Source organism: Apodemus sylvaticus, chromosome 1 (genome assembly GCF_947179515.1).
Source record: "Apodemus sylvaticus chromosome 1, mApoSyl1.1, whole genome shotgun sequence".
Taxonomy (NCBI): Eukaryota; Metazoa; Chordata; class Mammalia; order Rodentia; family Muridae; genus Apodemus; species Apodemus sylvaticus.
In genome coordinates this window covers 175,353,888-175,495,772 of record NC_067472.1, presented here as the reverse complement: position 1 = coordinate 175,495,772, position 141,885 = coordinate 175,353,888, and the positions used below count along the sequence as shown (strand labels likewise).

Here is a 141,885-nt window from a genome sequence, read left to right as displayed (position 1 = left end):
GCAAGCAGCAGCCTTGGCAGCTGGAAGAGCTGTGAGAACTCACACTCTGAACCACAGGCAAGAAGCAGAGTGAGGGCCAGGTGTGGGGCTTGTGACTCTATCTCAGCACTAGGAAGGCAGAGATAAGTAGACCTCTGTGAGTTCACAGGCAGCCTGGTCAATGTAGCAAGTTCCAGGGCATCCAGAGCCACTAGTGCTCCATCTTGGCAGAAAGAGAAAATGTCCAGAAGCCAGGAATTACAGCATCATCCATGTGCACTGTGCTACCCCCTGGGCAAGGAAGATGAAGTGGAAACCTAGCCCAGGTCTAGTAACATGGAGGCCAGAGGTGGGGTCTCCAGTAAGATGGCTGATGGAGGACAACATAGACTCCATCTTAGGACCAGGCCTGACTTTAAAAGGGAAGTCATCCACTCCAGGAACTGACCATAAACACCCCAAAACCATCAGCACTATGAACCAGGCCATATGTCACCAGCTCCAGCAACAGACAATAAATTTCAGGAGCAAGGCCATAAAATCTCCCATCCAAAGAACAGCCTAGAGATAATCACAAGGTTGCAGAAATATCTTATCCCAGGATGGGATACCTGTACTAGGGCACCAGGGGCACCAAGGACTTTGTATGTGGCCACCTGAAGGTTGTGACTCAGCCTTGGTTCAGGAAGGAAGAGATTCATATGAAGGAAAATCACACCGCATAACACATTTTCTGACTAGGTTTCTCAGTATGTATAGCTCTGTCGACCTTAGTCCATATTGTTGCATCTGCAATTGGTTCCTATTGAAGACAAGGCAGTAGCCCTTTGAGTGTTATATATTTATTGTATTTGGGGTCTGGATGGATGGCTCAATGGTTAAGGTTTCTTCCCAAGGATGAGGATTCAATTGCTACACCCACATATACAGCTCCCTGTAATTCAAATTCCAGGGAATTCTAGGCCTTCAGGTCACTCAACTGCACATACACACACACACACACACACACTGAAAAAAATTGTTTTTAAAAACCACATTTTATTACTTTGAATAAGGGTTTTACTCAGTTTTCTCTCTGTCCTTTTGCCTGCATGAGTGAGGAGGCTGATGGATATGTGTGAGCAGGCTTCTGTGTGCACATGTGTTCAATGATCCTGGGTACAGACCTAAGAGTGGAAATGTTGAGTCACTTACCAAGTCTGTGTTTGTTTTGGAGGACCTGTCAAATTGCTTCTCAGAATGGCTGAACCATTTTACATCTCCTCCAGCACTGAAGGAAATTTCTAATTTCTTCCCAGCCTCACTGACACATCTATTTTTATTTACCCTTTTTTTTTTGTAGTGCAGAACCTGAATTTCCTCATGGTTTTGAAGAATTTTTTTTGTAATTATAATTATGCATGTGTGTCTGTGTATAGGTGTGTGCACACACACGCATGCAGTACCTAGAGGCCAGAAGAGGGCATCAGGTCCCATGAAACTGGATCCCATGAAACGGGTTGTGAGCCATGGGAGGGTTCTCTAGAAAAGCAACAAAGTCTAAATTGCCAAGCACTCCTCTAGCCCCTTCTGGTTAGGATGACTGATGGTCTCAACTCGTCCCTGTGTTCACTGCACATTTATGGTAAATAAAAGTATTCTGTTTTATTATTTTGTCTTTGAGTGTTTTACATGTATATTTGTTGGTACACTATGTGTGCAGTGCCCTCAGAGGCTAGAAAAGGGCACTGGATCCCCCAGTACTGGACCTACAGATGGTTATGAGTAGTCATGTAGGTGCTGGGAAGGAACTCAGGTCCTCTGGAAGAGCAGCCAGTATTCTTAACCCTGGACCCATCTCTCCAGCCCCGAGTTGTTGTACATCTTTCATCTAAGGATTTCATACTTTTGCTTCTTGGTTTGTTGACGTGATCTTTACGTGCCATTACGTATGACGATCAGCTTCATAGCTTTGCACATACTTAGAACATTTCCCACAGTGAAATTTGCAAAACAGACTATTGTTCTCCCACTGAATCGTTCTAAGACCTTTATTGGAGCTGTTTGTTTGTTTTTAATATAGAAGAAATGATACACATGTCCATATGGGGGATAGAGTCAGGAGAAAGGAAGAAATGGTGATGTACTGGCTGGTCCTGTGTGTCAACTTGAAACAAACTGGTGTTATCACAGAGAAAGGAGCTTCAGGTGAGAAATGCCTCCATGAGATACAGCTGTGGGGCATTTTCTTAATTAGTGATCAAGCGGGGAGGGCCCCTTGTGGGTAGAAACATCCTTAGGCTGGTGGTCTTGGGTTCCATAAGAAAGCAAATTGAGCAAGCCAGGGGAAGCAAGGCAGTAAGGAACATCCCTCCATGGCCTCTGCATCAGCTCCTGTTTCTTGACCTGCCTGGGTTCTAGTCCTGACTTCCTTTGGTAATGAACAGCAATTTAGAAATTTAAGCTGAATAAACCCTATCCTCCCCAACTTGATTCTTGGTCATAATGTTTGTGCAGGAATAGGAACCCTAAGACAGGTGACAAAGGAGGACTTGATGAACACAGGTGATGGCTGAGGCGGAGTCCTCAGATGGGAGAAGGGACTGAGTCTCATTCCCAGGGAAGGAGACTCTGTTCTTAGAGAGCGTGGTCAGGTCAGGGTGCAGATGAAGATGTGGACATTCACTTCTGATCACTTCCCTTTCCTTGCTGAAGCAAGAAGCAGAACGGAGAGAAGACAGAAGTCAAGAGGAGAGTCAGAGTTGAGAAGATGGTGGTTTAAGAGTGGATGTTAGCCAGGCATCGTGGTGCACGCCTTCAATCCCTCTAGGCTGAGGCAGGGGTTTTCTGAGTTTGAAGCCAGCCTGGTCTACAGAGCGAGTTCCAGGACAGCCAGGGCTATACAGAGAGAGAGAGAGAGAGAGAGAGAGAGAGACCGACCCTGTATTAAAACAAACAAAACACAACAACAAGAACAACCAAGAATGTGTTGCTAGTAGGAGGCAGAGGCAGGTGGATTTCTGAGTTTGAGGACAGCCTGATCTACAGAGAGAGTTCCAGGATTGCCTGGGCTACACAGAGAAACCCTGTCTCAAAAAACCAAACCAAACCAAAACAACAACAAAAGTGTTGCTAGAACCCAGCCTCTGCTCAGACCACAGCATCTCAGCTGCCCTCCTTTCCCATGTCCACGGGGAAATCCCCTTTGTTAGACCTGGTTCGTACCTTAAAGGGAGCCAGCCCTGCCCCACCCCTTCCACTGGCATCATGAGTTCCAGGTGTCACATAGGCTACCCAGCTGAGGCCCACTGAGGCAGACTCTGAGACAAAGGCTCCACTCCCTTAGCCATATCCCTATGGGGTGAAATTCACAGGCTTCCTTTACACACAGAGATATCTGCCCTGCAAAGGGCCCTTAGTCCAGCACCGCTCTCTGACTGCAGAGTCTGGGCTGCTGCCATGCAGAGAACTCAGGTCCCAGCTCTGCCTGCACAGGACTTGGGCGCAGAGAAGGCGAGGCTCAGCATGCAGCAACGTGACCTACGCTGGCCGGAAATAGCCGTCGGGAACCGGGCCAGAGAGCTTTTACCTGTCCTGTGAAGTCACACACCAAGCAATCTTCCTTTTTATGTTAGGGCTTCAGAAATGGTTTCCACAAAATACACAGAAAGTGACTTTTTTAGGGAAAAATAATTGATTAGTAATTTGATGATGATAGTCAGGTTTGAAAGGATACAGCATCAGGGGAGACGTTGGGGTAGAAATATCTGAGGTTGGGATCCCCCACTTCAGAGATGGCACACATTTGACTAAAACTATTTCATGTGAATAGATGTCTCACACCTTTTTGTAAAACCTGGGGGACCACACGATGCTTCAGTGAGGGCTCTGGGTTCTAGGGACGACAGGTCAAACTCTAGTTTCTGTGGTTAGCAGGTCAGTGGCTTCAAAAAGCTTAAATTGAATTCTAGGTCTCTTTTGTCACATGTTTCCTTCCTAGAGGAATCCCCTGGAAAGTGATTTCAAAACAATGACTTCCAAAAATATTTACTAAAGCCTGACATAAGGTATACCTCTGTAATCCCCAAAGTTGGCAGTGATGGAGGCTGGAGAATCAATAATTTAAGATCATCTTTGGTTATGTAGAGATGTAGGCTAGCCTGGGCTACATGAGATCCTGTCTCAAAAAAAATTTTTTTTTAAAACATCAACAACAAAAAACAAGCAAAACCAAAAAACCCTAAACAAACAAAAAACCATTAACAATAAGAATGTAAATACTTCTAACAACAACAAAAACAGCAAACCTATATTTATCTAGGCTTGGGAAGGCCTCCCTGTAATCTCAGAATTCAAGGGCTGAGGCAGGAAGACCATGAGTTTGAAGCCAATTAGAATAACAATGGGAGAAATCCAGGTTTTACAAAACAAACCCAGAGGAGGGGAGATTGTTTAGCAATTGACACTTTTCCCCAGGGGGAGTGACCTAGTCACCATATTTGATCTTAGACTTCAGGTCCTTGGTGATATAGTTTGTTAGCATGGTCAAGAGCTTCTTCCGCAGGTCCTGAAAACTCCGCTTCTCAGTATCTGTCCAGTTAAATCTCCTGATGATGGCAGAGGCTTCCTTAACAAGCTTCTGCTGTTCAGCAGGCGACAGCTCCTTTAAGATCTGAGAAACCTGCTTAAACCTAAACCATCCTCCAATCATCGAAGCACCCAACATGCTCCCAAGGGCTCCCCCTGGAAAACAAGGAAGGGCTCAATTAGTCAGCCTCAGTTTCCAACAATGGCCTTTGTTTCTTGCCAAGAATGTAGTCACTGTCTTGACAAGTGGGCACACTCACAGCAGGGCACAGCAAGCCCAGCTTCCTCCAGGCACTCAGCAGGGCAAAGGCTGAAGTGGTCTCTAGTCCATTTGGTCCAGATAATTGATACTCAAATTTGTGTCTCCCAATGTCCTCCACTTACACCCTCCCTACCTCAGAACTGTGTCAACTAAGATCCCCTTCATGGCTGAAGATCCCCCCCACTCCTGTGACTCCCAGAACAGTCTGTCTCCACAAAGGAGAAGCCCAGAGGGACGTGCATCTTCTGGGGAAACCCATTTGCCTGGAAAGTCTGGGAGGCTGAACTGTTTCCACAGTGTGGCTGTCTTAGGGGTTTCTATTGCTGTGATAAACACCGTGACACTAAACAACTAGGGGAGGAATGGGTCAATTTCATCTTACCCCTCAGGTCACTCCATAACTGAGGGAAGTCAGGGTGGGAACCTGGAGGCAGGAGCTGATGCAGAGGCCATGGAGGAGCGCTGCTCACTGGCCTGCTCAGCTGCTTTCTTACAGAGCCCAGAACCACCAGCTAAGGAATGGCACGGCCTACAGTGAGCCGAGCTTCTCCACATCAATCATCAATCAACAAAATGTACCACAGGCTTGCCCATGCACCAGACTAGTGGGGGAGGGGCATTTTCTCAGTTGAGATCCCCCTTCCAAAATAACCCAAGTCTGTGTCCAGTCAATCACTTCAGTGGGTGATAGGAGCCGTGCCAATGAGCTTAGGAAATTCCCAGAGAACTCCTGTGGGAAATGACCCTGGGGCAAGTCAGGTTCTTCTCTTGGAGATTCTGTCATTCCATTCCTCCAAACAAACCTAACATAATCTACTAGCTCTCTATCCAAAGGGGGCTTTGCTTTACTCTCTCTGACTTTTGTTGTTTGGATTATGGAGCCAGGGCAGTCTAGAACAAACGATCCCCCTGCCTCAGCTCTCAGCTGAATATAGCAAGTGTGTGCCAGCCACCTCGCCTAGTCAGAAAACATTATTTTTAGATTTCTGCTTTCATTGTTTTCCAGGTGCTTGGTATTGTGAGGTAAGAGAGAAGGAGAGAGGCTCAGGTACCAGCCAGGAATCTATCAGTCAGTCAGTCAGTCAGTCAGTCTGTCTGTCTGTCTGTCTGTCTTTCCTTATTTACAACCCAAACTGTCTCGTTGTCCCCCTTCACAGAGTTCCCTCCCTCCTAGAAATATTGTTTTTAATTTTTATTTTTGTTTTTTGTTGTTTGATTTTCAAGACAGGGTTTCTCTGTGTGGCAGACAAAAGCTGACACTGGGCACATTAATTAGATCTGTATCTTTAAAACCTCCCATGACTTGTACATATCAGCAATCACAGTCACAGACGCAGCTGGGATAGACTTAGTGAGTCGTTCCCACGGGACAGACTATGGGGTGAGAAACCGAAATCTTAAGAGTGGAACAACCCATGACACATGACCTAGACCAAGTTACCAAGGTCAGGCTCACTGGAGATGCCACAGGATGTCCTGTACGCCTGGACTGAGGCAGAAGATACTTCACCTCAGGACTCTGAGAAGCTCTTCATACAACTGAGAATTCTACATAACACCTGCCAGCACCCCCTTCCCCCATTATCAAGGTCAGGAAAACAAGGAAAGGCTAAGAAACTGTCAAGGGCCAGAAGAGACTAAGGAAAATGAGATTATAAAAACAAAGTGTCGGGCTGGAGAGATGGCTCAGTGGTGAAGAGCACTGACTGCTCTTCAGGAGGTCCTGAGTTCAATTCCCAGCAACCACAAGGTGGTTCACAACCATCTGCGATGGGATCTGATCAGCTCTTCTGGTGTGTCCAAGGACAGCTACAGCATACTCATATAAATAATAAAAAATAACAAAGGTTCCTTGCACAGTGGTAGTTTCCCACACCTTTAATCCTGGCACTTTCAGGCACGTGGAGGCAGACGGAGTCTCTCTCTTAGTTCAAGACCAGCCTGGTCTACAGAAGAAGTTCCAGGACAGCAGATATAAGAGAAACCATGCCCCAAAAAACTAACATGCAAAAAAACAGTGTTAGCTGGCCATAGTGGCCCACACCTTTAATCCCAGTACTTGGGAGGCAGATGCAAGGGTATCTCTGTGAGTTCAAAGCCAGCCTACTCTACAGAGTCAAGTCCAGGACTTCAAGGGCTACATAGTGAGAACCTGTCTCAAATTTAAAGTGGCTCCTGGAAGTAAAACAAGGCCACTGTGCACTGCTTGGTCAAACAGAGACCTCACAACATGGCATGAGTGCTGGCTGCTTGGTCCCCTCAGCCTACCAGGAAACACATCTCCACTAAAACTAAAACTGGGTGAGGGACACACAGGAGTTTTCTGTACAATCATTGCAACTTCTGCATATAGCTGTTATTATTACACAATGAAATGACTTTTTTTTTGTCCAGAAAAGTCTTTTTTTTTTTTTTTTAATTCAAGTAACAGCAAACAGAGAGCAGAAGGAGAGTCCTAGGCTGGACAGATGCTGGCTCCCCCTTCCCTACAGAACAAGGAGAAAGGTGTTTCTACACACTTTCCCCACCACAGTGGACGCCCCTCCTCACTCTCTCTAGCATCCCTGCTGTGAGGTAGTCACACAACCAGCCTGCTGTGGCCCTGTCTCCCTCCCCCTAAAGTGTCTTGGGGAGGAGAGCACAGGCAAACAGGAGGGTGAGCATTGGCGCTGGCAGTAGCAGCAACAGCAGTGTCTAACAATGAACACCGACCACAAATCAACACGATGGTCCAGAGGTTCTTTGGGAACAGAGGACAAGATGGAACCAGAGCCTTGAGGGAGTGGGGCAGGGAGGAGCAACAGGAGGGGAGCAAGGCCAGCTCCTTAGCGCCCCCTGGAGGAAGGGAAATGGCTTAGAGTGGAAGTCAGGGAGGCAAGTTAGCTTCCCATCTGCCTTAGGTGGAGGCCAGAGAATAGGACCTCACTCAGGAGGTAGGTGGTAACTCCCACCTGTCACTGCATCAGGCCCCAGGTGAGAACAAGGTGGGTGGGGTCAACATCTTCCTGTTTACTATGGTCCAAGAGGCTTAGCCAACCTAGTCCAGGATCTGGATAAGGTGGGCAGAATGACTGAGAGACCCATCTACTGACAGTGTGCGGGGTGAGAGACAAGCTGGGATCTAAGCATCCACTGCACTGACCACGCCTTCTGATGCCAGGTCAGCCAATGGGGCTTGTCAGAAAGAGATGGGGCTGGGGTCCCTTAGGGCCAAAGAATGTTCCCTGGACCCTCTGAGGGGAATCCAGGAACAGCAGAGCAGAAGGGACCAGCAAATCAAAGTGCTCAGAGAGCAGTGTGTGTAAGGGAGGTGCCCACAGGACAGGCTGTGGCTAAATGGGAAGTTAGCCTTGGCAGGAGAGGGCAGGTGTGTGTGGGGTGGAGGATGCAGGGAGACTGAGCTGAATCCTGCTCCCCTGGTGTTCAGAGCCAGCGGCTGCTGTGGTCCTGTGTAGTGGGGCCTTGAGGGGTCTGGGAGCACAGCTTCTGGTCCCAAGGGAAGGCTACTCCTTGATGGTCCAGGAACAGGTGGCACTGCACATGGGCACTGCTTCTTTGAGGACTCCTGGCAGATGCCCTCTTCTTTCCTTGTTTTAATAAATGGGACACCATGATTCTAATTCCAGCCCTCTGGAGGCTGATGAGTGAGGAGTCAGGTATACATAGTTTCAGACCAGCCTGAGATCCACAGAGATCATCGCTCAAAAAAGTGGGTGGGGTCTGGAGAGTTAGCTTAGTGGTCAAGAGCAGAGCACTGGTTGTTCTTGCTGGGGAATAACATTTGATTTCCAGCACCCACAGGGAAAGGGCTCCTGGCATTGCCTTCAGGCTCTGAGAGATACAAACACCAAAGCCAACAGAATCCTGCATTGATTGGAAGCTCAGACACTGTGGTTCTGACAGGATGTTCCATAGAGACAGGTCTGGGCCTGATGAACTCTCCCTGCGCAGGCCACATGTTAGGTGCCATTCTTACTTACCAGGTCTTTCTCCCATGTGGTTCCCCAAACCTCAAGCATGCTAGAGGCCTGAAACATACTATGTAGCCCAGGCTATCCTTGAGCTTTCCCTGGTCCTGCTTCCCAAGGGCAGGGATGACAGGCCTGAACTTTGACCTTTTGTGACAGCCCCAGGGCTTGGCTATACCTGTGAAATCACCCTCACTCACCCACAAAAAATCCTGGTGGGCCACCAATGGCAGCACAGACTGCGGGAAATGCTATCCCACAAAAGGCACCAGTTTTTTTGTGTTCGACAGCTGCTTCCATCTTTTCCTCATTGGAAATGAGGCATAGACACTCAATGATGTCATCGTCTGTAATGGTCCTCTCAGCAGACCCTAAAAGATGATTCAAAGAGATAAAAGGTTTTTTGTGTGTGTGTTTCCTCATTTAGTGTACTTTAAAAAAAAAGTGTATGCTCGTGTTCTGCTGCATATATGTTTGAGCCCTCAGAAGGCAGTGAATCCCTGAACTGGAGTTACAGACTGCAGTTGTGAGATACCATGTGGTTGTTGGGAATCAAACCCAGGTCCTCTGGAAGGATAACCAGTACTTGTAATCTCTGACTCATTCCTCCTGTCCCTGTTTTTGTGTTGGTCTGTGTTTGTTTCATATTTTGAGATAAAGTCTTTCTACATATTCTAGACCAGTCTGGACTCACAATCATTTACCCTCAGGGTTTTGCATGCTGGCATAATAGGAGAGATGATACCACCATAATAGGAGAGATGATAACACTTTATAGCATTTTAGAAAGAGCTCCCTTCTTCTGGAAGAGTTGCTTGTCCGTGTGTGTGTGCCAGACAGACACACAGCCATCTGTGCTTCCCTGAAGCCAAGAGGCTGGGCATGAGCTAACAGGCTCCAGAAGCACCAGAGTGGACGAAAGGTCTTTTCTGCCCTCTGATTAACTTGAGACGTCTGACAAATGAGGAAGCAGCCTCAGCCACAGGCTTCACCAGGCCCAGCGAGTGAGGCCTGACCTCTCACACCAAGACCCCTTCAAGTGGCTCACACAACCGTCAATGTGTAAAGGCTGTCGGGACCAGGAAAGGAAGAACCAGATGGCATCTTGATGTGACAAGGTTTGTGAACCAAACCAGAAAGTGGGGAAAGGACAAAACTCTGAGGCCACACTTGCCTGCTGGGTAACCTGGAGCCAAGAGTCAGATCCTTAGCTTTAAGATGGAGTGAAAATGGGGCTGGAAATACAGTTCTATATGGAGACCATAGGTCTGCCATGAATCATGCTAAAAAAATGAAAGAAAGAAAGAAAGAAAGAAAGAAAGAAAGAAAGAAAGAAGGAAGGAAGGAAGGAAAGAAGAAAGGAAGGAAGGAAGGAAGGAAGGAAGGAAGGAAGGAAGGAAGGAAGGAAGGAAGGAAGGAAAAAAGATAAAGAGAGAGAGAGAGAGAGACCACTTAGAGGCTGGGTGAGGACAAGCAAGAGGGATGCAGGGAGATTGGCTGATGAGACAGAGCTGGCGACACTGCAGATGCTGTTGGGACATTACAGGCAGAGACAGGAGCTAGGTTTGGTCCCACAAGGCAGGACTTTCAGTACTGGAGAAGTTAAAGCAGGAGAGTTATGAACCCATGGCCAGCCTGGATTAGATAGCTAGACTCTCTACCAATATAAAAAGAATAATGATTACTTAGTTAATTAATAATAAAGAAAATCAGAAACAGTCTGAATTACCAAGAAGAAACAATCAAAGAACAAAATAATGCAAACACCTGCAGAGGCTTGGCGCTGGGAATGGTAGCTCATAGCCACAACTTTGGCACTTGGAAAGTACTAGAAGAAAGGTCAGATGAATCTGAGGCCAGCCTGGGCTACACAGTCAGATCCAGCCTGCTCTAAAGAGCAAGAGACCCCATCTCAAAACAAGAGCCTGCCAGGGGCTTGCAAGATACAGGGAACCACAGAGAGCCCTGAGGAGCACTGAGCCTAAGAGCAGTTTGCTGGGGTCAGGACACACTGCCTTGCTGGCTGGGAAGTGACAGCAGAGGCACAGCCACAGGTGAGGTGCACTGTGCCCCACAGAGGGACTGGTGGGTAAGGAGAGCCCACAGGCTGACAGGTCACCTCATAAGGCTGGGGAGAAAAGGCAGCAGAGGTGAGACTTCTAAGAGAAACATCCTAATTCCAGGAGGCTGAGGCATTAGTCAGCTGAGGGAACTTCCTGAGGGAGTCCCAGGCTACTGTGCACAGCCTGACATTCTACTGGGCTTTGGTTGGCTTTTCTTGATACCCAAGAACTATGCAGAATCAGAATCTCTTAAAATAAAATTGTCCCTGAGACTCTGGGAGTTCTGAGCCCTTATAGGAAACCATAGAGCCACCAGACTGACCCAAAGGCTAATTCATGAACTTCTGGATATTGTATGTTGTGCTCTAGCCCTGGAAATGTCCCATTTTCTCAACCCCACTCCCTTTGGAGACTTCTTTACTGACTATGTAACTCAGGCTAACCTAGATAGAACTCATGGTCTTCTGAATCAGGCTCCTAATCCCCAGTACTGTAGGTTTGCACCATCATCTCTGACTTATCCATGGTGATAAACTTTAGATGAATACCTTGCTTTCACAAGACTAATACCCCACCCCAATCTGTAAAGTAGCTAACCACTTCCTAATTAAGCTGTGGTGCACAGTCAGGTTTGTCAGGTTCAGTCCAGGTCTCAGAGGATTGCAGGACACCACCCATTCTCCGATGCGCAAGGCTTGTGCCATTCTGGTTCTGAGGGCCAGCTTCAGCCCCAGCACACAGGTACTGCTCCAAATCACAGAGTAAGGATCTGCGCTCTCAAAACGCTGGTTTCCTAGTGAGACAATGCTCGTGAAGGAGTTGGGACAGAGATGCACACAGCAGCCCCTCATGCATGAGGAATGCAGTCGGAGGCTGCAGCAGATGCCTGAGCCACGGTGAATCAGTCCTTCCAGACTGTGTGCTCTGGTTTGTTGGCATTGTAAATCCTAAGCTTTGGGGCCATTATCCAATAAAGCAAGGTTACTTGAGCCCATCACACTACTCAGAATGAAATTTCCAACTATATAGAACAGAACACGATTTAAAACTTGCATAGTATCTAAATCTCACGAATTGTTTATTTCTGAAATGTTTTCACTTACTACTGAGTTCTGAATAGCCAAAACAACAGAATGTAAAACTGTGGACAAGGGAGGACAGGCCCTGGTTCTGGAAAGACTTGATCCCTTAGTGTAGAGGAATACCAGGACAGGAAAAGGGGGGGGTTGGGGGGCTGGGGAGGGGTTGATTGGGGAAGGGGAGATGGCTTATGGGATTTTCAGGGCAGGGAGAAACCAGAAAAGGGGACAGCATTTGAAATGTAAATAAAGAATATATCTAATAAAAAATAAAAAATAAGTAAATAAATAAATAAAAACTGGAAAGGGGAGAGGGGTTGGGGGAGGGGAGCTGGACTCACCCATTTTACCCTCCATTACCTACTCAGAGGATGATCTACCTCCAGACTTGCTCTGAATAACTTTAAGTCAAAACCCATGGAGAAGGAAAGGTACCAATGTGCACACACCATTCTCAGTCTCTACCAAGTCCAGACAAGCCTTTGCCAGAAGACAAGCCAGGCTCCTTAGCAGGTGCCAGGGGGCAGGAGAGAGGGGCGAGAAAGGTTCTCCTCCAGCTGGGCTTCTGCAGTCTCCACTGCAAGGCAAGGCTGGCTTAGGTTTTCTGAAGAATAACTCCAGAAACTATGGCAGCAACAGGCTTTGGGTGTGAAAAGAAAGGCTTGGGACCCTGAGTCTGTGTGAAAGCCTTTCACTTCCTGCATTCTTCAGGCTCAAGAGATGGAAAGTTAACTCAGGCTGTGGCTGGAAGCACATGGAGCTGTTCACTACTCCAATCTTGGCACTTCAGCTCAAGACTAGCCATGTCTCAGTTCCTTTGCATTGAGAGGTACAGCTCCAGCAGTGTGCCTGACACCATAGGGTCCCCGACCGGCTCCACAGACCCCGGCTTCCCTGTGCACACCTTTACCAAGCTGGAGTCTGGGACCACCCGGGCTCTGAAGCCAGTTCTGCTCTGCAGGCTTCACAGAGGCGTTCACAGACCACCACCACCCTGGATTCATAGTCCTACCTCTGGCTCTATGGGCCTAGCGGATCGCTGAGCTCTTGGTCCCCAAGGGTCCGGGTACTCACCTTTGGCCAAGTCTCGGGAAATTATTTGAAGGAGTTGTAAGGCGTCCATTCCTTGCGCAATTATCTGATTGACTGACACCAAAACCCCAGTTAGAAAGTGATGACGCTGGGGGAATGGCAAGCGTCTGAAGGGGACTTTGTGGGGCAGACCCGCTGCCCCTCCCCTTCCCGCACCTGGCCACCCCCCTCACTGCCCAAGCTCACCACTAGGATCTGGGACAGCTCCTGGGAAGTTCTCCTCGATCACCCTTTGCGCTGTCTCTGTGACCTGCCAGGGCGTCCTGGGAGGTGCTGCAGGGGGCTGAGCGGTCAGGAGGACTACTTGTTGATTAACGCTGGAGCCTGTGTGGGGTGCGCAGCGGCTGGTGTAGCTTTCAGACCTCCGAGGGCCGGAAAGGAGTCCACTCCACTCGCAGGGAAAGAGAGCAAAGAGTAGCAGGACAATCCAGAGAGGCCCAGGGAGCCGTCCCGACCCCTGGCCCCAAGGACTCTAGGCAGCCCTATCTACATCTGCCCTGGAACTATGCCAAATTGAAAACTCTCCCAATAGTGTGAACTTTAACCTTGAACAAAGTCTTGCCGAGTAGGCATGGTGGTTGGTGACAAACTAGATTCAGAAGGGCTGGGCTAACCAATGCCACCGAAACAGAAAGTGTGGCGAGTGAGCTCCAGCCAGGTCCATGTGGCCCCCAGGGGGGAGGTGGAGAGCTGCTGCGGGCATACAGATGATTGCCTGTGCAAAGTCATGTTATTCGTTCTTTTCTGTTTTCTTTGAGAGCTTCGAAATCCTGTTATCACCAAGATTCTCCTGGCTAGTGTGGAAAAGTCTGTGTGCTTTCAAGTAGGAACCTTTGCCTGAGTTTGGGTGACTTTCAAGAGCCAAAATTAACTGAAGCAAAAAATAGATTAAGTTTCTGCTCTCAATCCAGTTTTGAAGCAAGGTGCTTCAGTCCTCCCTGCCCCCGCCCCCGGCCCCGCGGGCAGCGCCCTCTAGTGGCAGGTTCGAGAACTTGACTCTCCTGTTGTCTCCTTTGCCTCTAAATACCAGAAACTTGTAGAGATGATGGGAACAAGAAAGTGTCCTGGAGACTGGTGGTGGTGGCGGCGCATGCCTTTAATCCCAGTACTTGGGAGGCAGAGACAGGCGGAGTTCGAGCCCAGCCTGGCCTACAAAGTGAGTTCCAGGACAGCCAGGGCTACACAGAGAAACCTTGTCTCGAAAAAACTAAAAACTGTAGTGGAGAATAGAGGCGGGGCTATAAGACATTCACACAGACGATGAGTGAGGTCATAAAATGATCACTAGAAATGTCCTAGCCAGTTCACTAACAGCTCAGACCATATGTGAAAGAGGCACACGGTATATGTGTGTACATTCACAATCCCATTGCTCTGAAGGAGATCCTTCTCAGGCAGAAGGCTCAACAGTTTAAGGCTAGCTGCCAGGTATGGTAGTGTACAGCTATAATCGAATCACTTGGGAGACAGAAGCAAGCAAATCTCTTGAGTTTGGGGCCAGCCTGCTCTACCAAGAGAGTTCTAGATACCCCAGGCTACATAGTGACACTCTGTCTCAAGCAAACAAACCCATAAGAGTTTGAGGCCAGCCTAGGCTGCAGACAGAGAGCCTCCTTTAACTCTCCCTTCCTAACCCCACGTTCACACACTGAAAGCTATTGGTAGTGGGCCTTCGGGAGGTGACAGTGGCCTCATCTAAGAAGCCTAGGGGACCTTGTTGTCCCTTTCCTCCATCTATGAGGGGCTGGGCCGCACTAGACATGAAACCTGCTGGTACCTTAATCTTGGACTTCCTGGTCTCCAGAGAAACCAGTTCAGTTGCTCAAATTCCCTATCTTGCTGTTTTGTTACAGCAGCTTGAAGGGACTAAGACCCTCCCCTGCGTCTGTAGGAAAGATTCCTTTCTGTCTCTCTTAGCATCTGGTACAGTTACCAGTCTCCCATGACCATTGGCTTGCAGTGTTAATCTTCTTCATGGCTGGGTGGCATTCTCATTAGTGTGTGGTGGGGTTGGGGTGAGGGAAACAGTCTTCTAGCTGCAATGAAACCCTAACTAAGACAGTTACCTACACAGGGACAGAACTGGAACTCCATGTCTTTTCAGGACGATAACACTTGAACCTGGCAGCTGAATGAGATTAGCTCACAAAGGCTCATATGTTTGACTCTCTGGTCCCCAGCTGGTAGAACTAATTTCAGAAGTGACCTTGTTGATGGCGGTGTGTCACTGAGAGTGGGCTTTGAGGTTTCAAAAGACATGATGTCATGTTTCAAAAGACTCAGTGTGCTCCCTGCTTCCTGTTTGTGGACCAAAATATAAGCCCTCTGAGATCATAGAAAGGGCTCAGCAGTTAGGAGTCAATCCTTCTCCAGAGGACCCAAGTTCAGAACCCAGGACCCACATTCAGTTCACGACCACCTTTAACTCCAGCTTCAAGGGGCTCGGATGTCTCTGGCCTCCACTGACAACTACACTTGTGTGCACAAACACACTTAAAATTAATAAAAATAAGTGTCTTAGTTAGGGTTTTACTGCTGTGAGCAGACACCATGACCAAGGTATCTCTTATAAGGACAACATTTAATTGGGGGTGGCTTATAAGTTCTGAGATTCAGTCCATTATCATCAAGGCAGGAACATGGTAGCATCCAGTCAGGCATGGTGCAGGAGGACCTGAGAGTCCTACATCTTCACCTGAAGGTTGCTAGCAGAATACTGGCTCTTAGGCAGTGAGGACTAGGGTGTAGATACCCATGCCCACAGTGACACACCTACTCTGACAAGGGACTTTTATTGTATGGCTATGTCGGTTATAATAGATGTTTTATTACAGAAAATTATGGTAGACTCACTCTTACCATTCTGAAGTTTTTATTTCAAATTGCTCATAGAACAGAAATCCTTTTCTTCCCTAAGTAGTTTTACTTTAATGCTGCATTGGGCGCATTTTTAAAAACCCTAGTCAGTTTGAGAGTTTCTTCAACAGCAGAATGTCTTCTTTTGCTTGAAACACATACCTTGAGGTCTTCTGTATTTATTTGCTAGCTGTCCTGATCAGTATGCTTTAAACCTTTTTTGAATCTACTGAATGCTGGAGAAATAGCTTAGCAACCAAGAACACTTACTGCATTTATACAATACCTGGGCTTAATTCCCAGCACCCATGTGGTAGCTCACAGTCACCCGCAGCCCCAGTCCCCAGGGATCTGATTCCTTTTCTCACATCCCTGGGCACCAGGGGAGAAGGTGAGGCATGCATGTACATGCAGATGAAACACTCACACATGAAAAAAATCATCTAAGTTTTTTAATTCACCTAGATAGGTTGGATAATCTGCACTGTGTGTATGATTTGAATATGCTTGACTGATGGGAAGTGGCACTATTGGGAGGTATGGCCTTGTTGCAGGAAGTGCGTCACTGTGTAGGCGGGCTTTGAGGTCTCCTAGTGTTCACGCTCTGCTCAGGGAGAAGAGAACCTTCCCACAACCCCTCACTGCCTTTGGATGGAATTGTGAAACTCTCAGCTCCCTCAGCACCATGCCTGCCTGGATGCTGCCATGCTTCCCACCATGATGATAGTCTCTGACACTGTAAGCCAGCCCCAATTTAATGTTTGTCTTTATAAGAGTTGCCTTGGTCATTGGGTCTCTTCGCAGCAATGGAACCCTACCTAAGATGGGGCCTGGAGGGATAAATGTGTATGTGTGTTTATATTAAGGTTTATCTTTATTCTATTTAAATTATATGCAGGTATCTCTCTCTCTCTCTCTCTCTCTCTCTCTCTCTCTCTCTCTGTGTGTGTGTGCGCGCGCGCGCACACGCGCGCACATGACTGCAGGCCCTGAGGCTTCAAGAACATGTCATTATCTCTTAAAACTAGAGTTACAAATCATTGTAAGCTGGCATGTAAGTACTGGGAATTCAACCCAGGTCCTCTGGAAGAGCAGTCAGTGCTCTTAGCCAGTGAGTCATCTCCCCTTGTGTGTGGTATTCTTTAAGATATAAACTCCATATGTGACCCAAGCTGGCCTTAAACTTATGATCTTCCTGCTTCTACCTCCCCAAATGCTAGAATCATACCCAACACTTTGCACACTTTCAAAAGTATTGCCAAAGAGGGATTGGTCCACCCTTGTAATAAATGAGGTCAAAAGCTGTATTTAGGAAGGAAATATAATTTTGGTGACAGCAGATAAACTGAAACATCAAAGGTGCTTTCAGTCTAGGTAGTGTCCTTTTCAGAGAGTGGCCTAGCTTAGAGAGGAGGTAGGGCTGGGGATTCAGGCTGGGATTTGGAGGTATCTCCTCGCCTGATTGAACATGTCAGTCCATCTTTCTGGCTATTGTGAAAAGAACATAAAGAACGACCTGTTTGTGATCACAGTTTCAGAGGGTTCAATGTATGTCACTTGGTCTCATGTCCTTGGACAAGACACCATGGTGTAGAGAGTGACTGTGTCAGAAGCAGATCTCAGGGCAGAGGGAACAGTGATGGGGCCAGAGCCCCCAGGGTAGAAGACCCTCAGGACCACTCCCTCCATCTATGTTGTGCACTTCCCACATCGTAATAATGCTGTTGAGGGATTGGTCCACTGATTAGGTCAGTGCTGAGCCCTTCATGGCCATGCAGAAGGGACAGCATGACACGGTTTCCATCCCTGGAGGAGAGCTAGTGGGGCGCTGTCCTCTTTGAGGGTTGACTGTTGCTAGGCACATTTTACTTTATGTTCCTCCTACAGAGGAATGTCTGCTCTGCCAAGGTTAATGATTCCATGATAATCAAAGGCAGCACAAGTCCATGAGTCGAGGGTGTGTTTAATGTTCTTAGCAAAATGACAAATGTCATGACGTTCAGGACAGCCCTTAAGGCTGTGGCAAAGAACGTTGAAAACACAGGCCCACACAGCATGCCCACCTCACTAGATGCTTCTTAGTCCAGTCAAACTGACAGCTAAATAAACCATCACAGATGGTAGTGATTTCAGATCATACTTGGGAAAGGAAAACACTCAAATCCTGGGCTGCACAGCCATCTTATAGTTTACTCATCCTTCCCAAAAGAGAATAAGGTCAATTGAAAGTCCCAGAAGATACGCCCACACCAGTACTATACTCTGGGAAGCTGTCCATTACCTTATGCCATTCACACACTGTCCCCTGCAGAACCCACTGTAGGATAAGTAGGGAGATTCTGGTGGCAGACCAGTCCTAGGTCCTGGGGAGCATGGAGACCCCAGTTGCAAGTAACGTTAGTGTGCATTGTATATGTAGGGTATGGGTATGGCTGTGTGTGTGCACATGAATGTGTGTGTCCTGAGCCAGAGACCTCCAACACCACAGGAACTGACATTATCGGCGACTATGAACTACCCTGTGTGGGTACTAGGAATCAGGCTCAGGTCACCTTGTTGGTTTTCTGTGCAAAAGGTCTGCCTGCCTACTCCTGCAGCACAGGTTACCTGTCTGCCCGATGCTCACGCACGCAGGCCACGTGGGTCTCGGGGGTGCAGAGGAGACGTGGGCCTCAATGAGATACACCAGGCCAAACAGTTCCACGTGGGACTTTATTTAAAATGGGAAAGGGGTAGCAGGAGGGAAGGAAGAAGAGAAAGAGAGAAAAGAGAGAGGGGGAGAAACGCTGCCCGGTTATATACACGGGTGATGACGTAATTACAGGTAAAGGTGGGCCATTGAATTCTGGGTTTACGTGTCTGTTGCCTTGGCAACAGACCTATACATTGTCTTAATTGTCACTTGTATGATGTCACAGGCCTCGCAGCTCTCGGTACCGACATTCCTGCATTTCTTCCATTAAAAAGAAAAGGAAAAGAAAACCGATGATGAAAAGGAGTGAGGGCGCGGTGTCTCTTAAACTACTTCCTGCTGTCTAGAGGCGTTGTCAATTTCGGGGTGTAGCTGACTTTCATCATCAGGGTCCACTTGGTACATGTTGGCATCAGGTACATCTGGGGACGGGGGCTCTTCCATGGGCAGCAGCTGGTAATTCTGTAACAGAAGCTGATTAATAGTTTGGTTAGAAATTTTTGCATTTGCCGTTGAAGGAATGTAGAAACAACATTAATTAGGCAGGGAGCAAAGGACAACACCAGGAAGAGGACTAGAAAAGGCGTTACAAAAGGGAGTATCCATTTCCATATAGGGTTTGCGAAAATGCCAGAACTGAAGGTATCAGGATCTCTGAAGTTTTTTATGTCTGACTGAAGCTCCTGGATTTTGTTTCTCACTATCCCAGACTGGTTGACATAGAAACAGCATTCTTCTTGGAGGAACAGGCAAAGACCACCTTCTTTAGCTGTCAAAACATCTAGGACCCGTCGGTTCTGAAACACCACGACTGCCAAAGAATGGATCTGCTTCTGGATAGTTGTCCCGACCCGCGGGACCTAGTAATTCAGGGAGTCGAGGGGAACCCAAGCCTGAAAGAGAGAAATGGGCAGGAAAGAAGAGCAAGGCCAAGCAAACGGGGTGTTCTGTGTCAAGACCTCTTTAATGAACCGCAAAACAGCTGGTTTTGAACCCTCAGTAAGGAGGAAGTAGAGAGGGGCTGAGGGGGACACTAGAAGCACTGAAGGAAGAAAGGTCGTTCGGGATGGATGCTGGCTGTGGCTCGAGGCATCTGCAGCTTTCCTGGAATGCTGGTTCTGCCCAGACCATCCCAGGTGTTCGGCCAAGTAAAAAACGGGTTGATCAGCCATGTGTGAAGAAGGGGGAGGGGGGTTGCTGTAAACCGCAAGGTCAGTGAACTTTCAAGGTTTGGGCTGTTGAAACTCGGGTTTTCTAGGGTTTGGTAGCCTACAGATAGTAAGTACAGTTTCAGTCATTCCCTGCAGATCGCTTTTAAACTGGGAAGTGAATGTATTGTATTGGGCCAGAGAAGTCGTTATTCCTGCCACACCAGTACCAACACCTATGGCTATTCCTGTATCGACCAAGAGTGGTACGATCTGAACTGCCCTCTCGTGTCGAGCAGCTATCATATCTACAACTGGGATTGGCAGGGGCTCATTTCCCTGGATCACTCCCAGCTCAGGGAAAAGGAGTACCAACGTGCAAACTCCCGACCAGTTGGCAGGTAGGCGATGATATACCTGAGTGCCACAAAGAATTGATGTGTTCTGGATTGCAGGGCATTGTGGCAGAGATGATATATCAAGGCTTACGGTTTTATTACAGTCTAGGGAGCTTAGTGTTCCTACAGAATGTGTCCCAGAGGTCTTAAAACAGTTTGCTATGCCAAAGAGAGGGACAGAAGTAAGGTACAGAGTCATGGTGACATCGGAGTCAGGACAGCTAACAAAAGGTGAGGTAATGTTATTTGGCAGTATCACTGGAGAAGCTGTAAAGTGACAGTTTTGAGTCAATTCCTGGGGGTACACATAACCAACAATCTTTAAAGTGACCAGGCCTGGTGACATTAAGGAGCTGGTATGCTGAGGTCAAGGTTTGAAGCAACAGGCAAAATGACAAGTTAGTGCCATTTATGAGGGGTGCTGTCAAAGAATCAAGGACCTCAGAGGAGTGTTTAATTATCTCCCCTACTTTTCAATATCTAGGGGTTGGACAATTGAAATATATTATCTCTGAATATGGATGTTACTTACTGGGGAACTGGGCTGGTTTTTACGATAGAGCTTACCAACAACTCCTGTCACCCACCTGGAATCCCACGGGTCTTGTATGTAGAAGAAAATTGTCTTGTGGTGTTGATAGAAGAAATGATTGACCTGTGATCCTAGCATATGTATCTGACAAGACCAATATGGGCAGCCCCCGTATTCGTCTGGCCATTTTTTTTTTTTACAATAATCTTCTGTCTGGTCAAAGAGAAAGCAAGTATAGAGATCATAATACTTAGATGGGATAACAGATACAGGGATGATCGCGATTTGGATCGGTTCCTGGCATCCAGCTATGGAGCAGTTTCCTGACCCTATTTGGAAAGACTGTTATCTGTGGGGGTTTCTTGAACCTCGAATCTCCAGATGTAAGGACTGCCCTGGATGGCAGTCCTTGCATCTGGACTTATATTGAGTCTGACCTTATTACAGAGGTTTATTAGTTTTTACCACCTCAAATTGTGTGTTAGTTTAAGAGACTTGAGATTTTCCAGAAGACATCCCAGTGGGGTGCCTGGAGGTACCGACAAAGACACTCTGTTACCCATTAGGTGGGTGGGAACAAATGTTGTTGACTACAAATCCAGTGTCCTGAAAGCATAGTAACAACAGAAATGCAGCTAAGCCAAAGAGCCCAGGTCGTTGCGAGGGCCTTTAGGAGCTGGGGTGTTCATGCCGGAAGAAGTGCCCCGCCTGATACAGGACTTTGTCTGCGGCTGTAAGCCAATGGGGGGGGGGTTAGGGTCACTTCCAGATTAGGGTACACCTGAGGGTTGAGTGTCCTATCACAAGTGTTAGCTGGAGAGGCAAATCTTAGCTCCAGAAAAGGTTGGCCAGATCCCTTCTGCAGTTAAGATTCCCTCCAGCCAACCGAAGCACCTTACCGATTAAGCCGTGTGCTAAAGATGTGCAATCCGATAGCCGGGAGCGTGGAACTGTTTGGTCTAGTGGCTCAGAGGCAACCTGTAGCGCTGTGTCTCAGGTGATGAAGCCCCTGAGTCTCAGGTTGCACCTTGGCGGCAGTGGCGGGTGGCAGCAGTGTAGCAGAAATGATGGCGGGGGTGGGGGGGGGGTGGGGGGAATGGGGGTGGTGGTGGTGGTGGTGCAGCAGTGGCGGTAATTATGGCGGGGCGGGGTGTGTGTGTGTGTGTGTGTGTGTGTGTGTCTGCAGTCCTGTTCTTAGCAGTTGTAGGCAGGATCTCCTGGCTGAGCTCACCAAAATGTTGGTTTTCTGCGCACAAGGTCCGCCTGCCTACTCCTGCAGCACAGGTTACCTGTCTGCCCGCCACGTGTGTGGGCCGCACTGGCTGCGATGAGATACACCAGGCCAAACAGTTCCACGTGGGACGTTATTTAAGATGGGAAGGTGGTAGTGGGCGAGAAGGAAGAAGAGAAAGAGAAAAGAGAGAGGGGAAGAAACGCTGCCCGGTTATATACATGGGTGATGACGTAATTACAGGTAAAGGTGGGCCATTGAATTCTGGGTATACGGCGTCTGTTGCCTTGGCAACAGACCTATACATTGTCTTAATTGTTGCTTGTGTGACATTATAGGCCTCGCAGGTCTTGGTACCTACACACCTCTTTTCTGGATTCTTAACTTTTAAAACAACCTATTCAGTCCCGGGCAGGTGAATTCTTAGGCTGCTCAGGGAATAGAAGAAAGGGTACTCGGTGTCAGGCTGCTAAGAACCAAAAACAAAGCAGAGGGGAGGGTCTCCTGGACCTCTGAGCTTCTCACCACACCAACTTGAGTGGAGGCTGAAACCCAGTGGGTACAGAAATGCTGAAAACACACACACACAAACACAGTGTCGAGAAACAACAATTATTATCCCACACTGATGACCTGCTGTTTGAGCCTTCCAAAAGAAAGCACTTTGGAATTTCCAAGTGGTTCTTCTGAGGCTACCTCTAGGGCTTGGTTCTGGGGATACGTAAGTGAACCCATACCTCTTAAGGGACACTTTCTCTAGACACCACTCCATCCCTCCCTAGCCCACAGCCTCCTGACTTAAACACATCAGCTACCTCACAGTGGACAGGTTTCTGGTGCCATTCCTTCTTCAATTCCATGCTGAAAATTCTCTCACATCAAAGCCCAGAGTTCCATCCCATGTTCCCATCCCTCTGGAATAGGGTGACTTGTGTTGGTACTCTGTCTGGACTCCACCCCCACAGTTGTCAGGCAACATCAAGGTAAGCCAACCAGACTTGCTAGCCCAGATCTGGTAAGGCCCCCTATTCCCCACAGGTCAGAGTGACAGCATGCATGGTCCTAGTTATTAAGTTCAGCGCTACCCCTCTGCTGCCCTGACTTGTGGGATCATAAAAGGCAGCTTGTGTTCTTGTCGAGCTAGGCTTAAACTCTGGAGAGCCTGCAGATATTCTGCAAGGGACAGACTGTTGGCCATGCTCCCAAACACTAGGTTCCTGACACCTTTACCTACTTTTATAGTAGGCCTGGCCCACAATAAAAGAGGCGTTCTGCCCCCTCCCCTTTCTCTTACTCTTTTGCCATCTTGCTCTCTTACCCTCTCTTGCCCTCTTGGGCTCTTCCCTTCCCTCTTCCCTCCCCCCTCTCTCCACATGGCAATGGCCAACTCTACTTCTCTGCGATAAACACTTGAAAACCATCGACTGTCTCTTCTCATCCACCAAGCCATCTGCCGTTCGAGCCAAGGATACCCTCCTCCCTGTGGAACACAGACAGAGCTCTCACCCTACTCCCACCACAGTCCTTTTCTCTTCATCCCTGGGCCAGAGCCACTGTCGTTCAGCTAGTATACAACAATGGCTGTCTTCCATAGGTAAGTTCAAGCAACTAATAGTTGTTCAGTCCATGAGGCAGATTTACAGCATACACCAGAATCTCAAACAAGTAGTTTCTAATGACAGTGAAGCAAGAGAGAGGTCAAACAGGCAAAGAGCAAAGGCTTCCTTCTTCCGTGTCCTTTGTACAGGCCGTCTTGAGAAAGTATGGTACATATTTAAGGTGGGTCTTCCCATTTCAAGTTATCCTTATTTAAGGTTGGCTTCTGTGGTGGTTTGGATATGCTTGGCCCAGGGAGTGGCACTACTAGTGGGTGTGGCATTGTTAGAGTAGATATGGCCTTGCTGGAGGAAGTGTGTCACTGTGGGGGTGGGTGTTGAGACCCTTCTCTTAGCCATATGGAGCAATCTTCTCCTGTCTGCCTTTGGATCAAGATGTAGAACTTTTCAGCTCCTCCAGCCTGGACACTACCATGCTCCTGCCTTTGATAATGGACTGAACCTCTGAATTTGTAAGCAGGTCCCAATTAAATATTGCCCTTTATAAGAGTTGCCTAGGTTATGGTGTCTCTTCACAGCAATGGAAACAATGACTAAGATATCTTCCTACCTCAAATGCTCCAATTAACTAAAAATCATCAGGATGTGATTTTTAGTTAATCACATCCCCACACCACCCGCCTGTGGATTCTCAAAGAGGTTCCTGAGGGGTGGAGTGAGGACCTAGGTGAGAAATTGAGACAAGACAGATCCTGATCAAGTCTTGTTTAATGCAGGTTAACATTGTTGTTTTATGACAAAATATTTGGCAGTGAAAAATAAAACAGGATGTGGCAAGCAACCAGCAAAGGCAAACAACCTGACCTTCACAGAGAATTGTACAGAGCCATATTGGGGTGTCATGCCACTTGGTAGGAACTCCACTTTGATCAAGGTGAACTTCCTCTCCCAGACTTTGTAGAGCAGGGATTCCTGTGCCATTCAGGAACCTGCTTCACCTAGGGTGGAGCGCTCAAAGTGAAGGTTAAGTTCTTTATTCCTCCAGGTCTACAAATTCCTGAATTAAGCAGGTGACCCACCCAGCTGCCTGAGCAGTAGAGCCAAGGACCACCAGACAACTTCCCCAGAACTCAGCCCGGGAGTCTGGGGGGAGGGGCTTGCCCAAACTGTTAAAAGGTCTAACCTCCATTAAAGTTTCAGCCTAGATCAGTAAACTACCGTCCTGCCCCTCATTCTTTTCACAGCTTCTTCCATCCATCCCTCAGCTTCTGTTCCAGGAACCCAGTTCGCAGTAGCTATAGAATGCAACAGAGAATCTAATCTGAAGTATACATCAGCACACTGTGCCTCATCGAGAGCTCAGGGTATAGTCAGCAGCAACAGTTCCAGACTGACCAGACCACTTCCCGTGACTAATGCCCATACCTTGACCCTGCTCAGGCCTGAGAAAGACATGTCTGACTCCAGTGGTCTCCTACGTATTCCCTTGTAGCCAATGGATAAGAGCCTGTCATAGGTTCCGTGGTGCAATCACCCTCAGGTCATGTTTGTAGCTGTCATTGAAAGAACATCCAGCAAAGGTGTCCCGCGCAACCGTCTCGCCAGCAAAACGACGCGGCACACTCAGGATCCTTCTGTAGAAAGGCTTTAATGGCTCTTGAGAGGGAGAGCATAAGCTTACAACAACGGAGACTCCAACGGTCTGAAAAACCGTCCCTTATATAGCCTGGTAAGCCCGCCTAGGACGTGGCACTTTCTAATTGGTTGCAGCTCATCAGCCCATATTACGCCACGAGGTAGGCAGAGACCGAAGGATGTTAAATCACTTCAGGCATGCGCACTGATTTGTTTGCCGGTTAATGATACATTTTAGCTAGATGCGAACGCCATCTTGTAATGGAGTTTGCAGGAGCAACAAGCGGCCCCTCACACAAAGGGATGCAATAGACCAAGTATCAATATTCTGCCATGATCAATTTAATTGCCATTTGAAACAAGGGACAAATGTTTCATTAGGTTCTTAAGACATTCCTTCCAAAATACTTTTATGATTTTATCTAACAACACTTTATTAGCACACCAATAGCTTTATGATAAGATGTTAAAACTTTACTTGGAGATGAAAAAGGTGAGTCTATATGAATGCTCTCTTTTCCAAGGAATTACTGTGAACACATAACTGATTACAGTCGCCTTCTCTACTGTCTGTGAAGTTATTTGGCTTTCACTGGTTAATTTGCATCCACCTTGAGAACAGAGGCTTAAGTCCTCCTGTGGTAAGCTTAGAGCAATGTCTTAACCAATTATCAGGATGCAAAGCAAGAAACAACCTTCTGAATCCATAATAATTTTGTATGAAGTAGGCAGGCCAGCTTTTAATGCCTTCATAAATTCTACATAGCCTTATTACCTTTCATAGATCTTAAGTTTGAATTGTATTTTGAACCACACCTGGATGAATCTGTCAAGAATGTTCTTTTGTCCAGAAACTAACTCCCTCGGTGGGGTTTGCAAGACAAAAGCAGTGCCTCAAGAGACCCCAGGGAGGCTGCTCAGAGCTTTGCCCTGACTCAAATGTAAATATTTTCTAATCTGAGCCTATTGCCCAAGGCCAGGACCAACACCCACCTGTCCTGCAGGGCTGCAGCCTACTACCAGACCCCATTGTATGGTCGAATAACAAAAGGATCCTGTAATTTGAGGGTTCCCTGAAAAATTCCACTAGCTGTTTTTAGTAGTCTGATCTACAAATTTTTGAAACAGTTCAAAATGAGCCTGTTTGATACCAAATAAATTCCCACTGAGATCTCCTTTTCAATCTTTTTCTCTTGCAATATTAGAGCATAACTATAACTTTGGAAAGCAAAAGGCAGTTTTAAACAATCTATTCTCTTTAAAATCAATGGCAAATGCTTTACTTTCACATTACAAAGTTTGTGTGCCAATTCTTAAATTTGAATGAATGACAGTTCAACTTATAATACTTCATTAAAGGGACATTGTTTTAAATCTTATCCCTTATAAGTCTAATTTCTAGGATAAGGTTTACATGAAATATTATGCCAATTTAAAAGCATCTTTAGTGGCTTGTTTTTCCTGGGCTGGGTCTTGCCATGTGTTATTGTTTAAGATGACTCCAACCCTGAGTTACCAGTTTTAAACTAACTTTTTGTTACCAATGTAATAATTTTTAATCATGCCCAATAACTTATAAACTACTCTATAGTTAAGACATGCAAAACATATTTATACCTTTAAGACCAATCAGAAACAAAAACCGAAGGAACTACACAAATCCTATAAATTTAAACCAATTTTTTTCTTTTTCTATGTTTTATGTTGAAAAGAAAAAATGGTAAAAACATTATCTGTTGGTGGTGCATCTCTTGATCCAGATATAGGTGGGCAGGGGAACCTTCCCCCAAAGTCTGGAAACTCTTCTGCAGAAGTGGTTGGATAGCTCTGCAGGCGGCTCCAGTCTCTCAGGAAACTGCAGGTCTTTGAAAAACAATGGGCTAGAGCTCCACCCTAGGTGGGGAGTAGTGGCTACCAAGGATGTCTGACATTCCTGCTCAGAGGCTGCAGGGAGGGCACAGTTTCTCCGTATAGCCCTAGTTGTTCTGCAACTCACTCTGTAGACCATGCTGAAATCAAACTCAGAAATCTGCCTGCATCTGCCTCCCAAGTGCTGGGATTAAAAGTATGTGCCACCACTGCCTGGCACTTTTTTTGTTGTTGTTGGTTTGGTTTGGTTTGGTTTTTGGTTTTAAAACCTTCTAACAACATAAACACTTAATTGACTTGGCTTGGTAATGCTGGCCTGTAATCTCAGAACTCAAGGGGCTGAGGCAGGAAGACAATGAGCCTGAGGCCAACTAGAATCATAGAGAAACCCAGGTTTAAGAAACCTAACCTAGAGGAGGGGCAATTGTTTGGCAATTGATTCTCTTCCCTGGAGGGAGCGACCTAGTCATCCTGGCAGATCTTGAAAGGATAGAAAATAATACAGCCTAACTCTAATGACCCCAAGAAATCTGGAATTTAAAATGCTATCTTGCTTTGTTAGAAATTAGGTAAAAGGTCACATTCCAGAGCCCACCCTTTGTTTAGACCTAGCAGAAAGGCCTTGAATAGGTGATCCTGGCCCCATAGGGTAACTGGAAATGGGCTAAGCTTATCTTCTGTAAACTTACGCCATTACCCCTAAGCAGGAGTTCACACAGCTGTAGACATTATAGAAAACTAATTGGTCCACTGAGCATGGGCTCCGATAATTTAAACTGATTGGCCTAAAAGCTATGGAGTGGTACAAATCAATTGGCTCGCATTTCGCAGGCTCTCCGTGCTAAGAAATTATTAGTTTGTGATTCGAGGGCTCTGTTGTAAACTTATAAAAGCTGTCACAATTCGGCACTTGGGGTCCATAGTCCTCTGACCCTGCGTGGTGCACGGCTATGGAACCCAGAATTCTGGAATAAAGAAATCCTCATGCTATTGCATCGAGACCGTTTTTTGCGAGTGATTTGGGTGTCACCTTCTGGAGTGTGGGGTGCTGGGGCACCCTCGGTTTTTGAGGTCTTACAATCTCAGCATGCAGCTCCTTGATGACATAGGTTGTAACCAGGGCCAAGAGCTTCTGCCGAATGGGGTCATTGCTCATGACCAGGGTGGTCAGCTGCACAGCGTCTGTCCAGTCCAAGTTCCCGATGATAGCAGCAGCTTCGTCAACAAGTTCCTGCTGTTCAGCAGGAGGCAGCTCCATTAAGATCTGAGGAACAGGCTTAAATTTTCCTCTAGTCATCCAGGCAACTAACAGGCCCCCAACGGTCCCCCCTGGAAAATAAGGAAGGGCTCAATTAGCCTCAGTCTCCAACAATGGCCTTTGTTTCTTGCCAAGAATGTAGTCACTGTCATGACAAGTGGGCACACTCACAGCAGGGCACAGCAAGCCCAGCTTCCTCCAGGCACTCAGCAGGGCAAAGGCTGATGTAGTCTCTAGTCCATTTGGTCCAGATAATTGATACTCAAATTTGTGTCTCCCACTTACACCCTCCCTACCTCAGAACTGTGTCAACTAAGATTCCCTTCATGGCTGAAGATCACCCCCACTCCTGTGACTCCCAGAGCAATCTGTCTCCACAAAGGAGAAGACCAGAGGGATGTGCATCTTCTAGGGAAACCCATTTGCCTGCAAAGTCTGGGAGGCTGAGCAGTTTCCACAGTGTGGCTGTCTTAGGGGTTTCTATTGCTGTGATAAACACCATGACACTAAACAACTAGGGGAGGAATGGGTCAATTTCATTGATTTGACACATGATCTGGGACACATAGTTTCAGACCGGCCTGATATACACCGAGACTGTAGCCCAAAAAAGTAGGTTGGAACTGGAGAGTTAGCTCAGTGGTTAAGAGCAGGGCCCTGGCTGCTCTTGGTGAGGGATAATGGTTGATTCCCAGCACCCACAGGGGAGAGGGCTCCTGGCATTGGAGGAAAGGTGCCTTCAGGCCTGAGAGACAAACACCAAAGCCAAGTGAATCCTATATTACATGGAAGCTCAGACGCTGTGGTTCTGACAGGATGAACTGTACAGATAGACTGGGCCTGAGGAACTCCCTGCTCAGGCCCTGCAGTAGGCACCATTCTTACTTACCAGGTCATTCTCCCATGTGGATCCCAAAACCTCAAGCATGCTGGAGGCCTGAAATATACTATGTAGCCCAGGCTATCCTTGAACTTCCCATGTTCCTGCCTCCCAAGGGCAGGGGTGACAGGCCTGAACCTTGACCTTTAATGATAGCCCCAAGGCTGGCTGTATCTGTAAAATCACTCTCACTCACCAACAGCAAATCCTGGTGGGCCACCAGCCAAGCCACCGACTAAGGCCATTGCCCCCACAGCCATGCCACCCAATATAGAGTACTTGGTGGTGTCCTTCATATTCTCCTTCTCATAAATGTGGCATAGAAGCTTCATGATGTCCTTTACCATGCTGGGCTTCTTAGCAGACCCTAGGAGAAGATTCAAAGAGACAGGTGGGTGTTTGTGTTCGCTCATTTTATGTACTTAAAAAAAATGCATGCACATGTTTTGCTGCATAAATATCTGTGCCCTCAGAAGGCAATGATCCCCTGGATGTAAGTTACAGATAGTTGTGAGACACCATGTGGGTGCTGGGAATTGAACCCAGGTCCTCTGGAAGGGTAATCAGTACTCTTAATCTCTGACTCATCCCTCCTATCCCTGTTTTGTTTTTTGTTTGTTTGGTTTTTGAGATAAAGTCTTCTACATATTCTAGACCAGTCTGGGCTCACAATCATTTTCCCTTAGACTTTTGGTTGCTGGGATAATAGGAGAGATAATACCACCATACCTTATGGCTGAAAGGGATTTTTAATACACTTATGAGTATTTTCACCCAATGAAACACTTTATAGCATTTTAGAAAGAGCTTCCATCTTCTGGAAGAGTTGCTTGTCCATGTGTGTCCCAGACAGACACACAGCCATCTCTGCTTCTCTGAAGCCAGGAGGCTGGGCAGGAGCTAACAGGTTCCAGAAGCAGTCGAGTGGATGAAAGGTCTTTTCTGCCTTTATATGAATACCTTCCTTTCACAGGACTAATACCCCACCCCCAAACTGTAAAGTAGCTAACCACTTTCTAGTTTAGCTTAGCTGCACAGCCAGCCCTTTGGCTTTTTTTTTTTTTTTTTTCTTTTGTCCAGTGCTGTCCAGGTCTCAGAGGACTGCAGGACACCACCCATTCTCAGAAGTGTAAGTCTTGTACCATTCTGGTTCTGAGCACCAGCACACAGGTACCGCTCCAAATCACAGAGTAAGGATCTGTTCTCTCTCTCTCTCTCTCTCTCTCTCTCTCTCTCTCTCTCTTGCTTTTGGATTTGGTTTTTTGAGACAGGGTTTCTTTGTATAGTCCAGGCTGTCCTGGAACTCACTCTGTGGACCAGGTTGGCCTCGAATTCAGAAATCTGCCTGCCTCTCTGCCTCCCACAGTGCTGGGATTACAGGTGTGTGCCACCACCGCCCAGTAGGTCTACACTCTCAAAACACTGGTTTCCTAGTAAGACAATGAACATGAAGGAGTTAGGACAGAGATGCACACAGCAGCCCTGCATGCCTGAGGATTACAGTCAGAGAAGAGGCTGCAGCAGGTGCCTGAACCAGGATGAATCAGTCCTTCCGGACTGTACTCTGGTTTCTTTGTGTTGTAACTCCTAAGCTTTGGAGCCATTATTAAATAAAACAGGGTTACTTGAGCTCATCACACCACTCAGAACGAAATTTCTAACTATGTAGAACAGCTCATGATTTAAAACTCTTGCGTGTTATTTAAAACTAATGAATTGTTTATTTGCTACTGCCACCAAGATCTGCACCTGTGGAGGCTCCATCTGGGCCTTCCCGCCAGGCTTCCAGACCCATGGCAGAGGCCCTCATACTCTTAGCTGCATAGTGTTCACAGCTCCTCATGGATTATTTGTTGGGGGGAGACTTATTGGGGAGCTGCCTGGCAGGAATCTGACATTGGCCAAGGTCAACGAAACTGGTTTTAGGCAGGAATCTGACCTTAGGCCATGACAAGGAAGTAAGTTCAGGCACAAATCTAACTTTATCCATAATAGTAAAATAGATTAAGGCAGGAATTTTAATCTTAGGGTGGGTAGAAATAAGTAGGTTTAAGGCTAGATTTTGGGCTTGGACAAGGAAGTGGGCTCGGGTATTTTGTTCATTCTGACACTCCCTTAGAAACAACAGTCCCGGGAGTAATCAAAGGATTTTGCTTATAGTCTTTCTTGTTCCTTGAGTTTTTGGATTTATGGTCTTGTTGGTTCCTCATTGTACTGTTAGCCCTTAATACCTGCATGGAATTCAAATAGTACAAAAGCAGATGGAAAAGAACTTGACCCCCTTCCTCCCATCTTAGAATGGACTGGTGTCATGCTACAATGTTGTCTAATTGTTCTTCTTTCTTTTTTTTTGAATCCTCACTCCTGGGTTGGAGAACCTGTTGACCGACTAACTGAGTGGGCTTGGTCAATTTATTTCTGAGATTTTTTTCACATACTCTTTGGCTGTGGGCATCCAAAACATGCTCTGAGTAACTTTAAGTCAAAACCCATAGAGAAATAAGGTACCAACTTGAACATGCCTTTCTCAATCTCTACCAAGCCCAGACAAGCCTTTGCCAGAAGACAAGCCAGGCTCCTGAAAGGATAGAAAATATGGCCTAACTCTCTAACAACCCCAAGAAGTCAGAAGTTTAAAATGCTATCTCGCTCCAAAGAAGCTCCAGCCTTCTAAGATAGCCCCAAACTCTTCATATTCCTTGAGCCTGCTCTTTGTTAGAAACTAGGTGAAAGGTCGCATTCCAGAGCCCACCCTTTGTTAAGAGCTAGGCAAAAAGGCCTTGAGTAGGTGATCCTGGCCCCATAAGGTAACTGGAAATAAGCTAATTATCTGCTTATCTTGCTTCTGTAAACTGCTTATGCCATTACCCCCACCCAGGAGTTCACGCAGCTATAGACCTCCAAGAAAATAGGAAACTAATTGGTTCACAAAGCATGGGCTCTGATAATTTAAACTGATTGGCCTAAAAACTATGGAGTGGAACAAATCAATTGGCTCGTACTACGTGGGCTCTCGATGCTAAGGAATGATTGGTTTTTGATTCATGGACTTTGTTGTAAACTTATAAAAGCTGTCCTAGTTCTGCACTCAGGGTCCCACAGTCCTCTACCCCTATGCAGTGTAGACTGTGGACCCCAGAGCTCTGGCATAAAAGTCCTCTTGTTATTGCATCAAGACCGTTTCTCAAGAGTGATATGGGTGTCGCCTTCCAAGGCGTAGGGCGCTGGGGTGCTGGGGCGCCCTCGTTTATTGGGTCTTACACTCCTTAGCAGGTGCCAGGGGGCAGGAGAGCTGGGCAAGAAAGGTTCCCTTCCAGCTGGGCTTCTGCAGTCTCCACTGCAAGGCAAGGCTGGCTTAGGTTTCCTGAAGAATAATTCCCGAAGTTATGGCAGCAACAGGCTTTGGTTGTGAAAGAAAGGTTTGGGACCCTGAGCCTGTGTGAAAGCCTTTCACTTCCTGCATTCTTCAGGCTCAAGAGATCTAAAGGTAACATGTCCCATCTCTCCTCTTCCCAGGGCCGCCTCTGTCTGAGAGTGCGGAGGAGATGGGGCACAGAAGACAGGACCTTCCCACAGGAGCACAGCTATTTCAATAATGCCGTCCTCGAAACAGGCCCTGGTCAGTGAAGTCCACCTGCCAGCCACAGGGAAGACAAATGCTACCTGGGAGCCCTGACATCTTACAGTCACCCGGACTGGTGGGAAGATGACAGCAGGGCTCTGGACACACACAGGGGAGGTGAAAACTCAAACCTTTGCACAACAGCCTGACCTGAGTCCAATCAAGTTGTGAGGGACAGAGGAGGAGGGCTCAGAGAAACAGGGGCTGCATGTTCTTTACAGCAATCTTAGACAAAGCTGGGATTCAAATCCCCAGTGTAGAAGGAGGAAGTGTTTCCAGGGGAGAGGGCAGGGAGTGGGGTGTGGAGAGAATTGAAACAGAAACTGACTGGAAAACAAGATTTTGGAATTCCCTATACTGCTCCCCTCTCTGGAATTTACAGTCCCCAAACTGCACTCTGTCCTCTGTAAAGTTCATCTCCTGTTCTTCCACCCCACAAAGTTGTTTAATTACTTGCCTGTTGTTATTTAAAAATAAGAAGATATCGAGGGTGTGCTGGCTCACTCCTGTAACCCCAGTATAGGGGATGCTACAATAGGACTCCCAGAAAAGATCAGGCAAGGTTATATAGTGAGCTCCTGTCTCAAAATAACAGCATTGATAAAATCTTACATACATCTTAGACCCTCCCGATTTCTCTTGAAAGATCAGAAGTGGTCCGTGGCAGGTTCACTACACAGCTCACAGACTGAACTGACCTGGGCAGACATCCAGCACTCAGCAGCGCTGTGCCCTCTGCACCTGGCCATGCACACACCTTATCTGCTTAAGCACAGCAGAGTGCTTCTCAACAACAGCTCCAACAAATGTGGCCTATTGAGCCCCTGACATCCCTTCCTGGTCATCCCTAAGCTAGAGCCCAGGTTCCCTCCAGCTCTGGGCCAAGCACTGCAGTCTGCTAGGCTCTGGGCTTATGCTGTGGGAGCCATGGCACATTCCCGAGCACCCAGGCAGTGGCTGGAAGCGCACAGAGCTGTTCACCACTCCAACCTCGGCGCTGCAGCTTAGGCCTGGCCCCGTCTCAGTTCCTTTGCATTGAGATGAACAGCTCCAGCAGTGTGCCTGACACCATAGGGTCCCCGATCGGCTCCACAGACCTCGACTCCCCGCACGCGCACCTTTATGTTTCTGGTGTCTGGGACTGCCAGGGCTCTGAGGCTGGCTCTGCTCCACCTGCTTCTGAGAGGCCTTTGCAGGCCACCGCAGTGCTGACTCCACGCATTCACTTTTTTGCTCCTCTGGCAAAGAGCTCTGGTTCCCATGTCCGTCATTCAGTAGTATGGGAACTTCTTGATTGCAATCTTCGTAATCCACAGTCTGGTTGACTGACACTGGGACCATGGTTAGGAAGCGATGGCCCTGGGTGAATGGAGAGTGTCTGAAGGTAACTTTGTGTCACGTGGACCTGCAGTAACCCAGCCCCAGCCTGGCCACCCCCACTCAATGCCAACCGCACCTCTATGATCTGGCAGGGCTCCTGGAAGGTTCTTCCAGATCACCCTTTGAGCTGGGCCTTTCCCCTACAGCGTCCTGGGCATGAGAGATGTTACTGGGGAAAGAGCTGTCAGGAGCTACTACCAGTTGATTACAGCTTGGGCCTGCATGGGCTACGCAGGGGCTGGTGTAGCATTCAGACCTCCTAGGACCACTCCACTCACAGGGCAAAGGAAGCCACTCGGAAAGAGAGCAAAGAGTAGCAGAACAGTCCAGAGACGCTGAGGAGCCGTCCCCAACCCCTGGCCCAAGGACTCTAGGCAGCCCTATAAACTGTTGGCCCTGGAACTATGCCAAGTTGGAAACTCTCCCAATAGTGTGAGCGTTAACCTGGAACACTCTTGTTGAATAGGCACGGTTGTTGGTGACAAACTAGATTCAGAAGAGCTGGGCCAGCCAATGCCACCCAAATAGGAAGTGTGGCCAGTGAACTCCAGTCTAGGTCCATGTGGCCCCCGGGGGGAGGTGGAGAGCATGCTGTGGGCATACAGATGATTGCCTGTGCAAAGTCATGTTATTTGTTCTTTTCTGTCTCTTAGAGAGCTTCAAAATCCTGTTATCACCAAGATTCTCCTGCCTGGCATGGAACATTCTGTGTGCTTTCGAGTAGGAACTTTTGCCTGAGTTTGGGTGACTTTCAAGAACCGAAATTAACCGAGGCAAAGAATAAATTACCTCACTGCTGTCAATGCAGTTTTGATGCAAGGCACTTCAGACTCCCCTCCCCACCCCCCACGGACAGCACCATCTGGTGGCAGGTTCGAGAAAATGACTCACCTGTTGGCTCCTTTGCCTAATTACCAGAAGCTTGTACCCAGATGGGACCAAGAAAGTGCAGTGGAGAAGAGAGGCTGGGCTGTAAGATGTTCACACAGATGATGAGCTTGGTCATAAAATGATCACCCTGACAGCTAGAAATGTCCTAGACAGTTCACTAGCAGCTCAGGCCATATGTGAAAGAGATGCCCAGTAGGTGTTCACAATCCCATGACTCAGAAGGAGATTCTTCTGAGGCAGAAGGCGCAACAGTTTGAGGCTGCCTACCATGTGTGGTGGTGTACACCATTAATCAAAGCAATTGGGAAACAGAAGCAAACATTCTAGATACCCCGGGCTACATAGTGACACTCTATCTCAAACAAACAAACCCATAAGAGTTTGAGGCCAGCCTAGGCTGCAGACAGAGACCCTCCTTTAACTCTCCCTTCCTAACCCCACGTTCACACACTGAAAGCTATTGGTCATGGGCCTTCGGGAGGTGACAGTGGCCTCATCTAAGACGCCTAAGGGAGCTTGTCCCTTTCCTCCATCTATGAGGGGCTGGGCCATACTAGACATGAAACCTGCTGGTACCTTAATCTTGGACTTCCTGGTCTTAGGAGAAATCAGTTTAGTTGCTCAAATTCCCTGTCCTTGTTATAGCAGCTTGAAGGGACTAAGACCTTCCCCTGCGCCTGTAGGAAAGTACTTTCTGTCTGTCTTAGCTTCTGATACAATTACCAGATTTTGATGACCCTTTACTTGTAGTGTTAATCTTCTCTATGGCTGTGTGTGTGTGTGTGTGTGTGTGTAGACAGTCTTCTAGCTGCCTTGGGAACAAGAGCTAAACTCTCAGCTCCTCCAGTGCCATGCCTGCCTGGACGTGGACATGCTTCCTGTAGCACCCATAATGGACTGAACCTCTGAACCTGTAGGCCAGCCCCAGTTAAGTAGTGTCCTGTGTAAGAGTTGCTGTGGTCATGGTGTCTGCTCACAGTAATGAAGCCCTAACTAGGACAGTTATATACACAGGGACAGAGCTGGCACTCCATGTCTTTTCTGGACAATAACACTTCACCTGGCAGTTGAATGAGATTAGCCCACATAGGCTCATAGTTTGATTATCTGGTCCCCAGTTGGTAGAACTAATTTGAGAAGTGACCTTGTTGTGGGGGAGTGTCATGGGGTGGGCTTTGAGGCTTCAAAAGACTGATGACATAGTGTGCTCTCTGCTTCCTGTTTGTGGAACAAAATATAAACCCTCTGAGGCTGGGGAAAGGGCTCAGTGGTTAAGAATACTTTCTTCTTCTCAGCTATTACAAACAATGTATTCATGAAATTCTTAGGCAAATGGATGGAACTAGAAAATATCATCCTGAGTGAGGTAACCCAGTCACAAAAGAACACACACAGTATGCACTCGCTGATAAGTGGATACTAGTACAAAAGCTCGGAACACCCAAGATACAACTCAGAGACCATGTGGAGCTCAAGAAGAAAGAAGGCCAAAGTATGGATACTTTGATCCTTATTGGAAGGTGGATCAAAACACTCATGGCTCAGGGCCAACAAATAGACTCACCAAAGGGTCCCCAATGGAGCAGCTAGAGAAAGGACCCAAGGAGCTGAAGAGGTTTGCAGCCCTGCAGGAGGAACAATAATATGTACCAGCCAGTACCCCCAGAGCTTCCAGGGACTAAACCACCAACCAAAGAGTACACATGGAGGGACCCACAGCTCCAGCTACATATGTAGCAGAAGATGACCACTTCAGAGGAGAGGCCATTGGTCTTGTGAAGGCTCGATTCCCCAGAATAGGGAAATGCAAGTCAGGAAATTGGGGGGGATAAGGGAGTTTTGGAGGGGTAACACGGAAAGGGGATACCATTTGAAATGTAAATAAAGCAAATATCTAATTAAAAAAATAATTCTTCCTTCTTTACCAGAGGACCCAAGTTCAGTTCTGAGCACCCACGTTCCTACTTTTAGTTCACTACCACATTTATCTCCAGCTTCAAGGGGCTCAGATGTTTCTTGCTTACGCTGACAAATGCATTTCTGTGCAAAGACATACTTAAAAAATAATAAAAATAAGTAATTAAAAAAAAAAGATGTGTGCCTCTAGAGACTGCTCCAGTCACCTGCACCCTGCCCCCCACTCTGCTACCATAAAATCTCACCTCTGGGCTGGAAGCTCAGTTACACCCTGTCTTTTATAAGCTGTTTTAGTCATGCATGATGTTTTAACAAAGCATCAGAAAAGTAGCTAGGGCAAATTCATGGAGAGTCTGGAAGATATCTGATTCTAAAGAGCAGGCCTCCCAGAGTGTCCTTCCTGCACTGGGTGGCTCCCAAGCTGGCAGGGGGCTGAAGCTGGCATCTGAGCCAGTCACCCTATCACCCCCAACACACACACACACACACACACACACACACACACTAATACCTGGCTGTGGAAACCCATGGAAACTTCAAGCAGCTTGCAAGTCACCAAAACCTTGAGCACATTCAAATCTCTGCTTCTGGATTCCAAACAGCAGCAAAGACTTCCGGGAATCCCATTTCCACTCCCAAGAAGCCAAGCCTTTGACCTTTCCAGCTCTGAGCCAGTCACCCTCCTGCTGGCCTGGGGGAGTTCCTGGGTCTCTCCTGAGCCAGTCCAGTGAAAGAGTGAGCTTTAGAGCAGGAGAGAGGCCAGTTCTCAGAGTTCTCAGGGAAGGCAGCTGTGTGAGCACCTTGTCCTCCATGGCCCTTGGACAGCTGACAAAGCACTTTCCAGGGGCTGCAGGGTACAGGTGACACATGAGGGACCAGTGTGAGCCTCCCTCTTACTTCTCCAACACGCTTTTATTTATTTATTTATTTATTTATTTATTTATTTATTTATTTATTGTTTTTTTTTTTATTTGTTTTTTTTTGAGACAGGGTTTCTCTGTGAAGCCCTGGCTGTCCTGGAACCTACTCTATAGACCAGGCTGGCCTCGAACTCAGAAATCCCCCTGCCTTTGCCTCCCAAGTGCTGGGATTACAGGCGTGCACCACCACTGCCCAGCTTGTACTCCATACTCTTATCTGGAAACGTTCCCAGCTCGCAGTCCCTTCCCTTCTTTGCGGGGAGTTAGGGTGTAGAACCAGCTGCCTTGAACATCAGTCTTCTTTGGGAGATCACCTGTGAGAGCCCTGTTTCCTCCCCTGAGCCTTGAGGTTTATCATGGATGACCTTACCCATACCGTGGCTCTAGAAACAGCCACCTGACTTAGGTCTTCACCAGAGAAATCTTCAGTCTGCTTGAGTCAACCTTGCCTTCCTACAGAGCAGGGTCCCCTGTGTCAGGGAACATGATCCTGAGGTCACATCAGCAGGTGTCACTGTGAGTCTCAGAAGATTCCAGAAAAGCAAGTGAGCTGGGTTGTCTTGGGGTCCAGATACACCTCACCCCCTTGCTTTTGTCTGTATGAGTGTTTTGCATGTTTGTAACACTTGCTTACCTGGTTCCCATGGAGGCCAGAAAAGAGCATTATGTCCCCTAGTGCTGGAGTTACAACCAGTTATGAGCTGCCATGTGGGTGCTGGGAGTTGAGCCTGAGTCCTCTAGAAAAGCAGCCAGCATTCCTTTTATTTATTTATTTTTATTTATTATTTATTTTTTTATTTTTTGAGACAGGGTTTCTCTGTGTAGCCCTGGCTGTCCTGGAACTCACTCTGTAGACCAGGCTGGCCTTGAACTCAGAAATCTGCCTGCCTCTGCCTCCCAAGTGCTGGGATTAAAGGCATGCGCCACCACCACCTGGAGCAGCCAGTGTTCTTATCTACTGAGCCATCTCTCCAGTCCTGTGCAGATTTCTGTTGAAAAAGAAATCCACCCAACAATGAATAGCCCAAGGTGGGTGGACTGATAACAGGGTGTCCAAAACGGATAGCAGGGTGTCCAAAACCACAGTGGATTCAGTGATCTCTTTATTCAAGTCAGGAAGTCACCATCTCTGTGCCTCCTGAGCCAATTACCATGAGTCACAGCCCAGGGAGAAACAATTCAGATTCCATTTGATTTGGGGATACAAAGGCCTCCCATCCTGGTCAACATAGAAAAGTAACAGGGCAGGAAGGCCTGTCTCAGGAGCCTGAGTCCTTCCTGTACTTGTGCACATTGAGTTACAAACAGAGCAGGAAGGGAAATCTGTGTCTCCAAACACATCCTGGGAAGCATTAGCAGGGGCCCTGATACAGAACAGAGCAGGCTCAGTCCATCCCACTGGTCCCCATTCCTCCCTCTCCCTCCATCTTTCCTTTTTCCCTCCCTACAAAGTTTATTTTTTCATGTTATTGGCCCCATGTTAGACCAGCTCTCTACCACTGAGCTGTGCCCCACCCTCCTTCCTCTGTGTGTGTGTGAGAGAGAGAGATAGAGAGAGAGAGACAGAGACAGAGAGAGACAGAGAGACAGAGAGATACAGTGACAGAGACAGAGACAGACAGAGACAGAAAGAGAGACAGAAAGTGACAAAGACAGAGAGACATACATACATACATACATACATACATACATACATACATACATAAATACATACATAAATACATACAGACAGACAGCTGGGTCACTCTGAATTGTCCAGGCTGGCCTGGGACTGACTACACAGGCCCTGGACCTGTCATCCCCCTGCCTCAGTATCCTTGGTTTGTACCATCACACCTGGCCTGGAGTTGTTCTTTGTCTCTGTTCTTTCTGCAGTGCTGGAGATGGAACCCAGAGTCTGACACGGTGAGGCAAGTGAACAGGGTACCACTCAGCTCCCTCTCAGCCCTCTTGTCCCTTTATCCTGAGACAGGGATCACTAAGTTGAGTGGACAAGCATCAGATTTGTAGTCCTCTTGTCTCAGCTTCCGGAAGAGCTGGGATTCCAAGTCTGACCCACCAGGTTTGATTTTCCTCTTCCCACTCTCTTTTAACTGCTATATAATCTCCCCCTAGTGAAGCACATACCCTTTGTAAGGGTTTATTTTTATTGTTTTTAATTGTGGAGTGCGGGGTATGTGCTTCACAGGCCAGGAGAGGGCACCAGATCCCCTTAACCAGTTACAGGCAGTTCTGAGCTGCCTGGCATGGGTACTGGGAAGTGAACCCAGGCCCTCTGCAAGAGGAGCATGCATTTTTTTAAAAAAAAAAAAAAAAAAACAAGGTCTCACTGGTATCCCTGGCTGGTCCAGAACTCACTATGTAGACTGGGAAGGCCTTGAATTTACAAAGATCATCTTGCCTCTGTCTTCTAAGCACTGAGATAAAATGCACGGCCCATCACACCCAGCTAGTATGCTTGCTTAGCCACAGTGTTCTCTCTAACCCCAAGCTAACTTTTTGTTTTGTTTTTGTATTTTGAGACAGGGTCTCACCCTATAACCTTGGTAACTCTGGAACTCACTCTGAGAATAGGTCGACTCAAATTCACAGAGATCCACCTGCTTCTTCCTCTTGAGGGCTTGAATTAAAGACCTGTAGACCACTTAACTGGGAAAGTGAGAGTCTGTCACTCTAGGGAGGCATGGGAGCAAGCAGTGGGCGAGGAGCAAGGAACAGGAAGCTGAGAGTCACATTTCAACCACGAGCAGGAAGCAGAATGAGCTACAAACTCCTAAAACCTTTGGGTAACTTCTGTGACTGCCCCTGCTGTGCCAGTCTCTTTTTATTTCATCCCAGGGAGCCCTGTGGAGAGAGCAGGAGAGGTGAGCCTCTGCCCCTCCTCTGTCCACTACCCTCTCAGATCTCAGAGACCCAGGAGAGGCTGCGTGCGGCCTGCAGGGGTCCTTCCTCTGCTTGTCACATTGACAAAGGAGGACACCAGGAGAGATCACTGATTGGAATCTGAGGAGAGTGTAACCTTCAAGATCAGTCTCTAAGGATCTACTGTGCCAGCTCTGCCCCCCTCACCTCTTAAAGGTGCCACAGCCTTCCACATGGCCCACCAGCTGGGGACCTAAGAGTTCTAAACACTTTACAGAAGCATGCCCCTTGGTGGCTTCTAGAACAGTCAGTCCTAAGACACTGCCATCATCAGCACTGCCTACTGTCAGGACACTTCGCAGCACGCACCCCTGTGCCCTTCCAGCTGTCCCTTGTCTGTTCAGCCACTAACCACTGATTGTCTCAGTGCATTTACCTATTCCAGATTCTTACAAAGAGAACCACACAGCATTAGACACTTTCTGACTAGGTTTCTCACTCTGTATAGCTCTGTCAGGTTAGTCCATATTGTTGCATCTGCATTTAGTTCCTACTGATTACAAGGCAGTAGCCCTTTGAGTGTTATATATTGTATTTGTGGGCTGGACGGATGGTTCAGTGGTTAAGAGTTCTTCCCGAAGGGGCTGGAGAGATAGTTCAGCAGTTAAGAGTGCTGTCTGGTCTTCTGAAGGTCCTGAGTTCAAATCCCAGCAACCACATGGCAGCTCACAACCATTTTTCACAAGATCTACTGCCTTCTTCTGGTGTGTCTGAAGACATCTACAGCACACTTACACATAAGAAATAAATCTTAAAAAAAAAAAAAGAGTTCTTCCCAAGGACCTGGGTTCAATTCCGACACCCATATATCAGCTGACAACTGCCTGTAATTCCAATTCCAGGGAATCCTAGGTCTTTGGATCACTCACCTGCACGTACGCCCTTCCCCCAACACAAAGACGCACACAATGAAAAATAATAATAGAAAAACTTTGTTTAGGCATTACATTTTATTACTATCCATCGTTTTTAAAAAAAAGATTTATTTATTTTATGCGTGTGAGCACACTGTCACTGTCTTCAGACACCCCAGAAGAGGGCATTAGATCCCATTACAGATGGTTGTGAGCTACCACGTGGTTGCTGGGAACTGAACTCAGGACCTCTGGAAGAGCAGTCAGTGCTCTGAACCACTTAGCCATCTCCCCAGCCCCAAGTATCCATTTTTGAATGAGGATTTTACCCCGTTTTCTCTCTGTCCTTTTGCCTGCATGAGTGAGGAGGCTGATGGATATGTGTGAGCAGGCTTCTGTGTGCACATGTGTTCAATGATCCTGGCTACAGACCTATGAGTGGAAATGTTGAGTCACTTGGCAAGTCTGTGTTTAAGGTTTTGGAGGACCTGTCAAATCACTTCTCAAAATGGTTGGACCATTTTACATCCCCTCCAGCACTGAAGGAAGATTACAATTTCTTCCCAGCCTCACTGACATGTCTCTCCATTTTTATTTACCCATTTTTGTAGTTCAGAAACTGATTTCTTCATGGCTTTGAAGGTTCTTTTTTAATTATAATTATGCATGGGTGTCTGTGTGTGCACACAAGTGCAGTGCCTACAGAGGCCAGAAGAGGGCATCATGATCCATGAAACTGGAGTTCCAGGAAGTTTTGAGCCATGGGAAAGTCCTCTCAACAGTCTTAACTCCTGAGCACTTCTCTAGCCCCTTCTGGTTTAGAGGACTGATGGGGCTCAACTCATCTCTTGTGCTCACTGCACATTCATGGTAAATCGAAGTATTCTGTTTTATTATTTTTTCTTTATGCGTGTTTTACCTGCATGTTTGTTGGTACACCATGTGTGCAGTGCCCTAAGAGGCTAGAAGAGGGCACTGGATCCCCTGGAACTGGACCTACAGATGGTTGTGAGGAGCCATGTGGGTGCTGGGAAGGAACTCAGGTTCTCTGGAAGAGCAGTCAGTATTCTTAACCACAGAACCATCTCTCCAGCCTTGAGTTATTGCACATTTTTCATCTAAGGATTTCATACTTTTACTTCTTGGTTTGTTGACGTGATCTTTCCGTGCCATTAGGTATGGCGATCAGCTTTGTAGCTTTGCACATCCTTAGAAAGTTTCCAGCAGTGAAGTTTGGAAAACAGACTTTCGTTCCCCCACTGAATTGTCCTAAGAGCTTTATTGGGGCTGTTGGTTTTTTAATATGGAACTGGTACACATGACTGTATGGGGGATAGAGTCAGAGAAAGGAAGAAACAGAGACAAAGGAGGACTTGAAGAACACATGCGATGGCTGAGGCGGAGTCCTCAGATGGGAGAAGGGACTGAGTCTCATTCCCAGGGAAGGAGACTCTGTTCTTAGAGAGCAAGGTGGGGGTCAGGGTGCAGATGAAGATGTGACATTCACTTCTGATCACTTCCCTTTCCTCCCTGAGCAAGAAGCAGAACGGAGAGAAGGCAGAAGTCAGGAGGAGAGCCAGAGTTGAGAAGAGGGTGGTTAAAGAGTGGATACTAGTCAGGCATCGTGGTGCACGCCTTCAATCCCTCTAGGCTGAGGCAGGGGTTTTCTGAGTTTGAAGCCAGCCTGGTCTACAGAGCAAGTTCCAGGACAGACAGGGGCACACACACACACACACACACACACAGTGAGAGAGAAAGACAGAGACAGAGACAGAGAGAGAGCGGCGAGAGAGCCTGTGTCAAAACAAACAATACCCAATACAACAACAGCAACCAACAATGTGTTGCTAGTGGGAGGCAGAGGTAGGCAGATTTCTGAGTTCAAGGATAGCCTGATCTACAGAGTGAGTTCCAGGACAGTCTGGGCTACAAAAAGAAACCCTGTCTCAAAAAAAACAAAACAAAACAAAACAAAAACAAAAACCAAGAATGTGTTGCTAGAAGCCAGCCTCTGCTCGACCACAGTGTCTGCAGCAACCCTCTTTTCCCTGGTCCACAGGCCCAGACGGGTCTGTGAGTCCCTGGCTGACAGACTCTCACCTAAGAAGTGAATTTCTATTAAACAACACATCCTGCTCTCCAGCTCTTCCTTCTGTACCTACTGTCAGAAACTGCAGAGCTCCTGTGTAGAGTCTCTTACTTAGGAAGCCTGTCCTCTGAGAGCTATTTCCCCCCTCTCTGCCACAGGGGCTCTGATCTCTTCAGAGACCCACACCATGCTGTCTGTGCCTCTGGTGCTGAGGTCTGAATGCCACGCCCGGCTCAGGTTCAATTCTTAGCACCCAAATGGCAGCTCAAACCATCGGTAACTCCATCCCCAGGTGATCTGACACCCTCTTCTGGAGGGCACCTGCAATTACGTAAATAGACATAAAAAAATAAAAAGTAAAATAAAACTTTAAATATATACATTTATGTTATATTATAATATTACATTTGTTACAGGACCTCATCATACATCCCTGGCTGGTCTGGAACTTGCTAATGTAGACCAGACTAGCCTCAAACTCAGAGATCATTGCCATCACTCCCAACAAAACTAAATCTAATTTTTTTAAAATAAAAATTAAGGAGGCTGGAGAGATGGCTCAGCAGGTTTTTTTTTTGTTTTGATTTGTTTTTTGTTTTTTATTTTTTGTTTTTTGTTTTTTGTTTTATGTTTTTTGCAAAGGACCTAAATTCAATTTCTAGCACCACATGGCAATTCATAACTGTGCATAACTCTAGTTCCAGAATGCACAAGGATCAGACATACATGTGAGCAAAATACTAATACACATGAAAAATAAAAAACTCTTAAAACTTAATAAAAAAATTTAAAATCTAAAACTAATAAAGTGAATGGCTTTCACATCAACAATAGAAAAACACCCTTTTCCCCCTTCATCTGCTGAGACTGGGATAGCCAGCCAGGGCAGAACTCAGCCTTTTGAGCCACCATTATCATAACGACCTTAGAAGCCCTTTCTGTCTAATGAAGCTATTTATCTCCTCCCAACAAACTGTAGACACCAGACAGACCCAGAAAGAGATGAATCCTGGTATTTATTTCTTAATTACCATGTGTTGATTGCTCAGAAAGGAGAAACATCCAGTTTTGTATGGGGGGGGGGGAAGGCTGCAGGAGATCAAGCCGATGTTCTACTCATTACATATAAAACCTCAGGAAGTGCTCAAGCCCTCTGCACCCTCGCTCATAAATCAAACCCCACTGTGGCGGCATTCTGGGCTTCATTTTATTTATGTGAGTACACTGTAGCTGTCTCCAGACACACCAGAAGAGGGCATCAGATCCCTTTATCGATGGCCAAGAGTCACCATGTGGTTGCTTGGAAATGAATTAGGGACCTTTGGAAAATCAGACAGTACTCTCCAACCCCAAGGACCCATGTTAGACTATAGAACCTGCATAGTGGTTCTCAACTGGCTGTAAATCCAGTTCCAGGGAATCCTATGCCCTCTTCTGGCCTATGCGGGCATTAGGCACACCTGTAGTGTACAGACATACATGTAAGCCTAACTAACACCCATACACACAAGAAAATACATACATTTTAAAAGACATATGAAGTAGGTGGTGCATGCTGCAGTGGCATAGGGATTATACTTTACTGGATTTCTCTAAGTTCTCAGCAGGAAAAATCAGAAACAAATAAAAGGAAGGGAACAGTTTCTCAGACTTGTTCTAAAATATAGAGCTAAAGGTGGGTGTGGTGGCACATGCCTGTGATCTTAGAATTTAGGTGACTGAAGCAGAAGGATTATAGTTTGAGACAAGCCTCTAACTACACCATGAAGCCCTATCTCAAAAACAACTCCAACCTAAATAAAATCAAGCCAGTTAAGCCAAGGCCAATCCAGCAGAGCTAAGCGCAGACCATGGTGGACAGTGTCTGGTTCTGAGCGAATTCAGGCAGCTTCTTTTTACAGTTCGCATCCTCTGGGTCCCTTTAAGGTTTGTGCCAGGTCTGACAAAGAGGATTCTATTACAACTCTTGACTTTTCTATAGGCTTGGGTATAAGGAACAGCAGAATTTGACACACTGTTCAAAACGGGGCACACACCTCTACTCACTGCTGTCGGGAGGCTGAGGCAGGAGGACTGTTGTGTTCCACAGCCTAGACTATACAACCATATGGTGAGACCCTGATTCAAAAGGACAAAGCAAAACAAAAAGAAGTATCCCCTGGCTTGAAACACTGAGCCAAAAATCTTAATTGTGTTATTATCGCCACGAATCTGTCGACCAGTGTCCTCACCTCTAGACTAAAGATGGGTGACTTCGGAGCTATAGCCATCTGGGATGTCTCCTGGAAGGTTCTCCTCGATCATCCTTTGTCTCTGTGACCTGCCAGGGCCCTTTCCCCCACAGGGTTCTGGGCGTGAGAGATGCTACAGGGGCCTGAGCTGTCAGGAGCGACTACTGGTTGATTATCGCTGGAGCCTGCGTGGAGCGCGCAGGGGCTGGTGTAGTTTTCAGACCTCCTAGGGCCAGAAAGGAGCCCACTCCACTCGCAGGGCAAAGGGAGCCACTCGGAAAGAGAGCAAAGAGTAGCAGAACAATCCAGAGAGGCCGAGGGAGCCGTCCCCGACCCCTGGCCCAAGGACTCTAGGGCTGGCCTAGAACTATGTTAAATCTGGAAACTCAACCAATACTGTGAACGTTAACCCTGAGCAGTCTTGTTGAATAGGACTGGGCTGGATTCAGAGGTGAGAATCCTGAAGGAGTTGTGGGTCTACAGGACAGGAATGACAATAATCCTGGGTATGCTGATGGTGCATGGAATGTGAGAGCAAACGTGCAGACAGGAGGAGATGTGATAACTGTCTATGGAAGACTGAGCTAACCTTCAGCACAGTGTTAGCCCAACACGGGGTTGTCCTCAGTCTCCACGTCTTGGCTCTGACAGCACTTCCAGAGCAGAGATCTCTCAAGATCGAAGCGGTGGCAGTCCCCACGCACACATGAAGCTTGACTTGGGCCTGGCTGAGGGTCCTGCGTGTGTCATGGAGTGGACATGTGTCCCTCCGCCAGGCACTCAGAGGCAGTGCTCACAGCTGGTGTTTAGCGAGTGCACGAGGTGATGGGTTTGCCCAGCTGCTTTTCTGATGCTTTGATAAAACATCATCCACCATCAAGGCAGCTTAAAACACAGGGTTTAATTGGGCTTACATTCCAGAGGGTAGACATTATGATGGCAGAGTGGGAGGCAAGATGGTGGGTGACTACTGTAGCATCAGCTACGGGCTCATGTCTTTTTTTAAAAATTACTTATCTTTTTTATTAACTTTAAGTGTGTTTGTGCACACAAGTGCAGTTGTCAGTGGAGGTCAGAGACATCCGAGCCCCTTGAAGCTGGAGTTAAAGGTGGTGGTGAACTGAAGTGGGGGCTGGGAAGTGAATTCAGGTCGTCTGGAGAAGAAGGACGGACTCCTAACCACTGATCCTTCCCCAGCCTCAAAGGGCTGATATTTTGGTCCACAAACAGGAAGCAGGGAGCACACTGAGTATGTCACCAGTCTTCTGAAAACTCCAAGCCCACCCCAGACACCTCCATCAACAAGGTCACTTCTCAAAACTTTTCTACCAACTGGGGACCAGAGAGTCAAACATGTGAGCCTATGTGGGCTAATCTCATTCAACTGCCAGGCTCAAGTGTTATCGTCCTGAAAAGAAAGACATGGAGTGCCAGCCCCTGTGTAGGTAACCGTCTCAGTTAGGGTTTCTTTGCTATGAAGAGATACCATGACCACAGAAACTCTTTTGTGTGTGTGTGTGTGTGTGTGTGTGTGTGTGTGTGTGGTTTTTTGGTTTTCTGAGATAGGGTTTTTCTTTGAAGCCTTGGCTGTCCTGGAATTCACTCTGTAGACCAGGCTGACCTTGAACTCAGAAACCTCCCTCTGACCACAGGGACTCTTCTAAAGGACAATATTAATTGGATCTGGCTTAGAAGTTCAGAGGTTCAGTCTATTATCGGTATTACAGGAAGCATGGACACATCCAGACAGGCACTGGAGGAGCTGAGAGTTTTACTTCTTGTTCCCACGGCAGCTGGAAGACTGTTTCCTCCACTATAAGACTTGAGGGAGTCTTAACTTACCAGAGAGACCCCTGAGTGGACCACGAGGAGACAGGAAGAGATGCAGAAAGCAAGAGGATTTTTATTTATTATCCAGCATGCACGCGGAGACAGAATGGCCCACACTCCAGGCTGCGCAGGTCTTTTATACAGTTCACAGGGCAGCGGCCATTAGGCACAAATGTAATGGCAGAACACTGTTACCTTTAAACTATTTGGTTGGTAGGGGATGAGGTAGGTGGCCAAGGGACTCTGGGTCTTTCCTAGCCGCAGTGACCACCCTGTAGTCTGGGGAATGTAATTTAGCCTCTCCTTTCTGTGAGGGGCCAGTGTTCTATGACCTTTTCAAAGTTTCTGAGTTAACCCTTTCAACACACACACACACACACACACACACACACACACACTGCCACACCAACTCCAGTAGGATCTGTGTGACAAGTTCCACAGACTGAGGGGGTTGACCTAAACAGGTGGAAAAGGGGGGTAGTGTGTGTGTGGGTAGTGTGGGGGGGGTGTGGGGGGGGAAGGGAGGAAGTCCTCCTGGAACCGGCTATGGAACTCTTGCCCGGAACAAAATATCAAGCCATAGTTCTCATGGTAATCTATCTGATCTGTGTTATCTTTTTTTATTCCTTTTCTTACTTACCAGATGTTCCTGATGGCCTAGGCTAAGGTCTTGAGCTAGAATAATTGGCACAGGACCATCCTTTGAGATGGGAGCACTAGCTAGAGGTGAGACTGGGCTTTGAGTAGGGTGGTCAGGCTGGGAGTGGGGTGCGGGCAGGTTGGGGGCAGTGGGTCCTCTGGACACAAAGTCCCCTCCAGATTCTTCCCATTACCCCAGAGCCATCGCTTCCAAACCAGGGTTTTGGTGTCAGTCAACCAGGATAGTGCAAGGAAAGGATGCCTCACACCACCTTTAAGATCTTTTCCTAGACCCTGTGAGAACCCTGTCAGAAACAGCAGGCCAGCCCCAAACGACCAAGGATGGGGGCGTACAGCCCGACTGAAACTTTCTATTCTGCCCAGGATTGCCTGGGGGAGAACAGATAAGGTAACAGCCTAAACTGACAACCACCCTGCCAAGGGTGAGGCCAGAAAGGAAAATGACTCCACAAAAAAGACAACGCCAGGAAATATCACAATTACCACAAGGTGGGCATGCCAGGGCCAAATGGCAGCCCCCATTCAAGTCGACCAATAATTTTAAATGTTGCTCAGGGTAACCAATCACAGTCGTCCAACTCAGGCGACCTCTGAACTCCCTGCCAAAATGCTCATTAAAAAGGGTATGCTTTGTGAGCTCAGGGTCTCTTCTTGCCTGCGTGCTGGGGACACCAACTTGCATTGGAACAATAAACCTCTTGCACATTGCAGAGATTCCGGTCTCTGTGGCCTTATTGAGTGGTAGTCCTCCTATGGATTCTCTTACTCCTGAGAAAGGTGAGCACCAAGATCCTTGGGGACCCAGAGCTCTGCAACCTGGAGGCCAGCAGAGTCAGAAGTATGGAATCTGGGTGGCAGTGGCCTGTGAACGCCTGTCTGGAGTAGTCGGAGCACAGCTGGTCTCAGTGCCTGGGCGGGCGGTCCCAGACTCCAGCTTGGTTCGCGCAGGAAAGCTGAGGTCTGCAGAGCCGGTCTGTGACCCTACTGTGTCAGGCACACTGCTGGAGCTGTTCTTCTCAATGCAAAGGAACTGAGACAGGGCCTAAGCTGCCTAAGCTGCAGAGGTTGGAGTGGTGAACAGCTCCCTGCGCTTCCAGCCTCAAACAGTGTGCTCAGGAGTGCGCATGCGCAGTGCCATGGCTCCCACAGCAGAAGCCCAGAGCCTAGCAGACTGCAGTACTTTACCCAGAGCAGGAGGGAATCTGGTCTCTAGTTCAGGGATGGCCAGGAAGGGATTTCAGGGGCTCAAAAGGCCACATTAGTTGGAGTTGTGGCTGAGAAGGCTTATTCTATGACTAAGTAGATGAGGTGTGTCATGGCCCAGTGCAGAGGGCATGGTGCTGCTGAGTGCTGGGGTCTGTAATTCCAGAGAGGGGAGCAGGTTAGTGAATTTTGGCCAAAGACCTGTTTTCCACTCAGTTTCTGTTTCATTTCTCCCTCAGCGATGCCCTCCCCCTCTCCAAGCCCCCCACCCCGCCCCTGACACACTTCCTCCCTGTACACTGGGCATTTGAATCCCAGCTTTGTCTAAGATTGCTGTAAAGAACATGCAGCCCCTGTTTCTCTGAGCCCTCCTCCTCTGTCCCTCACAACTTGATTGGACTCAGGTCAGGCTGCTGTGCAAAGGTTTGAGTTTTCACCTCCCCTGTGTGTGTCCAGAGCCCTGCTGTCATCTTCCCACCAGTCTGGGTGACTGTAAGACATCAAGGCTCCCAGGTAGCATTTGTCTTCCCTGTGGCTGGCAGGTGGACTTCGCTGACCAGGGCCTGTTTCGAGGACGGCATTATTGAAATAGCTGTGCTCCTGTGGGAAGGTCCTGTCTTCTGTGCCCCATCTCCTCCGCACTCTCAGACAGAGGCGGCCCTGGCAAGAGGAGAGATGGGACATGTTAGCTTTAGATCTCTTGAGCCTGAAGAATGCAGGAAGTGAAAGGCTTTCACACAGACTCAGGGTCCCAAACCTTTCTTTCACAACCAAAGCCTGTTGCTGCCATAACTTCTGGAACTATTCTTCAGGAAGCCTAAGCCAGCCTTGCCTTGCAGTGGAGACTGCAGAAGCCCAGCTGGAGGGGAACCTTTCTCGCCCCTCTCTCCTGCCCCCTGGCACCTGCTAAGGAGCCTGGCTTGTCTTCTGGCAAAGGCTTTGTCTGGACTTGGTAGAGACTGAGAATGGTGTGTGCACAGTGGTCCCTTTCCTTCTCCATGGGTTTTGACTTAAAGTTATTCAGAGCAAGTCTGGAGGTAGATCATCCTCTGAGTAGGCAATGGAGGGTAAAATGGGTAAGTCCAGCTCCTCTTGCTCCAGCCCCTCCCCTTTTGTCCACAATTTTACATTCTGTAGTTTTGGCTAAACACAGCCTAATAGTAAGCGAAAAAAAATCAGAAATAAAAAAACTCACGAGTTTTAAATACTACGCAAGTTTTAAATCATGGGCTATTCTATATATTTAGAAATTTAACACTGAGTAATGTGATAAGATTATGTATCCTTGCATTATTTAATAATGGCCCCAATGCTTAGGATTTACAATGCCAAGAAACCAGAGCACACGGTCTGGAAGGACTGATTCACCGTGGCTCAGGCATCTGCTGTAGCTTCCGACTGCATTCCTCATGCATGAGGGGCTGCTGTGTGCATCTCTGTCCCAACTCCTTCACATGCATTGTCTCACTAGGAAACCAGCGTTGTGAGAGCGCAGATCCTTACTCTGTGATTTGGAGCGGTACCTGTGTGCTGAACCAGAACCAGAGTGGCACAAGCCTTGCGCATCTGAGAATGTGTGGTGTCCTGCAATCCTCTGAGACCTGGACTGAACCTGACAAACCTGACTGTGCACCACAGCTTAATTAGGAAGTGGTTAGCTACTTTACAGATTGGGGTGGAGTATTAGTCTTGTGAAAGGAAGGTATTCATCTAAAGTTTATCACCATGGATAAGTCAGAGATGATGGTGCAAACCTATAGTACTGGGGATTAGGAGCCTGATTCAGAAGACCATGAGTTCTAGGTTAGCTTGAGTTACATGGTTAGTAAAGAAGTCTCTCGAGGGGGTGGGGTGAGAAAGTGGGACATTTCCAGGGCTAGAGCACAACATACAATGTCCAGAAGTTCTTAAATTAGCCTTTGTGACAGTGTGGTGGCTCTGTGGGGCTCAGAACTTCCAGAGTCTCAGGGACAATTTTACATTAGAGATCGTTTCTGTATAGTTCTTGGATATCAAGAGAAAACAACCGAAGCCCAGTAGAATGCTATGCTGTTGACAATAGCCTAGGACTCCCCCAGGAAATCCCCTCAGCTGCCTAATATCTCAGCCTCCTGGAATTAGGATGTGTCTTTTAGGATTCTCACCTCTGCTGCCTTTTCTCACCAGCCTTATGAGGTGACCTGTCAGCCTGGCCTCTCCTTACCCACCAGTCCCTCTGTGGGGCACAGTGCACCTCACCTGTAGCTGTGCCTCTACTGTCACTTCCCAGCCAGCAAGGCAGTGCGTCCTGATCCCAGCAAACTGCTCTTAGGCTCAGTGCTCCTCAGGGCTCTCTGTGGTTTCCTGTATCTTGAAAGCCCCTGGCAAGCTCTTGTTTTGAGATGGGGGTCTCTTGTTCTTTAGAGCAGCCTGGATTTGACTGTGTAGCCCAGGCTGGCCTCAGATTCATCTGACCTTTCTTCTACTACTTCTCAAGTGCCAAAGTTGTGGCTATGAGCCACCATTCCCAGCGCCAAGCCTCTGGATGTCTTTGCTTTATTTTGTTCTGTGATTGTTTCTTCTTGGTAATTCATACTGTTCCTGGGTTTATTATTACTTAAGTGTATAATCATTATTCTTTTGATTTTGGTAGAAAGTCTAGCTGTCTAATCCAGGCTGGCCATGGCTTCATAATCCTCCTGCTTTAGCTTACCAAGTACTGAGTCCTGCTTTGTGGTACCAAACCTAGCTCCTGTCTCTGCCTGTAATGTCCCAACATCGTCTGCAGTGCCACCGGCTCTGTCTCAGCAGTCAATCACTCTGCATCTGTCTTGCTTGTCCTCTACAAGGGGCCAGCTTCTATGTGCTCTCCTCTCTCCCTCCCTCCCCCCTCCTTTCTTTTTTCTTTTTTTTTCTTTTTAGCATGGTTCATGACCAACATATGGTCCCCCATATAGAATTGTATTTCCATCTCTGTTTTCACTCCATCTGAAAGCTAAGGATCTGACTCTTGGCTCCAGGTTACTTGTCCAGCAGACAAGTGACAGTATGGCCTCAGAGTTTTGTCCTTTCCCCACTTTCTGGTTTGGCTCATAAACCTTGCCACATCAAGACACCATCTGGTTTTGCCTTTCCTGTTCTCGACAGCCTTTACACATTGACGGTTGTGTGAGCCACTTGAAGGGGTCTTGGTGTGAGAGGTCAGACTTAGCTTGCTGGGGCTGGTGAAGCCTGTGGCTGAGGCTGCTTCCTCATTTGTCAGAAGTCTGAAGTTATTCAGAGGGCAGAAAAGACTTTTGATCCACTCTGGTGCTTCTGGAGCCTGTTAGCTCATGCCCAGCCTTGGCTTCAGAGAAGCACAGACAGCTGTGTGTCCGTGTGGCACACACAAGGACAAGCAATTCTTCCAGAAGATGGGAGCTCTTTCTAAAATGCTAGCTCCCTTTCAGGGATAATTATCCCAGCACCCAAAAGCCTGAGGGAAAATGATTATGAGACTAGTCTTGTCTGAAATAAGTAGTAAGACTTTCTCTCAACAAACAAAATCAAACACAAAAACAGGGACTAGAGAGATGCCTCAGAGGGTAAGAGAACTGGCTGTCCTCCAGAGGACCTGGGTTCATTTCCCAGCACCCACATGGTATCTCACAACTCCAGTCTGTAACTACAGTTCAGGGGATCACTGCCTTCTGAGGGCACAGACATATATGGAACAGAACATGAGCAGACACCTTTTTTTAAGTACACAAAATGAGCAAATCCAGACACTCATCTGTCTTTTTAAATCACCTCCTAGGGTCTGCTGAGATGTCCGTCAAGGAGGACAACATCATGAAGCTTCTGTGCCTCATTTGCAAGAAGAAAAATATGCAGGCATCCATCAAGTACTCTGCTTTGGGTGCTGTGGTTGTGGGGGCCGTTGCCTTCGTCAGTGGCTTACTTGGTGGCCCACGAGGATTAGCTTTTGGTGAGTGAGAGTGATCTTGTAGGTTGAGCCAGTCTTGGGGCTATGATAAAAGGTCAAGGTTCAGGCCTGTCATCTCTGCCTTTGGTAGGCAGGAACATGGGAAGTTCAAGGATAGCCTGGGCTACATAGTATATTTCATGCCTCCAGCATGCTTGGGTTTTGGGAACCACATGGGTGAATGACCTGATAAGTAAGAATGGCCTGCGCAGGGAGTTCACAGGCCCCGTCTGTCTGTACAGTTCATCCTGTCAGAACCACAGTGTCTGAGTTTCTGTGTAATGCAGGATTCTCTTGGCCTTGGTGTTTGTATCTCTCAGAGCCTGAAGGCACATTTTCTCCAATGCCAGGAGCTCTCTTCCCTGCGGGTGCTGGGAATCAAACGTTATCCCACAGCAAGATCAGCTAGTGCCCTGCTCTTGACCACTGAGCCAACTCTCTAGCCCCCACCTACTTTTTTGAGCTATGATCTCAGTGTATATGAGGCTGGTGTGAAACTATGTATCCCAGATCGTGCCTCAAATCTGAGTTCCTCATGCCTCAGCCTCCAGAGAGCTGGAATTACAATCATGGTGTCCTCAGTATTAAAACAAGCAAAGAGGAGGGCATCTCCCAGGAGTCCTCAAAGAAGCAGTGCCCATGTGCAGTGCCACCTGTTCCTGGACCATCAAGGAGTAGCTTTCCCTTGGGGCCGGAAGCTGTGCTCCCAGATCCCTAAGGCCCCACTACACAGGACCACAGCAGCTGCTGCCTCTGAAGCACGATGTATTTCCTGAGTGAGGTCCTATTTTCTGGCTTCCATCTATGACAGATGGGAAGCTAACTTGCCTCCCTGGTGTCCATGCTAAGGCTGTTCCTTTCCTCCAGGGGGTGCTAAGGAGCTGGCCTTGCTCCCCTCCTGTAGCTCCTCCCTGGCCCACTCCCTCAAGGCTCTGGTTCCATCTTGTCCTCTGTTCCCAAAGAACCTCTGGACCATCGTGTTGATTTGTGGTCGGTGTTCATTGTTAGACACTGCTGTTGCTGTTACTGCCAGCACCAATGCTCACCCTCCTGTTTGCCTGCACTCTCCTCCCCAAGACACTCTAGGGGGAGGGAGACAGGGCCACAGCAGGCTGGTTGTGTGACTACCTCACAGCAGGGATGCTGGAGAGAGTGAGGAGGGGCGTCCACTGTGGTGGGGAAAAAAGTGTGTAGGAACACATTTCTCCTTGTTCTGTAGGGAAGGGGGAGCCAGCATCTGTCCAGCCTAGGACTCCCCTTCTGCTCTCTGTTTGCACTTACTTGAATGAAATGAAATGAAGTGAAATGAAATAAAATAAAATTTAAAGCAAAGCCTTTTCTGGAAGAAAAAAAAAGCCATTTCATTTTGGAATAATAATAGCTAGATGCAGAAGTTGAAAAGATTGTACAGGACACCCCCTTCCCCCCCCTGTGTCCCTCACCCAGTTTTAGTGGAGATGTGTTTCCTGGGAGGCTGAGGGGACCAAGCAGCCAGCACTCATGCCATGCTGTGAGATCTCTGTTTGACTATGCAGTGCACAGTAGCCTTGCTTTTCTTCCAGGTGCCACTTTATTTTATTTATTTATTTATTTTTTATTTTTTTTTTTTTATTTGAGACAGGGTCTCACTATGTAGCCCTCACAGTCCTGGACTTGACTCTGTATTGTAGGCTGGCTTTGAACTCATAGAGATACCTTTGCATCTGCCTCCCACAGACTGGGATAAAAGGTGTGAACCAATGTGCTCAGCAAACACTGCTTGTTTGTTTGTTTGTTTGTTTGTTTGTTTGAGACAGGGTTTTCTGTGTAGCCCTGCCTGTCCTGGAACTTGCTCTGCAGTCCAGGCTAGTCTCAAACTCAGAGACTGCCTGCCTCTGCTTCCAAGTGTCTCCCGATGCCAAGATAAAAGGTGTGGAAAACCACCACCCTGCAATGAAACTTTGCTATTTTATTCTATTTATATGAGTATTCTGTAGCTGTCTTCAGACACACAGAAGAGGGCATCGGATCCCATTACAGATGGTTGTGATCCACCATGTGGTTGCTGGGAGTTGAACTCAGGACCTCTGGAAGAACAGTCAGTGCTCTTAACCACGGGCCCATCTCCCCAGCCCCAGGGTTTTCCACTCTTAAGATTTTGGTTTCTCACCCCATATTCTGTCCCTTGGAAACGACTCACTAAGTCTATCCCAGCTGCATCTGTGACTGTGATTGCTGATATGTACAAGTCATGGGAGGCTTTAAAGATACAGATCTACTTAACTTGCCCAGTGGCAGCTGTTGTCTGCCACACATAGAAAGCCTGTATCGAAAAACAAACAGGACTGTAGAGATGGCTCAGCTGTTAGGAGCACTGACTGCTCTTCAGAAGGTCCCAAGTTCAAATCCCAGCAACCACATGGTGGCTCAGGACCATTCATAATGAGATCTGACTCACTTTCTGGAGTCTGAAGACAGCTACAGTGTACTTACATATAGTAAATAAATCTATCTATCTATCTATCTATCTATATATATATATATATATATATAAACAAAACAAAATAAAAAGAAGGCGGGAAGTGGTGGCACATGCTTGTAATTCCAGTACTTGGAAGGTAGAGGCAGATGGATTTCTGAGTTAGAAGCCAGCCTTGTCTACATAGTGAGTTCCAGAACAGCCAAGGCTACACACAGAAACCCTGTCTCAAGAAAAACCCAAAAAATTAAAAAAAAATAAAAAAAAAATAAAAACAATGTTTCAAGGAGGCAGGAATTCTGTGAGGGCGAATGAAGAGGGGGTTTGGAGTATAAATCAGGAAAGGCAGACAGACAGACAGATGGACAGACAGAGTCCTGGCTGGCTGACACCTGAGAGCCACTCTCCCTCCCTTACCCTACAACACCAAGCACCTGGAAAACAATGAAAGCAGAAATCTAAAAATAATGTTTTCTGACTGGGCGAGGTGGCTGGCACACACTTGCTATATTCAGCTGAGAGCTGAGGCAGGGGGATCGTGTGTTCTAGACTGCCCTGGCTCCATAATCCAAACAACAAAAGTCAGAGAGAGTAAAGCAAAGCCCCCTTTGGATAGAGAACTAGTAAATATGTTAGGTTTGTTTGGAGGAATGGAATGGCAGAATCTCCAAGAGAAGAACCTGACTTGCCCCAGGGTCATTTCCCTCTTGATTTCTCTGGGAATTTCCTAAGCTCTAGGGCATGGCTCCTATCACCCACTGAACTGATCGACTGGACACGGGCTTGAATTATTTTAGAAGGGGGATCTCAACGGAGAAAATGCACCTCCCCCACTAGACTGGTGCGTGGGCAAGCCTGTGGTACATTTTCTTCTTTTCTTTTTTTTTTAAAAATGATTTATTTATTTTATTTAAATGAATACACTGTAGCTCTCTTCAGACACACCAGACAAGGTCATCAGATCCCATTACAAATGGTTATAAGCCACCATGACATTGCTGGGAATTAACTCAGGACCTTCAGAAGAGCAGTCAGTGCTCTTAACCACTGAGCCATCTTTCCAGTCCCCATTTTCTTGATTGATGATTGATGTGGAGAAGCTCGGCTCACTGTGGGCCGTGCCATTCCTAAGCTGGTGGTTCTGGGCTCTGTAAGAAAGCAGCTGAGCAGGCCAGTGAGCAGCGCTCCTCCATGGCCTCTGCATCAGCTCCTGCTTTCAGGTTCCTACCCTGACTTCCCTCAGTTATGGAGTGACCTGAGGTGTAAGATGAAATTAACCCATTCCTCCCCTAGTTGTTTAGTGTCATGGTGTTTTATCACAGCAATAGAAACCCCTAAGACAGCCACACTGTGGGAACAGTTCAGCCTCCCAGACTTTCCAGACAAATGGGTTTCCCCAGAAGATGCACGTCCCTCTGGGCTTCTCCTTTGTGGAGACACAGTCTTTGTGGGAGTCACATGAGGACGGATGATTTTCAGCCATGAAGGAGATCTTAGTTGGCACAGTTCTGAGGTAGGGAGGGTGTAAGTGGGGGTCATTGGGAGACACAAATTTGAGTATCAATTATCTGGACCAAATGGACTAGAGACCACATCAGCCTTTGCCCTGCTGAGTGCCTGGAGGAAGCTGGGCTTGTTGTGCCCTGCTGTGAGTGTGCCCACTTGTCAAGAAAGGGACTACATTCTTTTAAGAAACAAACACCATTGTTGGAGACTGAGGCTGACTAATTAAGCTCTTCCTTGTTTTCCAGGGGGGGCCGTTGGGGGCTTGTTTGCAGACTGGGTGACGAGTGGAAAGCTTAAGCCAGTTTCTGAGATCTTAATGGAGCTTCCCCCTGCTGAAAAGCAGAAACTTGTTGATGAAGCCGCCGCCATCATTGGGAACTTAGACTTGACAGACACTGTGCAGCTGATTGACCTGGTCATGAACAATGACTCCTTTCAGCAGAAGCTCTTGGCCCTGGTTATAACCTGGGGTTCTCTGTGAATCTGGTTGGCCTCTGGCTTATCTTCTTCCTGCCTTTCACCCTTTGAGTTCTGAGATTAGAGGCCTCATTACCAAGCCAAGACAATTAGTTTTTTGTTGTTGTTAGAAGTCCTTAAAACCAAAACCAAAACCAAAACCAAATCCAAACCAAACCCACAACAACAACAAAAAATGCCAGGCAGTGGTGGTGCACGCCTTTAATCCCAGCACTTGGGAGGCAGAGGCAGGCGGATTTCTGAGTTTGATGCCAGCCTGGTCTACACAGTGAGTTCCAGAACAGCTAGAGCTATACAGAAAAACTGTGCCCTCCCCATAGCCTTTGAGCAGGAATATAAGATCTCAATGCTAGTCACTGTTAAGATTCTGCCTAAGCTCCGCCCCACAATTACCTAGCAACAGCCAGGTATGCCCCCCCCCATAGTTGCCTGGCAACAGCCAGGTAGACCTGGGCCACTATAAAAGGGGCTGCTTGCCCTTCCCCCCCCCCCCCCCCTCTCTCTCTCTCTCTCTCTCTCTCTCTCTCTCTCTCTCTCTCTCTCATTGTTCTTGCCTCTTGGCACTCTCCCCTCTCTCCTCTCTGCCCCTCTTGGGCTCTCCTCCCCTCCCCCCTTCTCCATGTGGACATGGCCAGACTCTACTTCTCTCCCTCTCCCTCTCCCTCTCCCTCTCCCTCTCCCTCTCCCTCTCCCTCTCCCTCTCCCTCTCCCTCTCTCTCTCTTTCTCTCTCCCCTCCCACTCTCTGTCTCTCTGTGTTTCTCTGCCTTCACTACCCCATTAACTCCCATCCTCTTCCCTGAATAAACTCTATTCTATATCATGTCTGTGTGTATCTGGTCCCTCAGGGGATGGGATGCCTGGGCTTGGGCCCACCTAGGCACCCCCTTCCCCACACAACCGTATACCATTCTCTAAACCTCTTTCTATTTTTATGAACTGCTGCAGTGGCTCCAGTAGACTTTGTCTTTGTAAGACAAAGTTTTACAGACTGAGGTGAGAAATGTCTCCTGGAGCCCTCCGGAACACCTCTATTCAGAAGTCATAAATCTCACTTGGCAATTTGCTTTGCTCCTAAACTCTCCACCCTTCTTAGTAGCTGGGACTAAGAAAAACCAAGCAAATTAAGATGTAAAAGAATCCATCTTGAAGTAAGTCACTAGCCAGAAAATTCTGAGACCGTAGTTCTCAAAAAGCAGTTTACTCTAAACTTCCTCTTGTTTTCTCTTTACAAGGATTCCTAATGGCCTAGCCAATAGTCCATTCTTTGAAGTTGACTCACTGATGGCAAGCTCCTTTTTAAGAATTACAACACTTTGCCTCATAGTCATTTACATAATTACAACCTTCCAACAACATGCAGGTTTATATGGCTATGTGTATGTAGATGAGGGTGGCTCTGACACTGTGGTACCTAAAGCATTGATTAAGTCAGGAAGCTAAATGTTAGGTAAGAATTTCTCACAAAAACTTGTTAAGACCCAGGAGGTATAAGAAACTTCAAACTCTTTGAAGGTTTACTGTAAACTACAAGTGACTCTGTATTCTAATCAGGAAGATTGATGACATCTGTAAATTGATCCTCTGAATCTGTTACATGAGAAACATTGTACCTGATTGATTTTGCATTTCCTTGTACCAAATGGTTATGAAAATTGTGCCTGCTTCACTGGCTACATCTTTTGAAATGGTAATACCAACTCTTCGTGTATAAAAATCCTTGCCTTAGAGCTTCTAAATACATTCAGATTCAAACTGCCTCCATGTGTGGTTGTTTCTGTTTGTCACTCGCTGGAACCTGTTCCTCTCCTGAAATCCAAAGTTCCCCCTTGGATCTGAATCTGCCTGGCTGGGACCGTCTGTGGCAATGAACCCAACATTTGGTGCCGAAACCTGGGAACAACAGTCACTACTTCCCACCTAGGGTAGAGCTCTAACCCATTGTTCTTCAAGGACCTATATTTTCTTGAGAGACACTAGCCACCTGCTGAGCAACGAAACAGGTTCTGTGGAAAGTTTCCAGCCGTTGGGGGTAAGGGTGCCCACCTTAAACTTTGAGCCTTGATCAGAAAACTTGTCTTGGCTCCTTATACTTCTCGCAAGCCTATTCTATTTCATCTCCAGGTTTCCTTCCAGAAAACTTGTTCGATATAACTGTGGGTAGTTAGAGATTAGTGGGCAATTATAGATTGGTGCCCAAATTTGGGACTTAGAAATGGAGAGACTAATTGAGGGACTCTGTCTTTAGTGGAGCTTCACAGGAACGAAAAAAGTTAGGTTTCCAGCATAGTAAGCAACATAGAGCAGCAGTGTTAGCAGTACAGATGTTATTTTTTGAATACTGTTGTTACAGGGGTACAAAAGGGACACTGGCTAGACTGAATCAGTGTAGGGCTGATGCTGAGATCAGCTAGGGTGTGAGAGCAAATTGGGACAGTGAATTTTATTAGGCAAATTGTGTGCAGTCTAGAACTGCATCAGGGAAGAAGAATAGGGAATAAAATAAAATAAAATAAAAATGTAAGAAACAAACAACAACAACAACAAAAACAGATTTTAGAAACATGAGAGAGAAAGAAAAAAGGAAAATGGATTTCAATACTCTCCTAGGGACAAGGGGAAACCTAGAGATGTCCTGTTTAGTCTATGGACCCTACTGGAGATAGTAGTGTACAATAAGTGTTCTTTCCTCCCTATGTATTGTTTGTCCTTGGTGCCCCAATTTGTCCACATGTCAATTTGAATCTGACCTTATTTCATTGTTTGAATGATTGTTGTTCCATGTTTAATGTTGAAAAGAAAAAATGGTCAAACATTATCTGTTGGCAGTCCATCTCTTGATCCAGTCTCAGTTTACACAGCAGAGCTGACTTAAGCTTCCCCACATTCAGCTAGGAGTCAAGCACAGCTGGAGAAAAAGCTGCTTTTAAAAGGGCCAGCAGCTTCTCAAGTTCTAGGGAAAGTAGACTGATCATTATTTCTCCTAGCGAAAACCCTGCAATTGTGGTTATTGGGTCCAAAGTGCTTTTTCTTTTGAAATTACAGGTAGAAAAAGAAAATGTTAGGTTTAAATTTATTAGATTCCTGTAGTTTCTCCATTTTTGTTTCTGATTGGTCTTAAAGGTATAAATATGTTTTGCATGTCTTGACTATAGAGTATTAGCTTATAAGTTATTGGGCATGATTAAAAATTATCACATTGGTTAACAAAAATTAGTTTAAAACTGGTAACTCAGAGTTGAATTCATCTTAAACAACAACACATGGCATGAGCCAGCCCGGGAAAAAGAGACCTCTAAAGATGCTTCTACATTGGCATAATATTTTATGTAAATCTTATGCTAGAAATTAGACTTATAAGGGATAAGACTTAAAACAGTGTCTCTTTAATGAGGTATTATAAGTTGAACTGTCATGCATTCAAACATAAGAACTGGCAGACAAACTTTGTAATGTGAAAGTAATGCATTTGCCATTGATTTTAAAGAGAATAGATTGTTTAAAATTAGGTTTTGCTTTGCAAAGATATAGTTATGTTCTAACACTGCTAGTGAAAAAGATTGAAAAGGAGATCTCAGTGGGAATTTATTTGGTATCAAACAGGCTCCTTTTGAACTGTTTCAAAAAATTGTAGATAAGACTACTAAAAACAGCTAGTGGAATTTTTTCTGGAACCCTCAAATTACAGGATCCTTTTGTTATTCAACCCTCATACAAAGGGGTCTGGTTGTTGGCTGATGCACTGCAGAACAGGTGGGTGTTGGACCTGGCCTTGGGCAATAGGCTCAGATTAGAAAATGTTTACATTTGAGTCAGTGCAAAGCTCAGAGCTGCCTCAGTGGAGGCTCATAAGGCACTGCTTTTGTCTTGCAAACACCACCTAGGGAGTTTCTGGCCAAAACAACATTCTTGACAGATTTATCTAGGTGAGGTTCAAAATACAGTTCAAAATTAAGATCTGGGAGGCAGAGGCAGGCAGATTTCTGAGTCATGGCAGAGTATTGATACTTGGTCTATTGCATGGCAAGCCTTTTAGGCAAAATTATTATCAAAAGATAAGTTGTTAAAATGCATGCATGTCCATGCATGCCTTTGTATTTTCCTATAGATTTATGCATCCCATAAAGCATGCATCTACTATATTTATGAACAACTCTTCTATGGGAGAGAAGCTCATATAATTGGATCACATGTTTATTCTTCTAAGTTTCATCCTGCTTCAGCACAGATAATTGAATTGGGTGCTGTAGCTGCTATTTTTAAAATGTTAAAAATCAAGCTTTAAATTTGTATACTGATAGCCAATATATATATATGTAGCTCATGGCTTACAATTGCTTGAAATTGTTTCTTTTTTAGATACTGCTAATTCTTAAATTGTGCAATTATTTATGCAAATACACCCCAAGTTAAGAAAAGGTTCTGTCACTTTAAATGGCTATCCTCTGCACATTTAAGAGCTCATCCCAGGGCTGGAGAGATGGCTCTGCAGTTAAGAGCACAGAGTGCTCTTCCAGAGGTCCTGAGTTCAATTCCCAGCAGCTGCATGTTGGCTCACAACTGTCTATAATAAGATCTGACACCCTCTTCTGGTGTGTCTGAAGACAACTACAGAATACTTATATATAATAAATTAATAAATCTTTAAGAGAGAGCTAATCCTAGATTGTCTAGACAAGAACCCTTAAGGCAAGGTCGCAAGAGATTTGTATCCCAGGCAGATTATATGACTTACATAGGAACAATTGGCCATATAATCATATCATCAAAATAGTAATGGCTTGGAAATAATTTTATATTTTTAGAAAATGTGTACATCAAATTGTAAAGCCTCATTCTCTGTGTCCTCAGTTTCTACCTGTACCACACAATGGTGTTAATTCTAGAGGATTGAATCAATTAATACAAGTGAATGGTACTCGTATTTCTGATTTTAGAAAGTTAAAATATGTGCATGTGACTAATGATACATTTTCAGGCTTTCTACTTGCAACTGCTCTAACAGGAAAAACAACTAAAAATGCTACATTTATTTTCTATGCTTACATAGTCATTGCCTACATGATTGTCTATCCTTGGTGTTCCAACTTAGATTAAAACAGATCATGGAACTGGCTATTTATTACAGTCATCAAACATTTGAGATGTTTTGACATCAATTTAACAATTTAATTCTTTATAATTCTCAAGGATGAGGTATTGTGGAACTTTAAGATAATATCTTCTTAAAAAACAAAAGGGGGGATATTATATCCTCGTGAATATTATATAAATTGTGTTTTTATATTTTTAAGAAAGTTTTAAAATTTGGACGCCAAGGAACTCCTTGCTGAGTGTCTTCAGCATCCTAGTGTAAGATCCCAAAAACCGAGGGTGCCCCAGCACCCCACATCCCTGAAGCAACACCCAAATCACTCGCGAGAAACGGTCTCGATGCAATAGCATGAGGATTTCTTTATTCCAGAATTCTGGGTCCCATAGCCGTGCCCCATGCAGGGTTAGAGGACTATGGACCCCGAGTGCCGAACTGTGACAGCTTTTATAAGTTTACGACAGAGCCCGCGAATCACAAACCAATCATTTCTTAGCATGGAGAGCCTGCGAAATGCGAGCCAATTGATTTGTACCACTCCATAGTTTTTAGGCCAATCAGTTTAAATTATCGGAGCCCAGGCTCAGTGGACCAATTAGTTTCCTATAATGTCTACAGCTGCGTGAACTCCTGCTTAGGGGTAATGGGTAAGTTTACAGAAGATAAGCTTAGCCCATTTCCAGTTACCCTATGGGGCCAGGATCACCTATTCAAGGCCTTTCTGCTAGCTCTAAACAAAGGGCGGGCTCTGGAATGTGACCTTTTACCTAGTTTCTAACAAAATGAGATAGCATTTTAAACTCCTGATTTCTTGGGGTCATTAGAGTTAGGCTGTATTATTTTCTATCCTTTCACTACTACTAGGCATACTGATGCCTAGGTGAGATGGAAGGATCCACTTATTGGCATATGGCATGATCCTGATCAGGTATTTAATATGGGGAAGAAAGCATGCTTGTGGTTTTTCCACAGAGTGCTGCTGAAGCATGCTAGCTGCCAGAGTGATTGGTGTGGAATGCTGAAGATAATGGTGACCTGTGAGCTTGCTGAGTGCCCTGACAATGGTGACAGGAAAGCTGTACTGGGTGTATGTTCTTGACCCACCTTTACTTGTCTATGTCCCTGATTAGCTAAAGTGCCTTGCTTCAAGCTTTTATACCTTGTGGGGCAGAGAACATGGAGACTATTAAAACTGACTTAGAAAAATAAAGCTTTATGTTACCATTCGAATTATTGGAGAACATAATTCAGTAAAAAATAAAAAGTCATCTTGAATGCCATGCCAAATACCAATGGATTTGTGTTACATCTAAAGTTTACAATGAATAGTCACTATAATCCAGAAAATGTTCAAAGAGACTTGCAGGGTGTTTGGCAACAAATTGACTCCCTGATATCAAAACCTATACAAGTATATTATCACCGACTTGACTTAGCAGACCAAGGTCTTGATGAGCCCACTGTAAGTGGACCTCCTGCGGGGCTACATAGAGCTCAGATCTATGTGTGTTTGCTCACGAGTGGACCAGGACACCAGTGGGAGGTGCAAGGCAAAGCACTGTAAGGGGAGGCCCATGTTTCCTGCCTCTGAGTCCCCTGTGAAGCAAACCTGGATGCATAGAGGTTGTGTTTAAAGGCGTTCCTTAGAATAACAACCAGCAAGGAAGCCTAGACCCTCTCCTCCATAAAAGACATAATAAAGTATTTAAGAGGACCAGGTCAATCTTCCCTTCCCTGGTTAATGCCCACCGTCCTTTGAGGGATGACTGTCCACTTGGTTGTTACCTTCTCATCTTAAATGTACAATGAGCACATGACATAAGTTGAACCTCATCAGTCCTCCAAACCAGAAGGGGCTAGAGAAGTACTCGGCAGTTAAGACTAGTGCTTAGGACCAGAGGGTCCTCCTATGGCTCACAACCTCCTGGAACTCCAGTTTCACCCTCTTCTGGTGCACACACCTATGCACAGACACACATGCATAATTATAATTACAAAAATCCTTCAAAGCCATGAGGAAATCAGTTTCTGCACTATAAAAATGGGTAAATGAAAACAGAGAGGCATGTCCAGTGAGGCTGGGAAGATATTAGAAGCTTCCTTAAGTGCTAAGGGCATGTAAAATGGTCCAGCCATTTTGAGAAGTGATTTGACAACTGATTTGAGAAGTGATTTGGAGTGTTCCTCCAAAACACTAAACACAGACTTGCCAAGTGACTCAACATTTCCACTCTTAGGTCTGTACCCAGGATCATTGAACACATGTGCACACAGAAGCCTGCTCACACATATCCATCAGCCTCCTCACTCATGCAGGCAAAAGGACAGAGAGAAAACAAAATAAAACCCTTATTTATAGATGGATACTTGGAGCTGGATCGATGTCTCAAGGGTTCATAGAACTGACTGCTCTTCCAGAGGTCCTGAGTTCAATTCCCAGAAATCACATGGTGGCTCACAACAACCATCTGTAATGGGATATAATGCCCTCTTCTGGGGTGTCTGAAGACAGCTACAGTGTGTTCACACATATAAAATAAATAAATCTTTTATTTAAAAAATGATGGATAGTAATAAAATGTGATGTCTAAAAAAAGATTTTCTATTATTATTTTTCAGTGTGTGTGTGTGTGTGTGTGTGTGTGTGTGTGTGTATGTGTGCAGGTGAGTGATCCAAAGGCCTAGGATTCTCTGGAATTGGAATTACAGGCAGTTGTCAGCTGATATATGGGTGTCTGAATTGAACCTGGGTCCTTGGGAAGAACTATTTTTTTCTTTTAAGATTTATTTATTATATGTAAGTATGCTGAAGCTGTCTTCAGACACACCAGAAGAGGGCGGTCGATTTTGTAACAAATGGTTGGGAGGCACCATATGGTTGCTGGGATTTGAACTCAGGACCTTCCTTTTGAAAAACAGTCAGTGCTCTTAACTGCTGAGCCATCTCTCCATTTCCTTTGGGAAGAACTCTTAACCACTGAACCATCCGTGCAGCCCACAAATACAATATATAACACTCAAAGGGCTACTGCCTTTTCATCAATAGGAACTAATTGCAGATGCAACAATATGGACTAAGCTCGACAGAGCTATACAGACTGAGAGACTAATCAGAAAGTGTCTTATACTGTGTGGTTCCCTTTGCAAGAATCTGGAATAGGTAAATGCACTGAGACAATCAGAGGTTAGTGGCTGAATAGACAAGGGACAGCTGGAAGGGCTCAGAGGTGTGTGCTGCAAAGTGTCCTGACAGTAGGCAGTGCTGATGATGGCAGTGTCTTAGGACTGTTCTAGAAGCTGCCAGGGGACATGCTTCTGTAAAGTGTTTAGAATACTTAGATCTCCAGCTGGTGGGCCATGTGGGAGGCTGTGGACCCTTTAGAAGGTGAGGGGGGCAGAGCAGGCACAGTCGATCCCTAGAGACTGATCTCAAAGTTTGCACTCTCCTCAGATTCCAATCAGTGATCTATCCTGGTGTCCTCCTTTGTCAATGTGACAAGCAGAGGAAGGACCCTTGCAGGTCTCACACAGCCACTCCTGTGTCTCTGAGATCTGAGAGGGTAGTGGACAGTGGAGGGGCAGAGGCTCACCTCTCCTGCTCTCCCCACAGGGCTCCCTGGGATGAAATAAAAAGAGACTGACCCAGCAGGGGCTGTCACAGAAGTTACCCAAAGCCAGGTGGTACAGAGGTCAGGAAAGGGGAAGGTGAACTTCCGGGTCTGTGTGAATGATATCAGGTGATAGTTAGTGATCAGTTTTCTCTGGAAACTGAATGAACCTCAGGAGTAGAACCAAGGCAAATGAACTGTACAGGCACTGTCACGTTACTTTCTCTCCGTGTGTGTGTGTATGTGTGTGTGTGTGTGTGTGTGTGTTTGTAGGAGTGAAATTCCGTGCATTTCTTCAATAACAGACTTCTAACTAAGAGTATGTGTTTGAAGCAAAAGGAAACATTCTGCTATTGAAGAAATTCTCAAACCAACAAGAATTTTATTGTATATTTTTGCATATCCATTTCATAAGGAAAATTGGTCTGAAGTTCTCTTTCTTTGTTGGATTGTTGTGTGGTTTTGGTATCAGTGTACTTGTGACTTCATAGAAAGAATTGGCTAGTGTTCCTTCTGTTTCTATTTTGTGGAGTAGTTTGAAGAGTATTGGTGTTAGGTCTTCTTTGAAGGTCTGATAGAATTCTGCAGTAAAACCATCTGGTCCTGTGCTTTTTTTTGGTTGGAAGACTTTCAATGACCACTTCTATTTCTTTAGGGTTTATGGGATTGTTTAGATGATCTATTTCATCCTGATTTAATTTTGGAATTTGATATCTGTCTACGAAATTGTCCATTTCCTCCAGATTTTCCAGTTGTGTTGAGTATAGGCTTTTGTAGGAGAATCTGATGATTTTTTTAATTTCCTCAGTTTCTGTTGTTATATCTCTCTTTTCATTTCTAATTTTGTTAATTGGAATACTGTCTCTGTGCCCTTTGGTTAGTCTGACTAAGGGTTAATCTATCTTGTTTATTTTCTCAAAGAACAAGCTCCTAGTTTTATTGATTCTTTGTATGTTTCTCTTTGTTTCTTCTTGATCGATTTCAGTCCTGAGTTTGATGATTTGCTGTCTTCTACTCCTCCTGGGTGAATTAGCTTCTTTTTCTTCCAGGGCTTTCAGGTGTGCCATTAAGCTGCTAGTGTATGCTCTCTCCAGTTTCTTTTTGTAGGCACTCAGGACCATGAGTTTTCCTCTTAGCACTGCTTTCATTGTGTCCCATAAATTTGGGTATGTTGTGCCTTCATTTTCACATTCTAAAAAGTCTTTGATTTCTTTTTGTATTTCTTCTTTGCCAAAGTTTTCATTGAGTAGAGTGTTGTTCAGCTTCCATGTGTATGTGGGCTTTCTGTTGGTTTTGTTGCTATTGAAAACCACTCATAGTGCTCTGATAGGAGGCATGGGATTAGTTTGTTCTTATATCTGTTGTGGTCTGTCTTGTGACAAATTATACAGTCGATTTTGGAGAAGGTACCATGAGTTGCTGAGAAAGAGGTATATTTTTTTGCTTTAGGATGAAATGTTATATATATATATCTGTTAAATCCAATTGGTCCAAAGTTTCAATTAGTTTTACTGTGTCCCTATTTAGTTTTTGTTTTCCTGATTGGTCCATTGAGGAGAGTGGAATGTTGAAGTCACCCACAATTATTGTGTTCGGTGCAATGTGTGCTTTGAGGTTTAGCAAAGTTTCTTTTACAAATGAGGGTGCCCTTGCATTTAGAGCATAGATGTTCAGAATTGAGAGTTCTTCTTGGTGGATTTTTCCTTTGATCAGTAAGAATTGTCCTTCCGTGTCTCTTTTGATGACTTTAGGTTGAAAGTCAGTCTTATTTGATATTAGAATGGCTATTCTGACTTGTTTCCTGCGACCATTTGCTTGTAAACTTGTTTTCCAGCCTTTTACTCCGAGGTAGTGTTTGTCTTTGACACTGAGGTGTGTTTCCTGTATGCAGCAAAATGTAGGGTCCTGTTTACGTAATCAGTCTGTTAGTCTAGGTCTTTTTGTTGGGGAATTGAGTCCATTGATGTTAAGAGATATTAAGGAATAGTGATTATTGGGGCTGGAGAGATGGCTCAGCGGTTAAGAGCACTGACTGCTCTTCCAGAGGTCCTGAGTTCAAATCCCAGCAACCACATGGTAGCTCACAACCATCTGTAATGAGATCTGATGCCCTCTTCTGGTGTGTCTGAAAACAGCTACAGTGTACTCATATACATAAAATAAAGAAATAGTTCTTTAAAAAAAAAAAGGAATAGTGATTATTACTTCCTGTTATTTTTGATGTTATTTTTATGTTTGAGTGGTTATCTTCTTTTGGGTTTGATGAAAGAAGGTTACTATCTTGCTTTTTCCAGGGTGTAGTTTCCCTCCTTGTATTGGTGTTTTCCACCTATTATCCTTTGTAGGGCTGGGTTTGTGGAAAGATATTGTGTAAATTTGGTTTTATCATGGAATATCTTGGTTTCTTCATCTATGGTGAATGAGAGTTTTGCTGGGTATAGTAGTCTTGGCTGGCATTTGTGTTCTCTTAGAGTCTGTATGAGATCTTCCCAGGATCTTCTAGCTTTCTCTGGTGAGAAGTCTGGTGTAATTCTGATAGGTCTTCCTTTATATGTTACTTGTCCTTTTTCTCTTACTGCTTTTAATATTCTTTCTTTGTTTAGTACATTTGGGGTTTTGATTATGATGTGACAGGAGGTATTTCTGTTCTGGTCCAGTCTGTTTGGCGTTCTGTATCTTCTTGTATATTCATGGGCATCTTTCTCTTTAGGTTAGGGAAGTTTTCTTCCATAATTTTGTTGAAGACATTTGCTGGTCCTTTAAATTGTAAATCTTCATCTCACCTATATCTATAATCCTTAGGTTTGATCTTTTCATTGTGTCCTGGATTTCCTGGATGCTTTGGGTTACAAGCTTTTTGCATTTTGCATTTTTGTTGAATGTTGAGTCAATGCTTTCTATGGTATCTTCTGCACCTGAGATTGTTTCTTCTATCTCTTGTATTCTGTTGTTGATATTTGCCTCTATGACCCCTGATTTCTTCTTAAGGTTTACTATCTCCAAAGTTGCCTCCCTTTGTGATTTCATAGTTGTTTCTACTTCTGTTTTTAGATCCTAGATAGTTTTGCTCAGTTCCTTCACTTGCTTGTTTGTGTTTTCCTGTAATTCTTTAAGACATTTTTGAGTTTCCTCTTTCATGATTTCTACCTGTTGACCCAAGCTCTCCTGCATTTCTTTTTTTTTTTTTTAAAGATTTATTTATTTATTATATGTGAGTACACTGTAGCTGTCTTCAGACACTAGAAGGTGTCAGATCGCTTTACAGATGGTTGTGAGCCACCATGTGGTTGCTGGGATTTGAACTCATGACCTTCGGAAGAGCAGTCAGTGCTCTTACCCCCTGAGCCATCTCTCCAGCCCTCTCCTGCATTTCTTTAAGTGTTTTTTGTTTCCTTTTTATTGGCTTCTATCTGTTGACCCATATTCTCCTGAATTTCTTTAAGTGATTTTTGTGTTTCCTTTGTAAGGGCTTCTACCTTATTCATGTTCTCCTGTATTTATTTAAGAGATTTATTTATGTCCTTCTTGTAATCCTCTAATAGCATCATGAGATGTTAAATCCAAATCTTGTTTTTCTGGTGTGCTGGGGTAACCAGGACTTGCTGTTGTCAGAGACTTGGGTTCCGATGCTGCCACATTGCCTTGATTTCTGTTAGTAACGTTCCTACATTTGCTTTTTGCCATCTGGTTATCTCTGGTATTAGTTGGTCCTGTTCTTACTGGCTGGTGCTCGAACCTCCTGTGAGCCCATAAAGCTATTTCCTCACCACTGGATGAATGGGTTTCCCTTCGCACAGATTGCTGATGGGTTGTCCTACTCTTGGGTGCCGTTGGAGCCCTGGTGTGCCTTTCCCCAAGCAATGTTATACTCTGGTTGTCTCTGTGTACCTGGTGCTGCCTTCCCGGTCCATCCAGGAACAAGGATGGCAGAGGCTGCAGGGGACCCCCTCCAAATGCTGGTCACTCTGCAGGGCAAACGTCCCACGACAGGGCTGGCCAGGCGCTGGGCCCAGGCAGAAGCCTGACAGGTTGTGTCCCAAGCGATGTTAAACTTGGGACATCTCTGTACACCTGGTGTTGCCTGTCTGGCCCATCTGGGAGTGAAGATACTGTCACCTCTTTTTAATTTTTTCTTTTTTAATTAAACCAAGACTGGGGCATATTAGACTTCTGTCTAAGCTCCATACCATAATTACCTGGCAAGAGCCAGGCATGCTCCTCCCCACAGATGCCTGGCAACAGCCAGGTAGGCCTGGCCCACTATAAAAGGGGATGCTTGCCCCTCCTCTATCTCTTATCTCTCTTACCTTTCTCTTACCTCTCTCCTCTCTGATCCTCTTGGGCTCTCCTCCCCTCCCTCCTCTTTTCATGTGGTCATGGCTGGCCTCCAATTCTCTACTCTCCCTCTCTTCCTCTCTGGGTCTTTCTCTGCCTCCACTACCCCATTAACTCCCATCCTCTGCCCTGAATAAACTCTACTCTATACCATGTCTGTGTGTGTCTGATCCTTCTGGGGAAGGGATGTGTGGGCATGGGCCCGCCGAGGCACCCTCTTCCCCATCAGTGCTGTATACCACATTCTCTCTAAACCTCTTTCTCTTTATGAACATAACAATAACTGTCTACGGAAATCCGAAGAATGAACTAACCTTCAACAGAGTGTTAGCCCAACATGAGGTTGTCCTCAGTCTCCACGTCTTGGCTCTGGCAGCACTTTCAGGGTAGAGATCTCTCGAGACTGAAGCGATGGCGGTCCCCATGCACATGTGAAGCTTGACTTGGGCCTGGCTAAGGGTCCTTTGTGTGTCATGGAGTGGCCAGGCGCTCAGCGGCAGTGCTTACAACTGGTGTTTAGTGAGTGCCCGAGGTGATGGGTTTGCCCTAGCTGCTTTTCTGATGCTTTGATAAAACATCATGCACGACCAAGGCAGCTTATAAAAGACAGGGTTTAATTGGGGTTATAGTTCCAGGGTTAGAGGTTATGATGGCAGAGTGGGAGACAAGATGGTGGGTGACTGGAGCAGCAGCTAGAGGCTCACACCTTTTTTTCACCCCACTTTTTTTTTAAATTGGTTATTATTACTAATTTTAAGTCTATCTGTGCGCAGAGATGCAGTTTTCAGTGGAGGTCAGAGACATCTGAATCCCTTGAAGCTGGAGTTAAAAGTGGTAGTGAACTGAATGTGGGTGTTGGGAACTGAACTCAGGTCCTCTGGAAAAGGATTGACTCCTAAGCACTGATCCTTTACCCAGCCTCAGAGGGCTGATATTTTGGTCCACAAACAGGAAGCAGGGAGAACAAAGGGTATGTCATCAGGCTTTTGAAACCTCCAAGCCCACCCCAGTGACACACCTCCATCAACAAGGTCACTTCTCAAAACAGTTCTTCCAACTGGGGACCAGAGAGTCAAACATATGAGACTATGTGGACTAATCTCATGCAACTGCCAGGTTGAAGTGTTATCGTCCTGAAAAGACATGGAGTGCCAGCTCTGTCCCTGTGTATCTAATTGTCCTAGTTAGGGCTTCATTGCTGTGAGCAGACACCATGACCATAGCAACTCTTACAAAGGACAACATTTAATTGGGGCTGGCCTACAGGTCCAGAGGTTCAGTCCATTATGGGTGTTACAGGAAGCCTGTCCACGTCCAGGCAGACATGGCACTGGAGGAGCTGAGAGTTTAGCTCTTGTTCCCAAGGCAGCTAGAAGACTGTCTACACACACACACACACATACACACACACACATATACACACAAAGACACACACACACAACCGAGAATGCCCCTTAGCCATAGAGAAGATTAACACTGCAAGCCAAGGGTCATGGAAGACTGGTAACTATACCAGAAGCTAAGAGAGACAGAAAGGAATCTTTCCTATAGACACAGGGGAAGGTCTTAGTCCCTTCAAGCTGCTATAACAAAATAGCAAGGACAGGGAATTTGAGCAACTGAAGTGATTTCTTGGAAGTCCAAGATTAAGGTGCCAGCAGGTTTCATGTCTAGTGCGGCCCAGCCCCTCATAGATGGAGGAAAGGGACAACAAGCCCCCTTAGGCTTTGTATATGAGGCCACTCGTCACCTCCCGAAGGCCCACTACCAATAGCTCTCAGTGTGTGAGCATGGGGTTAGGAAGGGAGGGCTCTCCCCAATAAATAATCCATGAGGCCCCGTGGACACTATGCAGTTATGAATATGAGGGCCTTTGCCATGAGCCTGGAAGCCGAGGGTGCAGGCCGGGTGGAGCCACCGCAGGCGCAGATCTTGGTGACAGTAGCAAATAAACAATTCAAGAGCCTTAAATAACATGCAAGAGTTTTAAATCACAAGCTGTTCTATATAGTTAGAAATTTCATTCTGAGTAGTGTGATGAACTCAAGTAATCCTGTTTTATTTAATAATGGTTCCAGAGCTTAGAGTTTATAATGCAAAGAAACCAGAGCACAAAGCATGGGATGACTGATTAATCATGGCTCAGGCATCTGCTGCAGTCTCCTCTCCCACTGTATTCCTCATGCATGAGGAGCTGTGTGCATCTCTGTCCCAACTCCTTCATGTGCATTGCCTCCCGAGGAAACCATTGTTTTGAGAGCGCAGATCCTTACTCTGTGATTTGGAGTGGTACCTGTGTGCTGGGGCTGAAGCTGGCCCTCAGAACCAGAATGGCACAAGCCTTGTGCATCTGAGAATGGGTGGTGTCCTGCAGTCCTCTGAGACCTCGGCTGCACCTGACTAAAAAAGCCAAAAAGCTGTGACTCTGTGGGTTCCGATAAGGGCCCAGACCTCACAGAGTCTCAGGGACAATTTTACATTAAGAGATTCTGATTCTGCATAGTTCTTGGGTATCAAGAGAAACCAATCAAAGCCCAGTAGAATGTCAGGCTGTGCACAGTAGCCTGGGACTCCTTCAGGAACTCACCTCAGATGACTAATATCTCAGCCTCCCAGGAGCAGAAAATGTCTTTTAGGCATCTCACCTCTGCTGCCTTTTCTCCCCAGCCTTATGAGGTGGCCTGTCAGCCTGTGGGCTCTCCTTACCCAACAGTCCCTCTGTGGGGCACAGTGCACCTCACCTGTGGCTGTGCCTCTGCTGTCACTTCCCAGCCAGCAAGGCAGTGCGTCCTGATCCCAGCAAACTGCTCTTAGGCTCAGTGCTCCTCAGGGCTCTCTGTGGTTCCTGTATCCTGACAGCCCCTGGCAGGCTCCTAATATTTTGAGATGGGGTCTCTTACTCTGTAGGGCAGGCAAGTCAGATCTCACTGTGTAGCCCAGGCTGGCCTCAGACACATCTGACCTTTCTTCTTCCACTTTCCAAGTGCCAAAGTTGTATTTATGAGCCACCATGTCAATCACCAAGCCTCTGGAGGTCTTTGGTTTATTTTGTTCTGTGATTGTTTCATCTAGGGAGTTCATACCGTTCCTGGTCATCTTTGTTATTAACTGAGTATTCATTTTCTTTTGATTTTGGTAGAAAGACTAGCTGTCTAATCCAGGCTGGCCATGGCTTCATAATCCTCCTGCTTTAGCTTACCAAGTACTGAGAGTACTGACTTGTGGTACCAAACCTAGCTCCTGTCTCTGCCTACAATGTCCCAACAGAGTCTGCAGTGCCACCGGCTCTGTCTCATCAGCCAACCTCCTTGCAGCCCTCTTGCTTGCCCTTTACAAGGGGCCAGCTTATATGTGGTCTCTCTCCATCTGTTTTCTTTTCGTTCCTTTTTTGAGCATGGTTCATTCCAGACATATGGTCTCCATATAGAATTGTATTTCCAGCCCTGTTTTCACTCCATCTTAAAGCTAAGGATCTGCCTATTGGCTCCAGGTTACCCAGCAAGCAAGTACCAGTGTGGTCTCAGAGTCTTGTCCTTTCCCTACTCTCAGGCTTGGGTTAGATACCTTGTCACATCAAGAGGCCATCTGGTGACAGTGCCCGCGCTGCCACGGTACCGAGTATCTGGCGTAGGCCTGGGGGATTAACAAAAAACACAGACACGGGTCATTCTGCAAGGAGAATGCCAAAGCTTTACTGAGAGACCAGCAATATATATACACTAGAGGCCAGGGAAAGAACAGGAAAAATAAATTATAGTCATAGGTCAGGCACCTGGGAAGTCCGTACCACACCGGGCAGGAAGGCAGGAATCAAGCTAAGCCACAGGATGTTTTGCTATCAAGAAACCTGTGCAAACAGCTCAGCTGGGGGTGTTAAGCCAATCTTTCTGGTTCCCAACAACCCCCCCCCCTTTTTTATTTTTTAAAAATGAATAGCGTCTGTCTTAGGACACCTTCTGTCCAACTCCCATTACCCATCTCTGGGAATCTCTGCCAGTCCCAGAGCCCCTGTCTTAGGTTGGTGTGGACTGCAAAGGAGTTGCCCGTCATAGACTAACTATTCTCGTTACAGGCTGAGCCAAATTTGAGCAGATGTATTATCCTGTGCCTAAGCACTTGTTCAGTTACTGCTCTGGACTGGTTTTGTTGTTTGCACATATGGTTTAGAAGGAACAATCCCAATGTGGCAGCTCCACAAGCCAAAAACCCCAGTGCCATAGACCCAGACCTTTTTAAATCAGGGGTGGCAATAATGCCAAAGTCTCTCTGATGGTAATACAAGGTGACAGGGAATCTCCCTTCATTATTTAGAGGCATAGACACAATTCCAGGAACTCTTCAACCACAGCAGCATCTTCATACTCTCAGTAGTTTTTCAGTACACACAATCTGCTAAAACAATTTCTTCTTGTCTTCTTCCTGTTCATTAGAGACTTTTCAAACTATAGAAGAATGGGACTAAAACACATGGTTTAGTATTCAAGGAATCATTGCTTTAACGTTTATCATTCTTGAAATCATAAAGTTTGTCTGCAAGTTCTTATGTTTGAATGCATGACAGTACAACTTATAATACCTCATTAAAAAGACATTGTTTTAAATCTTATCCCTCAGAAGTCTAATTTCTAGGATAAGAATTACATAATATTATGCCAATTTAGAAGTATCTTAGAGGCCTGATTTTCCTGGGTTGGGTCATGCCATGTGTTGTTGTTTAATATAACTCCAACCCCGAGTTACCAGTTTTAAACTAACTTTTTGTTACCAATGTACTAATTTTTAATCATGCCCAATAACTTATAAGCCAATACTCTCTAGTCAAGACATGCAAAACATACTTATACTTTTAAGACCAAAACATACTTATACTTTTAAGACCAAAACATACTTATACTTTTAAGACCAATCAGAAACAAAAATGAAGCAACTACATGAATCTTATAAATTTAAACCAAACTTTTTTTTTCTAACTGCAATTTCAAGAGAAAAAGCACTTTGTACCCAATAGAAGAAATAACCATCAGCTTACTTGCCCTAGAACTTGAGAAGCTGCTGGCCCTTTTAAAAGCAGCTTTTCTCTAGCTGTGCTTGACTCCTAGCTAAATGCAGGGCAGCTTAAATCAGCCTCTGCTGTGTAAATTGAAACTGGATCAAGAGATGGATCTCCAGTAGATAAAGTTTTTACCAATTTTTCTTTTCAACATGAAATAAAGTTTTTACCATTTTTTCTTTTCAACATGAAACATAGGACAATCATTCAAACAACAAAACAAGGACAGACACATGTGGACAAATTGGTTCACCAAAGACAATACATAGAGAGGAAAGAGCACTTGTAACCAGTACTAATAATATCTCCAGTAGGGCCCATAGAGGAAACAGGACGTCTCCATGTTTCCCCTTGTCCCTAAGAGAGTTTTGAATCCATTTTCCTTCTCTCTCTTTCTCTTCCATGTTTATAAAATCTGTCTTTTACTCTTTTTATTTTATTTTATTTTATGCCCCATTCATCTTGCCTGATGCAGTTTTAGACTGCTGACAATTTGCCTAATAAAATTCACCATCCCAATTTGCTGTCACACCCTAGCTGTTTTAACCTTGAACCCAATACCTGTTACCTAAGCAGAATCCCCAGTTGATCCACCAATTTTAAGGTGGAACTTGTTATCCCCATGGCGCCATCCTGTACTCACTTTTACTTTGTTTCTTGCAACATATATTCCCCAATACGTTCCTCTTCCTTTCGCCAGCCGGCTTTCCTTGGAACGATCCCGTCAGGTGCTCCTCTCTTTCCCGATCTCAGTGGGACCTCCATTTAACAGCGCCCGCGCTGCCACGGTACCAAGTATCGGGCATAGGCCTGGGGGATTAACAAAAAACACAGACATGGGTCATTCTGCAAGGAGAATGCTTTACTGAGAGACCAACAATATATATACACTAGAGGCAAGGGAAGGGAACAGGAAAAATCAATTATAGTCATAGGTCAGGCACCTGGGAAGTCCGTACCACACCGGGCAGGAAGGCAGGAATCAAGCTAAGCCATGGGATGTTTTGCTATCAAGAAACCTGTGCAAACAGCTCAGCTGGGGGTGTTAAGCCAAGCTCTCTGGTTCCCAACAATCTGGTTCTGAGTTTCCTGTTCCCGACAGCCTTTACACATTGAAGGTTGCATGAGCCACTTGAGGGGTCTTGGTGTGAGAGGTCAGGCTTAGCTTGCTGGGGCTGGTGAAGCCTGTGGCCGAGGCTGCATCCTCATTTGTCAGAAGTCTCAAGTTAATCAGAGGGCAGAAAAGACCTTTCGTCCACTCAGCTGCTATCTGAGCCTGTTAGCTCATGCCCAGCCCCCTGGCTTCAGAGAAGCACAGACGGCTATGTGTCTGTCTGGCACACACAAGACCAAGAAATTCTTCCAGAAGATGGGAGCTCTTTCTAAAATGCTATAAAGTGTTACATTGGGTCAAAATACTCATAAGTGTATTAAAGCTCCCTTTCAGCCATAAGGTATGGTGGGATTATCTCTCCTATTATCCCAGCAACCAAAAGTCTAAGGGAAAATGATTGTGAGTCTAGACTGGTCTGGAATAGGTAGAAGACTTTGTCTCTAAAACCAAACAAGTACAAACCAACACAAAATCAGGGAGAGGAGGGATAAGTCAGAGGTTAAGAGTACTGATTATTCTTCCAGAGGACCTGGATGCGATTCCCAGTACCCACATGGTATCTCACCACTCTGACTGTAATTTAAGCCCTGTGGGAAGCCGTCCTGAGCTATTCAGATTTAATGCTTACTCATGGCCCTAAGGTGGTGGCTGCTAAAATTTGAGAACAATTAACTAGAGCCTCCCCCATGAGCTCTTGGTGTGAAAAGATTCTGAGAATACCACAAGATGTTCCTGCCCTAACCACGGAATGTTCCTGCCTGCGTGAACTCCGGGTGTCCCCACCGGATGACCTCTTTCCTGATTCTATCGCCAGGGGTGTCTCCGCCCTTCCCTCCTTTGTTCTTGTGTGAAGGTTATTCCTTCTCTGTAAGCCTTAAAACCCATTGGCCTCCCCCACATTAAATGAGACCTTGACATAAAGACACCCTGATTGCTTGGTCTCCCTTTCTTTCTCCCCCCTTTTGACCCTCAGGTAGTGCCTCTTCGGGACCCTGGAATAACTGGACCTGCTGGATGGGTCAAAGTCCAGGGGATCACTGCCCTCTGAAGGCACAGATATTTATGCAGCTGAACATGTGCATGCATTTTTTTTAAGTACACAAAATGAGCAAACAAACATCCACCTGTCTCTTTGAATCTTCTCCTAGTTTATGCTGAGAAGCCCAGCATTATAGCTGTCATCATAAAGCTTCTATGCCACATTTGGGAGAAGGAGAATATGAAGGTCACCATCAAGTACTCTGTATTGGGCGGCATGGCTGTGGGCGCAATGGCCTTAGTCGGTGGCTTGATGGTGGCCCACCAGGATTTGCTGTTGGTGAGTAAGAGTGATTTCACAGGTACAGCCAGCCTTGGGGCTATCATTAAAGGTCAAGGTTCAAGCCTGTCATCCCTGCCCTTGGGAGGCAGGAACATGGGAAGTTCAAGGATAGCCTGGGCTACATAGTATGTTTTATGCCTCCAGCATCCTTGAGGTTTTGGGAACAGCATGGGCGATTGAGTGGGTAAGTAAGAATGGCACCCACCACGTGTGCTGAGCAGGGAGTTCCTCAGGCCCAGTCTGTCTGTACAGTTCATCCTGTCAGAACCACAGTGTCTGAGCTTCCACGGAATGCAGGATTCTTTTTTTTTTTTTTTTTTTTTTTTTTTTTTTTTTGGTTTAGTTGTTTGGATTTTGGTTTTTTTGATACAGGGTTTCTCTGTTTAGCTCTGATTGTCCTGGAACTCATTCTTTAGACCAGACTGGCCTCGAACTCAGAAATCCGCTTGCCTCTGCCTCCTAGAGTGCTGGGAATACAGGCGTGCGCCCCCACTGCCTGGTGTAATGCAGGATTCTCTTGGCCTTGGTGTTTGTATCTCTCAGAGCCTGAAGGCACCTTTCTTCCAAGGCCAGGAACCCTTTCACCTGTGGCTGCTGGGAATCAAACGTTACCCCTCAGCAAGAGCAGCCAGTGCCCTGCTCATGACCACTGAGCTCACTCTCCAGGCCCTACCTACTTTTTTAAAGCTATGGTCTCTGTGTATGTCAGGCTGGTCTGAAACTATGTGTCCCAGATCAGGTCTCAAATCTGAGTTGCTCATGCCTCAGCCTCCAGAGTGCTGGATTTACAATCATGGTGTCCTGGTATTAAAACAAGTGAAGAGCGCCAGGCGGTGGTGGTGCACGCCAGTAATCCCAGCACTCTGGGAGGTTGGAGAATTTCTGAGTTTGAGGCCAGCCTGGTCTACAGAGTGAGTTCTAGGACAGCCAGGGCTATACAGAGAAACCCTGTCTCAAATAAAACAAAATCCAAAAAACCAAAAAAATTTAAAAAATTAAAAAAAAAATAAAAACAAGCAAAGAGGAGGGCATCTCCCAGAAGTCCGCAAAGAAGCAGTGCCCATGTGCAGTGCCACCTGTTCCTGGACCATAAAAGATTTCCTTTCCCTTGGGACCAGAAGCTGTGCTCCCAGACCCCTCAAGGCCCCACTACACAGGACCACACCAGCCGCTGGCTGTGAACAACAGGGGAGCAGGATTCAGCTCAGTTTCCCTGCATCTTCCACCCCACACACACCTGCCCTCTGCTGCCAAGGCTAACTTCCCATTTAGCCACAGCCTGTCCTGTGGGCACCTCCCTTACACACACTGCTCTCTGAGCACTTTGATTTGCAGGTCCCTTCTGCTCTGCTTTTCCTGGATTCCCCTCAGAGGGTCCAGGGAATATTCTTTGGCCCTAAGGGACCCCAGCCCCATCTCTTTCTGACAAGCCCCATTGGCTGACCTGGCTGCAGAAGGCGTGGTCAGTGCAGTGGATGCTTAGATCCCAGCTTGTCTCTCACCCCGCACACTGTCAGTAGGTGGGTCTCTCAGTCATTCTGCCCACCCTATCCAGATCCTGGGCTAGGTTGGCTAAGCCTCTTGGACCATAGTAAACAGGAAGATGTTGACCCCACCCACCTTGTTCTCACCTGGGGCCTGATGCAGTGACAGGTGGGAGTTACCACCTACCTCCTGAGAGGCTTATTCTCTGGCCTCCACCTAAGGCAGATGGGAAGCTAACTTTCCTTTATAATGATCATTAGCTTACATAGTTGTTAGGGGTGAAATTCCCTGGATTTCTTCCATAACAGACTTCTAACAAACAGTATGTGTTTGAAGCAAAAGAAAACATTCTGCTGTTGACGAAACTCTCAAAAAAAACAAGGGTTTTTGAAAATGCACCCAACGCAGCATTAATTGTCAGGCATCGATGGGAGGAGAGGTCTTTGGTCCTAGGAAGGTTCCATAGATGCCCCAGGGTAGGGGAATCGAGGGTGGGGCTGTGGCATTGGGTGGGTGGAGGGACACCCTTACAGAAGCAGGGGGAGGGAGGATGGGCTGTGGGTTTCAGAGAGGAGGGGAAACTGGGAAATGGGATAACATTTGAAATGTAAATAAAGAATATATCCAATTTTAAAAAAGGAAAGCTTCTTAGGCAAAAAAGGATTTCCATTCTATGAGCAATTTGCAATGAAAAGTTCAGAATGGTAGGAATGACTCTACCATAATTTTCTGTAATAAAACATTTATTAATAACAGATTAGCCATACATTGAAAGTCCCATTGTGCCAGAGACTGTATCATAACTGAAACAGGATGATTATAGAAATACTTGTGTGGGAACTGCATTTTCAACAGAACCATTGAAACCCAGTGTTCTTAGACTAAATAAGTCTTCCAATATGACACTCTCCAGCACACTGACAGAAAGGCAAGGTGGATTTTTCTTCAATCTTTTATGGCATTACAATCTTCCAAAGTCCCCTCAGGGCCATCTGTGACACCTTCCCCAGGGCTCATGCTGAAGTCAGTTCTATTTGGAAAGCTAGAATTCATCAGTGGGGTTTGAAGTAGGATCTAATTAGAGAAACAAAATTCTTTAAAAACAAAATTACTACCTGGATGTGGTGTTGCATGATTTTAATCCCACAACTTGGGAGGAAGAAGCAGAAGGAGTGCCACAAATTCAAAGCCACTGTGGTCTACACAGTGAGTTCTAGGCCACTGTGGTCTACACAGTGAGTTCAAAGCCACTGTGGTCTACACAGTGAGTTCAAAGCCACTGTGGTCTACACAGTGAGTTCAAAGCCACTGTGGTCTATGTAGTGAGTTCTAAGCCATCCAAGGCTGCATAGTGAGACCCTGTCATAACCCCACCAAACAAAAACAAATTTACTAGCATATATTGCCACAGACCACCCCAGCCAAGTATGGGGGTCCCTGGGATGAGGGTTTTCAAAGTCCAGGTGGGTAAGTTTTCGGGGGTGACAATCAGAAAGAAACACAGAGGCAGTTTGAATCTGAGTGTAATTTGCAGCTCTCAAGCAGGGGATTTTATACATAAAACCAAACATGACACAACTCTTAGAAACCATATCCAGCAAGCCATCATGAATACCAACAAGAATCACTTGTCACAGTAAAATACAAAAATCATCTAAGCATTATGACTCTAAAACCACATGTTCAGTGAATAATAAACAGAACAGGTAACATCATCAACAAAAATATAACAATTCTGAAAGAATATATTCAATAGGGCGATCATTCAAGGCTAGTGGCATATTCCCAAGAACAGGTTAATAAATCTTTATGGTCAGTGCTCTTAACCGCTGATCTAACTTTCCAGCCCCTATGATTAATTATTGCTTAATATCTAATACCTGATTTTTTTTATAAATCTTCAAAGCATAAATTTAAACTATTTCAATTCTTTCTCTAATTAAGTCTTTCTTTACCATATACTGAAACCCACCTCTGATGACATACATGCAGCCATATGAAATTTAATTGTTGGGAAAGTTGTTATCTATCATAATAATTTTGGAAATGATTTGAAAAGTAAAGCATTGGTTACCCTGGAGATAAAATCATGTTAGTGACCCATCTCAAGGGGTGGCTTTGTACCCATTATTCTTGCTTAAGATCGTTGTCTGGGCTACCAGGAACCTGTAGGTAAGGAAAGGAATAAAAACAAACAAAACAGAAAAACTGCCAAGAGAACTAAGGCTCAATTGTTTTCTCTGGCCAAGAGTTCCACAACAAGTTCCAGGATACTTCCTTATTTTGAAGTCTATTGCCTCAGGCTGTGGAACTTGTCAAATAGATTCTCTTGGTGTTGGTGTGGCAATATATGTATTGTTTGGAGAGCTAGGTTTCATGAAAAATTTTGCTCACGAAAAGTTTATGTCGTATACTTGGACACGCCTTTAATCTGTACCACACCCTCTGCTGGAGACCTGAATAAGAACATTGGAAGAAGGAAGACTCACTCTCCTTTGCCTGCTTGCCTTGTGGGACTGAGCAACTGCTAGATCCTTGAACTTCCATCCACAGCTGCTGCTGACCATTGTTGGGGAGTTGGACTACAAACTGTAAGTCATCGACAAATTCCCTAAATATATAGAGACTGCCCATAGGTTCTGTCACTCTAGAGAACCCAGACTAATATAGTGACCTAGGGAAATTGATATGAATTAGAGAGCAATAAGGTGTTGTGGAGCTTGTGAGACATCTATTTCTCCACTAGTGATTCTTTATAAAGATTTATTTATTATATGTAAATACACTATAGCTGTCTTCATGCACTCCAGAAGAGGGTATCAGATCCCATTACTGATGGTTGTGAGCCACCATGCAGTTGTTGGTATTTGAACTCAGGACCTTCAGAAAAGCAGTCAGTGCTCTTTCAAGCCCCTCCACTAGTGAATTTTTATGTTCCACCTTGAGTAAGTTGGCACTTGAAAGGCTGGGGGCCTGGGCTGGATTCAGCGGTGAGGAATCCTGAGGGAGTTGTGGGTCTACAGGACAGGAATGACAATAATCCTGGCAGTGATGGTGGTGCATAGAATGTGAGAGCAAACGTGCAGACTGGAGGAGATGTGATAACTGTCTATGGAAGAATGAACTAACCTTCAGCAGAGTGTTAGCCCAGCACGGGGTTGTCCTCAGTCTCCACGTCTTGGCTCTGACAGCACTTTCAGAGTAGAGATCTCTCAAGACTGAAGTGTTGGTGGTCCCCACGCACACGTGAAGCTTGACTTGGGCCTGGCTGAGTGTCCTGTGTGTGTCATGGAGTGGACAAGCATCCCTTGGCCAGGCACTCAGAGGCAGTGCTCACAGCTGGTGTTTAGCAAGTTCCCAATGTGATGGGTTTGCCCAGCTGCTTTTCTGATGCTTTGATAAAACATCATGCAGGACCAAGGCAGCTTATAAAAGAGAGAAGTTTTAATTGGGGTTATAGTCTTAAGTTTAGAGGTTATGATGGCAGAGTAGGAGGCAATATGGCAGGTGACTGTAGCATTGGTTTTTTTAAATTGCTTATATTTAAAAATTAATTTTAAGTATGTTTATGCACACAAGTGCAGTTGTCAGTGGAGGCCAGAGACATCCGAGCCCCTTGAAGCTGGAGTTAAAGGTGGTGGTGAACTGAACGTGGGTCCTGGGAACTGAACATGGATCCTTTGCAGAAGAAGGACAGACTCTTTTTTTTAATTGATATATTTTTTATTTATATTTCAAATGATTTCCCCTTTTCTGGACCCCCACTCCCCGAAAGTCCCATCGGCCCCCTTCTCTCCCCCTGTTTTCCCACCCAACTCTTCCCACTTCCCTGTTCTGGTTTTGCCCTATACTGCTTCACTGAGTCTTTCCAGAACAAGGGGCCACTCCTCCGTTCTTCTTGTACCTCATTTGATGTGTGGATTATGTTTGGGGTATTCCAGTTTTCTAGGTTAACACCCACTTATTAGTGAGTGCATACCATGATTCATTTTTTGAGTCTGGGTTACCTCACTTAGTATGATGTTCTCCAGCTCCATCCATCTGGCTAAGAATTTCATGAATTGATTGTTTCTAATGGCTGAATAGTACTCCATTGTGTATATATACCACATTTTTTGCATCCACTCTTCTGTTGAGGGATATCTGGGTTCTTTCCAGCATCTGGCAATTATAAATAGGACTGCTATGAACATAGTGGAACATGTATCCTTATTACATGCTGGGGAATCTTCTGGGTATATGCCCAAGAGTGGTATAGCAGGATCTTCTGGAAGTGAGGTGCCCAGTTTTTGGAGGAACTGCCAGACTGATTTCCAGAGTGGTTGTACCAATTTGCAACCCCACCAGCAGTGGAGGACTGTTCCTCTTTCTCCACATCCTCGCCAACATCTGCTGTCTCCTGAATTTTTAATCTTAGCCATTCTGACTCGTGTAAGGCGAAATCTCAGGGTTGTTTTGATTTGCATTTCCCTAATGACTAATGAAGTTGAGCATTTTTAAAGATGCTTCTCTGCCATCTGATGTTCTTCAGGTGAAAATTCTTTGTTTAACTCTGTACTCCATTTTTTAACAGGGTTATTTGGTTTTCTGGAGTCTAACTTCTTGAGTTCTTTATATATATTGGATATTAGCCCTCTATCTGATGTAGGGTTGGTGAAGATCTTTTCCCAATTTGTTGGTTGCCGATTTGCCCTTTTGATGGTATCCTTTGCCTTACAGAAACTTTGTAATTTTATGAGGTCCCATTTGTCAATTCTTGATCTTAGAGCATAAGCTATTGGTGTTCTGTTCAGGAACTTTCCCCCTGTACCGATGTCCTCAAGGGTCTTCCCCAGTTTCTTTTCTATTAGCTTCAGAGTGTCTGGCTTTATGTGGAGGTCCTTGATCCATTTGGAGTTGAGCTTAGTACAAGGAGACAAAGATAGATCAATTCCCATTCTTCTGCATGCTGACCTCCAGTTGACCCAGCACCATTTGTTGAAAAGGCTATCTTTTTTCCATTGGATGTTTTCAGCCCCTTTGTCGAGGATCAAGTGGCCATAGGTGTGTGGGTTCATTTCTGGATCTTCAATCCTGTTCCATTGATCTGCCTGCCTGTCACTGTACCAATACCATGCAGTTTTTAACACTATTGCTCTGTAGTATTGCTTGAGGTCAGGGATACTGATACCCCCAGAATTTCTTTTGTTGTTGACAATAGTTTTAGCTATCCTGGATTTTTTGTTATTCCAGATGAATTTGAGGATTGCTCTTTCTAACTCTGTGAAGCATTGAGTTGAGATTTTGATGGGTATTGCGTTGAATCTGTATATTGCTTTTGGCAAAATGGCCATTTTAACTATATTAATCCTGCCGATCCATGAGCATGGGAGGTTTTTCCATTTTTTGAGGTCTTCTTCCATTTCCTTCTTCATAGACTTGAAGTTCTTGTCATACAGATCTTTCACATGTTTGGTAAGAGTCACCCCAAGGTACTTTATACTGTTTGTGGCCATTGTGAAGGGGGTCATTTCTCTAATTTCTTTCTCAGCTTGCTTATCCTTTGAGTATAGGAAGGCTACTGATTTGCTTGAGTTGATTTTATAACCTGCCACTTTGCTGAAGTTGTTTATCAGCTGTAGGAGTTCTCTAGTGGAGTTTTTTGGGTCACTTAGGTAGACTATCATGTCATCTGCAAATAATGATAGTTTGACTTCTTCCTTTCCAAAAGGATAAGGAGAAAGAGGGCAGCCAGAAGGACAGACTCTTAACAACTGATCCTTCCCCAGCCTCAGAGGGCTGATATTTTGGTCCACAAACAGGAAGCAGAGAGCACACTGGGTATGTCATCAGTCTTCTGAAACCTTAAAGCCCACCCCAGTGACACACCTCCATCAACAAGGTCACTTTTCAAAACTTTTCTACCAACTGGGGACCAGAGAGTCAAACCTATGACCCTTTGTGGGCTAATCTCATTCAACTGCCAGGTGAAGTGTTATCAAGTGTTATCAAGACATGGAGTGCTAGCTCTGTCCCTGTGTAGGTAATTGTCTTAGAGTTTCTTTGCTATGAAGAGACACCATGATCACAGAAACTTTTTGGGGGGGTGGGTTGGTTTTTTTGAGACTGGGTTTCTCTTTGTAGCCTTGGCTGTCCTGGAACTCACTCTGTAGACCACCCTGACCTCGAACTCAGAAATTTACCTCGAACAGAAGAGTTGCTGCCCCTAACCACAGCAACTCTTATAAAGGACAATATTTAATTGGGCTGGCTTAGAGGTTCAGAGGTTCAGTCTATTATTGGTATTACAGGAAGCATGGACACATCCAGACAGGCACTGGAGGAGCTGAGAGTTTTACCTCTTGTTGTCAAGGCAGCTGGAAGACTGCCCCCCCCCCCACTGTAATACTCAAGGGAGTCTTAACGTACCAGAGAGACCCCCTGAGTGGGCCCCTCAGAGTCAGGAATCAATGCAAAAAGCAAGAGGATTTTTATTTATTATCCAGCATGCACATGGGGACAGAACGACCCACACTCCAGGCTGTGCAGGTCTTTTATACAGTTCTCAGGGCAGCGGTCATTAAACACAAATGTAATGGCAGAACAGTGTTACCTTTAAACTAATTGGTTGGTAGGGGATGAGGTAGGTGGCCAATGGACTCTGGGACTTTCCTAGCCGCAGGGACAACCTTGTATTCTGGGGAATGTAATTTAGCTTTTCCCTTCTGTGAGGGGCCAGATGGAGGCAATTGACCTCAACAGGGGGAGGCCTCCTGGAACTGATTGGGTAACTCTTGCCCGGAGCAAAATACTGATCCATACCTCTCATAGCAATTTATCTGTTTTATCTTCTTTTATTCTTTTTCTTCTGTGCGAGATGTTCCTGATGGCTTAGGCTAAGATCTTGATCGAGAATAATGGGTACAGGGCCATCCCTTAAGTCACTAACTGTGACCTTACCTCCAGGAAAACCAGTGCTTTACTTTATAAATCATTTACCAGATAGTATTGACAGATAAAAACTTTCCCAACAATAAAATTTCAAATGGCTACATGTGTGTCTAGAAGTGGGCTATGGTGTATTGTTTTAGAAAACTTTAATTAAAAAAGAATTAAAATAGTTTAAATTTCCATTTTGAAGATTCACAAAAAGAGTAGGTACAACCTTGTGGTCTGGGGAATGTAATTTAGCCTCTCCCTTCTGTGAGGGGCCAGTGTTCTATGACCTTTCAATAATAACTGACCATAAGACCTTATTAACCTGCTCTTGGAAGTCTGCCACTAGCCTTAGATAATTTTGTGCTTTACTGTGCCAAATGACTATGATGATGTCTTTCCTATCTTTGCGTCACTGAACACATCTTCGCAGAGTTGTAATACTTGTTTCTTTATGTGTAAAATCCCCTGCTTGAGAGCTGCAAAATACACTCAGATTCAAACTGCCTCTGTGTTTGTTTCTGTTTGTCACTACAGAATCCTTACCCATCTAGCCTTCCAGGACCCTTGTCCCAGGGACCCCCATATCAGACTGGGGTGGTCCGTCTCACACACACACACACACAAGAGAAAGTCACACAGTCAAAGAGAAGATTAACACTGCTAACCAAGGGTCATTGAAGACTGGTTTCTGTACCAGAAGCTAAGAGAGACAGAAAGGAATCTTTCCTACAGACACAGGGGAAGGTCTTAGTCCCTTCAAGCTGCCGGAACAAAATAGCATGGGCAGGGAATTTGAGCAACTGAACTGGTTTCTCTGGAGACCAGGAAGTCCAAGATTAAGGTACCAGCAGGTTTCATGTGTCATGCACCCTAGCACCTCACAGATGGAGGAAAGGGACAACAAGCTCCCTTAGGCTTCTTAGATGAGGCCACTCATCACCTCCCAAAGGCCCATGACCAATAGCTTTCAGTGTGTGGACGTGGGGTTCGGAAAGGAGAGTTGAGGGAGGGTCTCCATATGCAGCCTAGGCTGGCCTCAAACTCTTAGGGTTTGTTTGTTTGAGGCAGAGTGTCACTATGTAGCCTGGGGTATCTAAAACTCTCTTTGTAGACCAGGCTGGCCCCAAACTCAAGAAATTTGCTTGCTTCTGTTTCCCAATTACTTCGATTAAAGGTGTACACCACCAGACCTGGGAGGTAGCCTCAAACTGTTGAGCCTTCTGCCTAGGAAGGATCTCCTTCTGAGTAATGGCATTGTGACTGCATGCACACCTACTGTGTGCCTCTTTCGAAGAAGGCCTCAGTCACTATGGGACTGTCTAGGACATTTCTAGCTGTTAGGGTGATCATTTTATGACTTTATTCATTGTTGGCATGAATGTCTTATAGTCCAGTCTCTATTCTCACTGCACTTTCTCATTCCCGATATGTTTAAATTTTTCTTCTGGTACTTAGACAGAAAAAGGCAACAGGCAAATCTGGTTCTTGATCGTGCAACCAGAGAGTGCTGCCTGCGGGGGTGTGGGGGGGCACTGAAGAGCCTCACATCATAGCCTGACAGAGAGGTAAGTTGGATGTATTCTTAGCCTCAGTTAACTTTGTCTTTTGATAGTCACCCAGACTCAGGCAAAAGCTCCTTCTCGAAAGCACACACAGAATTTTCCACTCCAGCCAGGAGAATCTTTTTATTTATTAGTTAGTTAATGTATATGACCTGTTAGATTATGTATAAGATCCTGTTGCTGTCTTCAGACACACCAGAAGAGAGCATCGGATCCCATTACAGATGGTTGTGAGCCACCATGAGGTTGCTGGGAATTGAACTAAGGTCCTCTGGAAGAGCAGTTGGTGCTCTTAACCGCTGAGCCATCTCTCCAACCCCAAGAGAATCTTGATACTAATAGGATTCCAAAGCTTTCTGAGAAGACAGAAAAGAGCGAATAACATGGCTGGACAGGAAATCATCTGTATGCCTGCAGCTGCTCTCTGCCTTCCCCACCTGGCAGATAGCGCTAGGGACCACTTGGACCTCGACTGGACACTAGGTACACTTTCTAGTTGGGTGGCATAGGCTTGCCAGCCTTTCTGAATCTGGTTTGTCAACGACAACTGTGCCTATTCAACAAGACTGCTCAGGGTTAAAGTTCACAGTATTGGTTGAATTTCCAGATTTAACATAGTTCCAGGCCAGCCCTAGAGTCCTTGGACCAGGGGTCGGGAACGGCTCCCTCAGCCTCTCTGGATTGTTCTGCTACTCTTTGCTCTCTTTACGAGTGGCTCCTTTGCCCTGCGAGTGGAGTGGGCTCCTTCTGGCCCTAGGAGGTGTGAAAACTACACCAGCCCCTGCGCACTCCACGCAGGCTCCAGCGATAATCAACCAGTAGTCGCTCCTGGCCGCTCAGGCCCCTGTAGCATCTCCCACCCCCAGGGCCTTGTGGGAAAAAGGATGCTGGCAGGTCACAGACCCAGTCCAAAGGGTGATCGAGAAGAACCTTCCAGGCGCCATCCCAGATCCTAGAGGTGAGGTTGGGCACTGAATGGGGTGGCTAGGCAGGGGAGGGGTGGGGCAACAGGTCCTCTGGACAGAAAGTCCCCTCCAGATCCTCCCCAGGGCCATCGCTTCCTAACCAGGGTTTCAGTGTCAGTCAACCAGAAGGATAGTGCAAGGAAAAGGACGCCTCACACTGCCTTCAAGATCTTTCCCTAGACACAGAGGAAGATGAGTACCGGGACCCGTGGGTACCCAGAGCTTTGCGACCCAGAAGGCTAGCGGAGCCAGAGGCTGGAGTATGGAGTCAGGGAAGAGGTGGCCTGTGAACACTTCTCTGGAGCAGTCAGAACTGAGCAGGCCTCAATTCCCAGACTCCAGCTCTGTTAAGGTGCACTTGGTACAACTGGGGTCTGCAGAGCTGGTCAGGGACACTACGGTGTCAGGCACACTGCTGGAGATGTTCGTCTCAATACAAAGGAACTGAGACAGGGCCAGGCCTAAGGTCCAGTGCCAAGGTTGGAGTGGTGAACAGCTCCATGAGCTTCTAGCCTTATCCCAGGTGCTCAGGAGTGCGCATGCGCGGTGCCCCGGCTCCCACAGCAGTAGCCCAGAGCCTAGCTGATGGCAGTGGTTGAACCAGAGCTGAAGGGAACCTGGGCTCTAGCTTAGGGAAGGCCAGGAAGAAATGTCAGGGTCTCAAAAGGACAGCTTAGTAGGAGTTGTTGTTGAGAAGATTTCTGCTGTGCCTAAGCAGATAAGGTGCGTGCGTGGCCCGGTGCAGAGGGCACAGCGCTGCTGAGTGCTGGCTGTCCGCCCAGGCCAGCTCAGTCTGTGAGCTGCGTAGTGAGCCTGCCACGGACCACTTCTGATCTTGCAAGAGAAATCGGGAAGGCCTAAGATGTGTGTAAGATTTTATTAATGCTGTTATTTTGAGACAGGATCTCACTATGTGACCTTACCTGGTCTTTTCTGGGATTCCTACTGTAGCCTCCCCCATGCTGGGGTTACAGGAGTGAGCTAGCACACCCTTGATATCTTCTTATTTTTAAATACCAACAGTCAAGTAATTAAACAACTTTGTGGGGTGGAAGAACAGGAGATGAACTTTACAGAGGACAGAGTATAGTTTGGGGACTGTAAATTCCAGAGAGTAGAGCAGGATAGTGATTTCCAAAGACCTGTTTTCCACTCAGTATCTGTTTTGTTTCTCCCTGTGTGACCCCCCCCTCCATGACCTCCCCCACCCACAGATACTTCCTCCATCTACACTGGGCATTTGAATCCCAACTTTGTCTAAGATTGCTGTAAAGAACATGCAGCCCCTGTTTCTCTGAGCCCTCCTCCTCTGTCCCTCACAACTTGATTGGACTCAGGTCAGGCTACTGTGCAAAGGTTTGAGTTTTCACCTCCTCTGTGTGTGTCCAGAGCCCTGCTGTCATCTTCCCACCAGTCTGGGTGACTGTAAGACATCAGGGCTCCCAGGTAGCATTTGTCTTCCCTGTGGCTGGCAGGTGGACTTCGCTGACCAGGGCTTGTTTCGAGGACAGCATTATTGAAATAATTATTAGCATTATTAGTTGTCCTCCTGTGGGAAGGGCCTGTCTTCTGTGCCTCTATCACTTCCTCATTCACAGACTGAGGTGGCCCTGGGAAGAAGAGAGATGGGAAAGGTTACCTTTGATCTCTTGAGCCTGAAGAATGCAGGAAGTGAAAGGCTTTCACACAGACTCAGGGTCCCAAACCTTTCTTTCACAACCAAAGCCTGTTGCTGCCATAACTTCTGGAATTATTCTTCAGGAAACCTAAGCCAGACTTTCCTTGCAGTGGAGACTGCAGAAGCCTAGCTAGAGGGGAACCTTTCTCACCCCTCTCTCCTGCCCCCTGGCACCTGCTAAGGCTTATCTTCTGGCAAAGGCTTGTCTGGGCTTGGTAGGGATTGTGAATGGAGTGTACACGTTGGTACATTTTCTTCTCCATGGGTTTTGATTTACAGTTATTCAGAACAAGTTTAGAAGTAGAACATCCTCTCAGTAGATAATCAAGGGTAAAATGGATGAGTCCACCACCCCTTCCTCCAGCCACCTCCAGTTTTACATCTGTAGTTTTGGCTGCACACAGCCAAATATTAAGTGAAAAAATTTCAGAAATAAAAAAATCATGAGTACTACGCAAGTTTAAATCATGGGCTGTTATATATTTAGAAATTTCCTTCTGAGTAACATAATGAGCTCAAGCAACCGTGTTTTATTTAATAATGGCCCCAAAGCTTAGGAGTTATAGTGGGAAGAAACCAGAGCACACAGTCTGGAAGAACTGATTCACCGTGGCTCAGGCATCTGCTGCAGCCTCCGACTGCATTCCTCATGCATGAGGGGCTGCTGTGTGCATCTCTGTCCCAACTCCTTCACATGCATTGTCTCACTAGGAAACCAGCGTTGTGAGAGCGCAGATCCTTACTCTGTGATTTGGAGCGGTACCTGTGTGCTCGGGCTGAAGCTGGCTAGCAGAATCAGAATGGCACAAGCCTTGCATTTCTGAGAATGGGTGGTGTCCTGCGGTCCTCTGAGACCTGGGCTGCACCTGACAAAAAAGCCAAAATGCTGGCTGTGCAGCTAAGCTAAACTAGGATGTGGTTCGCTGCTTTATAGATTGGGGGAGGGGTATTAGTCTTGTGAAAGTCAGATATTCATGTAAAGTTTATCACCATGGATAAGTCAGAGATGATGGTTCAAACCTACAGTACTGGGGATTAGGAGCCGGAATCAGAAGACCATGAGTTCTAGGTTAGCCTGGGTTACATAGTAAGTAAAGAAGTCTCAATAGGGCCTGAAGATGAGAAAACTGGGACATTCCCAAGGCTAGAGCACAACATACAATGTCCAGAAGTTTGTAAATTAGCCCCTGTGATAGTATGGTGGCCCCTATCAGGGCCCGGAACACCCAGAGTCTCAGGGACAATTTTACATTAAAGAGATTCTAATTCTGCATAGTTCTTGGGTATGAAAACAACCAAAGCCCAGTAGAATGTCAGGCTGTGCACAGTAGCCTGGGACTCCCTCAGGAAGTTCCCTCAGCTGACTAATGCCTCAGCCTCCCAGGAGCAGAGTGTCTTTTAGGCATCTCACCTCTGCTGCCTTTTCTCCCCAGCCTTATGAGGTGGCCTGTCAGCCTGTGGGCTCTCCTTACCCACCAGTCCCTCTGTGGGGCACAGTGCACCTCACCTGTGGCTGTGCCTCTGCTGTCACTTCCCAGCCAGCAAGGCAGTGCGTCCTGACCCAGCAAACTGTGCTGAGGCTCAGTGCTCCTCAGGGCTCTCTGTGGTTCCTGTATCCTGACAGCCCCTGGCAGGCTCTTGTTTTGAGATGGGATCTCTTGCTCTTTAGAGCAGGCTGGATCTGACTGTGTAGCCCAGGCTGGCCTCAGACCCATCCGACCTTTCTTCTAGTACTTCCCAAGTGCCATAGTTGCATCTATGAGCCACCATGCCAAGCATCAAACCTCTGGAGATCTTTGATTTGTTTTGTTCTGTGATTGTTTCATCTTGGTCGTTTATATTGTTCCTGGTATTCTTTATTATTAATTAACTAAGTAATCATTATTATTTTTATTTTGGTAAAGAGTCTGGCTATCTAATCCAGGGATGGCCATGGCTTCATAATCCTCCTGCTTTAGCTTCCCAAGTACTGAGAGTCCTGCCCTGTGGTACCAAACCTAGCTCCTGTCTCTGCCTGCAATGTCCCAACAGGGTCTGCAGTGCCACCGGCTGTGTCTCATCAGCCAACCTCCCTGCATCCCTCTTGCTCATCATTTACAAGGGGTCCGCTTTTAAGTGGTCTCTCTCCTTCTATTTCTCTCTCTCTCTCTCTCTCTCTCTCTCTCTCTCTCTCTCTCTCTCTCTCTCTCTCTCTCTTTCTCTCTCTCTCTCTCTCTCTGACACAGGGTTTCTCTGTGTAGCCCTGGCTGTCCTGGATCACACTCTGTAGACCAGGATGGCCTCAAACTCAGAAATCTGCCTGCCTCTGCCCACAGGTGGTGGGATTAAAGGCGTGTGCCACCACTTTTCTTTTATCTTTTGAGCATTGTTCATGGCAGATATGGTTTCCATATAGAACTATATTTCCAGTCCCATTTTCACTCCATCTTAAAGCTAAGGATCTGACTCTTGGCTCCAGGTTACCCAGCAGGCAAGTGTGGCCTCAGAGTCTTGTCCTTTCCCTACTCTCAGGCTTGGCTCACAAACCTTGTCACATCAAGAGGCCATCTGGTTCTGCCTTTCTTGGTCCCGACAGCCTTTACACATTGACGGTTGCGTGAGCCACTTGAAGGGGTCTTGGTGTGAGAGGTCAGGATCAGCTTGCTGGTGAAGCCTGTGGCTGAGGCTGCTTCCTCATTTGTCAGAAGGCTGAAGTTAATCAGAGGGCAGAAAAAAACTTTCATTCATTCCGCTGCTTCCCGAGCCTGTTAGCTCCTGCCCAGCCTCTTGGCTTCAGAGAAGCACAGACGGCTGTGTGTCTGTCTGGCACACCCAAGGACAAGCAATTCTTCCAGAAGATGGGAGATCTTTCTAAAATGCTATAAAGTGTTTCATTGGATCAAAATACTCATAAGTGTATTAAAGCTCCCTTTCAGATATGATGGTATTATCTCTCCTATTATCCCAGCATGCAAAACCCTGAGGGAAAATGATTGTGAATCTAAACTGGTCTGGGATATGAAGCAGGACTTTATCTCAAAAACCAAACAAACATAAATAAACACAAAAACAGGGACAGGAGAGATGAGTCAGAGGTTAGGAATACTGATTATTCTTTCAGAGGACCTGGGTTTGATTCCCAGCACCCACATGGTATCTCACAATGGTCTGTAACGTCAGTACAGGGGATCACTGCCTTCTTAGGGCACAGACACATATGCAGCAGAACAGATTCATACACTTTTTTTTAAGTTCACAGAATGAGGAATAACAAACACCGACCTGTCTCTTTGAATCATCCCCAGGGTCTGCCGAGATGCACATCATGGTAGATGACATCATGAGACTCCTGTACTCCATTTCCCAGGAGAGGAGGATGACGTACATCAAGTACTCTGTGTTGGCTGCTGTGGTTGTGGGGGCAATGGCCTTCGTTGGTGGCTTTGTTGGTGGCCTACCAGGATTAGCTGTTGGTGAGTGAGAATGATTTTACAGGTATATCCAGTCTTGGAGCTATCATAAAAGTACAAGGTTCAGGCCTATCATCCCTGCCTTTGGGAGGTAGGAAGATGGGAAGTTCAAGGATAGCCTGGGCTACATAGAATGTTTCAGGCCTCCAGCATGCTTGGGGTTTTGGGATCCACATGGGAGAATGACCTGGTAAGTAAGAATGGCGCCCACCAAGTGCCCTGCGCAAGGAATTCGCAGGCCCCGTCTGTCTGTACAGTTCATCCTGTCAGAACCACAGCATCTGAGCTTCCACGGAATGCAGGATTCTCTTGGCTTTGGTGTTTGTGTCTCTCAGAGCCTGAAGGCACCTTTCCTCCAATGCCAGGAGCCCTTTCTACTGTGGACACTGGGAATAAAACGTTACCCCTCAGCAAGACCAGCCAGTGCCCTATTCATGACCACGGAGCTAACTCTCTAGCCCCCACTTACTTTTCTGAGCCATGATCTCTGTGTATATGAGGCTGGTCTGTGTATATCTCTGTGTATCCCAGATTGTGCCTCAAATCTGAGTTCCTCATGCCTCAGCCTCCAGAGTGCTGGAATTACAATCATGGTGTCCTCAGAATTAAAACAAGGAAAGAAGAGGGCATCTCCTCTGAGTCCTCAAAGAAGCAGTGCCCATGTGCAGTGCCACCTGTTCCTGGACCATCAAGGAGTAGCTTTCCCTTGAAACTGGAAGCTGTGCTCCCAGACCCCTCAAGGCCCCACTACACAGGACCACAGCAGCTGCTGGCTCTGAACACCAGGGGAGCAGGATTCAGCTCAGTCTCCCTGCATCCTCCACCCCACACACACCTGCCCTCTCCTGCCAAGGCTAACTTCCCTTTTAGCCACAGCCTGTCCTGCTGTGCACCTCCCTTAGACACACTGCTCTCTGAGCACTTTGATTTGCTGGTCCCTTCTGCTCTGCTGTTCCTGGATTCCCCTCAGAGGGTCCTGGGAACATTCTTTGGCCCTAAGGGGCCCCAGCCCCATCTCTTTCTGACAAGCCCCATTGGCTGACCTGGCAGCAGAAGGCGTGGTCAGTGCAGTGGATGCTTAGATCCCAGCTTGTCTCTCACCCCACAAACTGTCAGTAGGTGGGTCTCTCAGTCATTCTGCCCACCTTATCCAGATCCTGGGCTAGGTTGGCTAAGCCTCTTGGACCATAGTAAACAGGAAGATGTTGGCCCCGCCCACCTTGTTCTCACCTGGGGCCTGATGCAGTGACAGGTGGGAGTTACCACCTACCTCCTGAGTGAGATCCTATTCTCTGGCCTCCACCTAAGGCAGATGGGAAGCTAACTTGCCTCCCTGACTTCCACTCTAAGCCATTTCCCTTCCTCCAGGGGGCGCTAAGGAGCTGGCCTTGCTCCCCTCCTGTTGCTCCTCCCTGCCCCACTCCCTCAAGGCTCTGGTTCCATCTTGTCCTCTGTTCCCAAAGAACCTCTGGACCATCGTGTTGATTTGTGGTCGGTGTTCATTGTTAGACACTGCTGTTGCTGCCACTGCCAGCACCAATGCTAACCCTCCTGTTTGCCTGCACTCTCCTCCCCAGGACACCCTAGGGGGAGGGAGGCAGGCACACAGCAGGCTGGTTGTGTGACTACCTCACAGCAGGGATGCTGGAGTGAGGAGGGGCATCCACTGTGGTGGGGAAAGTGTGTAGGAACACATTTCCCCTGTTCTGTAGGGAAGGGGGAGCCAGTATTTGTCCAGCCTGGGACTCCCCTTCTACTTTTCTGTTGCAGTTACTCGACTTTAAAAAAGCCTTTCCTTGTTCTGGAAAGACTCAGTGTAGCAGTATAGAGCAAAACCAGAACAAGGAAGTAGGAAGGGGTGGGTGGGAGAACAGGGGAATGGAAGGGGGCTGGCTTATGGGACTTTCGGGGAGTGGGGGGCCAGAAAAGGGGAAATCATTTGAAATGTAAATAAAAAATATATCGAATAAAAAAAAAACTAAAAAAAAAAAAGCCTTTCCTGCCTTTTCTGGAAGAAAAAAAAAAGTCATCTCATTTTGGAATAATAATATTCCAAACAATAATCTAGATGCAGATATTGCAAAGATTGTACAGAACTACCCACCCACCCACCCTCCACCCCCGTGTGTCCCTTGTCCAGTTTTAGTTTTAGTGGGAATGTGCTTCCTGATAGGTTGAGGGGACCAAGCAGCCAGCACTAATGCCATGTTGTGAGGTCTCTGTTTGACCAACCAGTGCACAGTAGCCTTGCTTTTCTTCCCATTGCCACTTTTTTTTTTTTTAAAATTTGAGACAGGGTCTCCCTATGTAGCCCTCACAGTCCTGGACTTGACTGTAGAGTATGCTGGATTTGAACTCACAGAAATACCCTTGCATCTGCCTCCCAAGTACTGGAATTAATGGTGTGGGCTGCTATGACTGGGTAACACTGTTTCTTTGTGTGTGTTGTTTGTCAGTTTGTATTTTAAGACATTGTTTCTGGGTATAAACCTGGCTGTCCTGGAAATCACTCTGTAGACCAGGCTGGCCTCAAACTCAGAGAGTACCTGCCTTTGCTTCCCAGTGCCTCCCAGTGCCAGGGTTAAAGGTGTGGGAAACTACCACACTACAAGGAAAATTTGTTATTTTATTCTATTTATATGAGCATTCTGTAGCTGTCTTCAGACACACCAGAAGAGGGCATCAGATTTCATTACTGATGGTTGTGAGGTAGCATGTGGTTGCTGGGAATTGAACTCAGGACCTCTGGAACTGTAGTCAGTGCTCTTAACCACTGGGCCATCTCCCCAACCCTAAGGTTTTCCACTCTTAATATTTTGTTTTCTCACCCCATATTCTGTCCCTTGGTAATGACTCACTAAGTCTACCCTGGCTGGGTCTGTTGTTGGACCTGAAAGGGGCTAGTGTCTGGGCGTCCTTTCTCACAAAGACAAAGGGACTGAGATGGCTGCTACCAACATGAGGTTTATTGTTCCAATACATTGTGACCATCCTGTAAGCCCAGCAGAGGCAACCTCAAAGTTACATTGTAGGCAGGTTTTATACTTTTTAGAGGTACAGGAAACATCAGTCAAATTGTGACCTAAAACCCATTAGCTAACATCTATAAACCATTAATTAACCTTCAGATCTGCCTGGAGTTTCCCCGAGTTTAATGTGTTTTATTGGGGAGTGCTTTTTGTGTGTGTGGAGAATGGAATCTTTGACTCCATGCAAGAGCAGGAAGCCATAAAAAGAATATCTAGTACAATCACAGAGGGTATGTTGATGTTTTGACTAAGCTCCACCCCACACCTACCTGGCAATAGCCAGGTATGCCCCGCCCCAGAGATCTGGCCCACTATAAGAGGGGCTACTTGCCCCTCCTTTCTCTCTTTGCTCTCTGCTCTCCCACATTCTCTCACCTCTCTGCCCCTTGGGTCCTTTCCCCACTCCAGGTGGTCATGGCCGGCCTCCACTCTACTTCTCTACTCTCTCTCTCTCTATTCTCTCTCTCTTCCTCTCTCTCTCTCTCTCTCTCTCTCTCTCTCTCTCTCTCTCTCTCTCTCTGCCTCTCTCTACCACTAACTCCCATCCCCTACTCTGAATAAACTCTATTCTATACTATGCCTGTGTGTGTGTATGTGGTCCCTCAGGGGCAGAGGTGCCCAAGCAAGGGCCCGCCTGGACACCTTCCCCCATGCTGCCTAGCCACACTCCTCTAACCCCCTATACTCTCTCTCCCCTTTTAAGCCCCTTCAGGGTATCTTATCTCTTAGGCAATTTTGGATAGAAATAACCCTTTGGCATTTTTGGTTCATCCCAGGGAAGGCAGCAGAAAGCATATTGGGGGCACGGGGGTTGGGGGTTGGGGGTTGGGGGTTGGGGGAGGGGGAGGGGGGGAAGAAGCATCAGGATTGTGTTCATGGAAGGTTCCCATTTTACACAAGCCTATGTGTTAGGACCCGAAATATTGTGAGACAGAGGAAACATTGGTTGAGGTCCATACTAGTCACTGGTGCCACAGACATTACTTCTCATTGTGACTATGATTACTGATATGTACCAGTCATGGGAGGCTTTGGGTTTGTTTGGAGGAATGGAATGACAGAATCTCCAAGAGAAGAACCTGACTTGCCCCAGGGTCATTTCCCATGTGAGTTCTCTGGGAATTTCCTAAGCTCTAGGGCACGGTTCCTACCACCCACTGAAGTGATCGACTGGACACAGACTTGGGTTATTTTGGAAGGGGGATCTTAACAGAGAAAATGCCCCTCCCCCACTAATCTGGTGCATGGGCAAGTCTGTGGTACATTTTCTTGATTGAAGATTGATGTGGAGAAGCTTGGCTCACTGTGGGCCGTGCCATTCCTGAGCTGGTGGTTCTGGGCTCTGTAAGAAAGCAGCTGAGCAGGCCAGTGAGCAGCGCTCCTCCATGGCCTCTGCATCAGCTCCTGCCTCCAGGTTCCTGCCCTGATTCCCTCAGTTATGGAGTGTGACCTGAGGTGTAAGATGAAATTGACCCATTCCTCCCCTAGTTGTTTAGTGTCATGGTGTTTATCACAGCAATAGAAACCCCTAAGACAGCCACACTGTGGGAACAGTTCAGCCTCCCAGCCTTTCCAGACAAATGGGTTTCCCCAGAAGATGCATGTCCCTCTGGGCTTCTCCTTTGTGGAGACAGATTGTTCTGGGAGTCACAGGAGTGGGGGTGATCTTCAGCCATGAAGGGGATCTTAGTTGACACAGTTCTGAGGTCGGGAGGGTGTAAGTGGGGGGTATTGGGAGACACAAATTTGAGTATCAATTATCTGGACCAAATGGACTAGAGACCACATCAGCCTTTGCCCTGCTGAGTGCCTGGAGGAAGCTGGGCTTGCTGTGCCCTGCTGTGAGTGTGCCCACTTGTCATGACAGTGACTACATTCTTGGCAAGAAACAAAGGCCATTGTTGGAGACTGAGGCTGACTAATTGAGCCCTTCCTTATTTTCCAGGGGTGACCATTGGGGGCCTGTTAGCCTGGATGACGAGTGAACAGTTTCAGCCAGTTCCTCAGACCTTAATGGAGCTGCCCCCTGCTGAGCGGCAGAAAATTGTTAATGAAGTCGCTGAAATCATCAAGAACCTGCCCTGTTCAGAAGCTGTGCACCTGACTGCTCTGGTCATGAGGAACCATGCCATTAAGCGGATCCTCTCGACTGTGGTTAATTTCATCAAGATGCTGAAGGCTTAGATCTGCTAGGATGACTAGGTTGCTTCCCCTGGGGAAGAGCATCAATTGTCAAACAATCTCCCCTCCTCTAGGTTTGGTTTGTTAAACCAGAGAAACCTCTGGGTTTCTGTCTGTGATTCTGGTTGGCCTCTGGCTCATCGTCTTCCTCCCTCAGCCCCTTGAGTTCTGAGATTACAGGCGTGCGCCACCACCTAATAAATCTTTAAGAGAGAGCTCATCCTAGATTTTCTAGACAAGACCCCTTAAGGCAAGGTCACAAGAGATTTGTAACCCAGGCAGACTATATGACTTACATAGGAACAATTGGCCATACAATCATATTCTTTACATCATCAAAATAGTAATGGCTTGAAAATAATTTTATATTTTTAGAAAAGTGCACATCAAATTGTAAAGCCTCATCCTCTGTGTCCTCAGTTTCTACCTGTACCACATAATGGTGTTAATTCTAGAGGAGTGAATCAATTATTACAAATGAATGGTACTTGTATTTCTGATTTTAGAAAGTTAAAATATGTGCATGTGACTAATGATACTGAAAGGATAGAAAATAATACAGCCTAACTCTAATGACCCCAAGAATTCAGAAGTTTAAAATGCTATCTCGCTTTGTTAGAAACTAGGTAAAAGGTCACATTCCAGAGCCCGACCTTTCTTTAGAGCTAGCAGAAAGTCCTTGAATAGGTGATCCTGGCCCCACAAGGGCTCCGATAATTTAAACTGATTGGCCTAAAAACAATGGGAGTGGTACAAATCGATTGGTTCTCATTTCGAGAGCTCTCCATGCTAAGAAATGATTGGTTTGTGATTCACAGGCTTTGTCATAAACTTATAAAAGCTGTTGCAATTCGACACTCGTTATACACAGTCCTCTAGCCCTGCGAGGTGTATGGCTGTGGAACCCAGAATTCTGGAATAAAGAAACCCTCATGTTATTGCATCGAGACCGTTTCTGCGAGTGATTTGGGTGTCGCCTTCCAGGGCATGGGGTGCTGGGGCACCCTCGGTTTTTGGGGTCTTACAATACATTTTCAGGCTTTCTACTTGCAACTGCTCCGACAGGAAAAGCAAGTAAAAATGCTACCTTTATTTTCTATGCTTACATAGTCATTGCCTACATTATTGTCTATCCTTGGTGTTCCAACTTAGATGAAAACAGATCATGGAACTGGCTATTTATTACAGTCATCAAACATTTGAGATGTTTTGACATCAATTTAACAACAATTTAATTCTCAAGGATGAGGTATTGTGTAACTTTAAAACAGTATCTTCTTAAAAAACAAAAGGGGGGATATTATATCCCCATGAATATTATCTAAATTGTGCTTTTATATTTTTAAGAAAGTTTTAAGATTTGGATGCCCAGGAACTCCTTGCTGAGTGTCTTCAGCATCCTACAACTGGGCATACTCATGCCTAGGTGAGATGGAAGGATCCACTTATTGGCATATGGCATGATCCTGATCAATTACTTAATATGGGGAAGAAAGCATGCTTGTGTTTTCTCCACAGAATGCCGCTGAAGCATGCTAGCTGCTGGAGTGATTGGTTTGGAATGCTGAAGATAATGGTGACCTGTGAGCTTGCTGAGTGCCCTGACAATGGTGACAGGAAAGCTGTATTGGGTGTGAATGTTCTTGACCTACCTTTACTTGCCTTTGTCCCAGATTAGATAAACTGCCTTGCTTCAAGCTTTTAAACCTGGTAGGAGACAGAACATGGAGACTGAAAACTGACTTAGAAAAATTAATCTTTATGACACCATTTGAATTATTGGAGAACAGGTCCAGAGTTTAAAAGTAAAAAGTCATCTTGAATGCCATGCCAAATACCAATGGATTTGTGTTATGTCTAAAGTTTGCAATGGATAGTCACTATAATCAGAAAAAAGTTCAAAGAGACTTGCAAGGTGTTTGGCAACAAATTGACTCCTTGATATCAAAACCTATACAAGTATATTATCACCGACTTGACTTAGCAGACCAAGGTCTTGATGAGTCCACTGTGAGTGGACCTCCTGCGGGGCCTACATAGAGCTCAGATCTATGTGTGTTTGCTCACCAGTGGACAAGGACACCAGTGGGCAAGGACACCAGTGGGCGGTGCAAGGCAAAGCACTGTAAAGGGAGGCCCATGTTTTCTGCCTCTGATTCCCTTGTGAAGCAAACCTGGATGCATAGAGGTTGGTGTTTAAAGGTGTTCCTTAGAATAACAACCAGCAAGGAAGCCTAGACCCTCTCCTCCATAAAAGACATAATAAATTATTTAAGAGGACCAGGTCAATCTTCCCCTCCTTGGTTGACACCCACCATCCTTTGACAGATGACTGTCCACTTGGTTGTTACCTTCTCATCTTAAAACTAATGAAAAGGGAGAAACTGTGCCCCCCAGCCTCTGAGCAGGAATGTCAGACCTGGATGCTAGCCACTGCCTCCCACTTAGGGTGGAGCTCTAGCCCATTGTCCTTCAAGGACCTGCAGTTTCCTGAGAGACACTAGCCACCTGCTCAGCAACTGAACCTGTTATGCAGAAGAGTTTCCAGCTTTTGTAGGAAGGGTTTTCTCCTCGCCCTATAAATTTGGAGCCCCGCCCCCACTAAAAACTCTTTGAGCCTTGAACAGAAAATTGTCTTGGCTTCTTATTCCTCTCGCAGGCCCGCATTACAAGGAGCCCTATCTCCAAAAACAAACATATTTTTATTGTTTCTGATTTTTGTTTGTTTAGGATTTTTAGTTTAGTTTAGTTTTGTTTTATTAAGTCAGGCTCACCTCCATCTCTGTGTAGCCATGATGATCTTGGATTCTTGATTCTCCACCCTCCATCGCTGCTAACTGTAGGGTTTACAGAGGTATACCTTTATGTCAGTCTTCAGTAAATATTTTAGAAGTTATTGTTTCAAAAATCACTTCCCATGGAATTCTTCCAGGAAGGAACCGTGACAAAAGAGACCTAGAATTCAATTTCAAGCTTTTTGAAGAGACTGGGCGGCTAGTCACAGAAGCTGGAGTTTGTCCTGGTGTTCCTAGAACCCAAAGCCCTGCCTGGAACACCGTGTGGTCCCACAGTTTTCACAAACAGATTTTAGATGAGCCACTGTTGCTCTCTGTTCTCTCCGTGTGTGTGTGTGTGTGTGTGTGTGTGTGTACATAGCTTGGGATATGGCCTAAAGCACTTAGTTTATCTGAGTGTCCTAGGTTGCCTCACACACAGTATCTACTGCTCTCCAAAGGCCTTTAAAATGGTCACCAGGTTACATAGTTGTTTGGGGTGAAATTCCCTGGATTCCTTCAATAACAGACTTCTAACTTGTGTGTCCTGCCTCTCTCTCCCTGCACCAGTAAGCCCCAGGAGGGAGCTTTGCCCGTTTAGTTTACAGTTGAAACCCAAGTTCTATCTCAGCAGATGTTTGTTGAATAAATAAAGAAAAGATGGAAAAGCCAGGAGTTGATCCCCTCCCCTTTCCCATTGCTCAAGTGCCTCATAAACAGTCATTGTCCCTTTGGATGCAGGCCGGGCCTCAGCGTGACCCTGGGCTCAGATAGACAATCCCGGGGCAGAAACAGTTTCCTCCCACTGAGGCAAGGAAGGCAGATTATCACAGAACAGGGTCTGAGGCCAGACTTCCAAATGTAACAGGAATGGTCACTGGGCAAAGGTCTATAATACTGTCATGTGGTGATTCAGGTGATGAATGCCCCACTAGGCTCAGGCATTTGAACAAGTCTCCAGTAGGTGGTGCTGTTTGGAGAGGGTTAGGAGGTGTGGCCTTACTCTGAGGCCGTGTGTCACTGGGAGTGGGTTTTGAGAGTTTGTAGCTCACTCTGCTTCCTGCTCGTGGTTAAAATGTGACTCTCAGCTTCCTGTTCCTTGCTCCACGCCCGCTGCTCGCTTCCATGCCTCCCTAGAGTGCAGACTCTCACTTTCCCAGGTAAGTGGTCTACAGGTCTTTAATTCAAGCCCTCAAGAGGAAGAAGCAAGTGGATCTCTGTGAATTTGAGTCAGCCTGGTATGTAGAGTGAGTTCCAGAGCAGCCGAGGTTTTAGGATGAGACCCTGTCTCAGAAAAACAAAAACAAAACAAAAAGTTAGCTTGGGGTTAGAGAGAGCACGCTGTGGCTAAACATGCACATTAGCTGGGTGTGGTGTTCCGTGCTTTTTATCTCGGTGCTTAGAAGACAGAGGCAAGATGATCTTTATAAATTCAAGGCCTTCCCAGCCTACATAGTGTGTTCTGGACCAGCCAGGGATACCAGTGAGACCTTGTTTAAAAAAAAAAAATGCATGCTCCTCTTGCAGAAGGCCTGGGTTCACTTCCCAGTACCCAGCCAGGCAGCTCAGAACTGCCTGTAACTGGTTGAGGGGATCTAGTGCCCTCTCCTGGCCCGTGAAGCACATACCCCACACTCCACAATTAAAAACAATAAAAATAAACCCTTACAAAGGTGTATGTGCTTCACTAGCAAAGGCTACATAGCAGTTAAAAGAGAGGGGAGGGGAAAATCAAACCTAGTGGGTCAGACTTGGAATCCCAACTCTTCGGGAGGCTGAGACAAGAGGACTACAAGTCTGATGCTTGTCCACTCAACTTAGTGATCCCTGTCTCAGGATAAAGGGACAAGAGGGCTGAGACGGAGCTGAGTGGTACCCTGTTCACTTGCCTCACCGTATTAGACTCTGGGTTCCATCTCCAGCACTGCAAAAAGAACAGAGACAAAGAACAACTCCAAGCCAGGTGTGGTGGTACAAACCAAGGATACTGAGGCAGGGGGATGACAGGTCCAGGGCCTGTGTAGTCAGTCCCAGGCCAGCTTAAATTGAGACAGACCCTGTCTGTCTGTCTGTCTGTCTGTCTCTCTGTCTCTCTCTGAATGTCTCTATGTATCTCTCTCTGTCTCTGTCACTTTCTGTCTCTCTTTCTGTCTCTGTCTCTGTCTTTCTGTCTCTCTCTCTCTGTGTGTGTGTGTCTCTCTGTCTCTCTGTCTCTCTGTCTCTCTGTCTCTCTCTCTCTCTCTCTCTCTCTCTCACACACACACACACACACACACACACATGCAAAGGAAGGAAGGTTGGAGCACAACTCAGTGGTAGAGAGCTGGACTAACATGGGGCCAATGCCACAAAAAAATAAACTTTGTGAGGAGGGAAAAAGGAAAGATGGAGGGAGAGGGAGGAATGGGGACCAGTGGGATGGACTGAGCCTGTTCTGTTCTGTATCAGGGACCCTGCTAATGCTTCCCAGGACGTGTTTGGAGACACAGATTCCCCCTCCTGCTCCGTTTGTGACTCAATGTGCACAAGTCCGGAGGGCTCAGGCTGCTGAGACACAGTGGGTGTGCCTGAGACAGGCCTTCCCGCACTGTTACTTTTCTATGTTGACAGGGATGGGAGGCCTTTGTATCCCCAAATCAAATGGAATCTGAATTGTTTCTTTTTGGTCTGTGACTCATGGTAATTGGCCAGGAGGCACAGAGATGATGGCTTCCTGACTTGAATAAAGAGATCACTGAATCCACTGTGGTTTTGGACACCCTGCTATCCGTTTTGGACACCCAGTTATCAGTCCACCCGCCTTGGGCTATTCATTGTTGGGTGGATTTCTTTTTCAACAGAAATCTTCACAGGACTGGAGAGATGGCTCAGTAGATAAGAACACTGGCTGCTCTTCTACAGGACTCAGGATCAACTCCCAGCACCCACATGGCAGCTCATAACTGGTTGTAACTCCAGTACCAGGGGACATAATGCTCTTTTCTGGTCTCCATGGGAACCAGGTAAGCAAGTGTTACAAACATGCAGACAAAACACTCATATAGAGAAAAGCAAGGGGGTGAGGTGTATCTGGACCCCAAGACAACCCAGATCACTTGCTTTTCTGGAATCTTCTGAGACTCACAGTGACACCTGCTGATGTGACCTCAGGATCATGTTCCCTGACACAGGGGACCCTCCTCTGTAGGAAGGTGAGGTTGACTCTTGCAGACTGAAGATTTCTCTGGTGAAGACCTAAGTCAGGTGGCTGTTTCTAGAGCCATAGTATGGATAAGGTCATCCATAATAAACCTCAAGGCTCAGGGGAGGAAAGAGGGCTCTCACAGGTGATCTCCTGAAGACTGATGCTCACAGGAACCTCTGGCTGGTTCTATACCCTCGCTCCCAGCAGAGATGGGCAGGGACTGCGAGCTGGGAACGTTTCCAGGTAAGAGTGTGGAGTACAGTAAGAGGGAGCCTCACACTGGTCCCTCACGTGTCACCTGTACCCTGCAGCCCCTGGAAAGTGCTTTGTCAGCAGTCCAAGGGCAATGGAGGACAGGGCGCTCACACAGCTGCCTTCCCTGAGAACTCTGAGAACTGGCCTCTCTCCTGCTCTAAAGCTCACTCTTTCACTGGACTGGCTCAGGAGAGACCCAGGAACTCCCCCAGGCCAGCAGGAGGGTGACTGGCTCAGAGCTGGAAAGGCCAAAGGCTTGGCTTCTTGGGAGTGGAAATGGGATTCCCGGAAGTCTTTGCTGCTGTTTGGAATCCAGAAGCAGAGATTTGAATGTGCTCAAGGTTTTGGTGTCTTGCAAGCTGCTTGAAGTTTCCATGGGTTTCCACAGCCACGTATTAGTGTGTGTGTGTTGGGGGTGGTCATCCGTGGGTTGAATGGCTCAGATGCCAGCTTCAGCCCCCTGCCAGCTTGGGTGACACTGTGTACAGGAAGGACACTCTGGGAGGCCTGCTCTTTAGAATCAGACATCATCCAGACTTTCCATGAATTTGCCCTAGCTGTTTTTCTAATACTTTGATAAAACATCATGCATGACTAAGGCAGCTTATAAAAGCTAGGGTATAACTGAGCTTCCAGCCTAGAGGTGACAGAGTGGGAGGCAGGATGGTTGGTGACTGGAGCAGTTGGAAGAGGTTCACATATTTTTATTACTTATTTTTATTAATTTTTTATGTGTGTCTATGCACAGAGATGCATTTGTCAGTGTAGGCCAGAGACATCCGAGCCCCTTGAAGCTGGAGATAAAGGTGGTAGTAAACTAAACATGGGAACGTGGGTGCTCAGAACTGAACTTGGGTCCTCTGGAAAAGAAGGAAGTATACTTTTTTAAAAATTAGATATTTGCTTTATTTACATTTCAAATGGTATCCCCTTTCCATGTTGCCCCTCCGAAAATCCCCCATCCCATCCCTTGCCCCCCCAATTTCCTGATTTGCATTTCCCTATTCTGGGGAATTGAGCCTTCACAGGATCAATAATGACCTGTCGTCTCTTTGATGTCTGAAATGGTCATCCTGTGCTACATACGTAGCTGGAGCCATGGGTCCCTTCATGTGTACTCTTTGGTTGGTGGTTCAGTCCCTGGAAGCTCTGAGGGTGCTGGTTGGTACATATTATTGTTAGTCCTGCAGGGCTGCAAACCTCTTCAGCTCCTTGGATCCTTTCTCTAGCTGTTCCACTGGGGACCCTATGCTCAGTCTGTTGGATGGCTGTAAGCTAAGGGTATTTTAATCTGCCTTCCAATAAGGATCAAAGCATCCATACTTTGGTTTTCCTTCTTCTTGAACTTCATGTGGTCTGTGAGTTGTATCTTGGGTGTTCTGAGCTTTTGGGCTAGTATCCACTTATCAGCAACTGCATACTGTGTGTGTTCTTTTGTGATTGGGTTTCCTGCACTCAGGATGATATTTTCTAGTTCCATCCATTTGCCTAAGAATTTCATCAATTCGTTGTTTTTAATAGCTGAGTAGAAGGAAGTATTCTTAACCACTGAGCCCTTTCTCCAGCCTCGGAGGGATTATATTTTGGTGCACAAACAGGAAGCAGAGAGCAACTGGGTATGTCATCAGTCTTTTGAAACCTCCAAGCCCACCCCAGTGTCACTCCTCCATCACCAAGGTCACTTCTCAAATTAGTTCTACCCACTGAGGACCAAAGAGTTAAACATATGAGCTTATGTGGGCTAATCTCATTCAGCTGCCAGGTTGAATTGTTATCGTCCCCAAAAGACATGGAGTCCCAGCTCTGTCCCTGTGTATCTAACTGTCCTAGTTAGGGTTTCATTGCTGTGAGCAGACACCATGACCACAGCAACTCTTACGCAGGACAACATTTAATTGGAGCTGGCCTAGAGGTTCAGAAGTTCAGTCCAGTATTGATGTTACAGGAAGCCTGTCCACGTCCAGGCAGATATGGCACTGGAGGAGTGTTTAGCTCTTGTTCCCAAGGCAGTTAGAAGACTGTCTCCCCACCACACACACACACACACACACACACACGATAGTGCCACACAGTAATAGAGAAGATTAACACTGCAAGCCAAGGGTCATGGAAGATTGGTAACTGTAACAGAAGCTAAGAGAGACAGAAAGGAATCTTTCCTACAGACACAGGGGAAGGTCTTAGTCCCTTCGAGCTGCTATAACAAAACAGCAAGGACAGGGAATTTGAGCAACTGAACTGGTTTCTCTGGAGACCAGGAAGTCCAAGATTAAGGTACTAGCAGGTTTCATGTCTAGTGCGGCCCAGCCCCTCATAGATGGAGGAAAGGGACAACAAACTCCCTTAAGCTTCTTAGATGAGGCCACTGTCACCTCCCGAAGGCCCACTACCATTAGCTTTCAGTGTGTGGACGTAGGGTTAGGAAGGGAGAGTTGAGGGAGGGTCTCTGTATGCAGCCTAGGCTGGCCTCAACCTTAGGATTTGTTTGTTTGAGACAGAGTGTCACTGTGTAGCCCAGGACATCTAGAATTCCCTTTGTAGACCAGGCGGGACTCAAACTCAAGAGATTTGCTTGCTTCTGTCTCCCAAGTGCTTCAATTAAAGGTGTACACCACCACACTTGGGAGATAGCCTCAAACTGTTGAGCCTTCTGCCTCAGAAGGCTCTCCTTCTGAGTAATGGGATTGTGAATGTGCACACCTGCCGCACGACTCTTTCACAGACGGCCTGAGCCGCTAGTGGACATTTCTAGCTGTCAGGGTGATCGTTTTATGACGGCATTCATCGTCTGTGTGAACGTCTTATAGCCCAGCCTCTATTCTCCACTGCACTTTCTTGTTCCCATCATCTCTACAAGCGTCTTCTGGTACTTAGGCAAAGGAGCCAACAGGAGAGTTTGGTTCTCGGACGTGCCACCAGAGGGCGCTGCCCGCAGCGGACACTGAAGAGCCTCATGGCATAGCCCAAGGAATAGCAGGGAGCTAATCTGTTCTTAGCCTCAGTTAACATTGGCTCTTAAAAGTCACCCAAACTCGGGCAAAACTACTCGAAAGCGCATAGAATTTTCCACTGCAGCCAGGAGAATCTTGATATTAAAAGGATTTCGAAGCTTTCTAAGAAGACAGAAAAGAACATATAGCATGACGTTGCACAGGCAATCATCTGTATGCCCACAGAAGCTCTCCACCTCCCCGCTGGGGGCCACATGCACCTAGACTGGAGTTCACTCGCCACACTTCCTATTTGGGTGGCATTGGCTGGCCCAGCCCCTCTGAATCTCCTTTGTCAACAACAACCGTGTCAGCTCACCAGGCTTTGCTCAGGGTTAAAGTTCACACTATTGGGGGAGTTTCCAAGTTGGCATAGTTCCAGGGCCGACAGTATATATAGGGCAGCCTAGAGTCCTTGGGGCCAGAGGTTGGGGACGGCTCCCTGGGCCTCTCTGGATATTTCTGCTACTCTTTGCTCTCTTTCCGAGTGGCTCCCTTTGCCCTGCGAGTGGAGTGGGCTCCTTTCTGGCCCTAGGAGGTCTGAAAGCTACACCAGCCCCTGCGCGCCCCACGCAGGCCCCAGTGTTAATCAACCCATAGTAGCTCCTGACAGCTCAGGCCCTTGTAGCACCCCCAGTGCTCAGGACCCTGTGGGGGAAAGGATGCTGGCAGGTCACAGAGACAGCGCAAAGGGTGAGGAGAACCTTCCAGGAGCCGTCCCAGATCCTAGTGGTGAGGCTGGGCATTGAGTGGGGGTGGCCAGGCAGGGGAGGGGGAGGGTCAGCGGGTCCTCCCATACAAAGGGGACACAAAGCCCCCTTCAGACGCTCCCCGTTCCCCCAGGGCCATAGCTTCCTAACTGGGGTTTTGGTGTCAGTCAACCAGACGATTGCGCAAGGAATGGATACCTTACATCGCCTTCAATATCTTTACCGAGAGCTGGCCGAAGGTGAGTACTGGGACCCTTGGGGACTAAGAGCTCTGCTACAGGCTAGGCCGGCAGAGCCAGAAGATTGGAGTATGGATCCAGGGTGGCAGTGGCCTGCGAACACCTCTCTGGAGCAGGCAGAGCTGAGCCAGCCTCAGTGCCTGGGCGGTCCCAGACTCCAGCTTGGTAAAGGTGCACGCTGTGCAGCAGAGGTCTGCGGAGCGGGTCGGGGACCCTATGGTGTCAGGCACACTGCTAGAGCTTAACATCTCAATGCAAAGGAACTGAGACAGAGTCAGGCCTAAGCTGCATTGCCTAGGTTGGAGTAGTGAACAGCTCTGAGCACTTACAGACACAACCAGGGTGCTTCGAAGTGCGCATGCGCAGTGCAATGGCTCCCAGAGCCTAGCGCCCAGTGGACTGCAGTGCTTGGCCCAGAGCAGCGGCGAATCTGGGCTCTGGCTTAGGGATGACCAGGAAAGGATGTCAGGGCCGCAGAAGGCCACATTAGTTGGAGCTGTTGTTGGGAAGAATTCTTCTATGACTAAGCAAATAAGGTGCATGCCAGGCCAGGTGCAGAGGGCGTGGCGCTGCTGAGTGCTGGGTGTCGGCCCAGATCAGCTCAGTCTGTGAGCTGTGTAGAGAACCTGCCACGGACCACTTCTAATCTTTCAAGAGAAATCGGGAAGGTTCAAGATGTATGTAAGATTTTATCAATGCTGTTATTTTGAGACAGGAACTCACTATGTGACCTTACCTGGTCTTTTCTGGGAGTCCTACTGTAGCCTCCCCCATGCTGGGGTTCCGGGAGTGAGCCAGCACTCCCTCCATATCTTCTTATCTTTAAATACCAACAGTCAAGTAATTAAACAACTTTGTGAGGTAGAAGAACAGGAAATGAACTTTACAAAGAACAGAGTGCAGCTTGGGGACTATAAATTCCAGAGAGGGGAGCAGGATAGTGAATTCTGGCCAAAATCCTGTTTTCCACTCAGTTTCTCTTTCGTTTCCCCCTCAGCGAGCCCCACCCTCACCCCCACTGCCCTGGGCACACTTCCTCCCTGTACACTGGGCATTTGAATCCCAGCTTTGCCTATGATTGCTATAAAGAACATGGAGACCTCTGTTTCTCTGAGCCCTCCTTCTCTGTCCCTCTCAACTTGATTGGTCTCAGGTCAGGCTGCTGTGCAAAGGTTTGAGTTTTCACCTCCTCTGTGTGTGTCCAGAGCCCTGCTGTCATCTTCCCACCAGTCTGGGTGACTGTAAGACATCAGGGCTCCCAGGTAGCATTTGTCTTCCCTGTGGCTGGCAGGTGGACTTCGCTGACCAGGGCCTGTTTCGAGGACGGCATTATTGAAATAGCTGTGCTCCTGTGGGAAGGTCCTGTCTTCTGTGCCCCATCTCCTCCGCACTCTCAGACAGAGGCGGCCCTGGGAAGAGGAGAGATGGGACATGTTAACTTTAGATCTCCTGAGCCTGAAGAATGCAGGAAGTGAAAGGCTTTCACACAGACTCAGGGTCCCAAACCTTTCTTTCACAACCAAAGCCTGTTGCTGCCATAACTTCTGCAACTATTCTTCAGGAAACCCAAGCCAGCCTTGCCTTGCAGTGGAGACTGCAGAAGCCCAGCTGGAGGGGAACCTTTCTTGCCCCACTCTCCTGCCCCCTGGCACCTGCTAAGGAGCCTGGCTTGTCTTCTGGCAAAGGCTTGTCTGGGCTTGGTAGAGCCTGAGAATAGTGTGTGCACATTGGTACCTTTTTTTCTCCATGGGTTTTGACTTAAAGTTATTCAGAGCAAGTCTGGAGGTAGATCATCCTCTGAGTAGGTAATGGAAGGTAAAATGGGTGAGTCTAGCGCCCCTCTCTGCAGTCCCCTCCCGTTTGTCCACAGTTTTGCATTCTGTAGCTTTGCCTAAAAACAGCCCAATAGTAAGTGGAAATTTTTCAGAAATAAACAATTCATGAGATTTAACTATGCAAGTTTCAAATCATGGTCTGTTCTATATAGTTAGAAATTTCATTCTGAGTAGTATGATGAGCTCAACGAACCGTGTTTTATTTTTCTATCCCCTCCTTTTTTCTATCAACCGTATTTTATTTAATAATGGCCCCAAAGCTTATGAGTTACAATGGGAAGAATCCAGAGCACACAGTCTGGAAGGACTGATTCACCGTGGCTCAGGCATCTGCTGCAGCCTCCGACTGCATTCCTCATGCATGAGGGGCTGCTGTGTGCATCTCTGTCCCAACTCCTTCATGTGCATTGCCTCCCGAGGAAACCAGTGTTGTGAGAGTGCAGATCCTTACTCTGTGATTTGGAGCAGTACCTGTGTGCTGGGGCTGAAGCTGGCCCTCAGAACCAGAATGTCACAAGCCTTGCGCATCTGAGAATGGGTGGTGTCCTGCAGTCCTCTGAGACAAGGGATGCACCTGACTAAAAAGCCAAAAAGCTGTGACTCTGTGGGTTCCGATAAGGGCCCAGACCTCACAGAGTCTCAGGGACAATTTTACATTACAAGATTCTGAGTCTGCATAGTTCTTGGGTATCAAGAGAAACCAACCACAGGCCAATAGAATGTCAGCCTGTGCACAGTAGCCTGGGACTCCTTCAGGAAGTCCCCTCAGCTGACTAATGCCTCAGCCTCCTAGAATTAGGATGTGTCTTTTAGGAGTCTCACCTCTGCTGCCTTTTCTCCCCAGCCTTATGAGGTGACCTGTCAGCCTGTGGGCTCTCCTTACCCACCAGTCCCTCTGTGGGGCACAGTGCACCTCACCTGTGGCTGTGCCTCTGCTGTCACTTCCCAGCCAGCAAGGCAGCGCGTCCTGACCCCAGCAAACTGCTCTTAGGCTCAGTGCTCCTCAGGGCTCTCTGTGGTTCCTGTATCCTGACAGCCCCTGGCAGCCTCGTGTCTTACTCTTTAGAGCAGCCTGGATCTGTCTGACTGTGTAGCCCAGGCTGCCCTCAGATTCATCTGACATTTCTTCTTCTATGTCCCAAGTGCCAAAATTGTGGCTGTGAGCCACCGTGACAAGTGCCGAGCCTCTGAAGATCTTTGCTTTATTTTGTTCTTTGATTGTTTCTTCTTGGTAATTCATACTGTTCCTGTTTTTATTTATTATTAAATTAACTGAGTAATCATTATTCTTTTGATTTTGGTAGAGAGTCTAGCTATCTAATCCAGGCTGGCCATGGCTTCATAATCCTCCTGCTTTAGCTTACCAAGTACTGAGAGTCCTGTCCTGTGGTATCAACCCTAGCTCCTGTCTCTGCCTGCAATGTCCCAACAGGGTCTGCAGTGCTACCAGTTCTGTCTCATCAGCCAACCTCCCTGCATCCCTCTTGCTTGCCCTTTACACGGGGCCAGATTGTACGTGGTCTGTCTCTCTTTATCTTTTTCTTTTCTTTCTTTCTTTCTTTCTTTCTTTCTTTCTTTCTTTCTTTCTTTCTTTCTGTCTGTCTGTCTGTCTGTCTTTCTTTTTTAGCATGGTTCACGGCAGACCTATGGTCTCCATATAGAATTGTATTTCCAGCCCCATTTTCACTCCATCTTAAAGCTAAGGATCTGACTCTCGGCTCCAGGTTACCCAGCAGGCAAGTGTGGCCTCAGAGTCTTGCCCTTTCCCCACGTTCTGGCTTGGCTCACAAACCTTGTCACATCAAGAGGCCACCTGATTTTTCCTTTCCTGGTCCCGACAGCCTTTACACATTGACGGTTGTGTGAGCCACTTGAAGGGGTCTTGGTGTGAGAGGTCAGGATCAGCTTGCTGGGGCTGGTGAAGCCTGTGGCTGAGGCTGCTTCCTCATTTGTCAGAAGTCTGAAGTTAATCAGAGGGCAGAAAAGACCTTTTATCCACTCTGGTGCTTCTGGAGCCTGTTAGCTCATGCTCAGCCTCTTGGCTTCAGGGAAGCACAGATGGCTGTGTGTCTGTCTGGCACACACGCGGACAAGCAACTCTTCCAGAAGATGGGAGCTCTTTCTAAAATGCTATAAAGTGTTACATTGGGTCAAAATACTCGTAAGTGTATTAAAGCTCCCTTTCAGCTATAAGGTATGGTGGTATTATCTTATTATTCCAGTACTCAAAAGGCTGAGGGAAAAGGATTGTGAGTCTAGACTGGTCTGGAATATGTAGCGAGACTTTATCTCAAAAGCCAAACAAACACAAACCAACTGAAAAACAGGGACAGGAGAGATGAGTCAGAGGTTAGGAGTACTGATTATTCTTTCAGAGGACCTGGGTTTGATTCCCAGCACCCATATGCTATCTCACAATTGTCGGTAACTCCAGTTCAAGAGATCACTGCCTTCTGAGGGCACAGACATACGTGCAGCAGAACATGTGTATACACTTTTTTCAAGTACACAAAATGAGGAAACACACACACAAAAACCCCACTTATCTCTTTGAATCATCTTTTAGTGTATGATGATATGCCCGTGACAGATGATGGCATCATCGAGTGTCTATGCTCCATTTCTGAGAAGAAGAAGATGAAGGCGGCTGTCAAGCACTATAAAAGTTGTGCCTTTTGTGGGGCAGTATTTCCCATAGTCGGAGCCTTTCTAGGTGGCCCACCAGGAATAGCTATTGGTGAGTGAGAGTAATTTCACAGGTACAGACAGCCCTGGGGCTATCATTAAAGGTTACGGTTCAAGCCTGTCATCCCTGCCCTAGGGAGGTAGGAACATGGGAAGCTCAAGGATAGCCTGGGCTACATAGAATGTTTCAGGCCTCCAGCATGCTTGAGGTTTTGGGATCCACATGGACAAATGACCTGGTAAGTAAGAATGGTGCCTACCATGTGCCCTGCGCAGGGAGTTCGCAGGCCCCGTCTGTCTGTACAGTTCATCCTGTCAGAACCACAGTGTCTGAGCTTCCATGCAATGCAGGACTCTCTTGGCCTTGGTGTTTGTGTCTCTCAGAGCCTGAAGGCACCTTTCCTCCAATGCCAGGAGCCCTTTCTACTGTGGGTGCTGGGAATCAAACGTTACCCCCTCAGCAAGAACAACCAGCGCCCTGCTTATATCCACTGAGCCAACAACACTCCAGTCCCCACCTACTTTTTTGAGCCATGATCTCTGTGTATATGAGGCTGGTCTAAAACTATGTATCCCAGATTGTGCCTCAAATCTGAGTTCCTCATGCCTCAGCCTCCAGAGAGCTGGAATTACAATCATGGTGTCCCATTTATTAAAACAAGCCAAGAGGAGGGTATCTCCCAGGAGTCCTCAAAGAAGCAGTGCCCATGTGCAGTGTCACCTGTTCCTGGACCATCAAGGAGTAGCTTTCCCATGGGACTGGAAGCTGTGCTTCCAGACCCCTCAAGGCCCCACTACACAGGACCACAGCAGCCGCTGGCTCTGAACACCAGGGGAGCAGGATTCAGCTAAGTCTCCCTGCATCCTTCACCCCCCACACACCTGCCCTCTCCTGCCAAGGCTAACTTCCCATTTAGCCACAGCCTGTCCTGAGTCCTGAGGTGAAGTATCTTCTGTATCAGTCCAGGGGTACAGGACATCCTGTGGCATCTCCAGTGAGACTGACATTGGTAACTTGGTCAAGGTCGTGTGTGATGGGTTTTTCCACTCTTAAGATTTCAGTTTCTCCAGCTGGGCGGTGGTGGCATATGCCTGTAATCCCAGCCTTTGGGAGGCATTTCTGAGTTCGAGGCCAGCCTGGTCTACAGAGTGAGTTCCAGGACACCCAGAGCTATACAGGGAAACCCTGTCTTGAAAAAAAATTTCAGTTTCTCACCCCATATTCTATTCCTTAGGAATGACTCACGACTCACTAAGTCTATCCTGGCTGTGTCTGTGACTGTGATTGCTGATATGTACAAGTCATGGGAGGCTTTAAAGATACAGATCTGATTAATGTGCCCAGTGGCAGCTGTTGTCTGCCCCACAGAGAAACCCTGTCTTGAAAAACAAACAACAACAAAAAAAATTAAAAAATAAAAATTAAAAACAATGTTTCTGGGAGGGAGTGACTCTGTCAAGGGGTACAAGGAGATGGTTTGTGTTATAAATAAGGATAGGCAGGCAGGCAGACAGACAGACAGACAGACAGGATCCTGGCTGGCACCTGAGCCTCTCTCTCTCTACCTTACCCCACAATACCAAGCACCTGGAAAACAATGAAAGCAGAAATCTAAAAATAATGTTTTCTGACTGGGCAAGGTGGCTGGCACATACTTTTGATATTCAGCTGAGAGCTGAGGCAGGGGGATCGTGTGTTCTAGACTGCCCCTGCCTCCATAATCCAAACAACAAAAGTCAGAGAGAGTAAAGCAAAGCCCCCTTTGGATAGAGAGCTAGTAGATTATGTTAGGTTTGTTTGGAGGAATGGAATGACAGAATCTCCAAGAGAAGAACCTGACTTGCCCCACGGTCATTTCCCAGGTGAGTTCTCTGGGAATTTCCTAAGCTCTAGGGCACAGTTCCTATCTCCCATTGAAGTGATCCGGTTGACGCAGACTTCAGTTATTTTGGAAGGAGGATCTCAACTGAGAAAATGGCACATGGGCAAGCCTGTGGTACATTTTCTTGATTGATGATTGATGTGGAGAAGCTCGGCTCACTGTGGGCTGTGCCATTCCTTAGCTGGTGGTTCTGGGCGCTGTAAGAAAGCAGCTGAGCAGGCCAGTGAGCAGCGCTCCTCCATGGCCTCTGCATCAGCTCCTGCCTCCAGGTTCCTACCCTGATTCCCTCAGTTATGGAGTATGACCTGAGGTGTAAGATGAAATTGACCTTTTCCTCCCCTAGTTGTTTATTGTCATGGTGTTTATCACAGCAATAGAAACCCCTAAGACAGCCACACTGTGGAAACAGTTCAGCCTCCCAGCCTTTCCAGACAAATGGGTTTCCCCAGAAGATGCATGTCCCTCTGGGCTTCTCCTTTGTGGAGACAGACTGTTCCTGGGAGTCACAGGAGTGGGGGGGATCTTCAGTCAGGAAGGGGATCTTAGTTGACACAGTTGGGAGGTAGGGAGGGTGTAAGTGGGGGGCATTGGGAGACACAAATTTGAGTATCAATTATCTGGACCAAATGGACTAGAGACCACATCAGCCTTTGCCCTGCTGAGTGCCTGGAGGAAGCTGGGCTTGCTGTGCCCTGCTGTGAGTGTGCCCACTTGTCATGACAGTGACTACATTCTTGGCAAGAAACAAAGGCCATTGTTGGAGACTGAGGCTGACTAATTGAGCCCTTCCTTGTTTTCCAGGAGGGGCCATTGGGAGCCTGGTAGGAGCCCATGTGATAACAGGACGGTTTAAACCAGTTTCTCAGATTTTAAAGAAGCTGTCCCCTGCTGAAAAGCAGAACCTTGCTAAGGAAGCCTCTGCCATCGTTGGGAACTTTTACTTGACAGATACTGAGAAGCGGAGTTTTCAGGACCTACGGAAGAAGCTCTTGACCATGCTAACAAACTATATCACCAAGGAGCTGCATGCTGAGATCAGATATGGTGACTAGGTCATTCCCCCTGGGGAAAAGAGTCAATTGCCAAACAATCTCCCCTCCTCTAGGTTTGGCAAACCTGGGTTTCTCCCATGTGATTCTGGTTGGCCTCAAACTCATGGTCTTCCTGCCTCAGTCCCTTGAGCTCTGAGAGTACAGGCAGGCCTTCCCAAGCCAAGACAAATACAGGGTTTTTTTTGTTTGTTTGTTTGTTTTTGTTTTGTTGTTGTTGTTAGAAGTCTTTAACTTCTTATTGTCTCTGTTTTTTTGTTTGTTTAGGTTTTTTGTTTTTGTTGTTTTTTAATTTTTTTTTTGAGACAGGATCTCATGTAGCCCAGGCTAGCCTACAACTCTACATAACCAAAGATGATCTTAAACTCTTCATTCTCCAGCCTCCATGACTGCCAAGTGTAGGGATTACAGAGGTTGACCTTTATGTCAGGCTTCAGTAAATATTTTTGGAAGTCATTGTTTTGAAATCACTTTCCAGGGGATTCCTCCAGGAAGGAAACATATGACAAAAGAGACCTAGAATTCAGTTTCAAGCTTTTTGAAGCCACTGGCCGCTAGCCACGGAAACTAGAGTTTGGCCTGGCATCCCTAGAACCCAGAGCCCTGGTCGGAGCACCGTGTGGTGCCCCAGTTTTTACAAAGAGGTTTGAGATATCTATTCACATGAAATAGTTTAGTCAAATGTATGTTATCCCTGAAATGGGGGGGATCCCAACCTCAGATATTTCTACCCCAAGGTCTCCCCTGATGCTGTAACCTTTCAAACTACAACCTATCATCAAATTACTAATAAATTACTTTTCCCTGAAAAAGTCACTTTCTGTGTATTTTGTGGAAACCGCTTCTGAAGCCCTAGCAAGGAAGATTGCCCGGGGTGTGGCTTCACAGGACAGGTAAAAGCTCCCTGGCCTGGTTTCCCGAGGGCCATTTCCAGCCAGCATCGTCCATGTTGCTGCATGCCGAGCCTTGCCTTCTCTGTGCCCAAGTCCTGTGCAGGCAGAGCTGGGACCTGGGTTCTCTGCATGGCGGCAGCGCGGACTCTGCAGTCAGCGCGGGGTGCTGGACTAAGAACCCTTTGCAGGGCAGATATCTCTGTGTGTGAAGGAAGCCTGTGGACTTCACCCCATGGGGCTAGGGCTGGAGGGGGTGGAGCCTTTGTCTCAGAGTCTGCCTCAGTGGGCCTCGGTGGGTAGCCTAGGTGACACCTGGAACTCATGATGTCAGTGGGAAGGGTTGAAGCAAGACTGGCTCCCTTTAATGTTCGAACCAGGTCTAACAAAGGGGATTTCCCTGTGGACATGGGAAAGGAGGCTGCTGCAGAGGTTGTGGTCCGAGCAGAGCCTGGGTTCTTGCAACACACACACACACACATAATTTTTATTTATTTTGAGACAGGGTTACTCTGTATTGCCCAGGCGATCCTGGAACTCACTCTGTAGATCAGGCTGTCATTGAACTCAGAAATCTGCCTGCCTCTGCCTCCCACTAGTAACACATTCTTGGCTATTCTTGTGATTGTGTTTTGTTTGTTCTCTCTCTCTCTCTCTCTCTCTCTCTCTCTGTGTGTGTGTGTGTGTGTGTGTGTGTGTGTGTATGTGTGTGTGTGTAGCCCTGGCTGTCGTGGAACTTGTTCTGTAAGACCAGGCTGCCTTCAAACTCAGAAATCCCCTGCCTCAGCCTAGAGGGATTGAAGGTATGCACCATGATGCCTGACTAGCATCCACTCTTAAACCACCCTCTTCTCAACTCTGGCTCTCCTCTTGACTTCTGTCTTTGCCCCGTTCTGCTTCTTGCTCTGGAAGGAAAGGGAAGTGATCCGAAGTGAATGTCCACATCTTCATCTGCAGCCTGACCTGACCTCGCTCTCTAAGAACAGAGTCTGCCTCAGCCATCACCTGTGTTCTTCAAGTCCTCCTTTGTCACCTGTCTTAGCCAGGGTTTCTATTCCTGCACAAACATCATGACCCAAGAAGCAAATTGGGGAGGAAAGGGTTTCTTCAGCTTACAGTTCTGCATTGCTGTTCATCACTTAAGGAAGTCAGGTCTGGAACCCAAGCAGGTCAGGAAGCAGGAGCTGATGCAGAGGCCATGGAGGTATGTTCCTTACTGTCTTGCTTCCTCTGGCTTGCTCAGTTTGCTTTCTTTTTCTTTAAATATTTATTTTTATGTATATGAGTACACTGTAGCTGTACAGATGGTTGTGAGCCTTCCTGTGGTTCCTGGGAATTGAATTTAGGACCTCTGCTCGCTCCGGTCAGCCTGGCTCCCTCCAGTTAACCTTGCTCAAATCAGTCCCTGCTTGCTCCGGCACAAAGATTTATTTATTATTATAAATAAGTACACTGTAGCTGTCTTCAGATGCACCAGAAGAGGGTGTCAGATCTCATTACGGATGGTTGTGAACCACCATGTGGTTGCTGGGATTTGAACTCAGGACCTTCGGAAGAGCAGTCAACCTCTCTTAACCGCTGAGTTATCTCTCCAGCCCTCAGTTTGCTTTCTTATGGAACCCAAGACCACCAGCCAGGGATGGCACCACCCACAAGGGGTCCTCCCCCTTGATCACTAATTGAGAAAATGCCCCACAGCTGGATCTCATGGAGGCACTTCCCCAACTGAAGCTCCTTTCTCTGTGATAACTCCAGCCTGTGTCAAGTTGACACACAGGACCAGCCAGTACATCACCATTTCTTCCTTTCTCCTGACTCTATCCCCCATATGGACATGTGTATCATTTCTTCTATATTCAAAAAAACAACAGCTCCAATAAAGGTCTTAGGAAGATTCAGTGGGGGAATGATAGTCTGTTTTGCAAATTTCTCTGTGGGAAACTTTCTAAGTATGTACAACTCGAAGAAGCTGAGCATGACATAGAAAGATTACATCAACAAATCAAGAAGTAAAAGTATGAAATCCTTAGATGAAAAATGTGCGATAACTCGGGGCTGGAGAGATGGCTCCGTGGTTAAGAATACTGGCTGCTCTTCCAGTGGACCTGAGTTCCTTCCCAGCACCCACATGGCTACTCACAACCATCTGTACGTCCAGTTCTGGGGGATCCAGTGCCCTCTTCTAGCCTCTGAGGGCATCTGTCCAGCCCCTCAAATACAATAAATATATAACACTCAAAGGGCTACTGCCTTGTCATCAATAGGAACTAATTGCAGATGCAACAATATGGACTAAGCTCAACAGCTACACAGAGTGAGAAACCTAGTCAGAAAATGTATTATGCGGTGTGATTTCCTTCATATGAATCTGGAATAGGTCTCTTCCTTCCTGAATCAAGGCTGAGTCACAACCTTCAGGTGGCCACATACAAAGTCCTTGGTGCCCCTGGTGCCCTAGTACAGGTATCCCATCCTGAGAGAAGATAATTCTGCATCCTTGTGGTTATCTCTAGGCTGTTTTTCAGATAGGTGGTTTTATGGCCTTGCTCCTGGAATTTATGGTCTGTTGCTGGAGCAGGTGACTTTATGGTCTGGTTCCTGGGACTGATGGCTTTGGGCGGTTTATGGTCGGTTCCTGGAGGGATGACTTTCCTTTTGAAGTCAGGCCTGGTCCTTAGATGGAGTCTCTGTTGTCCTCCAGTAGCCACCTTACTGGAGACCCCACCTCTGGCATCCATGTTAGTAAACCTGGACTAGGTCTCCACTTCATCTTCCTTGTCCAGGGGGTAGCACAGTGCACATGGATGATGCTGTAATTACCTGGCTTCTGGACATTTGCTCTTCCTGCCAAGATGGAGCACTAGTGGCCCTGGATGCCCTGGAACTTGTGACCAGGCTGGCCGTGAATTCACAGAGGTCTACTTATCTCTGCCTCCCTAGTGCTGAGATGGAGTCTCATGCCCCACACCTGGCCCCACCCTCTGCTTCTTGCCTGTGGTTCAGAGTGTGAGTTATCACAGCTCTTCCAGCTGCCATGGCTGCCACTTGCCCACCATGACAGCTTCTTAGCACTCTGGAAACATGAGCCCCAGCAAACTCTTTGTTTTATTTTATTTTATTTTTTTTTTACTGATGATGTATTTTTTTATTTTATTATTTCATTCGATATATTTTTTTATTTACATTTCAAATGATTTCCCCTTTTCTGGTCCCCCACTCCCTGAAAGTCACATAAGCCCCCTTCCTTCCCCCTGTTCTCCCACCTATCCCTTCCCACTTCCCTGTTCTGGTTTTGTTTTATACTGCTACACTGAGTCTTTCCAGAACAAGGGGCCACTCCTCCGTTCTTCTTGTACCTCATTTGATGTGTGGATTATGTTTTGGGTATTCCAGTTTTCCAGGCTAATGTCCACTTATTAGTGAGTGCATACCATGATTGATCTCACCTGAAGAACTTCAGATGGCGGAGAAACATCTTAAAAAATGCTCAACTTCATTAGTCATCAGGGAAATGCAAATCAAAACAACCCTGAGATTTCGCCTTACAGCAGTCAGAATGGCTAAGATTAAAAACTCAGGAGACAGCAGGTGTTGGCGAGGATGTGGAGAAAGAGGAACACTTCTCCACTGCTGGTGGGGTTGCAAATTGGTACAACCACTCTGGAAATCAGTCTGACGGTTCCTCAGAAAACTGGGCACATAACTTCTGAAAGATCCTGCTATACCACTCCTGGGCATATACCCAGAGGATTCCCCAGCATGTAATAAGGATATATGCTCCACTATGTTCATAGCAGCCCTATTTATAATAGCCAGAAGCTGGAAAGAACCCAGGTATCCCTCAACAGAAGAATGGATGCAAAAAATGTGGTATATATACACAATGGAGTACTATTCAGCCATTACAAACAATGAATTCATGAAATTCTTAGACAAATGGATGGAGCTGGAGAACATCATACTAAGTGAGGTAACCCAGTCTCAAAAGATCAAACTCTTTGTTTTATGAGTTGACTTGGTCATAGTGTTTATCAGAGCAACAGAAAGTAACTAAGACAAGGGTCCTGGACACACTTTCTCAGCAGATTTCCATGGAGCAAGTGGTCGCTCATAAATTAAGACAGAGGAAAGGAGGGGAATTCCAGCCAAGGACTGTGGAACCCAAGCTCGGCTCCTTCCTCTTGCAACTGCAAGGTAACCTTATGGTTACTCCTGCCTCTGGGTCCTTTGGCACGTAGGCGGGGCCAGGCTGAGTCACATGACGTGCAAGTTCCCACCTTCCCTGAAAAGCTGGAAGACTAAGAATTCCTTTTCTTTAGGGGATCTGAGGGGCTCTTCCCTTCAGCCTCCCCACCTTGCTGTACATGGTGGCTCTCCCCCAGGCTGTTCCTCTCAGATCCCATCATGTGGCTTCTGATCCACCTCTCTCCTAATGCCTTCTCAGAAGCAGAGGCTGTCTGCTGTAGCACACGCTGAAGGGTAACGCCATGCCAGCTCCTTACAACCCTGCCTGTTTATGTCTAACTACTCCACCGGAAACTTAGCTTCAGTATCTCCCTCCCTGTCTTGTTCTTTTTCCATAGTACTTAGCATCTGTAAACAAGATACTCTACCTGCCTGCCCCAGTTAGCTTCCTGTTGCTATGATAAACACCACGGCCAAAAGCAACCTGGGAAAGAATGAGTTTATTGCAGCATAGAACTCATAGTCCATCGTGAAGAGAATCTAGGGAGGAACCTTCAGGAGCTGAAGCAGAGCCCATGGAGGGGTGCTGCTTACTGGATTGCTCTCTGTGCCCACTCAGCTTGCTTTTCCATATGAGGATGGTACCGCCCACAGTGGGCGGGGCCCTCCACATCAATAGTCAATTAAGAAAATACTTCTGCCAGGCAGCAGTGGCTCAAGCCTTTAATCCCACCACTCAGGAAGCAGATCTCAGTGGATTCGAAGCTAGCCTGCTTTACAGAGCAAGTTTCCGGACAGCCAAGGCTACACAGAGAAACCCATTTCATAAACAAACAGCAACGACAACGAAAGAAAGAAAGGAGGAAGGAAGGAACAAAGAAAGGAAGGAAGGAGAGAATGAACAAAGAAAGAGAGATAGAGAAAATACTCCCACAGACATGCTCAAAGGCTAGTAGTCTTGGAGGCAACTCTTCCACATTCCCTCTTTCCAGACGAGCCAAGCTTGTGTTGCACTGACGAACACTAACCTCTCCACTCAATGGAAACATCTGTATCCAGGGAACAAATGTCGAGATAATCTTTTCAATTTAATAAGCCATAAAGCATACCATCAGGGCTAAACTCATGGGGACAGTGGTGTCTTACAAACATCATGGTTGCCGGGCAGTGGTGGTGCACACCTGTAATCTCCACACTCTGGGAGGCAAAGGCAGGCAGATTTCTGAGTTGGAGGCCAGCCTGGTCTACAGAGTGAGTTCCAAGACAGCCAGGGCTATACAGAGAAACCCTGTCTTGAAAAAAACCAAAATAAAAATTAAAAAAAAAAAAAACCATCATGGTCTCTCTTTGCAGGAAATCTTCCTAGCATTGGGGAAGATCCCGGAGATATGAGAGTATAGTGGATAGCAGAGGGACAGATCTCTCCTGCTCCCCCCACAGGGCTCCCTAGAATGGAATGAAAAGAGATTGACACAACAGGGACAGTCACAGAAGTTACCCAAACCCAGGTAGCACAGAGGTCAGGAAAGGGGAAGGTGAACTTCTGGGTCTGTGGAAATGACATCAGGAGAGGGTTAGTGATCAGTTTTCTCTGGAAACTGAGTGAACCTCAGGAGAAGAACCAAGGCTGATGAACTGCCCAGGCACTGTGTGTGTGTGTGTGTGTGTGTGTGTGTGTGTAGCTTGGGGAATGACCTGAAGGCCTTTCGCTGAGAGAGTGTCCTAGGACATTCCACATAGTATCTACTGCTTTATTTTATAATGATCACCAGGGATGAAATTCCCTGGATTCCTTCAATAAGAGACTTCTAAGTTGTGTGTCCTGCCTCTCTCCCTGCACCGGTAAGCCCCAGGAGGGAGCTTTGCCTCTTTAGTTAACAGCTGAAGCCACAGTTCTATTTCAGCAGATGTTTGTTGAATGAATAAACAAAAAGATGGAAAAGCCAAGAGGTGATCCACTGCCCTTTCTCATTGCTTAAGTGCCTCATAAATAGTGAATTTGAGTCAGCCTGGTCTGCAGAGTGAGTTCCAGAGTGGCCAAGGATGAGACCCTGTCTCAAAAAAACAAAAACAAAACAAAAAGTTTAGCTTGGGGTTAGAGAGAGCACTCTGTGGCTAAGCGTGCACACTAGTTGGGTGTGGTGTCCCGTGCAGTTTATCTCGGTGCTTAGAAGACAGAGGCAAGATGATCTTTGTAAATTCAAGGACTGCCCAGAACTGTGAGTTCTAGGCCAGCCAGGGATACCTAGTGAGACCTTGTTTTTTTTTTTTTTTTTTTTTTTTTTTTTTTTTTTTTTTTAAAGTACATGTTTCTCTTGCAGAAGGCCTGAGTTCACTTCCCAGTACCCAGCCAGGCAGCTCAGAACTGCCTGTAACTGGTTGAGGGGATCTGGTGCCCTCTCCTGGCCTGCGAAGCACATACCCCTCACTCCACAATTAAAAACAATAAAAACAAATCCTTACAAAGGTGTATGTGCTTCACTAGCGGGAGGTTATATAGCAGTTAAAAGAGAGTGTGTGTGGCGGGTGGGGTGGGGGAGAAATCAAACCTAGTGGGTCGGACTTGGAATCCCAGCTCTTCCGGAGGCTGAGACAAGAGGACTCCAAGTCTGATGCTTGTCCACTCAACTTAGTGATCCCTGTCTCAGGATAAAGGGACAAGAGGGCTGAGACGGAGCTGAGTGGTACCCTGTTCACTTGCCTCACCGTGTCAGACTCTGGTTTCCATCTCCAGCACTACAAAAAGAACAGAGACAAAGAACAACTCCAGGCCAGGTGTGATGTACAAACCAAGGATACCGAGGCAGGGGGATGAATAAAGAGATCACTGAGTCCACAGTGGTTTGGGACACCCTGCTATCTGTCCATCTGCCTTGAGCTATTCATTGTCGGATGAATTACTTTTTCAACAGGAATCTTCATAGGACTGGAGAGATGGCTCAGTGGTTAAGAACACTCTTCTACAGGACTCAGGCTCAACTCCCAGCACCCATATAGCAGCTCATAACTGGTTGTAACTCCAGCACCAGGGGACATAATGCTCTTTTCTGGTCTCCATGGGAACCAGGTAAGCAAGTGTTACAAACATGCAGGCAAAATACTCATGCAGAAAAAAGCGAGGGGGTGGGGTATATCTGGACCCCAAGACAACCCAGATCGCTTGCTTTTCTGGAATCTTCTGAGACTCACAGTGATACCTGCTGATGTGACCTCAGTATCATGTTCCCTGACACAGGAAACCCTGCTCTGTAGGAAGGTGAGGTTGACTCTTGCAGACTGAGGATTTCTCTGGTTAAGATTTAAGTCAGGAGGTTGGAGAGATGGCTCAGCAGTTAAGAGCACTGACTGATCTTCCAGAGGTCCTGAGTTAAAATCCCAGCAACCACATGGTGGCTCACAACCATCTGTAAAGAGATATGATGCCCTCTTCTGGGGTGTCTGAAGACAGCTACAGTGTACTTAATGTATAATAATGAATATTTTTTTTTTTAAAGATCTAAGTCAGGTGGTTGTTTCTAGAGCCAGCAAATAGTTTATCTATGATAAACCTCAAGGTTCAGGGGAGGAAAGAGGGCTCTCACAGGCGGTCTCCCAAAGAAGACTGATTCTCACAGAAGCCTCTGTCCTGGTCTACACTCTCACTCCTGGTCTACACTCTCACTCCCGCTGAGATGGGCAGGGACTGCGAGCTGGGAACGTTTCCAGGTAAGAGTGTGGAGTAAGAGGGAGCCTCACACTGGTTCCTCATGTGTCACCTGTACCCTGCAGCCCCTGGAAAGTGCCTTGTCAGCAGTCCAGGGGCAATGGAGGACAGGGCGCTCACACAGCTGCCTTCCCTGAGAACTCTGAAAACTGGCCTCTCTCCTGCTCTAAAGCTCACTCTTTCACTGTACTGACTCAGGAGAGACCCAGGAACTCCCCCAGGCCAGCAGGAGGGTGACTGGCTCAGAGCTGGAAAGGTCAAAGGCTTGGCTTCTTGGGAGTGGAAATGGGGCCCCCAGGCTTTGCTGCTGTTTGGAATCCACAAATAAACATTTGACTGTGCTCTGCATTTTGGTGATTTTTGTGTGTTTCCACAGCCAGGTATTACTGTGGCTGTGTGTGTGGGGGGGCGGGGGGGGGGGGTGATAGTGGTGGGGGTGGTGTGTCACTGGCCAGCTTGGGAGCCACTCTGTGAAGGAAGGACACTCTGGGAGGTCTGCTCTTTGGAATCAGACATCTTCCAGACTCTCCATGACGTTCCAATGATTGAAATTTCCCCTTGTTTTTGCACAGAACTGCCTGGCTCTGTTTGTGGTCTGCCCGGCCATCCCCACCTCCACCCAGGGCTGCCTCTCTGTTGTGAGTTTGGAGCATTTGGCTCAGGTTGGCCTGGAAGGCTAAAGTGGGAGAGAGCAGGAGACAGGAAAGGCTTAGTAAGACAGAAGACAGTGTTGGTCTCAGCTTACTCTCTTTCGATCCAAGTGTCAGATAGCGTCTGAGTGTCTGCTCCCTAGGACTTGGCTTCCTAACCCTGAAGATGCAGGGCGAAGGGAGGCCTCAGAGTCACTGAGATATTCATTCCTTTCCTGGGCCAGAGCTCCCTGGAGAGAGGTGGTGTGGGGGGCTTCAGTGTAGAGTTGTTGGGGGCTCGGGTGTAGAGGTGTGGGGAGACTCAAGTGTAGAGGTGTGGGGGGACTCAGGTGTAGAGGTGGGGGGGACTCAGGTAGAGATGTGGGGGGGAACTCAGGTGGAGAGGTGTGGGGGGACTCAGGTGTAGAAGTGGGGGGGACTCAGGTGGAGATGTGTGGGGGACTCAGGTGGAGCGGTGTGGGGAACTCAGGTGGAGAGGTGGGGTGAGACTCAGGTGGAGAGGTGTGGGAGACTCAGGTGGAAAGGTGTGGGGGATCTCAGGTATAGAGGTGTGGGGGGACTCAGGTGGAGCGGTGTGGGGAACTCAGGTGGAGATGTGTAGGGGATTCAGGTGGAGAGGTGTGGGGGGACTCAGGTGGAGAGGTGTGGGGGGATTCAGGTGGAGAGGTGTGGGGGGACTCAGGTGGAGATGTGTAGGGGATTCAGGTGGAGAGGTGTGGGGGGACTCAGGTGGAGAGGTGTGGGGGGACTCAGGTGGAGAGGTGTGGGGGGATTCAGGTGGAGAGGTGTGGGGGGACTCAGGTGGAGAGGTGTGGGGGACTCAGGTGTAGAGGTGTGGGGGGATTCAGGTGGAGAGGTGTGGGGGGACTCAGGTGGAGAGGTGTGGGGGACTCAGGTGGAGCGCTGTGAGGGACTCAGGTGTAGAGGTGTGGGGGGGACTCAGGTGTAGAGGTGTGGGGGGATTCAGGTGGAGAGGTGTGGGGGGACTCAGGTGTAGAGGTGTGGGGGGACTCAGGTGGAGAGGTGTGGGGGGACTCAGGTGTAGAGGTGTGGGGGGATTCAGGTGGAGAGGTGTGGGGGACTCAGGTGGAGAGTTGTGGGGGGATTCAGGTGAAGAGGTGTGGGGGGGACTCAGGTGTAGAGGTGTGGGGGACTCAGGTGGAGAGGTGTGGGGGACTAAGGTGGAGATGTGGGGGGGGACTCAGGTGGAGAGGTGTGGGGGACTCAGGTGGGGAGGTGTGGGGGACTCAGGTGGAGCGCTGTGAGGGACTCAGGTGTAGAGGTGTGGGGGGGACTCAGGTGTAGAGGTGTGGGGGGATTCAGGTGGAGAGGTGTGGGGGGACTCAGGTGTAGAGGTGTGGGGGGACTCAGGTGTAGAGGTGTGGGGGGACTCAGGTGTAGAGGTGTGGGGGGATTCAGGTGGAGAGGTGTGGGGGACTCAGGTGGAGAGTTGTGGGGGGATTCAGGTGAAGAGGTGTGGGGGGGACTCAGGTGTAGAGGTGTGGGGGACTCAGGTGGAGAGGTGTGGGGGACTAAGGTGGAGATGTGGGGGGGGACTCAGGTGGAGAGGTGTGGGGGACTCAGGTGGGGAGGTGTGGGGGACTCAGGTGTAGAGGTGTGGGGGACTCAGGTGGAGAGGTGTGGGGGGACTCAGGTGTAGAGGTGTGGGGGGACTCAGGTGTAGAGGTGGGGGGGGACTCAGGTGTAGAGGTGTGGGGGACTCAGGTGTAGAGATGTGGGGGGACTTAGGTGGAGAGGTGGGGGGGACTCAGGTGTAAAGGCGTGGGGGACTAAGGTGGGGAGGTGTGGGGGACTCAGGTGTAGAGGTGTGGGGGACTCAGGTGGAGAGGTGGGGGGGGACTCAGGTGTAGAGGTGTGGGGGGACTCAGGTGGAGAGGTGTGGGGGGACTCAGGTGTAGAGGTGGGGGGGGACTCGGGTGTAGAGGCATGGGGGACTCAGGTGTAGAGATGTGGGGGGACTTAGGTGGAGAGGTGGGGGGGAAGACTCTGATAGGATGCCTCCCTAGAATCTACCAGTGGGTGAGTGACTGAGGGTGTCAGTGAGTTTGAAAACCTTACTTAAGAGTTCAGCAGTGAAGGGTTTGGGGACATAACTCAGCAGTACAGCTCGCTATCAGTCCATCATCAAGGAGGGGTGGCAGGACTTGGTGAAGGGTCTTGCCTAGAATCTAGCAGTGAGGAGCTGCAGCATGGTTTAGCAGCAGAGCATTCCACTAGAGAGAGGGCTAAGGGTCCATGGAACAGTGGTAGAGTGCCTGCCTAAAATCCACTAGTGAGGGTGTTGGAGGTGCGGCTCAGTGGTAGAGCCCCTGTCAAGAAACCACAATGAGGGGCTGGGGGCGTGGTTCAGTGGTAGAGCCCCTGCCTAGAATCCCCCAGTGAAGGGCTGGGGGCGTGGCTCAGTGGTAGAGCCCCTGCTTTAGAATCTCCCAGTGAGGGGCTGGGGGCGTGGTTCAGTGGTAGAGCCCCAGCTTAGAATTTCTCAGTTGAAGGACTGGGGTGTGACTCAGCATCAGAGTCCTTGCCTAGAAACCTCCAGTGAGGATTCCCCGGGTAAGAGACTCTCCCTGAGGAGAGAGTATTTGGCGAGCGTACTAGCCTGACGTTCAGTCCGCACAACTGAAGATCTCCGAGCACCTGTCTAATATTTCTTTCATGATGAACCAAGGTCGGGCGCTGTGAAACAGTTTGGGAGCAGGAAGGCAAACAGGTGAGGTCTAGAGGTCAGGGCTGGAGCTGAGAGGGAGAATGGAGTGTGTGCATTCTCTCCTTCACGAAAGGGGCTCGACCTAACACGGTGCTACATAGCCTGGTCAATGTTCACCCCTTTGGCCCTTGCTGGAAAGCCTTCCACTCTGCCCAAAGGAAGACTTGGACAGACTTCATTCCTGTGTTTCCCTATTTACTGGTGTGTCACAGGGTCCTGGACCGCAGGGCACTCACAGATCTGCAGTCACTGAACACACCCAGGCAACAGCTTTCGATAACTGGTTTGTTTACTGGGGGTGAGGGTGGGGGTGATGGTGATGGTATTTATGCCCCTGGGGAGGTGGCCAGGGTCTCTGGCACAAGATTTATGTGTCTGTGTACCATTGGCCAGGGCAGGGGTGTTGGGAGACGCTTCATTTACATACTTGGGGACTGCGGGGGTGGGGTGTGGGGGAATACCTCTTAAGGTCAAACAAGGAGTGAAGCCCTCTGATAACTGTCCGGCAATACATTTCTTACTAGGGTTGGTGGGGGAGGTGGCTTGTTGGGGCCAGGTTGGGACAAGGGAGGTAGCCAATTCCTGCAGTCCTTATATTTGAGGTATTGGGGATGAAGTTCTCTCTACTCTTTCTCCCTTCCTCCGTAAGCCCGGGCCATTATGGTCCCACTCATACCGGACAGGATGGACAGGAGTTTCCGGGAGGATTGCCTCTGTTTCGCTGATAGGCTAAGGCTCAAGGGCTTGCTTAGAGCTGTTATTTAGGTAGCCACTTCTGCCTCTCTGCCTTTCCTTTGAACCCAGCTACAAAAAAAGGCTGCAGGAAGAAGACAGATCAGCCACTGGGATTGGGCCCCTGAAAGAGTGACTCAAAGGCTGACCCCGTTGTCAGTCAGAATCTGAAGTCTTTGGTCAGGTACAAATAAGAGTAGCCACTTCCGCTTGGCCTGCTTGTGATGGAGGGCTCTAGGAAGTGGGCCACCCAGACAGGCGCTAGGGGAAGGGGAAGGGCTGTCTCTGGGCTTTTCATAGGGCAGATCATCAGGTTCCGACAACCCCCTTAAGCCTCAGCCTTCGCCACTGTCTACAGAGCTCCCCACTTGTGAAAGCCCACATCCTCCTTGTATATGCGCTGCCTCGGTCCGCGCATGCTCGATAGGAACTGAGCTCAGGAGTGGCACCAGACAGCAAAAGATGCGGGCTGGCCCAGTAAAGAGCGGTCTGCCTCAACCAGGGCTGCCTACCACTCCCCTTTTCTACCCAGGCCTTCTAGCTCTTCCGTTCCTCAGCAGCCTTCCTGGATAGTGGGCTTGCCTATCTTTGTCCCCTGTGCTGGCTTCCCCATCCTCCTAAGAACTGTCCCAGTTGGTCCCCTGTGAAGCACTGGGAATTTGCGAATGATCCCTTTGAAGGCGGCATCAGTACCTCCCCTAGCTTCTGGGGCATTGTGGGGAAACGTGGTGGGCTGAATGAGAATAGCAGCCCCCGGAGGCTCATATATTTGAATGTTTAGTCATCCATCCGGGAGTGGAACTTGTGTAGGTGTGGCCTTGTTGGAAGGAGTGTAGTCCTGTTAGAGGAGGTGTGTCACTGAGGGTGAGCTTTGAGGTTTCAAAAGCACTTGCCACCAGCCACCAGCACATGTCCTGTCATCCCCACCCACTCCTGCCTGCTGCCTTCTGATCATGAAGCTCCTGCTTCTGCACCATGCCTGCCACGATGCTCTGAAACTTGTAAGCACCCCCCCCCCCCAATTAAATGCTGTTCTCTTACAAGTTGCCTGGGTCATAGTGTCTCTTCCCAGCAATAGAACAGTGACTAAGACAGCTCGGCTGTGTGCATACATAAGTTCTGCATCTAGCACCCCCTGCACTGGGCAATCTACAGCCCAGGTCCCAACGGGCCTGGCTACCCCAAGGGAGAAGCGGACACTGCGGTAGGTATGGCAAGGATGTCCTCTCCAGGTTGTGAGGGCATCTCCCAGTGTGTGTCAGGAAGGAAGACCGTACTCTGCACCAGGCCACCGGTTCTGGGGCCCCTGTATGATTTAGCTATTGTGTCCTTGCTGTCAGGTACATTCATGGTATTTGGGTGCCTCTCTGGTTATGCGGGTATCATTTTCTTTGAATGAGACCCTGAGGTGGGAGGGCCGGCTCAAGTGTCAGATCTCCCACTGAGCAGGGGGACCCCTCACATTGTCAGAGAATTGCTGGCCTACTGACATTTCCCTGCTAGCTGTGCATGTGGGTCCTTTAACCCACAGTCGTACAGCAGGGTTTGTTGTTGCTGTTTAATAGTAGACATTCTAGCTGGGGAGAAGTGGCAGGTCAATGACGTTTTGATTCAATTCCTAAACTAATAACCAATCAGCTTATCCCAAGGATTACAGGCACCACCACCCGGTGACTGAAGGGGCAAAAGCAGGTGGATCTGTGAGTTCAAGGCCAGCCTGAACTGCAAATTTTCGGACAGCCAAAGCTAAAGTGAGACCCTGTTGGTCTGTTTTCTGTCTGCTGTCTGTCTGTCCTCTGTTGAGTCTGTCAGTTGACTGTAGCCCTCCTGTCTATTTTTGCTTTTGGTGCCAGATGGAAAATCATCGTCTATACAAGTCTCATGAAGGTCTGCCGGGGCCTACAGAGGAAGGAAGAGAGCGAACTCCTACAAGTTGCCCGCTGACCTACATATGGCACAAGCCACCCATCCCTACACAAATAAATGTAATAATACATTTTTTTTTCCTGAGACAGGGTTTCTCTGTGTAGTTCTGGCTGTCCTGGAACTCACTCTGTAGACCAGGCTGGCCTAAAACTCAGAAATCTGCCTGCCTCTGCCTCCCAGAGTACTGGGATTAAAGGTGTGTGCCACCACTGCCTGGCTATAATACTATAATAATGTATTTTTAATCCTTTTCATTTTTCTTTCTGTCTTCTTTCTTTCTTTCTTTCTTTTTCTTTCTTTCTTTCTTTCTTTCTTTCTTTCTTTCTTTCTTTCTTTCTTTCTTTCTTTCTTTCTTCCTTCCTTCCTTCCTTCCTTCCTTCCTTCCTTCCTTCCTTCCTTCTTCTTTTTTTTTAAGACAGGTTTTTTTTTCTGGGTAGCGTTTGCTGTCTATCTTGGAACTTACTCTGCAGACCAGGTTGGCCTCACACTTAAGAGATCCGCCTGCCTCTGCTGGAATTAATCCCAAGTGCTGGAATTAAAAGGGGGGTGTCACTATGCTTGGCCACTTTTATTAACTTTTTTTTAAAAAAAGGAAATTTAGTAAAACAAACAAGAGCCAGTATCCCTGTCTTCATGGATACCAAGAGAAAACTTGCTGAGGCACTTTATTCTGAGGTGCCAATAAATGTCTCCTCTCCAGCATCCTCTTTGAGACTTGATTAGGTTTTGTGTGATCTGCCTGTCTCTGCGTGGAGCACAGATAGACCCTAGTAAGTAGGTACCAGCATCCACCCACATCACCCCAGAGACAGCATTCCCGGGGTCCCAGGATCCCCTGCCTTCCTCCCCACCTTGGCAGACCACACTTGGGAGTCACTAGTTCTATGTAAGAGGCTCTCTCCTTTAAGAAAGTGTGGCACCTAGATGTCCCATGGACAAATGCACAGGCTAGGAATCCCAGCCATGCCCCGTGAAAGGCTTCTCCTGTTATCTGAATCCTGTGTGAAGACTGGACCCCACTGAACTGCAAGAGCAGTCTGTCATCTGTCCCCGAAGCCCCACCCGGGTCACAGCTGCAACCTTACATCCTGCTCCACTGCTCCCTCATCAGGGCTGGGCCCTGAACAGCTGGCTCAGGCAGTGCCAGGTCCAAGTTCCCATGCTGTCAATCAGGGTTCTGGCCTCAGACTCTCCCTTGTCTCTCTTCATTTCCAGGAGGGGCAAGGCAGGCTCCTCCCAAGGCCCCAGGGCTGCCAGAGAGTCACACGCTCCTGGCAGGGACAGTATCCACACAGCTGGGAGGATACATCCCAGGGAGACTCAGCTGGCAGGACAGTGGGTTCCTATGTCCTTGCCAGGCCTTGTGAGCAGAGCCCTGGGCAAGAGTGAGCCTGGCCCCAACCCACGAGACACAGCGCTCTTGGATCTTGCTGTCTTTCAGCTCAGAACTGGGACAATCAGACATCTGCAAATGGCTGAGGTACTGAAGTCTATCCTGAGAAGTCCTGAGCCACTGGGCAGGGTGACAGTCAGGGGCAAAGGTCAGGAGTATAGCCTTAAATGAGCCCTCAGCTGGCTGGAGCCCCAATGAAGAATGGCCCTTGCCTAAGTTGCCCCCCAGACAGAGCGTTCCCTGAGAAACAGCCTGCATAGTATGCTTGCAATCCTTGATCCCAGCCTGACTGACCATGCTGGCTCAGCACGGGACTGAGGACAATCTCCCACACAGGTCCTTCCCTTCCAGGCTCCATTCTATGCCCACGTGCTAGATTTTCGTGTGTTACATTTATACATTATGTATCGAAGACTTCCATCATATCTGCCCCACTTCTCTCTCTCACTCCCTCACTGGTCCCTTCCTCTTCCTAAATACTGCCCCTCTAACTTCCACATCTTAGTTTGAAAAAATTAGAATCTGCCTATGAGAGAAAGATGTTGTCTTTGAGTCTGGCTCGTTTTTTGTTTAACCTGGCAATCTCTACTTCATACATCTTTCTACAAATGACAGAATTTCCTTCTCCTCGATGTCTGAATAAATCTCCAGTGTACATAGACACTATATTTTCTTTATACACTCACATGCTAATGGACACCCAGGCTGGTTCCATATTAGCCATTGTGAATATTTCCACTATAATGATGGTGCCCAAGTGTATGGTGAATACCCAGATTGAACAGGGCCATCCCCAGCAGTTTTGTTTGCAGGGAGCCTGCACAACGACTTCTGTAGTGACCACACCATTACACCAGGGTACAAGTTTCCTCTTCCATGCATCCGCACTGTTTTGCTTTTTTTTTTTTCAGAGACAGGGTTTCTCTGTGTAGCCCTGGCTGTCCTGGAACTCACTTTGTAGACCAGGCTGGCCTAGAGCTCAGAAATCTACCTGCCTCTGTCTCCCAAGTGCTGGGATTAAAGGCGTGAGCCACCACCACCAGGTCACTGTTTTGCTTTCTTAGACATCTTCTCTCGAGGCCTTCATTCCTGCTGTCTGTTCCCCTGCTACACTTCAGCAGTGGCGCTGCCTGATCTCACACAAGGGCCCAAGGCAAAGTCATCTATGTCATACTGGGAGTTCCTTCAGTATCTCAGTACAAAAGAGTCAGGGGTGGGAGGGAGGCCAGGGAAGCCCGCCCACCACCACAGAAAGGGCAGAGAATGATGGGCTTTTGATAAACTTCCCTTTGGGAAGCTGAGGCTAACTCTGGCTGCACAATCCCCACACCTGTCCACCTCTCCATCCATCTGTCCACAAGTCAGAACAGTCTTCAGAGCAGAGAGCAGACTGTTGCCTGTAGAAGCCTCTGTGGTTCTGGGGGTCTACTGTCTTTTGGACTCTGGCATGCTTCTTCAGGACACACAGAGCCCTTCCTCTTCAGGGCCTTGATACTAGTCACTGCCAGTTCCTGGGGTGCTGTTTCCCCCCTGGCACGGCTCGCTCTCTGACCCAGAGGATGCCCCCCTGCACCTGGTACCCACCTCAGCCCATCCTTGGCCTCCCTTCTCAACTGAGAGCTGAGCCAGGACTGCGCCATCTTAGTCACAGCCGTGTCTCCGGCATGTGGCAGGAACACAAGTCTCAGTAGTTTAGCATAAATAAACTCCTTTCCAAGGTCACTGACCATCCAGGGCCCTTGTGGTCTCCAACACCTTGGTGTTTAGGGAAAGAACATCCTAATCTTAGCTCTGTGGGAGAGGGAGTCAGACTAAGCTCTGAGGTGAGGAATGAGCCAATTCCCATCTCTTCTTCCCACACTGCCACACGGCTCTGCCCACTCAGGCTCCCGACACCCTGCTTATTTTGTCCGGTGGCTAAGGACCACCTCTACACCCAGTCAGCCTCAGACAGTCCCTTCTGTCCATGGGAACTACTGCCTTTTATACCCTGAGGGTTTCCAGAAGAGGAAGGTTCCAGGGGAGTGAGGGTTGTTGGACAGCACCCCAGGGTGCAGAGGACAGGGCTATGTGGCCTGGGCTTCTGAGAAGATACCAGCTCTAGCTTCAGGAAGCTGTTCCTTCCTCACCCGAGAACCTGCCTGGCCCTGTGCCCTCTGCCCAAACAGGAGAAGCAGCCTGAACTAGTTTGTGTGGCTGACAGAGGCTACAGAGGGAAAGAGCTTCCCAATCCTCCCTAGCCTGTCACTGCCGTGTAGAAAGGGTTACAGGCAGCTCCTGGGGACTACATACTGAGACCCCTCTAGCAGTCTCTGAAGGGTAACCACATGTCTGTCAACTGTAGACTCTGGGATCTGGAGAACCCTGTTAACAGGTTCATTATACCAGACATTGGAGGGGGGTTTTCCTAGCACTGAAGTCCCACACCTAGCTAAAAGTAACTCCACTCCATATACAGGGACTCCAGGCAAGGACAGCCAGGTACTGTGCACTCATTCTGAAGGCAGGGCTTTTATGCAACCAGGGCTCGGAGTCCTGGGATTACAGGCATGAACTGTCCTGCACACAGCTTTACAGGTTTCTGAAGGTCCCCAAAGTCATGAAAGGCTGATGACTTGCTCCCCCCAGACACCATCTGCGGGGGCTGTGCAGGAGACTACACAGGGGAGTCTTTTCATTCCAGAAGGATCAGGCTAGCCAGATGCTGTCTCCGTATCTCACCCCTTTAGATAGCCCACAGCAGTAAGAAGGGTGTAGCAGTACATGGATCTCAAGTTTGTCTCAGCCCTATGTAGCAAGTTCTTATCTCGGAAGGAAGGAAGGAAGGAAGGAAGGAAGGAAGGAAGGAAGGAAGGAAGGAAGGAAGGAAGGAAGGAAAGAAGGAAGGAAGGTTGGTTGGCTAGCTATCAGAGCGAGTATGTAGCGTTGCTCTTGGGGAGCCAGCCACCTGGTTGCATGAATGTCCCACTGAGTGGGAGGCTTTTCCAGGCATGCCCAGGGTAGCAGTATCAGCGATGGTTATCCCCAGAGCCATGGTTTCTACCCTGGACTGAGCAGTATCTGAAGCTAGGGTACTCTTAGCAACCGAAAGAGTTGGTACTTTATTGTTTATTGGTAAATTAGTCTAGATATGTTTTTTGTCCCTGAACCTAGAGTCTTAAGAGAAAACAGATTCTATTGACCACAGACAGAGATGGTGACAGGACCAGGTGGTGACAGGGCACAGGCTTTGATGGGCTAGCCTGGGCTGGGGGAGCTCAGGCTGCAGGTCACCTGGGCCTGAAGGGCACACACAGTACATCCGGCATTCAGTTTGGCAGATCCAGTGGCCAGGTCCTGCATGGTAGATATGCAAGCCTCATGCTCTCCCATGGGCTGTACCTGTTGATGGTTGAAGGTGGGAATGGGGTCTGAAGCCCAAGCGTCCCTCTGCCCTCTTCAACCCTAGCCTTAAGTTCCACGGGCTGCAGCTGTAGTCTGGTCACCAAGGACTACATGTAAAATGGAAAGGAAATTATCTGAAAAAGACACAGAAGAGGGCCCCGGAGGCTGCTGTCTAGCAGAAAGACACTAGTAATGGCTCTGGAACAGCCACCGGTCACATGCCCACTGCCATGGGAAAAGGTCCCAAGCAGAGGACTAGCTTGATGCAAACGCTGTGGTGGTGAGGGTCAACTATGGAAGGCTGACCAGGAGACACCAGAAGCATAGAACTCCACCTGGGTGGGCCAGTCACCGTCCCCACTGCCCTCTCTGTCCTCATCGGAGTCATCGTCATCGCCACTGGATGCGCCACAGACAGGGCCGCCTAGGTGGGACAGCTGCCGCGGAGAGCCCCCGAAACTCTCCTTGGCCTCCTCTCTCCGCTTCTGGGCGGCCAGCTCTCGGTAGCAGAGGCTGCAGACACGAAGGGGCTTGGGAGAGAGACGGGGCAACAGGAAACGCTCCCTGGAACACTCAGCACAGACCACGAACCCGCATTTGCGGCAGTGGTGACGCCGGGTGAGCGCGGAGAAGCGCGTCTGCGTGCAGCGCATGCAGATGTCCGTGGCCTTGTCCGGGATCCAGGGCGCCGCGTGCTCCGTGGTGGGCTGGCGGCCTGTGGCCTGCAGCTGCCTCCGCACACACTCTTCGATGTGGCTTATCCATTCCTGGCGCTCCGTGGTGGAGGCTGCCGACACCACGAAGGACTTCTTGGCTGTCTTGATCATCCAGCGGTTCTTGGCCTGCAGGGTCTCTGGCAGCGGCTCCAAAGTTACCTCTTCCAGGGGTATAATGTGCTGGCTGCGGTATTTGCGCTTGCTGAGCACAATACTGCCGTACACCAGGATGTCGTTAAAAAGGAAGAAGATGCGTGGTTTGGCCTTCTTACGGCACTCCTTGGTCAGCACCCCCTCGCCTAGGAGCACACGGCCCGGCAGGGCCAGCGGTTGCCCCGATGCCCCAAAACAGCTCTCCACAGCTGCAATCCGCTGGCTGTTGATCTCTGTGTTTGCCAGGTGGTCCACCATCTTCTCAATAGTTCAGCTGTAGGAGGCAGACAGGAAGGGTATCAGCTTTGCCTCTGAAGTCAGAACCATATTGCTCTCCGCCCCACTATACCAACTCACCCACCAAACTAGACAAACCTATTATCCCACTGTGCTGAGGCAAGCCCACTAGTCTCCCAGGCACAGAAACCGAGTGTTTCAGAGGTTGATCTGACACTGGGGTGGAAAGAATTAGTGGGGGATGGAGGGTGGGTGGGTAGAGGGGACTCTCTAGCAGGATGCAGATGGAAGGCAGACTGCAATGGGAAGGCAGCCATAAGGAGTTAACGCCATAAGGAGTTAATGTAAGATGCCTTCCCAGGAGCCCTAGGAACCTTGGAGATAGAGCTCACCTCTGGCACCAGGAGCAAGGATGCTGGGATAGTGAGCCTCCGGCTCCCAGCAGCTATTCTGGGGCAGTGTGTAATCAGAAGACTGAGGGTGCACTACTGAACAGTGTGTGTTGGACAATACGACCATCTGGGATCCAACAGATCACAGCCTTTGCAATCCCTCATATACCTCTAAGCCAATCAATGGTGACGTTATCTCGTTTTTTCTCACACAAACCCTAGTAGGTTAGAAAGGCCCTCTGCCCACCGCCCCCATCTCATTGGGGGAATCTTTGAGTTCAACAGACTCTAGGAGTTAGTTGGAGGGAATACAGCCCATACCACACCAAGGCCTCTGTGGAAGGTACGGCTCACTTGGATTCTCTGCTGATGCGCTAGGCAGGAAACCCTAGCATAGCACAACACGTGCTAGCTACCCTGTTCTGTCCAATCCCACCTTTCTAAACCAAGCATACTCAGACCTGAGGAACACACGGACGTGATCACTTCCTGGTCCTTCCACTAAGCTCTAGGTAAGGCCAGCCCCTCGCCCACCCAGTGATCAGATAACGTCTTACAGTCAACACTGAATTCCATGTTCCCTGGGTCCTCTCTTAGCGTTTTTTCTATCTACCCAGTGGATCTTTTTTTGGTTTTTTTTTTTTTTTTTTTTAGTTTGGTTTGGTTTCTTTTTTGTTTGTTTGTTTTTTTGGTTTTTTTTTTTTGTTTTGTTTTTTTAGATTTGTTTTTTTCGAGACAGGGTTTCTTTGTGTAGCCCTGGCTGTCCTAGAACTCACTCTGTAGACCAGGCTAGCCTCAAACTCAGAAATTCACCTGCCTCTGCCTCCCAGAGTGCTGGGATTACAGGCGTGCGCCACCACCACCACCACCCGACATCCACCCGGTGGTTCAAACTCTTCATCCAGTTTCTACCCTTGAACCTTCTCTTTCTTACACAACAAATGTCTGAGCGTGGGACTCTACCACTGGACAGTAGTATGGCGCCATCTTGCCTCACCTGGATAAGGCCATCCATGTTAGCCCTGGTCTGTGACCAGCTTAGCTCTCAGTTCTCTTTCAGAAAGATTCTCCATTAGCCTCATCTCCGGTAGCTCTTTCCAGTGATGGCAAACTAGCCGATGTCAAATTTGGCCCAGAAGACATTTTTATAAATAAAGATTTATTGTCACGTGGTCGTGCACATAAATATTGGCAATCTGTGACCCCTTCTGTAAGATACCACCCTGCTTTTTGTTCTTTGTTTTCCTTTGTGACACATATCGAGACTTAGATTGCTCATTTGGATAAGAGCTTGCATATGGACCTACCTGAGCAGACCTCGAGACCACAGGTAAAAAGGCAAGTGTGGCCGTGTATCTGTATTTTACTGCTGAAGAGTTGGAGATGGGATCCTTGAGGCTTGCTGGCTAGTTAAGATAGCTGAATTTGTGAGTGTCAGTTAAAAAAACAAAAAGAGGTAGGGGGCCTCTACTGCTTTCCCAGAGGCTCTGAGTTCAGTTCCCAGCTCCCAACCTCCTGAACTCCAGCTCCAGGGCATCCAGAACCTCTTCTGACTCGCATTCAGACTTGCTTATGCCCCCCTGTGCTGGCTACTCTCTACTTGAGTTATCTAAGAGGAGGGACCCTCAATTGCACAAATTCCTCCGTAAGATCCTGCCGTCAAACATTTTCTTAATTGTGACTGACAGGGGAGGGCCAGCCCATTGTGGGTGATGCTGTACAGGGGCTGGTGGTCCTGTGGTCTATATAAAAAACAGGCCAAGCGGGCCAGGGGGAGCAAGCCAGTAAGCGGCACCCCTCCATGGCCTCTGCATCACCTCTTGCCTCTAGATTCCTGCCCTGTTTGAGTTCCTGTACTGACTTCCTTCAATGATGAATAGCAATGTGGAAGTATAAGCAGAATAAATCCTTGCCAACTTGCTTTTTGGTCATGGTATCACTGTAGCAATAGAAAGTCTAATCAAGACACCACCCCTACATAAATATACGCATTAAAAAAACAAACAAACAAAAAAAAACCATGCTGGACAGCAAAGGAGGAAGACACCAGACATCAATCTCTGGCCTCAACACACACCACCACCACCACCACCACCACCACGAACAACAGAAAACCTGGTATTTTCCTGTCCAGTCACTGTCCCCCCCTATTGCCTCCATTCAATCCTTAGCTCTAGCAAAACAGAAGCCTTTTCTTTCCATTGGCTAGATCAGCAATTCTTAAAACTGTGCTATGCACACAGTAGGTGCCCTGTGCACGAACCACTCAGCTCTTACTTGTTGAAAAGAAGCAGGAGTGAGTTGACCTCTTAGCATATGCAAACACCCCCCCCCACACACACACACACCACATACATTTCTAGGTCACCATACTGTGGTTCTGTATGTGGGGCTGCCTGTGGGAATCTGGAGGTGGGTGGGGTGGGTGGGTGGGAAGAGAGGGGACAAGAAGTCAGCCGGAAGGAGACACTGAGCCTCCTCAGTCCTGTTTCACTCCCCCCACCCAGGCCTAAGTGCCGCCCACACCACCTGATGTAACTATTTTTAGTTCACTGCTCTTGGCTTCAAACTTAGTTCTGCCACCTGATTGCACTTCTTGGCTGAGGAACAATACGGCAAACCCACGTGTGCCAGCACGATACCTCCAAGGCCACCAGGCTTTGCGCTGGAGGCCAAAGTGGGACTCCCGGTGAGGAGGCCAGAGCAGCCCAGGGGCAGGAGGCCCAAGGGCGCAGAGTCAACTGGAACTCTTAGGAGCAGAGGGAAAGAATGAGGAAAGGCTCAGCACACATGCTGCTCTTCCCGAGGACCAGAATTTGGATCCCGGTACCCACATCGGGTGGCTCACAACCGCCTGTTCATTCACATCCATGTGGCGTTCAGTCATAGACACATGAATCAAAATAAAAATAAATCTTAAAACAACAACAACAAAACCCAAAAAGCCCAGGCTCTCCTCACACCATGGATAAACGGACCAACAAGAGTAAGGAACACTGGCGGGCTGAAGGGAGCATCTCTAGGACGGCACATACGACCGAATGTCACTCAAGCAGAAACCGCATGGTGTCTCAAACCGTTAAAGAAGCCCATCTACACCGGAGGAGAGCTCATACCCATGGGAAAGTTCCCAGCAAAGAAACTCTAGTTCGTGCCAGAGTGGAAAAGTGGGAAGGGCACGAACCGCAGTGCGGACTGTAGAGTGCGGCAGCCAGAGGCTCGGTTGGGTGGCGGTTCTCCGTGCTCTTGCAGGGACCCAGGTTTGGTTTTAAACACCCACGTCAGGTGGGTCACAGCCACTAGTAACTCCAGTTCCAAAGGATCTGCATCCGTGCGGTGCACAGACATAGAAACACTCATAAAATTAACAAACACATCTCGAGAACAAAATGATATGGCTATGATGCGAAACAACCTGAAGACGCCTCAAAAAATTAAAA

The 141,885-nt window shown here is 47.3% G+C and overlaps 4 protein-coding genes across 13 annotated transcripts in view; 2 read left to right on the top strand and 2 right to left on the bottom strand.

The window, feature by feature from the left end:
• Positions 1-27,749: 27,749 nt before the first annotated feature.
• On the bottom strand, positions 27,750-29,420 carry LOC127670762 (protein C19orf12 homolog). Its single transcript, XM_052165267.1, has 2 exons — positions 29,261-29,420; positions 27,750-28,255 (listed from the first exon to the last, which is right to left on the bottom strand). Exons 1-2 carry the CDS (start codon positions 29,409-29,411, stop codon positions 27,909-27,911), a joined length of 498 nt encoding a protein of 165 aa, XP_052021227.1. The 5' UTR covers positions 29,412-29,420; the 3' UTR covers positions 27,750-27,908.
• A 19,566-nt stretch (positions 29,421-48,986) lies between these two features.
• LOC127670723 (protein C19orf12 homolog) lies at positions 48,987-100,699 on the top strand. Of its 2 annotated transcripts, XM_052165213.1 has the most exons (4): positions 48,987-49,157; positions 53,359-53,529; positions 94,378-94,545; positions 99,517-100,699. In XM_052165213.1, the coding sequence occupies exons 1-4, from the start codon at positions 49,133-49,135 to the stop codon at positions 99,753-99,755; spliced, it is 603 nt and encodes a 200-aa protein (XP_052021173.1). In that variant the 5' UTR covers positions 48,987-49,132; the 3' UTR covers positions 99,756-100,699. The 2 variants fall into 2 exon arrangements, with proteins under 2 accessions (XP_052021173.1, XP_052021181.1); XM_052165221.1 differs by lacking the exons at positions 48,987-49,157; positions 53,359-53,529 and adding an exon at positions 80,622-82,561.
• Positions 100,700-103,535: 2,836 nt separating this feature from the next.
• LOC127670734 (protein C19orf12 homolog) lies at positions 103,536-118,158 on the top strand. 5 transcript variants are annotated; one of them, XM_052165242.1, is made up of 5 exons: positions 103,536-103,686; positions 105,367-105,528; positions 109,833-109,904; positions 114,306-114,476; positions 117,109-118,158. In XM_052165242.1, the coding sequence occupies exons 3-5, from the start codon at positions 109,856-109,858 to the stop codon at positions 117,357-117,359; spliced, it is 471 nt and encodes a 156-aa protein (XP_052021202.1). In that variant the 5' UTR covers positions 103,536-103,686; positions 105,367-105,528; positions 109,833-109,855; the 3' UTR covers positions 117,360-118,158. The 5 variants fall into 5 exon arrangements, with proteins under 5 accessions (XP_052021202.1, XP_052021195.1, XP_052021187.1 ...); XM_052165235.1 differs by having other exon boundaries at positions 109,799-109,904; XM_052165227.1 differs by lacking the exons at positions 103,536-103,686; positions 105,367-105,528 and adding an exon at positions 108,312-109,687.
• An 18,498-nt stretch (positions 118,159-136,656) lies between these two features.
• Positions 136,657-141,885, bottom strand: part of Plekhf1 (pleckstrin homology and FYVE domain containing 1) — a 7,065-nt gene continuing 1,836 nt past the window's right edge. For 4 of the 5 annotated variants that reach the window (XM_052165174.1, XM_052165164.1, XM_052165182.1 and 1 more), the window contains exon 2: positions 136,657-138,090. In XM_052165174.1, the coding sequence (XP_052021134.1) occupies positions 137,235-138,074 (840 nt within the window). In that variant the 5' untranslated portion in view covers positions 138,075-138,090 and the 3' untranslated portion in view covers positions 136,657-137,234. Of the gene's footprint in view, positions 138,091-139,752; positions 139,942-141,885 lie in introns of those variants that run through there. The other variant, XM_052165201.1, reaches the window with a different exon arrangement.

Bases quoted from the DNA above. Each gene is read 5' to 3' on its own strand.
- LOC127670762 (XM_052165267.1), bottom strand. From the start codon at position 29,411: ATGGTAAAGGACATCATGAAGCTTCTATGCCACATTTATGAGAAGGAG. The intron at 28,256-29,260 runs GTGAGTGAGAGT...CTTATTTTCCAG, and splicing joins CCCACCAGGATTTGCTGTTG to GGGGGACCGTTGGGGGCCTG.
- LOC127670723 (XM_052165213.1), top strand. From the start codon at position 49,133: ATGGATTCTCTTACTCCTGAGAAAG. The intron at 49,158-53,358 runs GTGAGCACCAAG...ATCACCTCCTAG, and splicing joins TTCTCTTACTCCTGAGAAAG to GGTCTGCTGAGATGTCCGTC. The intron at 94,546-99,516 runs GTGAGTGAGAAT...CTTATTTTCCAG, and splicing joins CCTACCAGGATTAGCTGTTG to GGGTGACCATTGGGGGCCTG.
- LOC127670734 (XM_052165227.1), top strand. From the start codon at position 109,618: ATGCTGGCAGGTCACAGAGACAGCGCAAAGGGTGAGGAGAACCTTCCA. The intron at 109,688-109,832 runs GTGAGGCTGGGC...TTTTGGTGTCAG, and splicing joins AGCCGTCCCAGATCCTAGTG to TCAACCAGACGATTGCGCAA. The intron at 109,905-114,305 runs GTGAGTACTGGG...ATCATCTTTTAG, and splicing joins TTACCGAGAGCTGGCCGAAG to TGTATGATGATATGCCCGTG.